This window comes from Pygocentrus nattereri, chromosome 14 (assembly GCF_015220715.1).
Source record: "Pygocentrus nattereri isolate fPygNat1 chromosome 14, fPygNat1.pri, whole genome shotgun sequence".
NCBI lineage: Eukaryota > Metazoa > Chordata > Actinopteri > Characiformes > Serrasalmidae > Pygocentrus > Pygocentrus nattereri.
In genome coordinates this window covers 8,232,979-8,351,806 of record NC_051224.1, presented here as the reverse complement: position 1 = coordinate 8,351,806, position 118,828 = coordinate 8,232,979, and the positions used below count along the sequence as shown (strand labels likewise).

At 40.1% G+C, this 118,828-nt stretch overlaps 4 protein-coding genes across 13 annotated transcripts; 3 read left to right on the top strand and 1 right to left on the bottom strand.

Annotated features, from left to right (window-relative positions):
- The first annotated feature begins 25,422 nt into the window (after window positions 1-25,422).
- Window positions 25,423-89,940, top strand: si:ch211-114m9.1 (rho GTPase-activating protein 44). 9 transcript variants are annotated; one of them, XM_017705940.2, is made up of 23 exons: window positions 25,423-25,708; window positions 56,777-56,816; window positions 57,046-57,165; window positions 57,498-57,574; window positions 58,275-58,386; window positions 58,577-58,653; window positions 58,744-58,861; window positions 59,169-59,237; window positions 59,943-60,024; window positions 60,296-60,423; window positions 61,990-62,101; window positions 62,648-62,729; window positions 65,394-65,474; window positions 67,231-67,344; window positions 67,546-67,637; window positions 67,772-67,955; window positions 71,977-71,994; window positions 73,825-74,013; window positions 75,808-76,344; window positions 79,646-79,791; window positions 82,280-82,657; window positions 83,188-83,239; window positions 85,056-85,192. In XM_017705940.2, exons 1-22 carry the CDS (start codon window positions 25,656-25,658, stop codon window positions 83,193-83,195), a joined length of 2,817 nt encoding a protein of 938 aa, XP_017561429.2. In that variant the 5' UTR covers window positions 25,423-25,655; the 3' UTR covers window positions 83,196-83,239; window positions 85,056-85,192. The 9 variants fall into 9 exon arrangements, with proteins under 9 accessions (XP_017561429.2, XP_017561428.2, XP_017561432.1 ...); XM_017705939.2 differs by having other exon boundaries at window positions 85,053-85,185; XM_017705943.2 differs by lacking the exon at window positions 83,188-83,239 and having other exon boundaries at window positions 82,280-82,354; window positions 85,056-89,940.
- A 2,505-nt stretch (window positions 89,941-92,445) lies between these two features.
- Window positions 92,446-93,267, bottom strand: LOC108432176 (RING finger protein 222). Its single transcript, XM_037544573.1, has one exon. The coding sequence runs from the start codon at window positions 93,072-93,074 to the stop codon at window positions 92,490-92,492; it is 585 nt and encodes a 194-aa protein (XP_037400470.1). The 5' UTR covers window positions 93,075-93,267; the 3' UTR covers window positions 92,446-92,489.
- A 2,745-nt stretch (window positions 93,268-96,012) lies between these two features.
- ndel1b (nudE neurodevelopment protein 1-like 1b) lies at window positions 96,013-106,702 on the top strand. 2 transcript variants are annotated; one of them, XM_017705933.2, is made up of 9 exons: window positions 96,013-96,147; window positions 99,748-99,842; window positions 102,472-102,625; window positions 103,292-103,440; window positions 103,588-103,724; window positions 103,841-104,014; window positions 104,150-104,241; window positions 104,395-104,540; window positions 105,180-106,702. In XM_017705933.2, exons 2-9 carry the CDS (start codon window positions 99,757-99,759, stop codon window positions 105,268-105,270), a joined length of 1,029 nt encoding a protein of 342 aa, XP_017561422.1. In that variant the 5' UTR covers window positions 96,013-96,147; window positions 99,748-99,756; the 3' UTR covers window positions 105,271-106,702. The 2 variants fall into 2 exon arrangements, with proteins under 2 accessions (XP_017561422.1, XP_017561423.1); XM_017705934.2 differs by having other exon boundaries at window positions 96,059-96,159.
- A 3,460-nt stretch (window positions 106,703-110,162) lies between these two features.
- LOC108432175 (signal recognition particle receptor subunit alpha-like) lies at window positions 110,163-115,466 on the top strand. The gene is made up of 7 exons (XM_017705838.2): window positions 110,163-110,344; window positions 110,753-110,904; window positions 111,132-111,203; window positions 111,298-111,511; window positions 112,610-112,773; window positions 113,264-113,352; window positions 113,476-115,466. The coding sequence occupies exons 2-6, from the start codon at window positions 110,890-110,892 to the stop codon at window positions 113,300-113,302; spliced, it is 504 nt and encodes a 167-aa protein (XP_017561327.1). The 5' UTR covers window positions 110,163-110,344; window positions 110,753-110,889; the 3' UTR covers window positions 113,303-113,352; window positions 113,476-115,466.
- The last annotated feature ends 3,362 nt before the right edge of the window (window positions 115,467-118,828 follow it).

Here is a 118,828-nt window from a genome sequence, read left to right as displayed (position 1 = left end):
TAAAATGTTTAAAAAAACAAAACAAAACTGCAAGCATGACTTTGTAGATTCATTTTAACCTATATTAATCACATTAAATTAAGAACAAAACTGAATATAAAAGATATTTGATGTTTTGCCTCATGAACTTTGTTTTTTGTTTGGATAAATATAGGCTCATTCCAAATATGATCCCTACAACACAAAATGTTGGTTGTTTACCACTGCATGTTTACCACTGAGTTACATCATCTTTTCTTTTCACAGCAGTTCATAATCGTTTGTGTACTGAAGACACCAACTGATCCAGTTTTAAAGGGGGTCAATTGCTTGAGGCTTCGGCTGCACAACCGTACAGCGTCTTTATTGTTGTATTTTTGCTTAATAGTGGGCCACATTCAGAGGTGTAAAGAGTACTGAAAACCCCTACTCAAGTACGAGTATTGTTACTGTAATGATAGTTTACTCAAGTACAAGTAGAAGTTTTCATAAATAAAATTACTCAAGTAAGAGTAAATGAGTAGTTTGTTGAAAAACTACTTAAGTGCTGAGTTACTTAGTTACTTTTCCGTATTTACGCTTTCACAACCTGAACATGTTTCTGAGCTGACTCGGCTACATTGGAAATAATCTGTACAGAAAAACGCTAAAGCTAAAGTTCTGAGAGCTGAGACTGATCACAGTTCGCTCCGTTGTGCACATTTACACACCCTTCTGTGAGCTGTTTAAGGAACAAGGTTTCCATTAAACTGCATGTGTTCCATGGTTAGATGATTACAAAAGACGTCCTAGTTTATCTGTTTTCAATAAACTATTCTGGAATCCCTGAAAGACGGCGCCAAGGATGTTACTGTTTAATTAAGTTTTAAAAAGCCTGAGTCAAAATTATGAGTAAATTGCTTAATTAATAATGTAATTTTAGTGAGAGTCCTGCAGCCCATCAGCTCCCTGGACTTTAGCTTACGTTAATACGTGTGAACCTCTCACTCTCTCTCAAGAGTGAGAGAGCAGATAGGTGGGGAGGGTATCAGATCAGGCCAGTCATCAACAGCGCATCAGAATAACTGTCCAGAGTTTATGCATTAGACTAGATTTCTTGTCTCACAGCCGTTCATGACCATTTATCTCTAAAACAGCAGCTAAACTAGGCTGTATCTTAAACAGTAAATTGAATGCTATGGGCGACACCTGTTAACTAAAGCAGCTGACAGGCAAATATATGCAACAGATTTCCAGTGTAATAAACAGAATCATTTTAGCTTGGCTAATGCTGTCTCAGGATGGAGTCCAATATTATTATTAGTCACTTCATTATTATTGGTTTCTGAGCTGATACAGTTATGTTAATTTTACTCTATAAAGCTATGAAAATTAAAGTAGCGAAGTAAAAGTATTTCATTAAAAATGACCTCAAGTAAGAGTAAAAGTATTAATTCTAGTCCAAAAATTACAGTTATAGGGAAAACTAGAGTAAATGTAATTTGTTATTTACACCTCTGGCCACATTGGAGTGACAGGCAAACGTAGCATCCACAATCTCTGATGAATGTGTCAAAGAGAAACAGAAACCAGAACCAAGTGTTCTCACATGATTGACTACAACATGAGCAAGAGTGGTGAGTATGAAGAACAGAAAATTCAGGCTAAAGTGTATGAAAACTGTAAAGTTGTGGGACTAGTTCCTATCCACAATACTTCACCTTGCAAAACTTTCTTATTCTTGATCATCCATCCATGTTGCATGTTCCATGTTGAACTTGGTATGAGTGTGTATGCATAAAAAGGGCTGTATCTACAGTGATCAATTTGGAGGACGCTTCTATCATCCATCCATCCATTTTCTAAGCCGTTTCTCCCTCAGGGTCGCGGGGGGGTGTGAGGGGGGGCGGATGCTGGAGCCTATCCCAGCGGTCATCAGGAGGAAGGCAAGATACACCCTGGACAGGTCGCCAGTCCATCACAGGGCAGACAGACATACACAATCACTCACACCCAGGGGCAATGTAGCATGTCCAGTTGGCCTGACTGCATGTCTTTGGACCGTGGGAGGAAACCGGGGAGAACATGCAACCTCCACACAGAGAGGACCCCGGTCACCCGGCTGGGGAATCGAACCCAGGCCCTCCTCACTGTGAGGCGACAGCGCCGCCCACTTCTATCATCATCATTTTTTAAAATGAATTATTACTTTTGTTAATGTATTGTGGAATCTGTGCTTATATATAAGAGGACCTGATGATTGACTTGACAGTCGCACTCTCATTTGAACTTGGTTATTTGAACTCATTAGACTTGGCCTCGGTCCCGTTCAGGTTCGGCCTTAACACGATTTCGACTAATCGAAGCCAAGTACTTGTCTACGGCATGGTCTTGGCTACATCTCTGGTAAAAAAAGCAGATATTTTGTACTTTAAACATACAGAATATCAGCTTTAACATAATAGCTACTATTTCTTTAGTTCTCTAATACACTGGGACAACCATGTGCCACCATGTAACTACTTAAGGACTGCACTGTATGTTTGGACTTGAACATGGTATGTTTGCGTGTGTGCGTGTTCTCAGGTCAGGGGGCTTCAGACCTCTGGCACCTATAAGGTTCAGGGGGATTACCAGGATTACTCCAGAGCTGCCACGTCAGTTAGAGTTTCAGTGGAACTGCCTCAACACAGTTTGCTAAGCCCTTTATCTCATCTCCCACATGGTTTGTGTATCTGTGTGAGTGTCTGTATATGTGTGTATATGTGTGAGTGGAGGGTCTCCAGTTTCCCCCTGCTTATGTATAGGTGAGACATTCTTTGTTTATCCCTTAGAGGTCCACTATCAGTGGCTGCAATGAAAGAATGATGTCAATTTAGGGTCATTTTTTCCTCACTTGTGTCATTTCTGTTGGACATTCAAATTCTAAACTTTCAGTCAATACAACATCTCAGTTTATATGTAGAAGAACATATTTTTTTCTGTATTTTTTGTTGTTTTTGTTGTCATTGTCGTCATAAGTGGTGGTGGTGGTGGTTGTGGTTTTCTTATTTCTTGAATCAAACTGTGGAAAAAAGAAGACAAAGAAGGAAGATGTACAGATTTGAACCTGTCACTATGGAATCTAGATTGAATATAAACTCATCCCGTAATGATGTAATTGTGTATAACTATGTCAGTATGTAATTACATTACAATAAACCATCTTAGCAATTAGCAAAATTGCCAAAATTGCAAAAATCTCCAGACTTCTAAGGTTTACAATTTCAATACTTTGCTTCATCCTTAACCAGGATGAAGATTAGCATGGATTACAATAATTAGAACCGAGGGTTTAGCTCTACTGACAAGAAGAAAAAATGTCTCTTCTGTAACATTTCATTGAGTTTTCTCCTTGTCAGGCATGACATTTACAAAAAACAGCAGTATGCAGTCAAGCGGGCCGTTCCAAGTGGGGCAGCAGCATACCATGCGAAAAGAGATACATTATCTATGTACCAAAGTTGCTCAATGTCCTCATGAAGTCTATTTGCCTGTAAATCAGCCTGGCACTGGGCACTGGCTGTCCTTATGAAATATTATTTTGCAATTGCAGTTCATAGCCCAAATATCACACATATTGTTCATAGCTCTTAGCTGATCTATCCAAGCTTCGCAACTCTCTGGACACTCATGAGTTCATCATCCTGTGTGCTGATTATGAGGCTTGAGTTCACAACTTACAACTGTGACCATGTAAAACATACCCCACAGAGTGATAAAATGGGTGAAAGACAGAGAGATAACATGGTGATGGTATGTTTATTATTACAGTAACACTTTGGGTCAGTGCCTTTCGCCCGAAGACTGCTGGGATAGGCTCCAGCTCCCCCCACAACCCTGACGGAGAAGCGGCTTAGAAAATGGATGGATGGATGGATGGACTTTGGGTCAGTTTCCCAGACAGGGATTGAACTATGCCTTTCAATGGAGAATCTCCATTCAGTATGCTGGAAAATTGTATGAAAAAGACATTTAATACAAAGTGTTTGGTGTGCAAGAGGTTGTGTAGATAGTACATATCACTATGTCTGAGGCTATTGTTAGTTAAAGTTACTTAACATTTTCTGTGGTTGTGGTAGCTAGCACCAATAGGCTAGGCCACAGGAACCACAGGGGCAACGACCCACCACTTTTTGATTAAGTTCAGGATGCTTACATCGAAAAGAATGTAAACTACACAGAGTGCTGACTAGGAGACACAAACAGAGAGAGACAAGCACAATGGCAGAACCAATTAAAACCATTTCACCTGGGCGGGGGGGGGGGGGGGTGGCAGTAGCAGCTGTAGCTCAGTAATCCAGTAAAAATGTTTTTACAGTGATACACAAATGAATGCACTGGGTCACATTTTGAATTTACTAACTGCTGGTTTGAATTTTTCTTATTGCTTTTTTTGCTGTACTAAGATGACTATAATACCTATATTGTCTGGTGCAGCTCTATCAAACTTTTTCTTTAGTTTAATCCAGTGTTCAGCTTTGCACCAAAAAACTGAGCTGCGGTCCAATGACCCCCACTTCCAAAAAAGTTGGGACACTATGCAAAATGTAAATAAAAATAAATGCAATACTGTGCAAATCATTAAAACCCCACATTTCACTGAAAATAGTACAAATACAAAAAATCAAATGTTGAAATTGAGAAATTGATTGTTTTTTGAAAAAGTCTTTCAGAAGTAAAGATTAGGAGGGGTTCACCACACATGTCAAAGATTGCACAAGCAAATCGTGCAACATTTCAAGAATAACATTTCTCAACATAAAATAGCATGTCATCATCTACAGTACATAAGATTAAAAGGTTCAGAGAATCTGGAAAAAGGGACAAGATCAGAAACCAGTATTTGCTGGTCGTAATCTTTGGCAGCACTACATTAAAAATATACATGATTGTGTGGTGAAAATCATTGCATAGGCTCAGGAACACTTCTGAAAACCACTGTCTGTGAAAACATTTCATCACTGCGTCCACAAATGCAAGTTAAAACTTTAAAACACAAAGAAGAAACCATATATAAACCAGAAATGCTGCCACCTTCTCTGGTCCTGAGCTCATTTAAAATGGACTTAGGGGAAGTGGAAAAGTGTATTCTTTTTGGAAAACATGGACACTACGTCCTCTAGGATAAAGACCACTCAGCGTATTATCAGTGCACAGTTCAAAACCCAGTATTCTTGATGGTATAAGGCTAATGCAGTAGTGCACATGGCATGGGTGACTGGCATAGCTGTGAAGACATGATTAATGCTGCACAACAGATACATGTTTTGGCAACATATGCAGCCATTCAGACAACATCTTTTTCAGGAAAGGTCTTGTTTATTTCAGTAAGACAATGTCAAACCACATTTTGCATGTATTACAACAGCAATGCTCCGTACTCAAAGATTCTGGATTCTAAACTGGCCTGCCTCCAGTCCAGATCTGTCACCTACTAATAACATTTGGCACATTATGAAATGACAAATGACAAAGGAGACATCAAACTGTTGAGCAGCTTAAATCCTATGTTAAGCAGGAATAAGAAAACATTTCACTTTCAAAACTACAGCAGTTTCTCCTCAGTTCCCAAACACCTACACCTACAAAGACGAGGTGATGAAACACAGTGGTAAACAAGCCCCTGTCCCAACTTTTTTGAAATGTGTTGCTGGCATCAAATTCAAAATGAGTATATATATTTTCAAAAAACAATAAAATTTCAGTTTTAACATTTGATATGTTGTCTTTATAGTATTTTCCTTTAATAAATATGGTTTACATGATTTGCATATAAATGCATTCTATTTTTATTCACATTCTGCACAGCTTTTTTGGGAAAAAAGCTCCAGACTTCTAACAAGTAAATAAAGCACTGTTAGGATGTCCTGTAAGTGGAGTTGAAAAGTCTTAAAAACTATGATAGCATTTTATGTTGTTCTATGTTAAGCATTGACAAATTACAATTTTGCAAAGAGAGTCCGCAGTCCTTCATTCTTTTACACTTTTATGACCGCCCTCTAGTGTCTGGTTGACTGCGAAGAGATGAATTTCTCTTATTATCGCCAGTGATAACTGCTACTTCTAAGAGCTAATCTCAAGTGGGTTGTTCCTCGTGAGCACTTCCTTTTGATTTGATTGATGTATCAAAGTAGTGCCGAGACAGGGAGGAGCAGCAGTCAAAGCCACCTGAGGGGAGAGAGATCAGACCTCCAGACTACAGAGCGTTTCAGCGGCCGGAAGACCATATGTGCAGATCATGTCCTTCTGTTATGCTTCATGATGCATGGACACACACACACACACACACACACACACACACACACACAAAGAAACAGCCTGTGTGTTTTCAGGGGGATTTAAGAGCAGTTCGGCTGACACATCAAAGAGAGCCATGGTCCTGAACATCTTCCTCTATGGGATGTCTGTTGATGTCTGTTACTGTATCCGGTTTGCTTGTCTTCCCTTTTTATCCCTCATCAGAGAAAGCTCTCTGGTGTGCTTTCTAGATTACATATGGTGTCTTTTTGCCTTTTGCTAAAGAAGTAGAACACTGCTTAGACAATAAGAGCTGGCATTGTTCTAAAGCATGTATTATGCTGTGAAAAAGAGTCCCTGCCATTAAGTATAACATTCATTTTTCAGCATCAGAAAATATATTTAACAGAAAGGTTTCAGAGGGCGGCAAGGTGGCGTGGTGGGTAGTGCTGTCGCCTCACAGCGAGGAGGGCCTGGGTTCGATTCCAGCATCCCCCCGCGACCCTGACGGAGAAGCGGCTTAGAAAATGGATGGATGGATTTCAGAGGAGTCTCAACAACTAATTAAGATTTAAAGATTAAGTGACCCTTATTAGTCCCACAACGGGGAAAGTTCACCTACGCATTTAACATATCCATGCAGTGAAACACCACATACACACAAGAGAGCACACACACACTAGGGAGCAGTGAGCACACTTGCCCAGGATAGTGGACAACCTTATCCACCGCACCCAGGGAGCATTTTGTTGGTTGGGTGCCTTGCTCAAGGGCACTTCAGTCACTTTGGTTCTGGGGACCGAACCAGCGACCTTCCGGTTACGGGGCTGGTTTCCTAACTGCCCCCATAAATTATATAATATAATATATTTTATAATATTTTTTTTTTCAGCGTTTATTGTGTCCACCTTTTTGCTTTTATTACAATCTTCCTTCTTTTTAGGAGACATGCTTTCAGTTTTTCAAAGCCATCTACAGGGATATTTTTACACACTTTCACAGTTCAGTCTTACAAGTTGGTTGCACTTTCTGCTTCTTGTGATCCAAGTAATCCCACTTATCTCAATCATCTCAAATGCCCGGTTTCAGTGCTGTAGTGCATTTTTTTTCTCTTTTTTTGGCTAGCCCTTTCCCTTTTCTTGACAGCTACACATCCTTTCAGACTCAGTGTTGAGTTGTCTTCTCTCAGAGGAAGGATGGACAGAAACACCTGTGGATTTTCCAGATCTGAAGCAAGAGTTATCTGATGGTCGCAGTTTGGTGGTCAACCAGGTCTTGCAGCTGTTAGGTGCACTATCTTATATGTTAAACCCGTACATGACCAGAGCCAAAGTTCTTGTAGTTACTGAATAATAAGCCTTCGTAGACTGACGTTTTAGGTGGTTAATGCATATTTGAAGTTCAGAAATATCTCCTGAAAGGTGAATTGTACTTAATGGCTGTTTTGACTAGAAATTAAGTAAATATAGCGTGGTCTCTGACTTTTGCAGTGGTACTGTAATGTCAAACCACTTATGACTTAAAAGGGAGTTCAACAGATTTCTCCAAATTTCTGCATACTTAAATTATTGAGATATAAACCAAATCATTCAGAGAGGTTTGATGCAATATGATGCAAGTCAGGGAAACATACAGCCTCAGATTTCTTTACAGTGGTGGTGAAAGGAACCAGCCTATGATGTCTACAACACAGATATAGCATTTTATTTACTTTCCAAATTGACCAGTGAATCTACTTTCTATCAACCTACAAATCTATTTTCTGAATGTTTATAAGTTATTTTGATAATAGGAGTGACTCTGAAATAATGTTTCTTTGAGTGGTATTTTCCCTTACAACACCCTCCATAAAAATGATTTTCTACCAAAATATTTCGACTAAAAATATGTTTTAGGCCAAAACCTTATCTCAAAACAATGTTTCAGTCATCAGGCTGAGTGTTCGACAGTTTCATGCAATATCTTATGGGAGGGAGCTTCTGGATGCATTAAACTCTTTAGATGTCTGGTTCCTATCACCATCACCTATCACTGTGAATAATTCTGACTTGGTTAGTTACTCCAGAACAAAGCATTTCACATCAAACCACTCCGACTGTTTACATTTAATTGAAATTGCTTATAATCAGTGGAATCTGTGGACTTCCCCTTTAAAGATACTTTACAGGCCACTTTATCTATAATTGTGTGCTTTATAGGTTTACAATTACTGACTGATGCTTTGCACAATTTGCCACTCAGTCCACAATGCATTTCACCAGCAAAAGGTGATTGAATAGTTATTGTTAATATATGAAATACATCAAAAATACATCAATTACAGCTTGTTTAGTTGAGCGTGTGATAAATTCATGCGAGGCATACTCATCACCTCTCCTCAGTCTGCAATAAACTGCACACAGCCATTGGATCTACTGAGTCCAGGAGGACACCTACCTGGTAGTGTACCTGCTGAGCTTCTCCTAGGGTGGTCTTCAGTCCTCTGCTATTGTGGACTCTGCTCCCCCTCTTTAGCTTGGCTGTGACTGAGCTCAACTTGGCCTGTGTGTCACTCTCATCACGATAAAAAACAACAAACTAGCCAAATAAAATAACTTGGTAAAATAAATAAAAAACAACAAAAAATGAACTAAAACCATGATGGTGATAAATAAAGCGATCATTCTAATTTGTTGCACTCTCAGGATCTACGTGATTCGTAAAATCTTTATTTGAACTATGCGGTGTGCAAGTTATGTTTCAGCTTGGCTATTAACACATTTTTGCTGCTTAATTACGTAAAACATAAATAATGCTGTTTTTAGGGGTGATTTTGAGAATGAATATTCAAGTACTTGAAAATACCAATGAGTACTAGAAGCCTTTAAATTGCTTTTTGTGAGTTCAGACCATACCTTTAACATGTAGCGGTAGTATGAGGTAAAACTAATTTAGGGATAGGGGAGAACTCTGAGAGCTTGGGCTGGAGTTCTGGGCAGGCTCTGCCTGTAGCTAGAAGGTCAGAACCCCCTCATATCTGTAGTAGGACAGATGCAGGACTGAGGAACAGGGATGAGATGGGGTAGCGGTAGGGACTGCAAACACTTTGCCACAGGAACACAGGGTGAGTAAGTGAATTTAAAAGTCGTTGAATAGTACAACAACAACAAAAATTTAGGTAACAGTGATCTTGTGATCTGAAACTGTCCACTAATGGACCTGATTACTGACCACTGCCAAGACATGCCCACTTAAACTCAGCAGGACAGAAACTAAAATGTGTAGGACAGAGGATCCTGTACCAGGGTTTGAGCCACTAGGCTAGATGATGATTAACCCAAACTGAATGTAACAGCAAAAAGATGACCTATGTAACTGTACACCTACAAGGTTTACCAACAAGGCAAGTGTTTCTAATAAAGTGGCCAGTAGCCTCATTGAACTCTCAATTTTGTCTCTTTTATTAACTTCTTTTCTTATCTCACAAGTTCAAGAGTGTTTTGATTTAGCATTGTTTTGAGAGTGAGAAAGAGAACGAGGCCAGATTGCTAATGGAACAAAACAAAGAAGTGCATGACCTCATTAGTTGGCGTTACAGCAGTGGCAGAGCCAGAGCCACAGGAAGAGCAGATTCCAGCAAGGCCTTGACACGAACAACAGGGTCATTAGCTATGCAGAAAAGCAGATCAACATGCTGCTCTGTGCTTTAAGACAGCCTCTGAGCTCTTTAACTCAGGCTAAGAATGCTTTCAGCGTCTATAAATTCCCGCAGGCCTGCCCAAGACCTCTTTATCTCACCCTGCGTGGTCCAAACCCAGCTGGATTTCGGGGCATTATCCTTTAGAGAGAGCTTTAGACTTCCATTCTGCCCCTGTGTCGCCACTGGCACATGCTTTGAAGCCCAAAGCTACTTAGTGAGTTGAGCTTATCAGTAGAGCAGGAGGATGCTTGTGGACAACATCTCTGACCTCCTCTCTCATCCTCTGTCCTCACGGACATTCCTCAGTCACACAGATACAGAGGTAAAGCAAATGGTGATGTTCCACTAAGCAGACAACTTTAATTCAACACTGTGTTGGCGTAAGTGCTCAATTGTTTGGTGTATCTTGAAGGGTCTCCATTTATCAGTTGAATACGATGTAAAAGCAAGGTGTAATCTTTTTTGACAGTCTATTTTGGCAGTTGACATTATCTAATCAAGCTTGGCCCACATCTGTTTACATGGGATCAACGCTGAACTGCACTCTTAAAAAGGAGGGTTCTTCAGGAGTTCTTGAGGAAAAGCTGTTCTATATAGAACCATGGTACATGAAAGATTAATTGGACTGCTTCAATGGTTCTTTGCAATTCAGAAAATGGTTCTCCACAAGTCCCTCTTGGTCAGTTATTATATTATCTATTGAAGGAGTGTGCAGCAAACGGCTAGTAAGGTTTTCATTCGAATTGTTGTCGTCGTTGTCCTCCTCCTCCTCCTCCTCTTCTTGTTCTTCGTTTTCTTTATGATTCTTTTCTTTTTCTTCATCATCTTCTACACCTTTTTTATTCATTTTGTTCTTTGTCTTTATCATTGTCGTTTTTTCTTCTTCTACATCTCTTCTTAATGTTCCTCTCACTCTCTATTTCTTCTTTTTCTTTCATTGTCCTCTCCTAGTTTTCTTCTTTTTATTCTCATTTCTCATCTTCATCAAATCATTTTCTTCTTTTCGTGCTCATCATCATCATCCTCACCTTCTTCTGCATTTTTGATCTTTTCTTATCATCATCTCTCATTTTCTTCTTCTTCAATATCATCATCATCCTCACCTTCTTCTGCAGTTTTTCATGCGTTTTGGAGAAACTGCTGTGTATAAAGAACCTTTTGAAAATGGTTATTTACAGCACCAAAAAATGGTCCTGCTCCTGTTACAAATTGTTTTCATATTCATCATCCATCCATTTTCTAAGCCGCTTCTCCGTCAGGGTCGCGGGGGGGGTGCTGGAGCCTATCCCAGCAGTCTTCGGGCGGAATACACCCTGGACAGGTTGTCAGTCCATCGCAGGGCAGACAGACAGACACAGACAGGGGTAATTTAGCACGTCTAATTGGCCTGACTGCATGTCTTTGGACTGTGGGAGGAAACCGGAGAACCCGTAGGAAACCCACGCAGACACAGGGAGAACATGCAAACTCCACACAGAGGGGACCCTAGCTGCCCGGCCGGGGAATCGAACCCAGGCCCTCCTTGCTGTGAGGCGACAGCGCTACCCACTACACCACCGTGCCGCCCCATATTCATCATCATTGTTTTTTTTCATCATCATCTTTATTTCTTCAATATATTCTCCTATTCATTTTCATCATCATTTTCTTTTCACCATCATCATCATCTTCATCATTGTATTCTTCTTCTTGCCTTTCTTCTTTTTCTCTACTTTTTTTCTAGTTCTGTTATTATCACAAACTTCTATATCCAAACTGCTGCATATAATAATTTAAAGAACCTTTTGAAAATTGTTCTACTATTCTACTATTCTAAGTCACATAAACCTTTTTGGGGACTGCACAGCCCCCTTTTTCCTAAAACTGAGTGAAGATCTTATCATTCTTTTATCTGGAGTGGTGTGACAGGGATACAAAAGGAAAGTGATTCAATGAGATTGTCTTTGTACTAGTTTGCCTCAATATGTGCAGTAATTTATTGAAGGTATAGCTTATCGACATCTAAAGCCACTTGATGGAGCTCTTTTCATCAGTCATTGCTGGGTCTATTACATGTCCCCCCACCTTCACTCAAAACAACTGCAGTGAAACAATCCAGATGTGTTCCATCTACAGACTTAGACAGCTTTGATTTCACAAGAGCGGTTAAAAAACCTCTGCAGCGTCTCCAAAGCCTGTGTTTTTGTACCCTTCAGGGTTGTATGTGTAAACACATTATTTAATTCAGGCATGCACATAGAACACACATGTCTGGACAGCTTGATCCTATTTGTTTAACATCTCGTTTTACCCAATAAGGGAAAAGCCAGCAATAGCATCAGACAATGCTCTTCTGCACTAAGTATGACCTACGTCTTTTTTTTGTCAAGAGTCAAAAAAGAAAAGCATTCTGGTTATAAGAGTGTTCAAATGTAGAACAGTGATGTATGAATGAATTCATTTCAGCATTTCTTATATAAAGGTCATTATGCATTCCATATTTTTTCAGCTGAACAAGCAGTTCAAGGAGGCAGTCCTTTCTGTGCCGGTTATATATGCTCTCTGTCATGAAGCACTTTGAAATTAGCTGTAAAAGGATTCGAAATTGTCAGAGTCAGTAAGAAATGGCTTTGTGAAAAGCCCACATTCAAAGCATATGGGGAGCATAAAGAAAAGCACTTAAGATCAAGAGAGATGAAAAGGTGCTGCTGAAAAGCCTTCCCAGCAAAACATGTTAGTTAAAAGTATTATTTTGCTCTTGGCAGTTTAGAACTTTAATATCAATCACTCACGCCGTTTCTTTCTGTTGCAGAGGCCCTTTTTGACAAAGAATTCACAAAGACCATACTGAGAACCAGAACCTTCTAAGGGATCATGTTAAAAGCTACTGCTAGGCTGAAAAAGTTTGGGAAATGTATTTTTTTCTGTCATATAACTGAGATTTAGTTTTCTCATAGGACAACAAATTGCAAGCGCTTCCTGCTAGTCACTTGCAGCACACACTTTGAATGGCTAAGCTGGACAGAAGGAGAGAAGTGAACAATGAGCTTTCAGTTCAGTCTCAGCTATGACTCACTATCCACTGTCATTACACTGCAACAATATTATTTCAAAATAATCAACCTTTCAGTATAATCAAAATCTGGCATCGGATGGGAATTACAGCGAGCACTTTGCAATCACATTGCTGACTCCCACAATTATGTTTGATTGCATTAATTACCCAAATTCCTGCAAATTCCTCTGTGAAAATCAGGTGGAATTACGTTAGCCCCGGTGGATGAATTGACCTGGAATTACAAGGTTACTTTATAAATGAGTCCGGTGCTTTTTGCCCAGGAAATGTACACTCAGACAGACATGCACTCTTAAAGGGCCCATATCATGGAAAAAATATTTTTTTGGAACTAAAAGAGTTTGAAATAGTATATAAAATAACTTTCATTATGTACTATTCACTCATTACTCAGTACAGTCCATAAAGGGAAATTAAGATGCAACCCCCCCCAAAAAAAAGCCCATTTTCAATATTTCCTTCATTGTTTTCGTGATGTTAAAATGCACATTTCACATATCCACCAATTCAGCCTACAGCGGTTTAGCCCCACCCATTTACACTGAAGTTATAAACAGTGTTTCAGTCTAGAAAACTTTGTGAATGAGGCAAAATATACAGCAGCCAACCAGAATGTAATTGACATATTTTAATCCTAAAGTCAAAATAAAAGCAGCCTGAATAATTCTAAAGACAAGTTGGAAAAATGGTCATGGAAAAATGAATTATGAATAAACCACACAAATATTACAAATCGAACCACAGAGAAAATGATAAAATATTACAATAATGTTGAACATGGGCCCTTCAAAGTTTACTACTACTAGTATACTACTCACCAGCCTAAGTATGGAAAGTAAGTTGCAAACAGTCCATTTTGAATTCATTCTTTTTGTGATGTCACAAAAATCTATACATACATACATATACATACCTATTCAGCCTATAGCATATTAGCCCGGCTGTTTACCGTGAAGTGTTTTGCCCTAGAGTGCTTTTGAATGTGGCACAATACAGAACAGCCAATCAGAACAAAAACAATCTACATAGTTCAGGCTTAAACACACAGTGACAACATATCAGCCAATTCTAAGGGATGAAGAAACATTAGAAAATGGTCATTTAAAAGTTAATTAAGATTGTTTTTGGTACAATAAACCATACTATGAATAGACCTCATGGGATGAAATATAAGAAATATGCAGGACAAAGACACATTTCATACACACACACACACACACACACACACACACACACACAGACACACACACACACACACATACACACACACACATATATATATATATATATATATATATATATTATTTTTTTTTAAACTCCTAATAACCAAGACCTGATTAACGACCAAAATTGTCACCATCAGATAAACAGTACTTAAAGCTTTCATCTTTGAGAGAAAATCTCACTCTCTCACTCTCACACTCAATCTCTGATTTCTAATCGCAAGCTGTATTCAATTTCAGAAGACTTCTCTCTACCTCAGTGCTTCTTCCCAGCATGACACACCTTGACCTTGGCTAAAGGTCAGGGCTATTGTGCCTTTAATGTGGATGTGACCTTAAATACAGAACCCATGTGGTGCCAGTGCCTCTGGCCACGCCCTCTCCAGTTCAAGCATGATAAAGGAAAGAAGAGTTGAATTTGGACACATCAGACAAGCAGTCATATAAAATCATGCTAACCCTTCAGTTGATTGTTGAGATGGATTGCATCAAAGACTGCGTATAAAGTGTGTAGCAGTTGATTGAAGTTTAACATGTGCCTGAACTCCCTGCAGAAAATCCAAATCCCTCTGTTTATTGACATTCATCACTGGGAGAGCTGTCGGTCCCCTCAGGCCGGATCGAGGCACAGCGTGATAAGAGGCATCCTCAAATTACAGAGCACAGTCTAGCCTAAATGGAGTTCAACCTGAGGCCGAGGAAAATAAGGTCGTCCATTAAAACAACTTGGTTCAAACTCCAACCTGCATCCCTAACAACGAACGTCAACAGGAATAAAAACTAATTATTGCTTGCGTCCAGCACATCCGAGCAGGATAGCTTTCATCTCCTCACTTAAAAAGACACTTGTGTTTCGTTGCTTTTTTCTGTGATACCTTTGGCATACCCTATGGTTCACGACTTGCAAACATGTCCAAGACCCAACAGTGACTTCATAGTTCAAACAAAAGGGAGGGAAATCTGAAAAGAAGAGGTAGAAGAGCAAAAATAGTGGCCATATAATAGTGCTCATTTATTTCAGTTCCAGTCAGAATGGCCATTGTGGACAAATTGTTTATTTTCCAGGAGATATTTTTGACCAGACTGTACATAAAATAACTCACTTGTAAATGGAAAGGGAAAGCCAGTGGAAAATAAGTAAAGAAACAAGCAAATAACATTTTCCAAAACTAGAATTAAAACAATTATTAAAAGACATGACTAATGAGATGACTAATGACTGTGCAAGACCTAAAGAAAAGCTCAAGTAAAAGTAAAAAGTAAATGTTTTAACAAATAAATGAATTTTTATTTGTTTGGTGGTGTGTGATGTAGGGGTGTGTGGTTATGGATGGCACTGGTCTTAACACAAAAACAAATTTGTATACTTGCAGAGAGTTCAATTTTAGTGTTTTAATAATAAAAAAACAGTACATTCAAATATATGACAGCTTAACTGACTGACAATCTGATGTTTAAAAATGTTAGTAAGTATGTTAAAGGTGTAGAAGGGGTCATACTTGAAAAGCTCACTGACTTCAAATATGGTTCTGTCATAGGATGCAACCTTTGCTACAAGTCACTTTGTCAGAGTTCTGTCGTGCTAGATCAGCCTCGGACACTGTATTGTTAAATGGAAGCACCTAGGAGCAACCTAGGGCTGGCGAGTGCTGAAGCACACAGTGCTGTTGAATCACTCACTGAAGAGTTCCAAACAGCCTCTGGAAGCAACTTCAGCAAAGGAACTGCATTAGACATGTCACAAAATGGGTCTCCATCACCAAGCAGCCTAAGATCAAAATACACAATGCTGAGCATCAGATGGAGTGGTGTAAAGCACACCATCACTGGACTCTGGAATAGTGGAAACACATTCTGTGTAGTGACGAATCACACTTCTCTATCTGGCAGTCTGATGGACATGTCTTGGTTTGGTGAATACAAGGAGAACATTACATGCCTGACTGCATTGTGGTAACTGTAAAGTTTGGTGGAGGAGGGATAATGCTGTGGGGTTCTTTCAGGGGTTGAACTAGACCTCTTAGTTCCAGTAAAGGGAAATTGTAAAGCTTCAGCAGACCAAGACATTTTGGACAATTGTATGTTTCAAACCTTGTGGGAACAGTTTGGGGAAGAGCCTTTTCTGTTCCAGCAGAACTGAGCCCCAGTGCACGAAGCAAGGTCCAGAAAGGCACGATTGGGCGAGTTTGGTGTGAAAGAACTTGACTGGTCTGACCTCAACCCCATTAAACACTGTTGGTATTAATCAGAATGGCAATTGCGAGCCAGGCCCTCTTGTCCAAAATCAGTGTCTAGCCTCACAAATGCTCTTCTGGATGAATGGGCAGAAATTACCGTAGATAAATCTTGTAGAAAGCTTCTTAGAAGAGTGGAAGCTGTTATAGCTGCAAAGGGGGACCAACTCCATACTAATGCCTATGGATTTAGGTGTCCCCATACTTTATATATATAGTGTACTCCAACAATACTCAATAATGTATCTTCCAAAATAATGTAGAAATAAAGTACAATTGTTTAAGCATTTACCACCTCTGGAACTTTTTAAGACTGCAACCAAATACAAGCACAGAAAGCCTTATAAGTCAGTTAAACTGCAATGCTGTATCTTAGTATGTGCATTGCATTAACCATTTCGAAGTAGCAGTTCATTTGAACAAGATCTTTGAGAGGAAAACATACTTGTTACATTTGTCAAGCACCATTAAACCACCAATATTTATCATGAGGAGATTCATAGTTCCAAGTCAGTGGTCCTTCTATACACTTAATCCCATAATATCTCATGTGGTTTAGCGAACAGTTTCAGTCTAATGCAACTATACAAAAACCCAACAAAGCACGTCTCTTTCAAGTCTTTATTTGCCCTCCTGTCTGTCAACACAACATTATCACGTATGACAGATGCTCCCTTCCCCAAAACAGCTGCCTTATGTCACTGTTTTACTCACACATCCACACGTAAGTCTTCGACCCTAAAATACACGAAAACATACACGTGTGAGGCACCAGCAGCCACACCCTGACAGCACATAATTCCCTGGGTGTGTATGGTAGTAGAGCTGCTGTTCTACAGCAGTGCTCAGCAGTGTGGGCGGGCTTTTGCCTCAGGACAGCAGCTGTGTCCCCCCTGCGCCACCACTGATGCTTCTAGGCTCCTTATGAAATCTTTAAAGTGGCTTTGGATGACACAGGTGTCAGAACTAATCTCTGTAACACTTAAATACGTGCGCACTAATGTCTTCGTTTGTGAGGCTGTTCTGGGTCTAGTCATAGTCTTGTAAAGTAGTTTCTCAAATCATAGAAAGGAAGTATTTTGTTATTAAATGCTCATATTCACCACATTTTCTTTTACTTTTTCCCTATGAGGTACACCAGCAACTTATAGTACTGTTCAATAGGCAGAGATCACTCTTCATTCGCTTCATTTTCTTTAGACTAAAACAAACTGTGACCAGTTCAGATAAACAGTAGTTTTCATCTTTGAGTGAGAGGAGAAAGTCAAGCTCCTCTCTTGCTTCAGATCCGACTAAATCCACAGGTGTTTCTGCCCATCCTTGGGATTACTTGGATTTTGAGAAGCAGAAAATGTAACCAACTTTTAAGACTGAACTTTGGAGGTGTGGAAAAATATCCCTGCAGATATTTTGGAATGCAAGTCTCCTGAAAAGAAGCTATAATGAAGGCATATGATGGGCACACTAAATACTGAAAAATATGTTATATTTAGTTGTTGAGGATTCTTTGTACTTTGTTGTTAAATATATATTTTCTGCTTTTTTAATGATGTTTAAAAATGGAAAAAGTCTACTCAATGACAGATTTGAGTGGAAATTAAATAAATGAAGGGTGGTGCTTGACATCTGTGCAGTACTAAGGTGTGGTTTTATTTACCAAAACATTTTAGTGATGTTTTCAAAAATATCTCTGAGAATTAAACGGAATGTTTTTGGTACCGTTCCTTTCAGACTGATACATGTTAAAGATTCACAGATTTACGGATTCCCTCACCAGGAAAAATGAGGCACACTTTCATTTCAAAAAAGTTCAAAAAGCAATCCAAGCTGAAATGTAACTTGCAATTTCTTCCCAGCTGCCACACTGTTACCTCACACTGTTCTGTCCAAAAACTCTGTTTCAGACTGCCTGCAGTAATAACACTCCTTATCACTTTCCTATAAGTGAGAGGGCTAAATCAAGCTGTGTGCTAAATGAGGAATCATGGTTGTGACATCATAGACCTGACCATTTCAAAATTAGTCAGTTCGTTTTTTGTTAAGGACTTTATGGGCCTGGGAGTGAATTGTACATTTAGAAACCATAACAGCTATTTAAAATAAATTAGGAACATTTTTCATGATATGGGCAGTATTATTCTCAGAAAATGTGTTTGTGCCTATTGCACAGCACTGACTTAACAACTGTCTGGAAATGCAAATCAAGTCATGCCTTCTCTTACAGACATGTCGTACCAATGGAAGTGATTTATTGATTCAGTTCAGCAAGTCTCACAGCTTACTTATGATGAAATATAAGACAATTTCAAAAGCAATATGATAATACAGTGAATGCAGTTCCAAACAGGTTCAGGCTTTCTTTTGTCTACCTCCTGTTTACCCTTTTGTGTTTCCTATGAAAGCAGAAAAGTGGAGATGAATGTGTGTCTGGGGTCATGCGCAGGGTTATAATGAGGCTGGTGCCGGCCCTCGCAGGATGACTATCAGGTCTATCTCCCAAACCTGCGTTTAGTGTCTCAGAGGTGTTGAGATAGCCATCATTTTCTGCCATCGGATCCTGCAGAAACAACCCTTCCAGTTTAGGCTTGTAATATGTCCCTCCCACACACGGCCCAACATTTTCATTTAGGCCTGGTGTGAAGTATCATTATGGCTCCAGCACTGCTTTAAAAGATGCATCAAGCTGTCTGACCTTGCTTCTCAGCTGCAGGCCCTGAAAGCCTTTTAATCCCTGCAGGCAATTGTGCTGGCAAACCATGGCTGTGTAAGGACAATTTAGATGGCCTTTCATATTTAGGCCTATAGAACTGAGTCTGTAAACTAACTATTAATGCCATATTTATAATAGCATTGAATCTAGGATGAAAGTTTGAACCTTGATGCTTTGTTAAAGTTTACTAAAATTACGTAGCGAGCTCTGTCATTTCTCCCATTAGTTTATAAAGTTTAGATGCAATGGTCTCTGAGGGTCACAGCTCAGCATTCTCCAACAAACAGCAGTGGATTGGTGTGCTTCTGTGTGAGGTTCTAGAACAGGGTTCTTAAACACAAATTACCTGGGGGCCAAGCAATGTTCTCCATCCAAGGAGGGCCAGTTGAAGAAACCCAGGGGAAAGAACGTGTTCCCATGCTTTTTTTGTAAGGATTTTCACTGCACAAAGTAACACGGTAAACAAAAGAATATTTGCATGAATTATGCAATTTTGAATTTGAATAATAATAATAATAATAATAGCGGTATGATTACACGGTGGCATAACATGCAACATAGTTACATGAAACAGTTTAATAGCAATCAAAGTTGCATGCAACCTTTTGAGATTACTCCATTATTTGGGCAAGATAATGGCTCATATTATTGATACAGTGTATCGTTTTTGCCATATAAAGTTATCTCTGAAGTGTTACTGACGTACAATATACTTCCAAAAGTATTCGCTTATCTGCCTTCACACACATATGAACTTGAGTGACATCCTATTCTTAATCCATAGAGGTTTAATGTGATATCGGCCCACCCTTTGCAGCTTTATCAGCTTCAACTCTTCTCGGAAGGCTTTCCACAAGGTTTATGAGTGTTTATGGGAATTTTTGATCATTCTTCCAGAAGCACATTTGTGAGGTCAGACATTGGCTCGCAGTCTCTGCTCTAAGCCATCCCAAAGGTGTTCTATCGGGTTGAGGTCAGGACTCAAGACCTGCAGGCCAGTCAAGTTCTTCCAATGGTGTCATGTTGGAACAGGAAGGAGTCATCCCCAAACTGTTCCCACAAAGTTAGGAGCATGAAATTGTAAAAACCTCTTGGTCTGCTGAAGCATTAAGAGGTCCTTTCACTGGAACTAAGGGGCCGAGCCCAACTCCTGAAAAATAACCCTACACCATAACCCCCCCTCCACCAAACTTTACACTTGGCACAATGCAGTCAGAAAAGTACCGTTCTCCTGGCAACTGCCAAACCTAGACCCATCCATTGGATTGCCAGACTGAGAAGTGTGATTTATCGCTCCAGAGAACACGTCTCCACTGCTCTAGAGTCCAGTGACAGCGCTTTACACCACTGCATTCGACACTCTGCATTGCACTTGGTGATGTAAGGCTTAGACGCAGCTGCTCAGCCATGGAAACCCATTCCATGAAGCTCTCTACGCTGTTCTTGAGATAATCTGAAGGCCACATGAAGTTTGGAGGTCTGAAGTGATTGATTCTGCAGAAAGTTGGCGACCTCTGCTCACTATGTGCCTCAGCATTCGCTGACCCCGCTCTGTCATTTTACGTGGCCGACCACTTCGTGGCTGAGTTGCTGTCATTCCCAATCACTTCCACTTTGTTATAATACCACTGAGAGTTGACTGTGGAATGTTTAGTAGCGAGGAAATTTCACAACTGGACTTGTTTGACAGGCAGCATCTTATCACAGTACCATGCTGGAATTCACTGAACTCCGGAGAGTGACCCATTCTTTCACAAATATTTGTAGAAGCAGGCTGCATGCCTAGGTGCTTGACTTTATACACCTGTGGCCATTGAAGTGATTGAAACACCTGAATTCAATGATTTGGATGGTGAATACTTTTGGTAATATGGTGTATTTGCAGCTGTCATTGCTGCATTTATCTATCTATGGTTCTTTACTATATATTTGACCTTTTAACCTATTCTACGTATGTTAAGCCATTACAGTTGTACTTGATGTCTCTTTTGCACAAACAGCATTGACTAGAGGGTATAAAGCCCACCAGGTGTGGAGCAGTGAAACTGTGTCCTCTGAAGTGATGGAGCTGAGATGAGTTGAAGTGGCATTTGTGATCCAGAACTAAACATCCAACATCAGTACTTGACCTCACTAACATTCTTGTGGCTGAATGCAATCAAAAGCAGTGTTATAGCAACTAATGTAAAGCCTTCGCAGAAGATTAGAATCTGCTACTGCAGCAAATGGGAAAAACTCTCGATTAATACTCTTGATTTTGGAAGAAATGCTACAGGGGCAGCTGTCTACAAACCATTGGACATATAATGTGTAATCAACTAGTTAGTGAACATTAATATGTTTTATAATATCAAGTCACATAAAGTCACTGTAATGAATAATGTAATGTAATGAATAATAATGTTATGTTTTATGATGAAATAGCTACATCATACAAATGGTCATAAGCAGAGTGACCAGATGAAGGAGGCTATGGAACATAGAGACAAGAAAGTATCTGTCACAGGCATGTCAAGGCAGGCCAATGCCAATTTCCAGCTCAGGTATCAATGACACAGAGGTCATGACCTTTAGAAAAACAGCTTCATTAGTACTACTGAAGAGCAGCTAGACCCCAGCTGGACAAGGCCAAGGACAATGAAGCCCTAACATAATATAAGCATAAGCATGGACACATATGGGCATAATAGTCCAAGTCCATTTACTCCTGTTAGTAACCTGCATCACAGGGCTAAATGAACAATAATGCATTGCTTGCACTGCTCATTAGTCAGGCTTAGCATTCACATTTGTAGCAAACGGAGATACAGTATGCTCTATGGCCTTTGACCTCTTTGCCCTTTGCATTCTTTCCTCCACGCGCAACCAAGAAAGGATGATGGAGAGGCTTTCTCCAGGAAACCAGCAGCAGGGGTCTTCTGCAAGAGTGCAGATGTCGAGGCTTCCTTCCATATTGATTTAGAGGAGCCTGGAGAGGCTCAGAAGCTGCAGGTTAGAGGGTTAGAGGTCCGCACATGGAGCTTTAAAGCACACGGACACTAAAAACCATGCTACTGCTGTGCCGGGCTTAGCATCTGAGTCCGAACTAATGAAAACTAATGATGGAGGCGGGTCAGAGGGCCGAGATCAAGGCTCGGAGGATCTCCTCTCCATTTCCAGCAGGCCAGATTGATGAGGCCTCCATGATAGGAGCAGAGAGGTACCATTTTTCAGTATCACTTACTCAAGAGGGCCACTGAAGCCTGAGGCCACGGTGTGCTGCCCACCTGTTGCCTCATTACACCCTAACAGTCTGCACAACAGCCAGTCGGGGGGCACGCTGCTTTGTTTGGAGGGTTATCTTACAAAGGTCCAGTCCTTTGTTAAGTGGTTCTGTTTTTGTAACTGTACCTCATTAACTGGTTGTTGACACTGTGGACACTGTGGCATAGCGTAGTGTAGGAATCAATGGTAAACTATCAGAGCAAAGTAAAGTTGATGAATGTCATGGAACTGGCGAATTTAGAAAAAAGGCTTATGGAAAAAAGATTTAAATCAGGGCTGCCAGAAAGACGATGATTTGGCCCACCAGACGGTTCCCCTGACTCACCCACCGCCTCATGCACCACAAACACTTTTATTTCACTTTTGTTGTTTTCTTTAGAAAAGATTAGATTTTTTTTTCAATTGCTTTTCACCATGAAACTCAAATTTTATAAAATAAAAAGTTTTAAATATCTATGACCCTTACTATCACAGTCACCACTAACTGCAACAGAAGTAAACTCACATATATTTGTGTTGCAGTGAAGCTCGAATCAAGACAGAGACCTGGACCAAAAATCCAAGACCAAAAGTTTGTAGAAGTTGAGTGCAAGTCAAGACTGAGATTACAACTTTTTCAGAACATAAAAAATACAAAGTAGAAAAGGTCAATTTATTTGTAGTTCATTGTACATTGTACAAATGTTTAAAGCCAAACTGCCTGCATCATAGCATGCAGAGAAAGTTCCACCTGTTGCTGTTGAAATATGCATAAATTTTCCTTTAATAATGTTGTTGGAATATATTTCAATGGAAATGTGTATGATTTACAAAACCAAAAGCGAACTGGATTTTTGTCTTTGTAGTTGAAGCAAGCAAGTAAACATTTATAATGCTTTATGCTATTTTTATTGCGAGTTGCACATGATTATTTTGATATGAAAAAAGCAGCAGGTTGTCGGCTGTGTTGTCTGTTTTATCCCAGCATCTTTGTGAAGAGGTTGCTCGTTAGCAGCTCACAGAGTCACTACATTTCACATACAGAGAGCCGACAGGGTCCAGGGTAATCTGAAATATATCTGAATTGACTGTGTTCATTAAGTATTCAGAATCAATTTCCATTGCTCCAACAGAATGGCCACAGGTGGACCGGCAGAAAGAGGCTACAAAATTCTGAACAATAACAAACTTTCCCCCACACACTGACTATGTGAAAAAAAGAGTAACAAGCTAGCTGAATGATTTGTCTTTTTGGCCTTCGTCCCACCTCAAACCTTACACTTATGACTCCCAATTCAGAAAATGTAGGCACCCAAAGTTTAGATAAAAGATTATTAAAAAGCAATAAGATGAAAGGCTGTTTGGAGAGTAGTGGAAGCCAAAGACAGGCACTCACTGAAACAGAAACTGAACCCCCTTCTTCTTATTTTCTACTTCTTTGATTTTGATAGGAATCTGGATGTTTTTTATACATTAATACCTTTGTTGTCTCCTTGTATTAAACAAAATATATTATTATTATTATCATTATTTGATGGTTTGTGCATTGGTCTGTGTGAGTGAGTGCATGTGTGTGTGCAGGTTTGTATGTTTGCATCATTGAATGAGAGCAGATTGTGCATTCAGCAGTCTGCTCAGATGTGTGATATTACAACACTGTTCGCTCTTGTAAATGAATCAGAATCACCCCATATGGCTCTGTCCTCAAGTTTTCACACTGGAGCCTGTCAGCACTTTGCTTCATCACCTCCACTCGACTGTCCACACCTTAAGTATTTTTAGGAAATTCACCAAAAATAAACCCCTGATAGCATTCGATGCATTTTATATGCATTTATGTATTTATAATGGTCAGTTTCAGGACTGTTTTCAACATTAACCACATTTCAAGGTAACGCTATGAAAGACTCATTACTATACATGGTTTGAAGGGAAAGCCACACCTGCCAGTAACAACCACGATACAATAGGGTATCTGTTGAAAATACTCTGAGTCATTTCTTCTTAAATATGTCTTTTCTTGTTTTTAGAGGTATTTACATCATATAATAATTGTTTTTATGTTGTTTAATGTCCCTCACCTGTGCTATTCCTCACCATCTTTGGGAGATTCTAGAGATCTTTATTAAATTTAACATCCCACAGCATCCTCATATACACAGTAAACACGTAAGACTTTCTCAGTGACACAGCGCCATCTAACGGCGACCTGCGTTCAATACAGCAAACAAGCAGGGGCGTTCCGGCCTAGCATCCGTTTTTTGTCATGTTATGTATATTCTGTAGCGCAGCTTTACATCCCTCAGACTCGTTTCACACAATTCACGATTTTACAGTGAAGGCAATGGTTATGTTTAGAATTATAAATTCTATTTAGACATCTATATAGACATATGAATTCTTTCTAAACATTTCATGGTTAAATTGTTCTTTGCTTCTTAGAAATTGTTCAATTTCTAAAAAGTTTCTTCAGATTGATGGAGAATATGTTGCATACGGTTCTATATAGAATCTTTTTGAAAAGGATTCTATATAACATATATAGGTGCCATATAGAGCCAGTTTCCAAACGGTTCTAAACAGAGCTATAACACGTTCTCCATTAATCTGAAGAACCATTTCACCATGCAGAGAACCATTATAGCATGGAATGTTTCTATATCCAAAATCTTCAATATATATATATAAATAAAATATATAAATAAAAATTACAGCGCCATGGAGTCTCACAAGAGTCCCTGCCAAATTAGTCCTAAAACTGACCACTAGATGGTGCTGTTAGATTTGTGACGGCTTTACCTTGTAAAAATTTGAAACGTTAACACTTCGTCTCCGGTTCTTTTAACGCCGGTTAGTCATGTTTAAAGTCTAAACTGGTCATTCAAACAGTAAACTGACCTACCTTCCATCATATACATGACACTGTCAAAGATAAACTGATTCGCTGGAGCTCGCAGCGTCTTTCAGGACGTGTCAGGCAAAAACTACATTTCCCATAGTACACCTGGCGCGCGGCAGCTCCTCGGCGCTGCGCTGTCACTTCGCCCAGCATCTCCTCCCGAGGAGCAGTCCAGAGAGGAGGAGAGGAAAGGAAACGCGCTGAAAATGTCTTTGGGGTCCTCCGCGTTTTCTCTCCTGCGATGAAGCAGAGGCTGTGGGACTGGGCGGACGCCGTCATATGGGCCTTCATTCTCACAGACATGCGGGGTCTTTTTCGCCGGTGCTGTTAACGCAGGAAAAAAGCTAAAAAAATAACTGTTAGAAAACACAGAAGATGAAGAAGCAATTCAATCGAATGCGACAGCTCGCCAACCAGACCGTTGGCAGGTAAGAACCCGGCTGAGCCATTTTCTTTTTCTAGATACGAATCGCCGTAAGTTTGAATGAGAAAGCGGCGGTGTCGGTGAGAACTGGTGTGGTTCCAGAAGGGCTGAGGGGAAAAACAGCGCTGTTAGTAATGGCGCAATGCATCCAGGAGTAGAATAGCAAATCATGAATATGCGTGAAAACAAACGCGTGCACTTTATAAAATCCTTGGCTACATCCCTGTTAGCTTAGCCGTTTCAGTTTCGGGATACTGCAGAGGCGCAGCGCCCTCAGAGCTTCAACCCCTTCAGAGCTCAGAGCGCCCCCCCCCTACCTCTCCGGCCCCCACTACCTTAGCAGCTTTAGTACGTTACACGGTCATACAACACCCCGCCGACTGCTTCTCCATGCCGGAGACCGCACGGAATAAAACCGCAGCGTCGCATGTGCGCGGGTGTCATTATCCTCCATCTGATGCAGACGGATGCAGTGGATGCGACGTGAGGGGAAAAATGGAACAGGCGCAATGTTTTCATCACGTAGTCATCCTGGGAGGGGGAAGGAGGAGCTGGGTGCAGTAGGTTCAGCAGCAGTATCTGTAGGCCATCAGTGTGTCAGGCATTGCAATGTGACGTTTAACTGAAGGTGAAAGGATGGCTCCCATTAAGAGGACAGTTGCAGTTGCCTCCATGGTTTAATGTCGATATGGGTGCTTACACTGCTGCATATTACGTTGGACATGTTTGCAATATATTAAAGGGCCCGTGTCCTGCTTTTTTTGTCCCTGAGGTACACTTAGGTGTGGGGTTGTGAACCCAGAAGAGTTATAAAGCATTTTTTACATAACCATGTTTCAACTTCTATTTATCATTTCAAATTAAACAAGCTGCGTTTAGCACAAACACTCCTTTTTAAATGTAAATGTACACACACACACACATACACACATACACACACATTTCTTAAGCCGCTTCTCCCTCAGGGTCGCGGGTGTGCTTGTAACTGACCACGTCATTCAAAAAAAGTAAATGAAATGTGAATGGGCGGGGTTAAAATGCTGTAGAAAAGGCATGTATATGTGAATAGATTTGTGACATCACAAAAGCAATGAATAGAAAAATAGCTGTTTAGAAGCATAGTTTGTGTATGAGCTGGATGGACTGGAGTGTTCAAATAATGAGGCATTTAAAAGACACACTGGTAACCCGTTTTGATTTGGTATAAAATAGATTGACCTGCATTATTTTGATTTAAATGAGTGCATTTGTTGGGTTCATAAAATGGCACAATTACATATTATCGCCTTCTGTGATATCAGTATAGCAAAGGCCAATGTTGGGATAATGACACATGAACAATATGTATTGTGCAATCGTGGTATAGTTCTTTTAGTAAAGCTGTAAAATGATGTTTTGAGGTGTATTGTGTATTGAACTGTGGTAGAGCTACTAATGTAGTGCTCCTCTCCCCAGTGAGTGCAGTGTGTGACCTTTAACATGCTTGGTTAGTAGGTGCCTCTCCCTGGCCCTTGTGGAAGGGAAACAGCTTGTTATGCAGGAGGGGGTGCATTGGGCCAGGTGTGTTTTGCCCTAGCTGCTGGCATGCTGGGAGATGATGGCATGCAGCACTGTGGGTCATCGTTTCAAGCACCCTGTGCTTGTGTAGCTTGTGGTCAAATAGCAGAGCTTTTTTTTTTTTCCTGTCTGCCTTTGGCTGGCATCAGTGAATTTGCAGAAGCATGGCAACCCTGGTTCCTCTGACCCAGCTCCAGCTTTCTTCCAGGCATTAGTCTGTATGTGTGTGTTCGTCTCTTGAGTTTGTATACCCACATTAGTATTCTCCTCCTTTCTCGGCTGTGTCCAGGGAGCAGTAGCAGTGGCCCGCTGAGGCATTCTGTCCACAGCACCACAATAATGAGCAACAACATGTTCCCTAAACAGCGCACTGGCCATACTCATTAATAAAAAGGCCAAGGCCATGGAGGCTACACCAGTCTGTGATTAGTTTGGGAATAAGGGGCAGTGCCATAATTTTGCTGCATGCCACCAATACTTACAAGTCTTTTAATAACTACGGGTGTAGCAAAACAGTCAGTTATCGAAAAAGGTAAGATGAGAAGTTTTCATCGAAATCACAAATTAAAAGAGTGCAATTCTCAAATTGTAGGAGTTGCAATTTTTATCATAGCTTATGTTATCAACAGTGTTGTCTTAGTAAGTTTTATGTAGGGGAAATTCAACCTAACATCATAGAACCGTCTGTGCATGAGTAAAACCAATCAGAAGAAAACTGACACATGTGCTGTGTTCTGCATTCAAGCCTCAGGCCAGAATAAATGGATACATGGGTCTGCTTGGCCAGAAAGGTTGGGATGTTAATATATAGAAAATCGGAAATGTAATGAGACATTGATGTAGCATGGTGTGGTGAGACCTGTGATGGACTGGCGACCTGTCCAGGGTGTTTCCTGCCTTACGCCCAATGAGCTGAGGTGACCCAGGAGGACAAGCGGTTTAGAAAAATGTTTGTCTGTGTGTATGTGTTTGTGTGTGTGTGGTGAGGTGTGGCTACTGAGGTAGGGAATCAAACCCCCATCTGCTGCATGGAGAGCAGCGGAGTTACTTACTAAGCTACAAACCAAACAGGTAGGAAAACCAAAGCATGTTCTTGGAAAAAAAATGCAGTTTTGAGAATAAGTTATTTAGTCAAGGTCATATAGCTTCATTATGACTATGCATTGTGTGATAATTACTAACATGATTTTCTCTGTGGCACACTTGCAGCTTATTTGTTGCCTGCACGTCCGCTTCAACAAGTAGCCAAAAATTGTCCAAGCCTGCTCCACCCAGCAAGCTGTAATACACCCACGGGGTGCCTCAAAATTAATCCTGCCCACAAATTATTTCATGGATCATGTGGCACCTGCAGCTGAAGCCACTGCCTGCTGACCTCTAGCTCAGGGTTAGTTTTGATTCACAATGCTGACTTCATGTCATTGCACAATATGCACACATGGGTCTAGAATTAGGAGTTGGGATGAATACAGTTAGAAGTTATTCACCCTTAACAGGTATCAGTCAGCTAAAACAACCCCTGGTGCAAGTACTCTGCTAGTTCGGTTTGTTAGAACAAGTGAGAATGCTGTCATACCATCGCTGATACACCAGATAAACAGTCTGAGACACCCTGAGGAGGTCACTCTCAGTCTGCTCTTCCAAACGATCTTTGGTTTGGACCACAGTGGATCCACAGACCTCTATATCGACCAGACATCTTTGCTGTATATCGTCTTTGGTGTCTGCAGCACACATTTCTGAAGCAATTATGGCACGTGAATGTTGTAGAATCTTTTTATGAGCTCTGAAATATAAGATAGATAGTTTGCTTTTTTAAAACACATATAAAAAGACATACATAAAGCCTACACGCTCAGTTAAGTCAGAGAACAATGTGGTTTAGAGAGTTTGGTGGATATTTTGACAGTTATTGTCTCCATGTCTATGTCATTTGTGTGCAGAGTGAAAGTCTTTTTTAAACGCTTCAAAGTTTATCTTCTCCAGTAAAGTATTTTAGGGTTAGGGTGAAGAAAGACTATGCATGTTTTTTCCCTGTTCATTTAAATAATTTTGATTTATTTTGAAACTGCTTACAATTATGTTATTATATAACTACTAAAAGCTTTAACAGAACCGCTTCAATGACATTTTTTTGTCACATTTTTGCACTCTGATGTATCATCGCCTGATATATTGTTCCACCCCTAAGAATAAGATATTGGCTCTTCTCTTGCCTTGAGAGATTCTTCTTGAACTGCTGTAATGTGATCGATGAGACATGATTCTTGTGTTACCGCTGGCATCTGTTATCAGTTAGCATCTCCATCTTGTTTTGGTTCATTTAGTCCCATTCAGACATTCAGCATCCTAGCTGATGAAATGCTAGATGACACATTTGTGCATAATGAACGACATTTTAATTGTATTCTGGTCATTAGCCCCATGCAGATTCGTGGGCATGCAGCTCAGTTGAATTAAGCAACAGTCCAGCTGCCGCTTTAAGAAACAGTTCAGTCAAAAAAGGTTACATCGTTATTAGTAAATGAAAATGAATAGCCACCGCTTAGCATTTTGCATATGACTTCATGTAAGTGGTAATTACTGGCTTACTGCTAGGCACTGGTTCACTGTTAGCTATGCTTACTGTAAGCCATATTACCATATGTGCAAAAGGCTTACAATTGCACAATGAAATTACAATTTAAAAAGCTAATATTGCTAATAATGCATGAAAATCAATAGCCATAATGTAGCATTTTGCAGCAGACATCATGCTAAGTGGTGGCTGGTTTTCATTAACAGGCCCACTGCAAAAGGAGTTGTGCAATCTAAAAATACAATGTGTCTGATAATAACCGAAAATCACTTGTAGCCTAGCACTGTTGTAGGCCACAATCAGAGCTACAGAAGCAAATGTTCAGTCAAAAGAGCTAATGTTACTAATAATAACTAAAAAACAGATGATGAAAACAGAAAATGACTTTGTGCTAATTGGCAGCTATTTTGCTTCTACTTGTAGCCACATTTGTTTGTTTCTAACAGGCCTGCAACTGCAAAAGTATTATACTCTGAGCACATTCAGCTGCCCAATGACGTAGCGTGAGCGGCAGTTCGAAAAGAAGCGGTGGCTGGTTTCACAGGTCTCGGAGGAAGCCTGTGCTAGCCTTCACTCGCCTAGCATTGGTAGTATTGTGTGATTGGGGGAGTCCTAAGTAGCGGGTGGAATTGGAGACGACAATTGAGGAGAAAATTGGGCAAAAATCAATTTAAAAAAAAGTTTCTTTACTCAAACGTACCCATTAAACCTGGAAATGAACAGCTTGAATCCGATGTGTTTGAGCAGGGAAGATAGCAAACTGTGCTGGACACTGTCCCTCCAGCACAGGAGCACATACTTACAAGAGACCCCAAGCTGTTAAACTGTTGGGGTAATTGATATTATTAATGCGATTTTAACAGATAAGCTAAATATTGAAGTGGGGGAGCTGTTTGTAAATATTTGATTAATTATGCTTTGAATGGCTCCAGACACATGCCCATGCACTCACACACCATCTTTGATTCCTCATCATCTGTAACGTACTGAACGTCACCTCCCACTGTGAAGAAAATTACCATCTCCTGCAGAGTGTGTGTGTGTATGAGAGAGAAAGTGTGTGTCTTTTGCAAGAGCTTGCTGTGACCTCATTGGATCTGTATTTGGAGGCCTCTCTCCCATTCATGTGGAACTGTGCTGAACTCATTCCCTCAGGAAAGGGTGGCAGCCTGCCCCTCGGATGGAGCAGAAAGCAGCAAAATCACTTTTAGAGGGTGCTGTGCGTTTTTCGCAGCCCGATGACGTCGTCAGCAGTGGAACCTGGAAAATGTGTGTATGTTGATTAATGAGCCCACTTAGCAAACATGCTCACCCATCAGGACCTCCCCACACACTACAAGGGAATTCTTTCTTATTCTGCCCACGATACGCTTTAGTCACTGGACGCTGCAGCCAGGAGGACATGGAATGAGTGATTAATGCTAAAGGTGGAATTCCTGTTTGTAATAAACAATAGCGGTCTCGAAGACCTATTAGCAGTTTTACAGTAGGATTTGCTCAGTGATTTGCCTCTGGCTTTGCTTCGATGTATTATTAATGACGAGTAGGCTCAGACAAAAGAACAGCTTAGGTTGGGCTATTGGCTATTGAAGTTTTTTGAAACAATATAGGTAAGAAAGAATGATTGTTTATTAACAACAATTCCATCTTTCCCTCTTCTTGCCCCTTCAGATAAATCACTTCTCCTGGACACTGTTAAGACAGTAATGTAGTGTCCTTGTGGACTACCACATTAGACTGAAGAACTAACCCAAGCGTGGACAAAGCTCTGACCTACAACATGAAGAATGGAATAGGGCTCATTTTTGAAACCCTCTGAGAAAGATTTAGATTTGTGCATAGTTCAGTTATAATATAAGAGCCAGCCGAGTCTAAACATGTACGACATGTTGACAAATGTCACAGTAGTTAATTTTCTCCTGCGAAAGTCACAAAGCTGCCTGGTAAACTGTTGTCTTACCTGCTGATTTGTCCTCATTATGTCCTACCACTTGTCGGTACTCAGCCCTAGTTGTGCCAAACCTGTGCCCAGTTACAATGTCAGGAGTTCCCAGTGAAGGTACAAACTCATTAACCATATGTTTAAAAACTTCATTTATTCATTTATTTAATTATTTTGGGCAAACTAGCAAGATTATGAATGCATGTTGACATCAGAAACAGATTTTTGCTTAAAAAAATATTCAGCAGCATAAGACAGCTGATACAGTGCCAAAACGTCTGCGCTTTATTATTTTTACTATAAATATATTGTTGCTGTCCGAAGGAAAACACGTTTCTCCAAAATGGTAACACTCTTTACTTTTACTGTAAACTAATGTAAAGTTATTTTAAGAAGATGATATTCATTTCTATCGTTCCATTCATCACCAAATTTTCACAGAATGTAAAAGGCAGCTGCTGTGGTCAGCTGGTGTACAAAAATAAACATTGCAAAAAATTAAGATAATACTTGTTATAGTTTGGACTGCGACAGTATGTCATATTTTTCTGTAATGCTAATCCAGGTAGGTGAAGTCTTATGTTTTAGCATGGACAGATATGCCCATGAATAATATGGGTGGTCTGAAGAAGTGTCGCTTTTGAGCTGCGCTGGTTGAACATGCTATTATATCATAGATACCATAGCTGGAAAAAAGCCATCTATGGTAGAGTGTACTTTTAGGACTTCACACCACAGGTTTATGACACCCGACAAAACAGCTTTAGGTCTGAGAAAAATCATGAATTATGTCTCAACTTGGTAAACAGTTAAGTTTGTATGACATTCACAATTCTGCTCTTTATTACTAGAGTAATTACAGTTTCACGGTTCAGTTAAATATGAAAGTCCAACAAGCTCAGCAGCACCGCTTTAGTTTTTACACATCAATATGTCTCTTCCAGAAGGAGAGTGGTCCACCGTCCAAAAATATCCAGCCAAGGGCAGCTCTGTGGGTGGAAACTGACCGATAAAGGGCCAGTGAATGACTAAAACAAATTGTGCATATTGTCCGTGCTCCGGCAAGGTGGACCTACAAAGTAGGTGCTTCTAATAAAGTGTTTAGAATTGTTGATTAGAGTTGTCCTTCAGTTTGTGTTTCAGAGATGGGATTATTCACTATGTTTTATTAAGGCTACTTTATGTATGAATATTAAAGAAAATCATAATAAACTGTTATTTCTGCTCTGCAGATCGTGTAACATTCTTCTGTAAGTAAAGCACAGAACATTACGAATGATGTGCCTCAATAGACCAGGCTTTTCCACTTAATTGCCAAAATAGGCAGTGTGTACTGCATTTCTGCCCCACCTTGGAAGCAAAAACAGGCAGATCGAGACTCAGTAACAGTATCGGTCAGCTATATTTGATGTAAGTCACGGGGACAGTATCTTTTTTCAGCCATTACACCATCTCTCTCGCTCTGCAGTGGCCCAGTTTTTGATTATCTGGGAAGCGCTTCTGTGCATCTCCTAATCTCTCCTTTCTCTTCCTATCTTTAATTTTTCTTTTTCTTCTCTCCATTCTCCTGTTCTCTCTTCTTCTCTCTTCTCTCCTCTTCTCCTCCATTCTGTTCTCCTCCATTCTCTTCTCCTCTCTTCTGTTTTCTTCCCACACTGCAGACTCTCAGGTGTGCTGTGTCAGCAGCCTACAGTTTTTTATACACACTGGTGGGCTGCTCTGTATGTCATTAGTGGTAAGATGCAATCAGTTTCTACTGTGGGTCGACCCAAAGAGCACACACAGCCCAGCTGAGCTCAGTAAAGGACACAAATGACCTTCTTAAACACCACCAGCTCATGACTTGCTTGCACAGCTTGTGTCAGTGTTGATGAGATTGATAAGTATATTAGAGCATTTGCTTATACTGAAACACCGTGTGTGTGTGTGTATGTGTGTAAAAGTCTGTTTGAGCTGATCATAGTTCTTCACTGTTGGGATTCTTCAAGCCTTGAAAATAAAGTGAATTAGGATTTTTGATATGGATATTAGCCTTTCTCTGATGTTATCCATTCTTATATTGAAGAAATGAGATGTCTGACGATTTAGAACCTGTTTTTTACATTATCGTGAGAATTTTTTATCCGTTTAGAAGGAGAAAGCCCAGAAAGAATAATAGGTCCACTATCATTTAGTGAATTTGTTATGTTTGATGTCTTTTAACTAACTCAATTTATTATTTTTTTTAAAAAGATACCTTACAAATTTGGATATGAAATTTGACTGTATTGTCAATCACCACTTAAACCTGGTAGAAGGAAGGACAGAGATGTACCAGCTTTCTAGCATGTTTTGGTCAAAATCTCTTGGTTGACTCTGTTGGTGGATGAAAAGGCTTGAACAGACTAATAAAGAAGTGACATAGTCAGAACTTAAAACTCATTTGAACAGCGTTCCTTTTGCCTGTTATGAGAATGGATTCATTTTCTTTCTGTGTAGGCTGTTGTCAGAGTGTACAATCCACCATTTTGTAATATTTTTTTATTCTGATGTACATGAGCAAGACGAAGATGGAAAGAAATGATAGAAACTAGACAGTTAAACATAGATAGAGGCTACTTGTCCAAATTTGACTTTGCACAGATATATAGAGTTTTAACTCTAATTCATTTGACGAGAAATTAAATAATCTTAGGTAAACAAGAACACTACAGCTTATTATTTGACTTAATGGACACCTTCCTAAAGAACTGTAGACTTTTGTGCATTCCACACAAACCAGTACATCACTATTTCCTCCTGTATACATGAATTCATTACAGATCAAGTGCTGTCAGTACTATAATGTACTTGTACATCATTCCACATGTGCTGGTGTGTGTTTGCCATTACACCCCAGCATTTTTAATGACACATAGGTCATTGATATTCCCGCAAGCTTTGTTTTGTCTCCGACTCTTGGCTTGGACAGTTTGAACACCATTGGAAAAGAAAACCGTAATCACATAAATGAGTAATCCAGTAATGTCATCAGATTAGAGTGTCATAGCAGTGTTTTTCAGCTTCTATTAAATCAAGCACTGTGGCATGTTTGTATAGCCCAGATCCAGCATTCGAGAGAGAGAGAGGTGAAGAACATGCACTACTTAGCCGCAGAACCTTCTAGTGTATCTGCCAGGAATACCTCCTACTTCCATCCGCTGCCATCCGTGGTGATGCAACGATGTGAAGTTGGCAGTTCAGCTGTATTTATTTTAGAATGTGAGAATTGATTAGAATTGATTATAGGAAAGTCATTTTATATGCACATATTTATTTATTTATTCATTCTGTGGTCATTATATGCCGTCACCTGTAAATTTTTGTACAGTCATTATTGCACTGCGTTTCTCATCTCAGGTTATAGATATCACAGACTGTTTTTTTTTCTATTTGTATATATGCCTGTAGATAGGATCTGGTTTATTTATTCTTGTTATATGTCAACACCCATTTACGGTTACTGTATAGTGTTGTGTGTCTGCTACTGGCTGCTAAATTTCCTTTGGGATCAATAAAGTATCTATCTATCTATCTATCTATCTATCTATCTATCTATCTATCTATCTATCTATCTATCTATCTATCTATCTATCTATCCATCCATCCATCCATCCATCCATCCATTATCACAGCATTGTGTTCACAATTCAATATTCTCACAACATTTTAAACAAAAATTGAATGAAGAACAGTGATGGCTGTTTCCATGCCTTGGCATAGTCTGCTATTGAGACTGGAGCTGAGATTGTCACGCGTGACACTGACCATGGCTGATGTTTTTAGCGAAGGATAACCCGATTACAACCTTTAGTATTTGATCAAGCAACTGCATTAGATAGCATAATTAACAGAATGCAGCTTATATCACCAATTTGAATGATTCTTTTTGTCACTTTTTGCACCATGATGTGCTGTGGAGAGTCCAAACCTGTCATAAGCCAGGGAGCAGCCGTATGTCTGGAGAACGTTTTTTTCTTGAGGCATCTAGCCAGCTCCACAATGTCACAACGCACTGTTACATAATCCATGATAATAATGTTTTGTAAGGTATAGGCCTGTCACAATCATGAAATTTGTGCTAATGATTACTTGTCTTATAAAAAATTGTGATGAATTATTTGAAGGTCTTTTTTTTTTACTTTTAGTGGAACTTTTAAAGTCCAAGCCAAGCTATCTCTAATTCCTTTATTTGCTTTGTAGCTAATACTGATCTGAAGTGTATATTGCACTGTGCACTACTGTTAACCCAGAATCATGTTTGCAGTAATGATGCACCAAAAGGAAAATTCTTGGTCAGAGTTGGAATTCATGATACACTGGAATGAAAAAATGAAAAAAGCTGACAAAATTAAAAGTTTACATTAAATGAACTTACTAAAATTGTCATAGTCTGTAGGCTACAGTATGTGCCAGAAAATCCAGTCTCCTCAACAACAAAGTATTGTTGCTCATACAAGGTTATGATTTCCTATTTTTTTATTATACTTTGCACTTTGGCTGTTGTTTGTGATCTTTGTTTGCCATTGAAAACCGTGCTTGCGCAGACATTGTTTACATGTTGATTATGAATTGTCCTATGTACAAACTGTGAAATAGTTCTGCCAATTTTACTCTTGATCTGCTTCTGCTCAAACTGTCTGAACGTGTCTGTGTAGACTGGTGCTGGAGAGTGAACAAGGTTGAAGTTAGCTTTTTATTCGCCTGCTTCTTCAAATTGAAATGAAAATGTTCCATTCAAATTTTCCAATTGATCATCAGTTGAATGTAAAATTTGATAAAGAAGCTTTGTGGTGTGTGTAGGGATAAAGCAGGGTTTTAATTTCTCATTTCCATTTCTATTAAAATTATTTATAAAGTCTTAGAAACTGCAGAAACTTGAAAAGATGCAATTATTGGATTTGCATTTCTCTGAGAACCTGCATCATTTGGAAACACACCAAAATAATAAGTGAATCATATAAAAACGTGGTAATATTTGAAGTTTCATAATGTATTTAATTGTTGCACAATGATGTTGGAATTAGTAGTGCATGGTTTATTGGTTCAGTGGGTATAGTAGTCTTTCTCCAGGTATGACTTGTGTCATAAATGCTATTCCCGTATGCCACGAATAAGCGCAGATAATGTGATGTATGAACTGTGCAAACTACAGTGATGCTAGATTGATTGGCTTGTTTCGTTTGGTCAGCTGCATCAGACAAGGACACAGTCAAGGCCTCGTGCGTGAAACAAGCCGTGGACCAGCTTGTACACAAGAGTTAATGACTGTAAAAATTTTCCACAAGTATATGGGATGCAGATCGGAGACATATGAGAAATTCACCAAAGCTTCCATTTTTGCATACAAGTTTAAATAGTGCAACAGTTACATTAAAACAACCTAGCAAAAATAGTGAATAAGAAGCCACCTTGAAGAAATTAAGAAATAACATTTAGCATCTGTTTTGCTTGGCCTTCTGAGCTAATCTTAGAAAGCAGTATTTTAGATTTACTTACTTGGTTATCAAAAAAGTTTCTTATTAAAAAGTGAAAGCACATCCCAGAATGATAAGCAAGTGTTAACCTACAAAAATAGTTTTACTTAAGCATCTAAAATAGTTTTATTTTAAAATATATACTGTGAAATAGATGTAGATTTGTTTTTGGCATCAGTAAATACACACATGAACATCAGACATTGGCATTGGGCCACAATTACCATATCAATGCATGCCTAATCATCTACTAAAGAACCATATTTAAATGAAGACATTGCACAAGTACGATTTACACCAGTATTTGGAGGAGGTTACAGCAGTTAGCGTGCTGTTTCCTCCCAACGTCTCGCCAAGCAAGCAGTGGTCTACAGGGATGGTTAAACTCATCCCCTGGGAGTGTTAGTATGGGAGGAGGAGAGGAGGAGCAGCGGGAGGTGGGGTGGAGCTGTGTGGGAGGCTGCTGAGTACACAGAGATGTGGTGAGCAGTGTCCCTTGGTGCTAATAACTGGCTGCGCAACATTACACTGATAGATGCTTAGCTGATTGGTGCTTTCCAGGTTTTTCAGCCATGTCACTGACCGCTAACCATATTATAAAGAATTCAAGCACTCTAGTTATTGTGGTGTCTATAAATAGAAAAACATTGTGCTGTAAAACCACCACATTTAAAACATTTACTGTGGACTAGTTTATGAAAACGTCCTCTGATTAGATGCGATTGCAGTCACTTTAGAACTGATTCAGTTGGAGATCTCTTGATCTTAATATTTCTTTTCTGATACTGATGCCAATGCTGAAACCTTGAGTATCAGCCAATACTGATTTCTTTAAAATATTTTGTATAATAGATATATATCATGCTTAAACTATTCAAACACTTAACTACCCCACAATTTCTGTTGTCATGAAGCTGATACATGGTTAGTAATGTTATAATGTGACTTACGTGACTTGGTTTTACGTTTTGCACCACTACAAGCAACTCTGTGCTGTTTAATAGGTTCGACTTGTGGCATATAATTGAATCATATTCATTCTTTTTCCCACCAGTTCTTTACATTAAGGGTTAAGATCAGGGTCAAGGTTAAGCTCATTATTACTTTCTTTTGTACGGTTAATGTTTTGGAGGTATATGTCTTTTTTACGACAGCCACACTATGGAAATTGAACAATTTCATATTTAATTAAAATCTAATTTGAAATATTATTAATAGTTTAAATATAGTTTTAATTAATCACTACCACTTTTAAAGGGCCCAAATCATACCTTTTTTGCTAATTAGATTTTCACCTCATATCATTTATTTGGTTTTATGAACCAAATACACTCATAAATTCATTTTTACATTACCAGTTTCCTCTCTTAGGGGGCAGTCGCGGGCTGGAGGTTAGGGCACCAGCCCTGTGACCGGAAGGTTGCTGGTTTGATCCCCTTGGCTGACAGTCCATGACTGAAGTCCCCTTAAGCAAGGCACCTAACCCCCGATTGCTCCCCAGGCACCGTGGATAGGGCTGCCCACTGCTGTGGTCACTGGCCCCTAGTGTGTGTGTTTGCTAGTGTGCATGTGGGTGTTTCACTGCATGGATGGGTTGATTGCAGAGGTCTAATTTCACAGTGTGCAAACACAGAGACAAATGGTTGTAAATTCTGAATTCTTTCAGATGTCTGATTGGCTGCCCTATATTGTGCTTCGTTTTAAAAAGCAATTTGGGCTGAAATGCTCCTTTTATCATCCATTTCAATAGGTGGGGCTAATCTGTTGTAGGATGAGTGGGTGTAGATTTTCACGGTATCACAAAAACAATGACTTCAAAACAAGCTGTTTTTGTGGCTTCGTTTTCATATAAGGACTGTCTGTGAGTGGCATGTTTTGAAGCAATGTTTACATGAAATCAAGTTCTCATTTGTGAAAAAAAGCAAAAAGTGAGGTTTTTATGACAGGGCTCCTCTGATGTTCTAAAATCGATGCAGTTGAAGAACTACCTTCAGATCAATGTGTCACGATGCATCAGTGCATTTTTAGACCCTTTGTTTTCTCTTATACAGCAGACAGGTCATTTAACAGTAGGGAATCCTGAGCTGTTTTTATGCTGCTGTTCACACCAGAGTGTTCAGCCTCAGTCACACATGCTCTCTTCCAAGGACAACCGTGCAGAGATCTGAATCAGGATGTCCTTGAGATCAAGTTAAGCTGCTTCAATCAGCAGGCCTGCACCATGCACGCCAGTGGAGACACCTACTGCTGTATGGAGGAGTTGGGCTGACTCATCCCTTTCACACTGCACGTCTGGAACTCTGAATGGACAACTGCTTCACGTTGCGCTCAGCATAGTTAACTGCTGCACTTGATGACCTCAGCATCACAAAGGGCACTCAGTAACCACAAGATGATATAATGGTTGACAAGGCTCCAATCCAGACTCTGGCTGTTTGTCCCTTTAGGTTTCCTAATCTGTGAGACCACCTTACAAAGGACCTGCCTCAGGTGTGTTTTAAAGAAAAAGCAGGTGGTAAAAATATTCAAGAGAATGAGGTTAGGTTTGGGAATGATATACAGTGACTAATGGAATAGAGAGAGGAATGCATGAGTCATTTTCTCTTGAACCCCATATCATGTCTAACTAAATCAGCTTTCTCTCACTTCCGCGATATTGCCCCTCTTCACCCTTTCCTGAATGTTAATGATGGTAAAACACTATTTCAAGCCTTCGTGAGCTCTCATATTGATTATTGAAATTCCTTCTTTATTGTTCTTCTTGTTAAAACTCTGAACAAACTTCAGGACATTCAAAACTTTCAACAATACTAACATATGCCGAGTGCTCTGGGGATATTGCTCTACTAGTTCACCAGTTCTCCTGGCACACTTCAGTCCTCTTGCTGCAAACTTCTTGTACCACATGCTAGGTATCCAGTCAGCTACTTGATGGTTTATGAAGTTAGTATACGCTGGTTTTTGTTATTGTTGTCCCTGTTAAAAGCCTCTTTTTAGACCAAATATAAAGTTTCTAAATGTAATAGTTTGCTGTATTTCCAGGTGGATAATGCTTGTTCGGTCAGCATTGAAGCAGCTCAACTTAAGGAACCATTTAAAGTAAATTCAATATATAATTCAACATAACAGACAAAACATTGGCAGTAATGTTAAAATCATGCGTTTGAAGCTGTAATGTTAAATGTACAAGCATGTAATTGATTTTACTTGTTATTCGCATTTTTTAGCTTTCTGAAGGAGATAAAGCTGCTTTAAGTAGGATTAATCCCTGTCAGGGATCCTCTGTCTAAAATTTGTAGCTGAAAATAAATATATTAGATAACTATAAGATACCACTTGACCTGCTGCCTGTTTCATCAGGTTCTGAGGAGAGTGACAGATGGTCTACATCACATTTCAAACCTGTTGTTGCCAGGTCCCCAAACTTTAGTATGCATTCCTTCATTAACTCTGTGCCTGCTCTTTCACTGCATCTTTCAAATCTCATTTAAAGACATTTCTCTTAACACGTTGCGTTGCTGTTGTTCTTTTTAGGGCTGCAGCAATATAGGAATTCTGGGCCAATGTCAGCATCTGATATTTTAAATTAAATTATAGCTAGACCCATCTGGATTAGCATTACAGAGAAGTGACACATTTATTAGTAGAGAGTTATAAATGTAGTGAAAAAGGTAAGATCCAGATATTTTAGTGTAGTAGTCCTGCAACATATGAACATTTTTCTGTTCCAATAAATACATCATCACATATCAAATATTGAAATCTAATCTGATGCCTGTAATTTTTTAAGCAGTCATCTACCAATACTGATATTATTCCTTGTCATCATACATTGCTCTTGCTTTTTGTACTCGGTCTACTTGATTGGTTTACTCTTCTTGCACATACAAACATACTTCTTTGTTATGTAATTCTGGGTATGAGAAAGAGGCTATATTTAAATGAATGAAAGTGTCCTTTGTTCATTCCTTACTTTCAGTAAACCCTGTTTTGATGAATTACGGTCATTAATATATATAGTCATTAATATATGCATGAATCCAGGGACATAATGTCAATATGAATTTTGATCAAGATCAGTGCTACATAATAAGGGCTAAAAAAGTATCTAATGATGTATTAACATCATATACCTAATAAGAAGTAGAACCACTGCCTTTAGAGCAGCTTCGGTCCTCTAAACGTTGTCATACAAGTCCTGGACTGTGTGTAGTGAGATATTGAACCATCTTTCTGCAAGAAAACAAGCCTCTATTGTTTGATGAAGGAGGTGGAAATCTACTTCACACTGCATTCCGGAGCTTCCAGTGAAAGTGTGATGTTTAGATCCGGAGATGCCATGGAAAGGATTTTAACTTCAGCTTGGTGTAGAATCTGTTGATTTTTTTTAGCAATATGCATAGAGCATTGTTGTCTTGGAATGTGGTAACATCATGAGGGAACGTGGTACACCTGGTCCTCGCTAAATGGCCTCCCAGAGAAATCTTTGGATTTAATGGCTCCCATGGCTGCCCATTGTATTATGAGTCCACCCCCACTGAGTTTAACAGTTGGCACCAGACATTGATTGATGTACTTTGAAGGAGTTTGATTTTATCCAGATGTATCCAGATGTAGGGATGCATAATTGGGATTGGTGAAGATCAGAATAGTGTCAAGTAACAGCATTTGTTCTATATATGAATGCTGCTGCTACACCTGTATAGATATGTCGTAGTGTAACAACACATGACTAATTGCATTAAATAGCCAGTTTCCTCTTACCTGTAACTTTTTCATTTGCATGATGCAATTAGCATAGATGATTTTTTGTTTAAGAATTTAAAATGGCAGTTTGGCCCATAAAGGAGCAAATAATGTGCGTCATGTGTTCATTTAGCCCACACAGTGTGAGCCTCAGGCGAAAAAATAGGCTAATAGAAACCAGCCAAAAACCAGCCATCAGCCAACTTGGCTAAAAAGAAACGGAATTGAAACCAACCATAAAAATAGATGATTCGTGTATCCCTAGACATAACCATATAGTAGGCCTTAGAGTGAAAGCTGACACTAAAAAATAGGGGTTTGCTCAGGTTTGTTGCTTTGTATATCAACTTAAGTGTCTTTCTGTATTAGTCAGCGATACAAATGGTTTCCAGACTTTGCTATAAATTCCATTGTTGTACATATGTCGTAGCGACTGGATCGCAATTGTGTTGTAAAGCTTGTTGCATTGTGGTATTTCGCTGCTGTCCTGCTCAGTGGTTCTCTATTCCTGTCCGTTTGTTTGTGTTAGGTATAATTTGCTGTGGTTTTCTTTGACACATTAATTCTTTTTTGTGTGTTTGGAAACTCACTTATCAAAGTGATTCTTAGACCACTTTCATAGCTGACACGCATGCTAATTGGAATTCAAACTTGTATGACTCACCTGCTGAGCAGCCTTCATAATTGTGATTTATTGACTTCAAAGTTTTTTATTGTAGGGTTTTTCTGTTACTTTGCTCACTCCTGTACACTGCATTGGCTATACACTAGTCAAATGAAGAGCATAGCAAATGCTAATTTGTCACATCTTCCTGGCATGTAAATGAGTAGGAGTATTTGCAGCATTGTGATTTGCTATACGCAAACATGAGTACACCCTTCGTCTGAGTACTGCTTAGTTTCTGAGGATAGGAGGGGAAGAAAAATGCCCCCACTTATTTTTTAGGTGGTGGTTGTTTTCACATTCTTTCCTCCACAACACCGAATTCAGAAAGTCTCGCTGGGTAGGATTGCGTCACCATTAGGTAGAATCTGATCCTGAACCCTCAGCCCTAACAACGATCCTTTGTGAATGCCACCTGTAGTCTATTTCTACAGTTTAATTATTTTCACATCACTGTCTTGACTCACATTGTCTAAACCTTTATCTCAGGCTGTTATGGACATAGGAATGTCTGATTCAGTTGCCTAGTAACCATGCTCCCCGTTTTTTAAAAGTAATATTCTGCTCTTCTGCCGCCTGCCGCCTACATTTATTGATAATTACAGCCTATTTTTCTGAAGAGGTGAAAAGAGAAGTTATGAAATACAGGCTTTTCATCTAAACTACAGTTCCTAATGTGTAACACACACACAAAAGGATTCTTAATTGGTTATAGTTGCACATGAGAGACCTGGCCATGTTTCACATGCAGGTCTTGCCTGTCATTCAAATGAGTTAGTATTTCCAAGATGCCGTCGAGGAATTGACTTGTAAATGATGGTTTGAACTGTTGCTGTGGTGTTTATGGAGGGCTTTAATGTCAGGTACAGCTATGTTTGGATGGTTGCTTCTGGAATGCATTTAGTCTTGCAGAATGAAGAGTATACCAAAAACAAAGTCACGTCAATAGGCATGCAACAGGACTCTCATCCCATGATTCGATCTCCTGATATTTTGAACAAAATTGAACTTAACTGTATGTATGTTGTTATGTTACCTACTAATAAGACTAGAACTGAGAAGTGGGAAGCTGGAGCGATATCGAGACGTATAATATGGAATGTGCCGGTATGGCTTAGTTTGGTGCATGATATTAAATGTACTTCTATGCTAAGTTAGGAGTATGTTGTATGGTGCTGAAAATGGCCACTGTCCAAAAGTAAAATCTTTTTATTTTTTACATTATCTGAACACTACAGCTGTCCTTTATTTAGTGTGGAAAATTGCAATGATGATTGTACCAATAGGAATGCTCCAAAAGTGGTTGGAATAATAATATCTTTACATTAACATACATTACAGGAGATGGTTCTGTTCTTTTAAAGTTACATTTTGGAGATACTTTGAGATACAGTGAGATATGCAGGTAAATTTGTGGGTGTGTAGTTTGAAATAAACATGATGGTGTGGGTTAAGTTAGAAGTATGTTGCATGAAATTAAACATGAGGGTGTGGGTTAAGTTATGTGAAGTTAGATAAGTTGGTATTCAAATAAAATATTAGTATTTGATGGCATAATTCATAGGATGCAGCTGATATTACATCATACTTTCATTTTTTTGCATCGTGATGTATCAGTTGTATGTACTGCGTTACGATATATTGTTAGACTTTCAGTCTCCTCTCACAGGACTAAGGAAAATAACGGTCATTAATGTTGGTCTGTGCTGATAGTCCTCAGGTTAACCACTGTGAACAGTTAAATAAAAGTGCCGTAAGCTGTTCAGGCATGTGATCGGTTCATGTGCACATAATAGGTGAGATAATCTGCCTCATAAACAAAAAGCTCATTATTCAGTTATTATTCTTAAGACTATTCAGTAACTGCTAGGGATGTGCATTCCAGCTACTTTTGACATTTGAGTATCCACAGTGTCATTGAACAGATACCCCCGTACGAGTCCTTGCAGTTTAAGAAGTTTAGAAATGCAAGGAGGCAACAGTACATCAGTATAAGGTTTTTTTGGTGCTCTTGAAATGCTTGGCATCTAATTCCACAGTTTGGCAGCCTGAAAAAAGAGGACTTGCCAGCTTTGTTAGGGACAGTGCAAATTAGACTTGGCTGAGTTTGTGCCTGACACAGACAGCTGATACAAGGACAGCATGTCTTTAATGTACTCAGAAGGTAAGACTGCCGTACGTTTCAGGAAAAATAAAGAGTAGAATTTGCAAAAATGTAGTTTTCTAGCACAGGCAACCAATGTGGAGAGTAAAAGACTGAGGATAGATACTCTTTTACTGTGTTTGTGCCCCTTGCAGTTATTCTTGCATACTTAACAGAGTGGTGACCTAGTTTACTGGACAACTAAGTGGGTTTTACTGTTTTAGTGGCCTTGTATCATTCCCTCCCATCCTTACTTCAGCCCGATTATGATAAAGGACAGTTCTGAGTTCTTCAATCGGCTTCATTGCAGACTGTTTGAAAAATGTAGTCTGTAGAGAAATATTTTAAAAGCAGGTCTTGCATGAAAATGCCTCCCAGTTCCACGCCAACGCTTCAGGCCTGCGTCTTTCTCTCTCTCTCTCTCTCTCTCTCTCTCTCTCTCTCTCTCTCTCTCTCTCTCGCGCTCTCTCAGTGTGATCAGGATGTAGCAGCTCTGTCTGTCTATGTGTGTTTGAGCGGCACTGTGAGTGTGTGTGTGGGTGTATTGGCTCAGTGGGATGGGGCTGCGTGAGCACAGTCTCTTCGGGTCAGATCAGCTCTGCTGGGGTCTGCTGTGTGGAGGAGGAGGAGCAGTTTGACCAGCCTGTTTGCTCTGCACCACTCTCCACTCAAGCTTCTGTTTTATTCACATTTCAGTATGTGCATGGCCATTATGTATGCATTCATAACTGCACTTTGTGCAGAGGTCAGACGACAGGCTCAACATACCTGATATTAAAGTGAGAAGTATAGGTCAAAAGTAGAGACGGCAAAATGCTGGACTGGATATTGGAGGAAAAAAATAGCACATCCAGAAACGTTCTGAAACAGAGCATTGGTATGTGTAAGCACTGTTTTGGGCAGTCATGGGCTAAAGGTTAGGGAACTGGCCCTGTGACCGGAAGGTTGCTGGTTCGATCCCCAGTGCCGACAGTCCATGACTGAGGTGTCCTTGAGTGAGACATCTAACCCCCAATTGCTCCCTGGGCGCTGTGGATAGGACTGCCCCCTAGTGTGTGTATTCACTAGTGTGTATGTGATGTTTCACTTCATGGATGGGTTAAATGTGAAGGTGGAATTTTCCTGTTTGTGGGATTATAAAAAGTATCACTTATTTGTAATAGTCTACCTTTGCACAAATTTGCACTAGAAATGCACTGATTTTGGGAATTGTGGACTGATGCAGTTATCCAATACTTATAATACACATATCTGCCTATGTAGACTATTAAACATTTGTAACATGTATAAATTGAGAGTTTGTCTGTACAGGAATGCTAAAATAGGCAGTGATTTTGCTGAAGTCACGTTGTTGGCAGCGTAGGGAAGGAGTGTGATTGCTAACTTTTAAGGAAGTTCTTCAATTAAAAATAGCCCATTTTAAAGCTTAACCAATTGAAAGAAAAAAATATTGGATTTTTAGCGGTATCGGCCAATATTCAAGGTTTCAGTATCGTCTGGAACATTCCACTACCATAATCTCATTTGCTCAATGCTAAGTGGCTTCCTTTAGTACGTGCTTATCATATCCTAATGAGCCAGAATTCTTCTTTCAGCATAACCACCTTAATGCCCCAAAATATGCCCACAGCACATGTGAGGATAAAAGACCTAATGAGTATGTAGATACAGCTAATACTGACTGCTAAACTGTTTTGTGTTTTTTTTTTTTTTTTTAAAAACTCGGTCCAGCGACAGACAGACAGGTAGGTAGGCAGGTCATTGCTCCCGAAGCAAAGTTAGCAATTGGACCTGATCACAGTGTCAGTGGTGCCGGGTCCAGGAATGCTCTTTGTCCTCCTAGAGGCTGCAACAGCCAAGTAGGCTACCTGCTGAGCTACTTTCAGGATGGTCCTCATTGCATTCGTCATAGCTACAAATGCTCTTCAGCCTTCCACAGTGCAGTTTGTAAAATTTAGTGGCATCTAGTGGTGAGGTTGCAGATTGCAACCAACTGAAAACCCCTCCCTCACCCCTCCTTTTCCAAGCATAAAGTAGATCCCACAGTGACCATCATGTTTTCGCTTGCTTTTTTTTTTTTGAGGTAAATAATAAGTATGATCTTCCATTTGTCAAACTTTGGATTCTCAAACTCCTCACAACACAGAATGGTTAGCTAGCACCAGTTACAACCACTGATTATTCTTCTTTCTTCGTCTTTCAGCCAATGCAGTAGTGCCACCAAATTAAAGCTGCCGCTTTAACGTAAAAACATGAAAGGCACTCTCTAGAGCTAGTGTATGGCTTGTTTATTCTAGGCTGCTGAGGAAACATTGCACATGGCAGCTGCTGTTGGAAGAAGATCCGCCTCCTATGTAGACACGAAGGGCTCATTCTAAAGTAACAAAAACACAATAATTTGTAGTCACAGGTCATTATACACTAAGGAAAACATGGTTTTGAATGCTATATTTCATTTCCATGAATAGAGCCCCCTAAATCTTACACAGCACCTTTAACTACGCCGATGCGTTGACTTCACTACTGCTTTTTTTATACTTAAAAACAAAAAAGCAAACTACAACTATGATGGTGACATACAAAATGGAGATGCTGGATCTCTATATGACTCCAAAAAGCTGTATTTAAATGAGAGGCCTACAATACCGAATTCTGCAGAAACAACGTACGGCAGCTGCACTGTTAAGACATTGTTTCTGGCTCCTGGATATATTTTGCACTGCGCTAATGAACATACTCAAACTTATGGTTAATGTATATAATGAAAATGTAAATATTCTTGTTTTTAGGGGTGTTTTTGAGAAATATCATTCCATTTAAGGGTGTTTTTGAGAAATGTCATTCCATTTAAAGGTGTTTTTGAGAAATACCATTGAGTATTTGAAGCATGTAAAAAGCAGTTCAGGCCAGCTCTGGTATAATGTTAACAACTTCAGCTCAGGCTCACCAGGTAGTGTGTGTGCATGAGAGAAGGAGAGAGAGGCGGAAAGAAACATGACAGATGGTTTTCTCAGACCGGTTGATTTTTCATGGCTTCTCCGAATTCCACCCCCCAGGCCTGCTAACACAGCTCTCTTTATGAGGAAGTTCATAATCGGCACTCGCATTAAAGTTTGCATTTGTATATCCTCCACTCCTCACTTCTCCATCCTCTCCCCTGTTTACCCTCCACTATTATTTCCTGTCTGCCAGCCATTTCGCAGTCTGTGCTTTGCTCTTCTAGCTCTTGACTTGATAGGCAGATTAGAAGCAGTGCTGCAACCCTGAGAGGAAATTCCTCCCTTCAGAAACAAATAACCCTGAGGAAGCGGACCCCCGGTGGGTCTCGTTAAAGATCCACGCCGATAGCGCCCCCCACCGCTTTGATCCCTGTCCTGGGAAACTACCCTTGCTCGGCCCTGCCCCTGTGTGTGTCCACTGCTTTCAGCAAGCAAGCTCACCCTCCGTGGTTAAATCTGCTCCTGTCATCTTGTGCACATCCTTTGGGCCTTATCACACCACAGCCACGGGGTGACTCTACCTCTCTGTCTCTGATGGCCTTTTGCAGCGAGGGCTTGCGGCACAGGCAGTGTGTGCACATCGTCAGCCTGACCGCTGGCTGCTCACTGAACTGCGCCAGCTGCCTCTAGGTGCCGGCGGCTGTTTGTGCACATGTGGAGCAGCATGCTGCCAGCTGCCCAGTATACCAAGCTTCATGTTGTATTTGGGCCTGCTGAGACCGTGACATGCAAAATAATGCATCCAGAATGTGAATAGTCCTGGAACTGCACTGTTTGCACGATGCTGTAGCTTATCTTAAAGGAATACAAATAAGCTACCATGACAGAAACTGAGCCAGTGATCAAGCCAGCAATTAGCAAGACTTAACTAACTTGATACAAGTTGCCGTTTATTATTGTTGTTCTTCGCATCAATGTGCAAAGCAAGTAGCAGCCATTTGCAGTTCAGTAGTCAGAATCTGTCCTTAATCCACAGCATTAAAAAAAGAAAGTGTCAGCCACTACCTCATTTTCTTGAAGCCGGTCTCTTGTCTCTTTAATGGCTGCATGTGGAGCAGCTCTCCAAAAGGCTGGCTTTATTAGGTCACTTCTACATGAAATGCCCCAGTTCCCATGGCTATATCCTCACGTCTTAGCCCACTATCTGGGACACTAATCACCAACATCATTAAGGCTCATTTCCTTCCTCCCAGAGAGTGTATAGGCATACATGAGAGTATGGTCAACTGTTATTCTTATTGTTAGACTATAATACTTCAGGAACATGTAATCAGTAATAAAAAGTATCAACCCCTACTGGTTCCTGGGAATGAGATGGTAGGATCCAAAGACTAGATGCAGATTTATGCCACCTGATGTTATTTGTGTTCATGAGTTTTATCTGCATGAACCCATCAAGTCTGGTACCGTCCGTAGGAAAGAAAAAATCTGTGATATTGTTCTAGCTTGTCCTACACAACAACAAGATCATATGGAAAGACAAAAGAGGCTTTTGCTTCAGTCTCCTTCTTCTCAGGTGTTTCTCCTGAGAAAAAGACTGCAGTAATTTCTTGTGGCTCCTCTTGAGTTTTAGTAGAGATCTCAGTAAAATCGTGCTGAGATTTGCCAAAATACTCTCAAGTTTATCTACAGCTAAACTCTCATATTTTTCCTTTTTGCCAAATACTTTTTCTCCAAGGAATTTTAGGAAAGTCTCCATTAGGGCTCCTTAGCCATAAAAGAGGAACATTGAAGCAACAGATTTTTCCTCTGGGCAGACCTAAGACAAAGAAGGACACTCATTTAAATCTCCAGCTGGAGGACTAATGCTGTGAGAATATCCCTGTTGGCAGCATTTATGAATGGAAAAGAGTAGATAAAATGGCCGAAATGGCCACATAAAATGATTCAGATATCTTTAAAATCTTTGTGCTAACCAAATAGGGCTTAAAATGTTATCTCTTTCTCAGCTCCTTGCGGGGCTTAGCGCGACTCATGGGTTCTGATAAGCATCCCTAGGCCTGAAGAGTGACTCAAACAAGGCAGAAGAAATAGGGCAAAGGAACAGATGGCAAAAATATTCCTGACACTACAGGCTTATTGGCATCAGATAGGAGTCCTGATGCCAGCCCTGTTATAAGGATGCTAAAAGTGAACCTATTCTTCTCCCCAGTGACAAAAGTCTTATTCTGTCTTTAAATAAACGCTGTAGAATTGCTATTATGTGGATTGGCTGGGCACTGGCGTGGCCTTACTTGGGTCACAATACCTGGAAGGGGCTGTCGGGACAGAGAGGAAGTGGGGAGGAGAGTAAGAGTCTCACTGGCTGGATGGTGCGGACCGTCCACTCCCACACACTGTTGTAATGCTCCACTCAGCATCAGGCAAAAAGCCCCTCTTGCACAGGAAGTGGCCTGACAACCTGTGCTGTGATTGGCTCCAGCCTTGGAATTCTTTGGCTGCTAGTGGAGTGTGCTCGTAATAGAACTGAATGGCACAGTTTTTTTCAATCAGTCATTGCATGGTACCATATAATTAGAAGACAGCCTTCACATAATAATGCAGCCCCATAGAAGCAAAGACAATGAACGTGTGCAGCGCTCTCTCTCTGCCCCATAAGTCTATCCTGAGTTGCACGGTGGCCTCTGGCCTGATGCTGGCCAGAAATTGGCCCAGCCCCAGTAGGCAGCACTGCCAGCAGGAGCACTAGGTCAGTCATATGCATCATCTGTTCTCTGCTGCCAGCTTGTTTGTTTGTTTATCCATGCCATGGGATTTCCCCGCATTCTGACTTTCAGCATCTGTTGTAGGGAGCTTGCGTTCTTTTTTCTTCTTGAATCATGAGGCAGATAAAGGCCAAAGGCCAGATGGGGAATTTTCAGTCACGAAAGTCACAGTGTTAATCTTGTTGAAGATGCTTTAAAAAGAAGTCTGTAGAACATCCACAAGCATTTTTAAATATTTGTATTCCTAGATAGATAAATAGATAGACAGAATGTAGACACATATTAGTACATACAGATGTGCAGTGCTTTGCGGTGCGAAAAAGTGTAAAGCATTACTTACAGTCCATCCCAGATGGAACAATAAACAGGACAAGACATAATATAATAACATAGGATACAGTGTATATTAAGTTGTATGTGAAACAAATTAATAAATGTATGAAATGATTGGCCACTCCCAGAAAAGGCGACAAGTAGCATCTCTTAGCTTACCACAGTGGAGTGAGGTGGTCAGTACAATTACTCTGCAAGGATTGGAGATGCTAGCCAAAATTGTTCAGGGTCTTCTCCTGTTCTACTGTCACTGTCTTCTTTGCCATTTTCTTCCAGTGAAGCCCTGATCTCATGACAGAACAGGTCTTGCTGATCAACTTGCTTGCTTGTTTTGCATCTTTTATATTTGCTCCACTGACAGCACACATATATGTTTCTAGATAGCGACTAATGACACATACAATTCTAAAATCTTGGATGGTACACATCAGAAGCTGCCTGGCTTGAAATCCACCTCCAATACCTTTGCTTCCCTTTGGATTTACTTGCATCTCAGAAAGTCTGCTACCAGCTACTTATACTCTGACTTTGTCCCACTGTGAATGCATCACATAACAAAGGGATCATGCAGGTGGCATGGGCTGGTGTTGTACTGAAACTTGTCTGTGTAGTGGAGGACTGCCTTGGAGCTGCAGAAACTGTTGTAAGTCAGTGATCCAAGAAACCATGGGGCATGAACCTACATCACCCTTAGTTTGTTCCCCTTACGGAGATGCAAGATGCTGTTAATAGGCTCTGGACATATTCAAGACTGTGATCTTGACTGTGGTGCTAACATTTGGAAGTAGGCTCTGTGGAGCATGTATGTCAGAGCATCATCCACACATGCCTGATAGTAAAGTGCAAGGGATCCAGATGGTCTGTAAGTGACCGTTGGAGCTGTTTCAGGACCAGCTTCTAAGGACTTCATGAAGTGTTAAGTGGGATCAACTGGCCTCTGGTACTCCACAGAATTAGCTGGTGCAGGACTGATATTCAACAGTCAGTAAGACTGGGAAGTCAAGTAGGGATGGAGACCAAAGGATCGGTGTCCTCAGTAGGGTGAGGGATTGTAAGGAGGTGAAGAAGAGGCAAAGACGAGGACTGAACCCTCACATAAGGCAAAGTGGAGTCGGATGTATCAGGGGAAGGATAGAGTTCTTGTTTTAAAAAATAAAACAGATCAGATTCAGATCGTCTGGTGAAGTTCCCTCTACCTTCAGACTTCCTTTCTGTTTATGGCTGCTGAAAGTCCTTATTCCAGTCCATACCTCCTTCACACTGGTCTTCTGTAGCGTGTACTCCAACTAGTTTCTGTACCCGTCTCTTGCTGGTACTGAGTTTCTTTTTGAGCTTCATCTGCACCTGCTTGTTCTGCGCTTTATCTCTCCATCTGAAGGCACTCTTCTTCTTATTCAATGGATTCTTGATATCCTTTGTGTGATTTTTGTCTTCGTTGTAATTGTCATAGCTGCGCATAAATTGATGTTCTGTGTTCTGTGTGCTCACTGCGTGACTAAAAGGCATGTGCCAGTTTATCTCTTCTGGGCTATCTTGCTTGGCCTTCGTCCATTTCCATGCAGCTATGGTGGTAACAGGAAGCTGTTGAACTATGTGTTTGTATGTGGAGGTAAGAACATTCAGGTTATGCTTCTCCTTTTTACTTCTGATTCTGGACTTCAGTATGCTTCAAGGGATATTTTTCTTTTCAGCTTTTATATTATACATTTAACATTTTGACATTTTTATATTTAACAAGACCTCTGTAGCTGCAGACATGAAAAACAAGAGTTTGAAATAGGCAAATGTTTCTGCTTATTAATACAATGTCATAGATCAGAAACAAGTATTTTTAAAATAATATTTTTATATTATTATATATTATATTATATATTATAAATAATAATATAAAATATTTTTTAAAATAACATGGTGCTGTTTCTATTACGTTTGCTTGTGAAAACCCGAAGTCCAGTGATCCGTATGGCGTCTTTCCCAGCAACACAGCTCAAGCACAGCAAAGTGGAAAAAAGTATGAACTAGCGCTGTACAATAAACCATATTTTTATCGTTATCTCAGTATGGATTTCACGATAAACATGTCTTAAACATATGATAAACACATCATTAGAGTGGATTCTCTGCGCTGGGGTTGAACCCTGCTGTCTCACGTGGGAGACAAATAACCATTAGGTTAAATGGCCAGTTAAAAAATGCACAGCACAGCTCAAAAGCTACTTCGTCCTGAACCACAAGCCTGTAAAACCACAATAAACAATAGGATTGTTTTCACACTCTGCATTGAGTGTTAAGAGAGTGGGGCAGTCATTTCTACTGTTATAACAGTTTTGTAGTCTTTTATATAAAAAAGCTGTTGAGGTAAATGCTGACTGTATCTCAGGCTTTCAGTACACAAAAATGTGCTCAGTGTAAACATTTGTTAGTATTTTATTTATTGATTGATTGATTTTGTACAATAGTGAATGGTGCTATATATATATATATATATATATATATATATATATATATACCTAGGACATTTCTGATATTGATTTGTTATTGCAATTATTACTTACTGACACATTTGGAATTACAAATTTTAATTTTTAAAAGTTGATTTATGAAAGTTGAAATATGCTGTTTCTTAGCGGGTTTGAATCCTTGTTACACCAAAAATTTGCAGCCCTCCTGTCTACCAACCTTCAGCTTTCCACATTCATCAATGCCATGAAGAGATCTTGCACTCTGTCAACACTTATTTCAAGTCAGTGTTCTTCTCTGCTCTGACAGCTTCTCACTAACCATAACATGTATTCGCTGTCCTAGTCCAGATGTGTTACTGTCTATTTTCATTCGTAGACATTTGCTGCCATGGCAACTTGTTCTGCTGCGTGTATGTGTGAGGCATATGGGTCATGCCGGCTGTGGAAGCAGATCTGGAGCAGAGAGAGAGCGAGAGCCTGCCACACATGTCCATTTTAACACAGCCTCAGTGTGTGTGCTTTCACACTGCTGCAGTGCAGGCTTCTGTGACTGAGAAACTGATTGGAATGTGCAGATGAATTCCCCAGTGCTTGAGCCTGCATTGGGGTCAGTCTTGTAGTGCTGTTCATGCATTCATGGGTCATCACTCAGTCCCTTCCCAGCCCTGCATGCCTGCTTGACACCCTATAAAGTTTACATGATTACGTGATTTCTCTTTAAAGAGACTACTTGTAAATTTTTTGTATTTACTTTTTTTCCCTGAAGTCCACTTATAATGTTTATTTGAATTTATTTACCAGAACCTGGATGATATCACAATCATATCAGTATCAGCAAAATATTCAAACAGTCAAACAGTTCTCATATTGATACAACCCCAATTCCATTGAAGTTGGGACGTTGTGTAAAACATAAATAAAAACATAATACAATGATTTGCAAATCATTTTCAACCTATATTCAATTGAATACACTACAAAGACGAGATATTTAATGTTCAAACGGATAAACTTTGTTGTTTTTTTGCAAATATTTACTTATTTTGAATTTGATGCCTGCAACACGTTCCAAAGAAGTTGGGAGAGGGGCATGTTTACCACTGTGTTACATCACCTTTCCTTTTTACAACACTCAGTAAGCGTTTCGGAACAGAGGACACTAATTGTTGAAGCTTTGTAGGTGGAATTCTTTCCCATTCTTGCTTGATGTACAACTTCAGGGTCTCCGTTGTCGTATATTGTGCTTCATAATGCGTCACACATTTTCAGTGGGAGACAGGCCTGGACTGCAGGCAGGCCAGTCTAGTACCCGCACTCTTTTAATATGAAGCCATGCTGTTGTAACACATGCAGAATGTGGCTTGGCATTGTCTTGCTGAAATAAGCAGGATGTCCCTGAAAAAGACGTTGCTTGGATGGCAGCATATGTTGCTCCAAAACCTGTATGTACCTTTCAGCATTAATGGTGGCTTCACAGATGTGCAAGTTACCCATGCCATGGGCACTAACACACCCCCACACCATCAGAGATGCTGGCTTTAGAACTTTGCGCTGATAACAGTCTGGACAGTCCTTTTCCTCTTTGGCCCTCTTTGACATGACGTCCATGATTTCCAAAACCAATTTGAAATGTGGACTCGTCAGACCACAGGACACTTTTCCACTTTGCGTCAGTCCATCTCAGATGAGCTCAGGCCCAGAGAAGCCGGCAGCGTTTCTGGGTGTTGTTGATATATGGCTTTCGCTTTGCATGGCAGAGTTTTAACTTGCACTTGTAGATGGAGCGACGAACTGTGTTCACTGACAGTGGTTTTCTGAAGTGTTCCTGAGCCCATGTGATAATATCCGTTACAGAATGATGTGGGTTTTTAATGCAGTGCCACCTGAGGGATCGAAGGTCACGGGCATTCATTGTTGGTTTTCTGCCTTGCCGCTTACTTGCAGAGATTTCTTCAGATTCTCTGAATCTTTTGATGATATTATGGACTGTAGATGATTAAATCCCTAAATTCCTTGCAATTGCACATTGAGAAACATTCTTAAAACTGTTGGACTGTTTGCTCACGCGGTTGTTAACGAAGTGGTGAACCTCGCACCAGCCTTGCTTGTGAACTTGAGTCTTTCAGGGGTGCTCCCTTTTCCAATTAACCTGTTCACCTGTGGAATGTTCCAAACAGGTGTTTTTTGAACATTCCTCAACTCGTCAATTGAATATAGGTTGAAAAGTATTTGCAAATCATCGTGTTCTGTTTTTATTTATATTTTACACAACGTCCAAACTTCATTGGAATTGGGGTTGTAGATATACAGTCCTATGCAAAAATTTATGTGCCCCAGATTACGTTTTACAGATTTTCTGTGTAAGTGAACACATCCTAAAAAGAGAACCTAAATATAAGATTTATTTCAGAGTCTTTATTTAGTGTCTGAAATATAAAATGTGCCCTAACTTGGCACATATTGCGTTCTGTGTTTTGTTTCCAATATGTTGAATTCAGCAATATATTATAGCAGTATACAGCAGTATATTATACACACACCCAAAGCAGTTGTGAGTCATTTTTATTTCCCAACCTCTCTTTATGTTTTAGAATTAAACAGGCGATTTTACTGTGCCTAACATGTGTAAATCACATTTGTTCTGATTGGGTGTCCTGTGTTGTGCTTCATTCAAAAAATATTCAAAACTGAAACACTCCTTATATCTTCAATGTAAGAGCTGGGCAGAGCTAAACTGCTTTAGGTTGAATGAGTAGACAAAGTAAATATGTTGTTATGACATCACAAAAACAGTGAGTTCACAATGGACTGTTTTTGTAGCTTAATTTCCATTTGTGGACTCTGTGGCCTAGGGAGTGGTACAATCTGGAACTTTAACAGTGTTTCATCAAACTCTTTTATTTAATTAGACCAAATAAATTTTGTGTTTTTTTTGTTTGTTTGTGTATTTTTGTTTTTATATGCAAACTTATAAATGCTGAAGCTATGAGAGTGTTGGTACAGGAGGCCTCATTGGGTCAGTGCCTGTATCTTTCCCTGAGGATCAGTCACAACACTGGATGAGAAATGGGGAAAGTAATCTATGCTGTTTAGCATGACGTGTGCTGTACCGAAGCACAGGAAACAGGAGGGTGGAGGCACTGTCCACTCCACTCTGAGTAAAGAACCCTGACAGAAAATATTATTGCTGAATGTCTGCCAGTGAATGACCAGTGCTGTTGGTGATTATCATCCTATCTGTGTTGAGTGCGAAATTGTATAGTTGTTTGGCCATGAAGGGAAAAAATGATTCACACGTACAGTATGTAAGTAGTCTAGCTGGCTTGTGTGTAATTAATTGCTGTAAGAACATGGCGTGATTCCCCTGGTGGCCTGTTCAGTTTATTCTGGTTAAATTATTCAGGCCCGCACTAGCCTACCACGCTAATTGCACCACTCTACATTACAGGGCAGAAAAAACAGAAGTACTAAGCGAGGACCTACTACAGGTAAGATCATCTGGAGTACTTTATTGCTTTAAAGTTGCTGCCCTGTGTTGTTTCTGTTGTCCTCCATTTGCTACATGGTATTCCTATTATGTGTTGTTTTTTAAGGTATTTATATTTGTCCTCATAAATATGTATGGTGGGTGTATTTTTGCATGTGCGTAGTTTGACTCGTTTGACAGTTTGTGTTACTGGGTGATGGACCAGTGCTTTGTGTTTATGTGCGGTTAAGGTGGAGAAGCGTCTGGACCTGGTCAAGCAGGTCTCCCATAGCACACATAAGAAACTCACCGCCTGCCTGCAGGGACAGCAAGGGGCTGACGTGGACAAGAGATCGGTCAAGTCACCTTCGGTTTGTCCTGTTTATTTGCTTGTTTATTGATTTATTTATTGAATATGTAGCACTACAGTGCAGAGTATGCTACAGACAACAGTTGAGACAAATGACATAAAACAGAGCAAAAGACATTTGTATGTAAGGGAGGAAAAAAGAAGAGATGTGCTTTGCATTCTATCTAATCAAGTATTTATCTGTAGTCACTAAACTGTTTCTGGATTTTGTAAGAAAGTTTGCTTTGTTTTGTTTTCATCTTGTTTATGCAGAGACTTTAGCAGAATATGTAGTGATCGGAGCCATTTGTATTCCTGCTTTTTTTTGTTTTTCTTCTACTGTTCCCTAAACAGAAAAAGTTGCCATTGACCACACTGGCCCAGTGTATGGTGGAAGGAGCTGCAGTACTAGGAGACGACTCTTTACTTGGGTAAGACCTTTTATAGCTGATGTAAAAATGTGGCCTTTTCTGCCTTTTAACCTGCTCCTGTCTGTTATTTACAGTGTTTCACAGTGTTGTAATTGCATTTAGTTTATATGTGAAGAATGTGATTTAATAAAGGTAAAAAATTCTAGATTTCTATTTGTATAGTAAACTGTCTTTGAAAATACATACATAGGAATGTAAGTCACACATTCACGTTTGTTACTCTGATGAGACAAAGCCATAAGAAGCGCTCACTCAGAGCTCCCACAGTCACTTGGAAAAACACCAGCAATCATCCAACAATAACTGAAGTCTTGTGCATCTTTTATGCAATGATAGGAAACGTGGCAGCAAACAGAAAGTGTTTCTTCATGCTGAGAAACTGAGAGGTGGCTGCCACCTCTATTTTCAGCTATGCACTATATTTATGCTCATTTTATGCATAACAATGTCATACAGTTACACCACATGACAAAGTCATTTTGAGATTACTTACCAACTCGACATGCTTAAACTTCCATTAGTTATTAGCCACATTAAACTCTAGCACAAAACTACAGAAGCAAACCAAACATTTCTTGGCTAATTGACAATTTAAGGGTTCAGGGAAATTAGATTTTTCACCAAATGATTCCTTTAAGCTTTAGAGCAAGCCAAAAATAGTCTTCCCTCATGCTGGCGTTTTCCTGGGCTTTCCCCACAGCAAGATGTTGAAGCTGTGTGGGGAGACGGAAGAGAAGCTGGCCCAGGAGCTGATTCTCTTTGAGTTCCAGATTGAGAGAGATGTGGTGGAGCCTCTATACGTCCTGGCTGAGGTAAGCCTCTCTCACTCTCTTAGCGCTATATAAAGCCATATTAATCCATAACTGACTCCCTGCCCAGATGTGGATTTGTTAAAACTCGTATGTGCATTTTACATATTTTTAAAAGAAATATCCCGAAACGTAATAATTTAGGCTCTTCTATGCTTTGTGAGCCAATTATTATTTCTCTGTGTCATTTTAGGTGGACATTCCCAACATACAGAAACAGAGGAAACATCTAGCAAAGCTTGTTCTGGACATGGATTCAGCACGTACAAGGTGCTACATGCCACTCTGAAGAATCAGCTGTTTTTCTTTTCACCGAATCATACTCTCCTCTTAATGTGTCCTTTCTTTCCCTGCCTGTAGGTGGCAGCAATCATCCAAGTCCTCCAGTCACCCCAGCAACCTGCAACCGAGCGGGGCCAAAGCAGATGCCCTCAGAGAGGAGATGGAAGAAACAGCCAATCGGATGGAAATCTGCAGGGTATGTCTCTCTCTCTCTCTCTCTCTCTCTCTCTCTCTCTCGCTCTTTCTTTCTCTCTCTCTCCCCCCCTTATAAATTCTCCTCTTTCTGTTATAAAGTAAATGTCAGTTACATAAGTGTAGCCATTTTCATCTTTGTATAAAACCAAACACTTTAATTTAAAAAAGGCCATTCATGCATTGAATTCTATCAGCTGACAGTGTAAGCAGCCGTGCTTAAACCTGGACCTCTTTTGTTTGCAGTTCAGTAGTATCTGATGTACCATTGTTGATTACTGTTGAACACCATGCTGTTTTTCTTCACCTAGGACCAGTTATCAGCAGACATGTATAATTTTGTGGCCAAAGAAATAGACTATGCAAATTACTTTCAGACGGTAAGTTCTAGTGGTAAAGAGTTTACCATGGTTAATTTTGATCATTATTTTTTAGGAGACAATGCTGCCTACAGGGCCTGTCAGAAATACCACATTTACATGATGAGTGTACAAGTGGGATTTTATTTATGAGCCCCAATTTTCTGAATAATGGTAGCCACTAATAGTATATTGTAAAATGAGTGTATTTAAGTTATTCACATATGAACACTGCAGGCTAATTTTTTTAATGTGTTACATGCACACTTGATAAGACAGATATGGCCATATGATAAAAAACAGTATTCAGTACTCTTTACTTTGATGCAGCAATGGAAAAGAGAAGTAAACAAAAAGCACCTAGCATATCCATCTTGTTTCAGACCAAAACCACTTGAACACATATTACGTTGTACTTATGTCCTCCGAAGTCGTAAGTAGAAACTTCTGAGGAGGATTGAAGGCTGCATTACTAGCAGGTAGAACTGTCAGTGACTATATCTGGAGCAAAAAAATGGTCACCCAATATAATAATGTTTGTATTATTAAAATGATATAGTTACAGATATTACTATACTATAGTACTGTAAATAATGCACAATTAATCCAGTTGAATCACTACTTTCAAGTTTCAACTAAATTTTCATTTTTGTACCTGCTTAGAATGCTTACTTGGAACATATGGATAAATTAGTTAAAACAGTGCTGTTTATTGTTTTCCTTTAGCTTATAGAGGTTCAGGCGGAGTATCACAGGAAATCTCTGGAGATTCTGCAGAGTGTGCTGCCTCAGATCAAAGCGCACCAGGGTGAGTCCTTCCATCTGGCTTCTAATGCCAGCTTACACAAGTTTGTTCAAGTTGTTGACTTTCATCATGCACAAGAAATGTCAGTCAGCAACTTGTGTGTCTGCTTATGTCTGTTTTTTCCGCCTTGAAGACAGGAGTATTTGAACAGATGCAGGCTACATATGGTAACTGTGTGTGTGTGTGTGTGTGTGTGTGTGTGTGTGTGTGTGTGTGTGTGTGTGTGTGTGTGTGTGTGTGTGTCTGTGTGTGTGTGTGTGTGTGTGTGTTTCAGAGGCCTGGATAGAGAAACCGTCCTATGGCAAGCCGTTAGAGGAGCACCTGACCCTCAGTGGCAGAGAGATAGCCTTCCCCATTGAGGCCTGCGTCACCATGCTGCTGGAGTGTGGCATGCAAGAGGAGGTATGGACCACATGCAGAAGACCAATGTTTAAATTTGAGAAGTTATGAGCTGATTATTTGTTGCTGCTGTATAATTTTAAAGTAATTACATGTTTAATTATATACTCAGTAATTATATTTACAATCAGTTTACATTCTATATAGATGAGTTGAGTCTGCAAACTTTTTCATGTCAAAAAATGACAAAAACATGACAAAATAAAAAAAAAAATTGGCTTTCTTTCCACAAAACAAGCCTTTATACACAGCAGTACTTTTTCCATCATATTGACTGAAAATCTACACATTTTTTTGTAGTGCTTATTTCAGTGCATTACAAATGAGAAATAATTCTTGTTGAATTTCACCATGCTTTTATTATCACTCGTGGTAATTTTGACAGTATAAACTAAGCTATACTACTAGCCGAAAGTTTAGAAACAATTGTAACTTTGTAAATATAACTATAACTTTTTTTAAGATATTAATAGGCAGTTATATGTTTACAAAAATAGCACAAAAGGCATTGACTGAATATCTTGGAAACAGTGTAACAGAATCCAAATTTATTTTAACTGAATCAAGTGTGTTAAGTTAGTGTTAATTAGTCAATTGTAAATAATAAAAAACTGTTCAATGTAAGGGACTGTAATCATGAAACAGCATGAAGTGTTCTCCCATATAATACATTAGAAAAAGCCATGTTCAGGATGGATTCATTTTACTTACGGAGCTTCTGTAGATTAACTGATTGCTGAAGAGATTGTAATCTCATAGTCTCATAGTTTTATGAGTGATAATTGAGTTGAACCTACTGAGTGAAATACTTACTGTAATTTGCTGAATATAGAGCTCTCTCAGTAATAGTAGTCCTGTCTAAATTGACCTCATCGGAGTATAATAATGTCATAAACACAGCTGTGCACTGTGTTGTGATTGTTATTGAGTGTGGTGCCTGTCACCTATGCTGACATGGAAATCAGCACTATGATGTTTCAATCTGGACTATGGGAATTTGGGGAAATTACACAAATACTTTGTCTTCTAGCAATTGATTAGTAAATAATTTTGTAGAGCCTGCTTGAATAAAACCGATCTAGCTTGAATAGTATTTAACAAAACATCAGTTTAAACTAGTCGATTCGTTTGAAAAAACGTCTTGGGTTAAACTACAACGCTGGCAACTGATTTTAGTTATTCTGCCAACAAGCATTAAAACACACATTTTTACTAGACTTTTGAACCTTACAAAAAGACTGCTTTCTCCAGTTTTTCTGGCTTGTAGTGCAGCCTATTGCCTGCTGAGGTATAGGTTCATCTTGGATCCTAGTGTGATATTGAGTCACTTTGCCCAGCATCACACCCTTTTCTTCTGAGCAATGGTTTTGAGGCAAAGAATTCACACTGGGACAAGTCCAAGGTGGAATTCACAGCGAAAACAACACCAGCTTTCACAGTACCAAATTTTATCCAACACTTCCTTTTTTGAGCACTCACTGTTTGCTGAGAGCCTTTTTGTGTGAGCCATTGTTGCTATGACAGCAGAAGACGTGAGCCTTTCTCACTTGGGGTTAACTGTGCTCCCAGGGTTTGTTCCGAGTGGCCCCCTCCGCCTCCAAACTGAAGAAGTTAAAGGCATCGCTAGACTGTGGGGTGGTGGATGTGCAAGAGTACTCTGCGGATCCTCACGCTATAGCAGGTGAGCTGGTGAGCTCCGTGAGGCCAGACTTGACCTGTGACATAATTCAGTCCTGGAGGACGGTTGGAATGTTTTTGCATTTTCTACCAGTGCTGGCATTCTAGGACAGAGTTTGACCCCAAATGCATTTCCATTTAACTCAGCCCTAGGTTCCCTTTGCTCTAATCCCATCATGCTTTGCCCTTTCTTATGAGTCATCACTGGCCAGTGAGGCAGAAGCAGGCCAGCAGCACTAGCAAATACCACTGGCATCTTGCATGGCTTGGAGGCACCCATCTCTCTCTCTCTCTCTCTCTCTCTCTCTCTCTGTTTTTCTCTCTCTCTCTCTGTCTCTCACTCATTCTTTCTCTCTTTCTCTGTTCCTCCTCTAACAGTATTCAAAGCTAAGTGAATCACATCTCCTTCAGGCCCTATCAGACATGCTCCAGCCTGATAGTATCCATCCTCTGTCCTTCCTCTTCTTTTTCTTTCTCTTTTTCTTTTTACTTCCTACTTTTTCTTATTTCCCACTCCCTTTCTCCTTCTACTGTCCTTTCGCTTTTGCAGGGGCTCTGAAGTCATATCTCCGTGAACTCCCTGAGCCTCTGATGATGTCTGAGCTCTACGAAGAGTGGATTCAGGCCTCAAAGTGAGTAGATGTAATTTACACCGAGGCAGGGGCAGGGGTCACCAGTCTTATTCACTAAGAGCCAATGTGGTGTTACCTAATTGCACTTGTTTCAGTTGCTCTCAGTCTTCAAATATCGGACTAGTTACAGTGGAGACCACACAGAAAATGTGCTTTTTTTAACTTGGGGGGAAAAACCGAAAGGAAATTTCAAAATCTTGAAAAATTATAAATAAAGAAGGATTATTGTGGATAAGATCGGTAACACCAGTGCTAGGGTATCTCAGCTACAACACTGCACATTTTCACCAGTATAATACATCTGTTCAATGCAATGACTTACTGACTTAGCAAATATAGCAGCATTTAGAAGCGGGGGTTTATATGTGATACTACAACCCCAATTCCAATGAAGTTATGTAAAACATAAATAAAAACAGAATACGATGATTTGCAAATCCTTTTCAACCTATATTCAATTGAATACACTACAAAGACAAGATATTTAATGTTCAAACGGATAAACTTTATTGTTTTTTGCAAATATTCACTCATTTTGAATTTGATGCCTGCAACACGTTCCAAAGAAGTTGGGACAGGGGCAAAAAAAGACTGGGAAAGTTGAGGAATGCTCAAAAAACACCTGTTTGGAACGTTCCACAGGTGAACAGGTCAATTGGAAACAGGTGAGTGTCATGATTGGGTATAAAGGGAGCATCCCTGAAAGGCTCAGTTGTTCACAAGCAAGGATGGAGAGAGGTTCACCACTTTGTGAACAACTGCGTGAGCAAATAGTCCAACAGTTTAAGAACAACGTTTCTCAACGTGCAATTGCAAGGAATTTAGGGATTTTATCATCCACAGTCCATAATATCATCAAAAGGTTCAGAGAATCTGGAGAAATCTCTGCAAGTAAGCGGCAAGGCAGAAAACCAACATTGAATGCCCGTGACCTTCGACCCCTCAGGCGGCACTGCATTAAAAACCGACATCATTCTGTAACGGATATTCCCACATGGGCTCAGGAACACTTCAGAAAACCACTGTCAGTGAACACAGTTCGAAGCTCCAACTACAAGTGCAAGTTAAAACTCTGCCATGCAAAGCGAAACCCATATATCAACACCACCCAGAAACGCTGCCGGCTTCTCTGGGCCTGAGCTCATCTGAGATGGACTGACGCAAAGTGGAAAAGTGTCCTGTGGTCTGACGAGTCCACATTTCAGATTGTTTTTGGAAATCATTGACGTCGTGTCCTCCGGGCCAAAGAGGAAAAGGACTGTCTGGATTGTTACCAGCGCAAAGTTCAAAAGCCAGCATCTCTGATGGTATGGGGGTGTGTTAGTGCTCATGGCATGGGTAACTTGCACATCTGTGAAGGCATCATTAATGCTGAAAGGTACATACAGGTTTTGGAGCAACATCTGCTGCCATCCAAGCAACGTCATTTTCAGGGATGTCCTGCTTATTTCAGCAAGACAATGCCAAGCCACATTCTGCACGTTACAACAGCGTGGCTTCATAGTAAAAGAGACTGGCCTGAGTACTAGACTGAGTACTAGTCTAGAGTACTAGACTGGCCTGCCTGCAGTCCAGACCTGTCTCCTATTGAAAATGTGCGGCGCATTATGAAGCGCAAAATATGACAACGGAGACCCCGGACTGTTGAGCAGCTGAAGTTGTACATCAAGCAGGAATGGGAAAGAATTCCACCTACAAAGCTTCAACAATTAGTGTTCTCAAACACTTATTGAGTGTTGTTAAAAGGAAAGGTGATGTAACACAGTGGTAAACATGCCCTTGTCCCAACATCTTTGGAACGTGTTGCAGGCATCAAATTCAAAATGAGTAAATATTTGCAAAAAACAACAGTTTATGTTTGAACATTAAATATCTTGTCTTTGTAGTGTATTCAATTGAATATAGGTAGAAAAGGATTTGTAAATCAGAATATTCTGTTTTTATTTATGTTTTACACAACGTCCCAACTTCATTGGAATTGGGGTTGTATGTTTTCTATCCCCATATAAAAGATGCACAAAGCTTCTGCTAGTGCACTGCAATGTTTTCTCTCTGAGCGAGTGTGGAAGTTCATTCAGATTCAGTTCAGTTAGCACTAGGGATGCACCAATACAGGAACTATGCCGAGATTTGATATTTTCTGCCGATGTTGATAGAAAAATATTAATCTAATGTAGAAAGTGAAACTGCACTCCACCTCACTTATTTTATGGTAGAGTGCAGACACTTTTGCGCAGTAGGCCTGCATCACATAAACATTCTGCTCTTCAAGAGTACAATAAATGTCATTAAATATCATTTAAAAATATTGAACAAATATAATCTGTCCAATGTTAATTTATTTTTAAGCAAATATCTATTTTTACTGATATGATCCTGTTCATTGTGCATTCCTAGTGAGAACTTGACTGATAGAACATGACTGACATTCATATGTTCAAGGTAGCTTGTTACACAAATACAATAATAATCTTTAAATTATTATTGTAAATGTAGATTAAACAGCATAAATCGCCACTTTTGAGATATCGAAGTTGCCCTTTTTATAATATTTTTAAAAGAATGTTACAGTTTACAGTTCTATCCACTGCAACTAACAGTCTGCATGTTGTGCCATATGTATCAGTTCCTAGCACACCCAAACAATTTTTTTGCTTTGTCCAGTATTCAAGATATGGACAAGAGGCTCCAAGCCCTGCTGGCTGCATGTGAGAAACTTCCACCGGACAATTTAAACAATTTCAGGTCAGTGCTGCTGCTTGTTTACCTATTGCCATCATTAGTCGTGAATTTGTGAATCAGTCAGGAGGACCATTACTGGGGAAATGTGTCAGATACCACATCTCTGATGGAATGTTGAGTATGCTTCGATCATCAGTGACAGTCATTGGGCAAATTTCATTGTATTTGGGGGGGGGGTTGTTCACTCATACTTCAGTGTATGAGTGCTCTCCTTGTTGTACTTAAGTGCTTATTCTGACTCTATTTAGGAGAAATAGACGTTTTGTTGTTTTGACTGTGTGATTTCTCACTCAAGAGAGGTTGTTCGGCGATAAACACGTATTGGATAAAAAAGAAGGACCAAAGAAAAAATTATTTTGTTTGAAAAACTTCTATGAAAGCTTGATTCAAATTTGCTCACAAAAAGAAAGTCAACAAATTGATTAGCATTTTTCTCAGCTGGCCTTTCTTTTCATTGAATCAACAGTGTTTGCTTGGCAATGTTTACTTATAATGATGCATATTTAAAATTTTTCAACTAGCATCTTGTACAATAAGGAACAGAGCCTGATGAACACACCCGATTCTAGGAAATCTTCAACAATGCTATTTTATATATTTTAAGTAATTTTTTAAATTTATTTATTTATACATACTTATGTAATTTTTTTCATTTTTGGTCCCCTATATATATATATATATATATATATATATATATATAATTTAATTAATATATTTTAACTCTCACCCAATGACAGCTGGGATAAGCTCCAGCACCCAACCCCCCCACCCCACACGACCCAAAAGGAGAAGCGGCTTAGAAGATATCACTTTTTTAATATTTAGTGTGTTTACCCTTTGCCTTCACAGCTTCCATTCTTTTTTGGAGTCTTACTTACAGTTTTGGTTGCAATTTTCTGCTTCTCAGGAACAAAGTCATCCCAAACACATACGATAATACTGAGATCTGGAATTTCTTACTCAACATCTCAGATGTCTAGCTTCAGTGTTTTAGCACGAATCTTCTTTTTTGTTTATTGCCTTTTCTCAGTAATGTTTTCTTGACACCTACACATCATTTTAGACTGATAGTGTTAAGTTGTCTTCTCACAGTGGAAGGATGGACGAAACACCTGTGGATTTTTTCAGACCAGAAATAAGTGTGGAGCTCCTCTCCTCTCTCAGAAATGAAAGTTTTAAGTACTGTTTTTTGATGGTGGCAGTTTGCAAGTGGATTATCTTATATCTAATCTCCACAGAAATATCTCCTTTAGCCATTTTATATGCGCATGATTTAGCTAAGGTGTGTTTGGGTAGTTGCTTGTGGGAATGTTAGCTTGAATGAATGATAGCTCTGAAGTTGAATTTGTTACTTGTTTTGGCTTTTGTCTAATTTTCTGTAAAAAAAATAAATAAATAAATAAATAAATGACCAAAGGAGGGTCTCTGACATTTGGACACTATCATGCATAATTATGTTTCAGCGTCCTATTCACTTTTTTTCACTAGTGGTTTTGAATATGCCTTGTCTCTATCTATTATCTGGCAAGGCCCTGATGTACAGGCTGTGTTTGGAGGTTAACTGTTGGTCTGAACAGACCGTCACTGTTCTGCTGTACCTGCTTCAGCCCAGAGAGTTGAGTCCACTGAAATATTGATATGACTCAGGAACAGAAATAGCCAATGTGAGAGGATGCTGCAGACTGGCCAGTCTGTGTAAATTCGGTGTAGATTAAAAGATTGGCTTTTTCATTTTTCTCCCTGCTTCTGTGTTCTACAGATACTTAATTAAATTCCTAGCCAAGCTGACCGAGTACCAGGACTCCAACAAAATGACTCCTGGAAACATTGCAATAGTACTGGGACCTAATCTGCTGTGGTCACATTCTGAAGCGTGAGTGTGTGCCTGTTACTTTTATACTGATTATAAATACCTGCTTTAGAGATTTTTTTGCTCTCTTTTATTGTGTTGGGGGAAAGTGACATATTAAATTTGAAGCAATAACTTTGTGTCCTTGCAGAGCCATGTATAAAAATTGCTATCTTTTTGTTAGAAATGAATTGTGTGGATTAAACGGGTCATTGCTGTGCTTAGGAACATGACAGAAATGATGACCACTGTGTCCCTACAAATCGTCGGAATCATTGAGCCTATCATACAGCACGCTGACTGGTTCTTCCCAGGAGGTGATTAAAACACACAATCTCTCGCTTGCTCGCCGTCTCTCTCTCTCTCCCCCTCACACCCACACAGCCACACGTACATACACAAGTGTACCTCCCTTGAGAGATCTGAACTGGTTTTCCTCCACTATTCTTAGATATTGAGTTCAACCTGACAGGCAGCTACGGCAGCCCCATGCACACCAACCACAACTCCAACTACAGCTCCATGCCCTCTCCAGACATGGACCAATCAGAGCGCAAGCAGCCACACGACCAGAGCCGACGCCCCCTCAGCGTTGCCACTGACAACATGATGCTGGAGTTTTACAAAAAGGATGGGTAGGGTTTTCGTTTATTTATTTATTTATTTCTCTCTCTCTCGCTTTCTCTCTCTCTCCCTGCACAAGCTGTTCCTCTCCTTCACTCCTTCTGTGTGACTCCCACACACTCACTCTTTCCTCTCCAACCTTAAAGGGCCCATATTCCGCAATTTGCTTGGATTTCTGTTTCCCTGGAGTCCACTTATAATGTATGGTTATGTGGTTTAGAGACCAAAAAGATTGGAAATCTTTTTTTTTTACAAGTCTGTTTTCCAACAATATGTTAAACATGTAGTATAATTATATCTTAATGATAAACAAGAAGTGTCAAGATAATTTGCTTTTCTGAGGTTTGATAAGTTGGAACAGACAAAACAGAACCAGATATAATTCTGCCACATTTTTAAAAAATGCTGTTAAAAACTATAAGAACCTCTGACTGGGGGCAGTCATGGGTTGGAGATTAGGGAGCCAGCCTCGTGACCAGAAGGTTGCTGGTTCGATCCCCAGAACTGACAGCACGTGACTCAGGTGTCCTTGAGCAAGACACCTAACCCCCAACTGCTCCCCGGATGCTGCGGATCGGGCAAGTGTGCTCACTGTCCCCCAGTGTGTGTGTGCTCATTAGAGTGTATGTGGTGTTTCACTTCACGGATAGGTTAAATGCAGAGGTGAAATTTCCCCACTGTGGGACTAATAAGGGTCACTTAATCTTAACCACCAATATCCTGAACATGTTAAATACTTTGCCTCCCCTCAGTCTTTTTACTTTTTTGTCATCGAAAAATATATAAAAATGTTTTTAATTTGAAAAACTATAAGAACAAGGATGTGTCTGTTTCACGTACTACTTGTACTAAATCCAGTGGAACAGGACTAATTATGCTAACTTTGTAATGACACATACCGTTGGTGAGGGTTCTATAAACAATATTCGCAATAAGCTGAGAAAAGCATATTGTGATGTCATATATCACAATGATGATGCAATATTGTTTTGGTTTCCACACCTGCTTAGAACGAAAAAGGCTTTTACTTTGTCTGTAAGACCAATATACACAGCGTTGCCAGTTTATTAGGTACATACCTGGGCTCATTCACTGGGCAGTTTTTTCCAGTTACCATACCAGTCTGCCATACATCTGCTAGTCTCCCCAAAAAGTATTTGGACATCTGTGCCACACTTAAAAATGTTTTAAGTTCATTGTGTCAAACCAAGTAGTATTTTAAACAGACTATTCCAAGATGGTAATTTTCCTTTTGATGCAGTGTTCTTTTAACAGGCAGCTGGTGTGTTTCAGATTTTTATCATTGCGCAATTTCTCTATGATTGCCTCCACAATGACATTATGCACATTTGAGTGCATAATTCCATCAGTGAACACAACCTCATTAATACCACAGCAAGAAAGACAGCCCCAGACTTTGATGGTTCCCCTCTGTTCTTTACAGCATCCTTATTGTAATCTTGAAATTTTTATTCAGGCTTTCTCTTCTTTCTTGAAGCAACATAAGGAAGGTAGTAATGAAGATTACTAATGGTAATAGTGTATAAATACTTTTCGGGGCCTCTGACAGTGCATTTGTAGGTACTAGGTTTAAAAATCCGAGTGACCCTGCTGACCCTGATATATGTGTGTCACTGCAATACAATAACATTCAGCTACCATGTTGGAGTCACTGCTACATTAAGAGTGGTCCACCAAAAAGATATCTGGAGAATAGTGGTCCTTATTCATTGACAGTGCGCAGCTGAGGAGGAACTCTTTAGTAACAGATCTTCAAACTGTACCTGATAAAATGTCCAGTGAATGTAGCTATGAGGTAGGTGTACCTGGTAAACTAGCATCTCAGTGTGTATGCTCTGATTAAATAAATTCTTTAGGAGTGAAATGAAGCACACTACATTTACAAAGCCAGGGGCAAAATGTGCAGAACAAACTGTTATATTTGGGAAAAAATGCTTGCTAATGTCAGAAAACATGAACTTATAAATAGGCCACTATGTTCAGTTGTATGCACCCTTTCATTGTGCAATGAACCGCAAAAATGTTAAAATGAAGTAGCACTTAAACGTCCCCCACCCAGAAATGACACTCCTCATCACTCCAACGTGAATGGGTGGGTCAAACTTTAATAGGCTGAATAGGTGGTCATGTAGATGTGTTTGTAACATTACATCTAAGATGAATTTAAAACGCCATGATTTTGTGGGTTTACTTTCCATTGAAACTATGCCAGTGTTTACACAGTACCTGAAGCTGTTAGTTCAATGCAGCAAGCAATTTAGTTTTTCCATGATATGGGCCCTTTACGTCTCCATGCAGCTGTCCACCTGTCGAACCCAGCAGTGTCCTCAAGTAATGTCATGCTAAATAACCTGTTACAAGGTAAACTCTGTGGCACGTCACCCAGAGATTAGAGGTGACTGAATGAGATGGAATCTAAAAGCTAATGCACGCCTTGATGATTTGCTTGAACTGGGCCGTTCTTATCGTATGGCCTTGTGGTGTTATCAGTTCTGATTTGAAGATTACATGCCAGCCAAACTCCCCCGACTTGGGCTCGTTTAAGTGGAGCTCGTCCCAGGCTGCTGGACCAGCACAGTCTCTATGGCAACCTGCTTGGTGTGTAATGGAAGGCGAGACCCGAGTTATCATTCAGTGAGGGGGCTGGAGCTATGCTGCTGAAAGCTGGGAGACGCGCAGCAGATGTGGCCAGCTCAGCCTCCTGCCACCTGCAATGCGTCGGCAGGTGGAAAACTACCACGTGTGGAGGCGGTGGCCGGAACACTCATACAGCCTCGGCCAGCATGGCAGTCAACCCTTTGCTTAGCTTTTTCATTTCAACTGTGTTCATATTACAAGTCTAAATGCTCAATGTTTTTGACAGATTTTTGCCCAGCTCTGATCACTCTGCCTTGTTTGGAAGTAGAGGTGGGTAGAATGGCAAAGGTGTAATATCATGATACTTCTAGAGGGTTTCACAATACATGTTGTGTCACGATATTTGTCCTGATGCGTTAGAACAGACAGTAGTGCCACATTTAAAAAATAATATAAATCTAGGGATTTGTATACAACAATTAGCACACTGTGCTGCACTAAATCCTATTAAACAGGACTAATTAAGCAGTTGGGAATTGTTTCCACAATATGCTCAGAAAAATGTATTGTGACTTTTTGTGATGCAGTTTATCACAATAACAGTAAATACTGTCATCTTGCTGAGCCCTATGATCACATGAAAATATTAGAGCTGTGTCACATTTGGACCAAAAATCAGAAGTGTGGCACCTACATTATGTAATATCAGCACAGTCTTTATATGTCCTGTGTTTTATGTCCACATAAATAATTTTGTGCTTTCTTCGAGAGGTTCTTGTATCATGATGTAAAAATGAAATATGAGATTTGCCAAAGTTCAGAGGAAGCTGGTTTGTTAGTTAAAGGAGAGAAGCATTGCTCTGTTTGTGTATGTCTCTGTCCACAGGACTTGGATTTGGGGGTAATTAGAGCTAATGAGGCTTAATAACTTCACAGTGGGGGTGCATGCCAGCTGCTCATTTGGTCCTACTTTCTCTCACCTCCAGATGCCTGCTTCCTACTAACTGTGTCAAAATATGTCTGTCTCTGCCATATCCCCCTGAGTTACCCACCCCACCCTTAACCCTTAGAAGTCAATTATCACCACTGATAACAAAGTGCATGTAATAAGTTTTGAAATGGACAATTGAAATGGACAATTTTGAAATGGACAATTCTGTCAAATCTTTCTCACAATTTTTTTTTTTCACATTCTAAACTGTCATTCAATTCCACATGTATGGCAAAACAACAATAATAACTCTTGACTTCTAAGAGTTAAACTAATCTGTTCCTTCCACATTCACTCTCACCTCACCATCCATTCATTCATTCTCCCCTACAGTCCTCCTCTGTGCCTGCATCGTTGCTCTCTAACCCACTCAGCCCAGTTGGACTATGAAAGCCTTTTTAAACTGACATGTAACCTTCATTCCTCTGTCCTTACCAATGCAGCATTAGGAAAATTCAAAGGTACTGTTTGCTTCTTCTCCTCAAATGACTCCTGTAATAAACACAACTTCTCTATGAATGTGTCTTAGCATAAAGCATCTTAAAGCGAGTGTCTGGCAGAAAATCAAATTTACACTTACCCTAAATGTAGTCATTAAGATGAATAAGCTGTCTACTGTTTGCCTCTTTAGTTATGCAATGGAAATTTGCTACAATGTGAAAATGTATCTTCTTTTGTACAATTTGGACAGTATTTTTGGTTTCAGTATTAATCTGTTAATTAATCCATATTTTGCAAAAAAAGTAGTATTAAGTTAGCAAGCCCCTTAGGGAAATGTTAGCTTGCATTTGACCATCGTTTCCTTTAGCTTTCAGATATATTTGATCATACTAACAATCTGTTTGAGCATGTGCTACAAATTCTCCAAAAATGTTGATCTTTTGTGCATTATGTCAGGGGTTTTGTGTCATTATGTCAGTCAGCAAGTCAGAATTTAAGGTGGAACGGGAAAATTCTAACAAGATGCTGGCGAATGAGAAGCGACTTTAGCCAAGATTAGCCTTTAAGATATTTTACTAGAAACTACTTTGAGGAAAAGTCTTCTGGCAGAGGAAAGCAGCTATAGCTAAAGTTTAAAGCAGAGCCTATGTTTTCAGTTGTATTTTTAGCCAATATTAGGACGTTATCACATACTGGACATAAATGGTTTTGGGTCCCAATGTGGTTAGATTTTTGTTGAAAGGACAAAATGGCTTTTCTTAAAACATTTGGGTTGTGATTCCTGACCTAACCTGGCATTTAATGTAGAGGGTGCTGGTCGGATTTCTCGCTCATCCAGTTATCAATTTAAATTTAGAAAATCAACTTTTGACATTTGTGAATCGATTAAGAATCGCCCACGTCTGCATCGTGATGCATCTAAGAATCACCCCCCCACACCCTCAGGAAAACCACATGTGTTTTACAGTAGGGGTGCAACAGTATTCAGAAGTCACAATTCAGTTTATGGTGCGGTTTGGACGTCAGGGTGCCCTATGAGTTCGGTACAACAGAAAAATAGCAACAAAAACCCCAAATGCATAAGGCTAAGTTTTAGTTATTTTTAACTGACAGTAGTGCAAGTTACAGTTTGTTCCACCTAGTGTCGTGAAGTCTCCCTGAGGTGGTAGACAGAGATAAGTCTTGTTAATTTCGGCTTGTGTTGTTTTTTGTTTGTTTGTTTGTTTTTTTAACGTCCTCTCTTTTTATTTATCTCAATAGCATCCTTCCTTAACCCCCACTCACTGTTCAGACACCTCAAATTCAGCCTCACAGCCAATTGGGGGTCAGGAGTTATGACACTAGCACAGTTACAAATCATTAGATAGACTCAGTTTTCGTACATGCTGCATATTTTCCGTACAACTGCATGGCCCAAATCGTAGTGTCTGTCCCATTATGGATCAAAATGAATGTGCGTACCTCTACACTCCTAATTTGCAGAGACATTTGTACATTTGTGCAATATTCTGGATAAGAAGTGAAAGAATTGTCCTACCTATACAGAGAATACATATACTTAAAGGAGTGATACAAATGTCCATTGATTTTTTGCTAGAGCAATTTCCTTTTAATACCATTTAATATTGCTAACCAACCATTTAAAGCAATGCATTCAAAATTTTGATTAGACAAGAAGATCTCGATATACATTTGAAGGCAACCTACAAAACTCACCATCTCTTGACAGCAAAAAGCATAATGAAAAAAAGAGTTACAGATAATAATGAAAATCTGTTCCTTAAATATCTATGTTCACTGGTTGGATAGTGTGGTGAATTGACTGTGCTTTGCTTTCTGTGTGGGTGTAGTATGGGGGTCAGGGTAATGGATACGTCTTGGGTGAAAGGGAAAAGTGCGTCCACTCTGGCCCGGAAAGCCTCGTCCACCCCACCCAGTGCTCAGCCACCAGGATCGCCTGCCGACACGCTCATCTGTGAGCAGACAGGGGAGCTGGCCACCTCGCCTATCCCCACCCCTCCTCCAGCAGACAGGGCCGGGTAAGCGTGTTCCTATTCATTATCTTAGGCATCCTCACTCTAATCTCCACCATCATCGTTACAACTCCTTAATTGAAGTGTGCGTACGCTGACAGGGGTGTCCAGCTCCGGTTCATCTTATTAGTTCCTTTTCTTTTTCTTGTTGACTTCCCCTCCATCCTCCTGAACGTTATATCTGCATCGTATATAATTAACACAAACATTCACTTGCTAAAGGAAATGTGGGGTGCGGTAAGTTTAAAAACAGAATGAACTTGGTGTCACGACAGATTGTTGCTGCACGTTTGCGCACTTAACTATCTATCAGATCACTCTGCTGTCCGGGTAAGCTAAGCAAACATTAGTTAAGCTAGCATTCACTTGATCTGCATAAGCAAAGATTAAATTATGGCAAGGCATCCATCACTGGTTACAAGGATTTAACTTCACCATAAGGTTGTGATAAAAAAATTAAATGTTTTGGGCAAGTGGACCTCTTGGAAGTTTACAGTCTCACAGGCCTCTTTTAAAGATGGTGGTGGGGATTCCTCTGAGACTACATGTGTTTCCTTTCCTTTCAGGAATTAGAACACTCTGCTGGAGAATCTAAGTCCTGAGGTTTGGTGATTTACCTGCTTAAATACACCTTCAGCTTGGCCCTTAGTCACCTAGTTTAGTGAGCAGTAGGGAACTCACCAAACCTAGCCAATTTTTCTAGGGCCAGAATTGGACACTCCTGCTCCAACACCTTTTTTCTTGATATACTTCTTACTCATATAAATCCAATCACTCTCAATGCTTGTATATTTAGACATTTATTGTGATTATGTGGTAAACACTTGCAGATAGGTAGGTGTGCGCTAGATGTGTCATGTCGAAATGGATGAATAGTGTCCAGATACAAAAGAATCCATGCTGTGGCTTAACGGTCATTTCATTTCATGAGCTGTGATTGGACCGATGAGTTATTAAAACACACATGCTTCTTCATCTGTGCTGTCCCATTGGTCGTCACTTGTCATCCTGTGGCTAATGCCTTGCACTCTGGGTTTTGCGATGGCTGTAGGTCTGGCTGACTTGCTCCTTCCCTCTCCGTGACTCTTTCAGGCTATGAAAGGGTTTTGTGTCTGTGTTCAACTGCTCTGGGTTTAGGAGCTGGACCAGGCCATTGTGCTAGTGCTAGCGTTTCAGTGCTAGCTCCTTGCACTAGAGAGAGAGAGAGAGAGATTATGGGGACTGATAAAGCGTTACTTTCTGAATTATTCACCGAACACAACTCCCTGTGATGTTTAAAGCCGAGCTTGCCCGTTTATATGGGAAAAACCGGTTCTGGACTTGGTGCAGTGCGCAGACACAAGGTCATTCTCAGCTCATCAGAGAGTGATTTTTTTAATGCAGTATTTTCTGTGCTGTTTTTTTTCTTTCTTAGTGGAATCTGAATGCTCATGCTGAGCCCCTCCCCTTTTTTTAATATTTTGCTTTGGCTTCTTAGCAGGCTTCCTGTGTGCTATGCTTCTTTACCATTGTACCACAACTGAACTGACTTAAATCACAAATCACATCACAGCTTGACAAACATTTTAACAAAAAACACTGCCGGTTTCTTTTTTTTTTTTTTTACCTTTTTTTTTTTTTGCAAGCTTAAAAACAATGCGAGTAGAAGTGTTCTATAAGAGTTAGAAGGCGCAGTAAACAAAGTTGGAGCTGACGAATCCACTTTTTGTCTAGTGCTGTCATCCGTGTCCGTGTGCAGTTACTAGAGCTCTCTCTCTCTCTCTCTGTGTCTGCTCTTTTATTGTTTCCCAATATCTGCAGCTCGGACGAGGTGTCGCCCCACCGGCCGGACCCCTCTCATGCCTATGCGCCCCACGGGGAGGAGCGGCCGCCCCCTCCTTACCCTTCCGCCTGTTCCACTTCATCCACCTCCCATGGCCCCCACCACTTCTACCCCAAACCCCCTCCCTGCGCACGCCCTGTGGCCCCAGGTCCCGAGTCCCAGCCCCCTGACTCCCCCCCCTTACGTTGGTCCGGCTTTGGCCCCCCTGCTCAGCCCCAGCCCCAGCCCCAGCTGCCCCCGCCCTCCTCATCTTCCTCTTCCTCCTCTTCCTCCCTCGACATCAACTCCAACCCAAAGCCCAGCTGTCTGCACTTCCCCAAACACGGCCCCGTGTGCGACCTGCCGCATGCTGCCCCGCTTGATGCGAACGCCTCCCCCCTTTATGTTAAAACGCCCCTGGTGCTGACCCGCCACGAGGTGGCACTCGGAAACCCCCCTAGCCTCCCCTCCTCTGGCCCCCCTCCGTGGGCCGCCTGCCCATGTGCCCGTGAGCGAGGACCCCCCAGGCTGACTAGGTAAATACCCACATGCCTGTTCCCGTCCAGAGCTAAGACTAAGTCCACCACTAAGACTGAGAATTACTGGGTTGGGAAAACAACAAAAAAAAACATTTTGATTTATAGTGACTGATTTTTCCTTCTACAAAAACTTAACTTTCTGTGATCTGGTACCGCTAGAGCAGTGGTCTGCAAGTTTTTGCAGGCAGACCTGTGACATATGCATGCCATACCTGCAGAATTTGGTCAAAAATTAATGAAAATGTGTGAATGTAGTGTAATTTAATAATATAATATTAAGTAAAATATATTTATTAATTCATTTCTATTGAGACAAAACATATTGTACACTTTTTATACCAGCACCTTAAAGTCAGCGTGAATCAGAACTCATAATGTATTTTGAATGGAGTCATTATATTTCGATGGAAAAATTCTCTCTTAAGTTAAATCATAAATAGTACTAAATATAGCCAGGCACATACACTTTTAGTTTATTAAAAAAGTGGTTAATTTCAGGTGGACTTCAAGAAAAATCTTGAACTTAATAAATCATGCACTCTAACTGTTGTGCTTTCTTTTAGTTAAATAACAAATGTGTCAGTTGTAATATTGCCAGAGTTGCAAATGCATGGTGCTGTCTCAGCAGTTGCTGTTGGTAGATGCAGTGCAGCAGTTTTTGAACAAGCATGAGCATACATTGAGACGGAATTCAAATCGTTAACAGCTCATTATTTTGATATATCAAAATTTTAAAAGTCTTTTCGGATGGGCTTTCACATATCTTATTCAGTGGAAACAGTCAAAACCCAGCACCCAGGCATCTGGGTGCATCCTCTCAGAATAAAGTAGGCAGGAAGAGGGAGGGCCTTATGCACGCAAGAAGGTAATGCAGCAGCCCCTGAAAAAGTTCTGTTGGACAACTTTTATTTATCTGAGTCAATACAATCTATGTAGTATATTATTACAGATCTGGAGAATAATTAACATTTTGAACACAAAACATATTTTAAAATAGATTGTTAAAGTATTGTTCGCCTCGGAATTGAAAAATGCATAAAACTTGAAAATACTGTGCATGAATGAAATTACATATTCAGGCATTACTTATTTTTGCTGTATGGAAAGGTGTATCATAAGGATGCAGCACCGTATCATATAAAAACAAATTCTCAGTCGTTGCGTCCTTATTGCATTTGTTTGCTTCATCAAAATGATCATTCACAACAAAAATCTACGAAGTGCAAAATAATTTTCTTTTAATTTATTAAATAGAATAAAATTAAATTAAATTGCCAGAATTATCAGTCATTAAGTTAGCCTAGTTAGTTGTGATACCCTTAAATAACCCTTAAGCAACACATTAGGGTAGCCAATAAAAAGCCATCTGCCAGCCAAAAGTGAGCAAGGTTGAGGGTACTCTAACTGGGACCGCTGCTCTAGAGGATTTCCATTAGTGCCTGGGGCTGTAGTAGAACTAGTACTCACTCTGGGCCCACATAGGACCAGTATGTAGCATTTGTCACTGGCTCTGGAAGAGTAGTTTTTGGATTTGGAGCACCTGTCCTGCCTCAGCTACACACTGGAATGGCCAGCAGGGCTCCCCATGCTGCTGGAGCTTCCGAGCTGGCTCTCTCCTTTAACCTTTCTTTTTCTTCACCCTCTTTTTTTCTATTATTATGCTCGTAGTACTCTTTTTCAATGCCATACCTCAGATTCTGTAACATTCTAGTTGGCCAGGGAAGCCTCTCATGAGGGTTGCCTAGCAACTGAGGATGTTACTGGCTTTTAGAGAAAGTGGATCCCGCCGTAGATTAGAAATAAATACATGGATAACGCTGCATATGGTTATATAGCGACATATGAATGTATTTATTGGCACATTGCGAGTTGCATTTGCCTGTTATGGCTGCCTTTCTGGCTGTGAATGTGCAGTTAGAAAGATATCAATGCATGATAAAAGGGTGAATTAGAAGTCTGCTGGCAAGAGCACGAGGTCAATATATTCACCCAGAATTAAGTTTGACTGGTTTGCTAATGCAATAAAGATAGCAAATATTGGAATTTTTTTTTTTCTGAAATCTGAAATAAGAAAACCTATTCATCCTCATGCACTCCCTTCCTCATTTATATAGGCCACAAATGTTATTGAGGAGGCAAAGGTATGTGCCTTCACTAGAGCTGTCACGATTAAGTAGTTAAAAAATGTGACTTCTCAGTGAATCTGCAATGATTATTGAGGAGTTTACATGTGCATATTTTAAATTATCCTACTGTTATCTCTTATAGTAGGAAACAGAGCCTGTTTAACAGTATAAATGAATTTTTATATGCAATTTTCTAAAATTAAGCATTTTTGTTTATCTTTGGCAGTGCATGGATTTTGTTGAGCTGAGTCAGTTTTTCTAGTTTGATCTTTTTAAGCAACTCTGATTATTTGAGTCATCTGCAAATTAATCATTACATTCCTCTTGTAAGTGATGGTGACAGCCCTGGATTACACTGGTTTTGAAGCAGTATCACCGCAAGTTGTATTAGAGGTTGCATTAATGTCAGAACGATGCAGTATAATACTGTCTACTAGCCTCAGGCTCCGGCACCGTAAGATCCCCTATTAGGAGTTATTAGCAGCAAGGCAGCATGAGCCATTATCCTGATTGTATTCTCTGTGTCTGAGAAAAAGCTTGCCTGATAGAGTCTCCCTCCCCCATTTCCTTCCATGAGTCTTCATTCAGATGTTCTCCATGTGGAGCTGTAGAGATTAAGTAATTTTCACAGCTGTAGATGTAGGAGACTAGGTGCTAAAGTAGGCCTGTCAGTCGGGAAGGAGAGCCTCCATATATTTAGCTGTATTATAAACGAGTTTTGTGTGTGTGTGTGTGTGTGTGTGTGTGTGTGTGTGTGTGTGTGTGTGGTGTACAGTTGTGGGTTGTGGGTGGCTGGTGTGCACAAGGACACTATTTTCCTCCTGCTGATGCACATGAGCAACGCATTCAGTGTAAATCCACTTTCATATATCCTTATCTTTGATGTCAAGGGCAAATAAAGTTACTAAAGATTATGATGTTATAATGATTATTGATAAATACATGTAATAGTCAGCATCAGTTTCACATGACAAACATTTACCAATTGCAATTGGCAGTCTGCACCAGTTCCCCCATTTTTTCAACAGCAATAAAAGCTTATATTTGGACAGTGTGAGGAGGTGGATTCAGCTTCGTGCTAACAGCGCGAGTGGTCCTTGTGCACTCTTCTTCATTAAGGGCATAGTGGGTGTGGATCGTTGGCAGGCCGTCACGTTTCTATCTCTCCTCAGCACTCTGAAGAGTAAGGAGCTCTCGCCTGTGATCGGCCATAAGGCTGTGCAGGTGACAGGACCGACAGTGCCCCCTGTTGGAGGCCAGCAGAGCAACAGCCAGTCGCCCCACTCGGCTGAGCACAGCCCCCACACATTGCGCAAAGGTCTGTCCCTTTCTTCCTTAAAGAAACAGTCTCAGCAATTTCATAGAAATTTACACTGTTTTCCACTTATCCCAAATGTAGCTAAAGAACCGAAACATACTTGGTGTCCTGAGTTACAGGGCCCATGTACTGGAAAATCTTTAAAAAGTTTTCTCACTTTTTAAAACAAAAGCATTTAGTGTTTATTGTAGCATTGTTCAAGTATTAAAATGTACCATTAAGCTGCAAATACTGTACCATCACATTTACATATATTCACCTATTCAGCCTATAGCACTTACCCCCACCCATTAATGATGAAATTAAGGAGCATTTTAGTGCTGGACTTCTTGAATACAAGGCAGCCCATCAGAACAGATGTCATTTACATATTTATCAGTCTTAAAAGCACAGTAACAAAAACAAGCTGTTTAATTAAAAGGGATAAATAGAGGTTGGAAAATTAATTGTGACTTTTTGGTACAGAAAACCACACAAATATCATTAGTGGACAAATGTAGCTAAAAAGTAATGGAATATTATACCCCACCAATTAGCATCATGCAAACTGCATGCCTGCATCATCACATGTGGCTTCAACCATTTCTTGTCTCGAAATTGACAAATACATGAGAGTAATTCAGTCTTCCTGCTACTGTTTTAGCTTTGCAACACATTGTCTGTTTGTATTAATAACAGTGTATGAGACAGTTCCAAAAACCACCCAAGCAGTTCTATGTGTGATTGTTTAACAATTTAACACATTTTGAGCCATTCAGTTTGTGTAATGCTCATTGGTGAGATATAAGCTTCTGTTGCTTGTTAGCTACATTATCCTTGTACAGTCCTTTGAAAAAGTATTTTCCCCCTCCTCAACATCTTCTATTTTTGCATATTTGTCCCACTTTGTTTTTGATGATTGATTCCACAATAAGAAAGAGACTTGGCAAGAAACATCCACCATAAGAACATTATACCAACAGTCAAACACAGTGGAGGTAGTGTGATGCTCTGGGGCTGCTTTGTATCTGGAGGACCTGGATGACTTGTCATAATTGATAGAACCATGAATTCTGCTCTCTGTCAAAAATCCTGAAGGAGAATGTCTGCCTGTCAGTTTGTGACCTAAAGCTCAACCAAACTTGGGTTATGCAAAAGCAAATCCATCTCTAAATTGCTCAAAAGAATCAAAATGAAGGTTTTGTAGGGGCTGAGTTATGGTCCTGAATTAAATCCCATTTAGATGTTGTGGCAAGACTTTAAACGGGCAGTTCATACTCAAAAACCCTTCAATGTAGCCAAACTAAAACAGTTTTGCAAAGAAGAGTGGGCTAAAATTCCTCTACAGCAACTCTTTGAAAGTTATCGATTGATATTGATTGCAGTTGTTACTGCGAAGGGTTATGAGGTTGGGGGGGCAGTTATTTATTCACATGGCCAATATAGTTTTTGAATAAATCTTTATCTTTAATATATGGAGCAGTCATTTAAAAGCTGCATTTTGTGTTTACTTGTTTTACCTTTATCTTATATTAAAATTAGGTGGATAATCTGAAACATTTAAATGTGACAGATTTGCTAAAACATAATATGAAGAATCACAGATTGACTCCATCTAATCCATGTACGATACAGCCTAAACTCTTTAAAACGTTGAAAAATACAACGTTTTATATTTATTTATATTTATATTTATATTTTTAACCATGAGAGGCCTTGCAAAATAGATAAGACCTGCTGCAGCCTTCCATAAAGAAGACGTGAAACATGAATGTAGGATTAAGTAATTTTAACATTTTAGTTACACCAGTTACAAAAATAGGCAGAGTAAGAAGTACAAGCAACAGCAGACTGCATTCTAACTTGACAGAGCTTCGCTCATGTTATTATGTTAAGAAAGAAGTGACTTACAGACTGATAAATTGTGATTAATTAAACCTATAGCAAGAAAAAAAATTGCCTAGTTTCTGGCCATGTCTTTTTAGGTTTAAGCAGGCCTCTCTGTATTACCTCATTACTTGCTGTGCTGAACTGAGAGGCTGCTTTGTAGTTTAGAGTTCTGGTTTTGGTTAAGGTTTAGGGTTAGGAACAGTTTTACCGTCGATACTTGGTGGTACCTTTACCCTGTGTCCTGAGGAGGTGCTTAGATGTTCAGGTAGCACATATACACGTATTTACTTGCAACATAGGATATCATAGGAAAGCTTTTTTGTGGGAAGAAGGCTCTTGTTTGTCTGCCAAATACTATCTAATACTAATACTAATACTCAGAATACTATCATCAACTGCCAATCAGGCAATGGTGTATTTCACTCACAAGCCTAGAAACAAAAGGTTTTGGTTGATCACATTTGGGGTAAAGGGAAAGTATGGATATAAGATTTTTCACAAAACTGTCCTTTATATATTCTCTGTAAAGTTGTCAGTGCCCATGAAATAGCAAACCAGGTAGAATCCTATAAAAACATCCTACAAATCTGATTTTTTTTTTCTTCCTCTCTCTCGGCAGCATCGAAGAAGCTGGCCCCTGTGCCACCCAAGGTTCCGTATGGCCAGTCAGGGGGGATGTCAGACCAGTCCACAGGTCAGCCGTCGCCGGTCAGCCTGTCCCCCACTCCCCCGAGTACCCCCTCCCCGTATGGCCTGGGCTGCCCCCCGGGGCATGCACCTGCCTCCTCCCCTGGGCAGGCCCCACTTGGGGCGCCCCACTCCCTGTCCTCTCCCCCGTCTCTGACCGGTACACTCACCAAGTCGCGGCCCACCCCCAAGCCCCGGCAGAGACCCAGTCTGCCTCCTCCGCAGCCGCCCACTGTCCCCCCCACCGCCCCCCAGCCCATGGAGCAGGGCCTGCTGGACGGATTGTCCCCCGGGGAGAGCATGTCCACAGGTAAACATGTCTCCGTGACAACAGCGCAAACGGGAGGACAACATCCCTCTCTCAAACTGTCTGTCTCACCGTCCTACGCAGGCGACGGACTATGAGGAGCCTCGTTCCCTGTGAAATCTGAAGCATTTTTTGTTATATATTTTCTTCATTTCTCCTGAGTATGAGGTGCCTTTAGATTCAGTTGCCTTTAAGCTCAGTGTTTAGTAAGTAATTTCTTCATCGTCAAGAGGATACAGTAACGTAAAGCACTTGAACAAAGGAACATGAAGGGAATGTACTTTAGACTATAGGGACCTACAATACACACATTACCTGTAATGTTCAGTCTGGGTAATCTCTCCAGTCTTGTCAGACTCTGTTTTCTAAGTAAGGCTTGTGGTCTGTGTTATCATTTTAGTGGGCAGCTGTGTGGGCACTGACTGTATGTTCTCTCATGTGAGCCTCTGAGGTGTGTCTGTCAGTCATTCTCCTGATCACTCTGATTGATGTATGACTTTTTTGTCCCCTGCCATCGTCGTGCACCTTTGCAGCTGTGTGAGGCCAGGCACTGAGTGTGGGCTAAGTGTGAGGGGGACGTTTAGGGTAAGCCAGAAACCTACTGCACTGCTGCGCCCCATGCCGTAGCCTCATCTCACATCGTCGGGCCTGGTGCTGTGGCTGAGTCTGGGGCCTCCTGCAGCCTGTTCCCTCCGTACATTACGCCAGTTCTCTCATACTCACTCTCTAAACCAGGGGTGTCCAGATCTACTCTTGGAGGGCCTCAGTCCAACATGGTTTGTGGATTTCATTGTTCAAAAACATCTGATTCAAGTTATTTCTTCAGTAGGGATGGAATAGTATGAAATATTCCTACCATAGTAGGACAAGATAATGTGAAAAGTACCACACATGGCCTGTTTTTTTTTTTTTTAATCATCTGAACGTCTACAAATAAAGCTACACTTAACATCTTCAGTTCTGGAGCTTAAATCCAGTTTTTGTTCCTGGATTTCATAATGTAAACTGTGGCTTTTCATTTTCATTTATCATTAGCAACATTAGTGTTTTTTGACCAGTTTGTTTAAATATGAAATTATTACCAGAACTACTACTATTTGTTGCTCAAATTGATACTATATAATTATGAAATGCATTAATACACCATGTACACAACATATATCAAGTGTGCATATATTACCATATATTAAGTGTAACACAACCAAATGTATATACACTAAAAGTACAAAACCATATGTGCTTTGCAGTGAGACTGCAACAACAAACTATTTAGTTGCACCATGACTTGTACATAATTATTAGAATTTCTCTTTAGAAACAGCGTGATTATCATTAGTTTTACTGATAATGAAACCTATGAACATTCCATCCTTAGTAACCAGGTTTTGTAGGTGTGTTAGGGCAGGAAAATCATCAGGCTATGCTAGACTCTGGTCCTCCAGGACCGGAATGTCACCCCTGCTGTTCTCTCTACCTATATCTCTCTCTGTCTCTCCGTGGAGCTGTCTGCCGCTGCCTCATTCTGTCCGTGTTCAGTCTGTGCATGGTGTTGGGATTGGCCTGTGCATGGCTTAACGGACCTCCCAGGGGGCCCCACACATTGCCAACATCTTCGCTCTCTGATGTCCATCGTAACGACTCCACTCCCACTCGCCCTCAAACTTCTCCCCTAACAGCCATGTGGCAGCTCCTCGCTGCGTGGGTGGGCCCAGGTAAACCCCACCCTTCTCTCTCCCTGAGCCGGGCCCTTCACGGGGCAATTCTGAACACCCCTCCCCCTTCCACTTGCTGTGACTCCGCTGTGCGTGTCCATCTCATTCTTACACAGGGGAGGTCATCACAATCAGAACCCAGGCCATACGGCGGCTCCTCAGAGAGCCACATTCTAATCAAGCGAAGAGATTTTGCACTGTCCCTTCTGACTCACTTTACACCCATCCCATTGTCTCTGTGTCAAAAGTATTATGGTCACTGTGCTGGATATCAATTGAACGTCAACTATGATGTCGTCATTGAATGAACACACAATGATTGATCTGTTAACCATCAACTGAAAGTTTAATCTATACCTTTGGGCAGCAGAGGATGACTCTAGAGCGAGTCCAGTGGCTCACAAAAGGGCCAATATGACAATATCCCTGTGTAGAATGTTAGGGAACCAACCCTCTTTCCAGCCTTTTCCTTCAGTGAATCGCTTTATTTAATTGTCCTGCGCTGGCTTTTCTTCCAAAGACCGGCCTCAAATTGAACTTGCTCTCCCGTCTTCTCTCCTTGTCTTTCTTCATCACCCATCGCCACCCTCATGACCATGTACTTCTCCCACCCGACCATTCGTGTCTGTCCTGCTCGTTACCGTCTCGTGCTTTCACCTTCACTGCCATTGCTGCCATTATGTTAGCAGATCTCTTCAGTTTGGAAATCCCCTCCATCAATGTCAATCTGGACAGCCTGCTGGACGAGTTCAGGGTGGGCGCGCCCTGCCGGAGCTCCATGGCCGTGGCTGACCACTCTCCAGAGAGGGAGCCCTTGACCGAGGAGGAGTCCCAGAGCACCACGCTATAACCCCTGAGCCCAGCCAGCAGCACCCCAGCCCTGCCTTGCCAAGCCCTGCCAAGCCCCGCCCACCTTCTGCTGAGGCCCTGCCCAAGCACAAGGCCTCCACCAGCCCCTCCTCCCTGCTTCCTCACCCCTCCATTGGAAATGGACCCCACCCTCTCCCCTACAAAACGCTCACACCTGCTCCAACCTTCTCACTGATAAGTAGATAGAATATGTGATACCATCTACACAACTCACAACTTGTGCCATAGCAGAAGCGGTGGATGGTGGACTTCGGGAATGTTGAGTTTATTGTGTATTGTGGACATTGTGCCACGCTTGTTTTCTCTCTGATCGATTCTGCTTTTTTCTTTCTGCCTTATAATCGGAGCCTGAAGTTAAATTGCAATACAGTGGGACACAGGAGGGGTGTTTGCTGATTCTAAAGGAACCTCATATTATTCTTTTTGCTGGAAAGCATGAGACCATAGTGCCCCCTCCTGGCGTGAGAGGGTAGTACTTGCTCATATTCTTTACAGGGTCCAAGGAGGTAGACTGGTTTCATTTCTTGTAGATGAACTGAAGACTAAAGCATGCAAACTTTGTTTAAGTCTAGTTTTACAATGCTGAGGCCTCATTTGACTCTTTTACTCGCTCTCTCTATGTCTATCTCTATCTAGCGATCTCTCTGTCTTTCTGACATGCACGCAGGCCTATACATACCACTGCTTTGGCATAGACAATACCACTCAATTTCTGATGAAATGGGCACTCATCCAGTCTAGCACATTCTGAAAATGTTTTTGAACGGTTTGTAACGCACCAGAAAAACAATGAGATAAGAGCTCATGGTAGATATTTGTCTCACTCTCCTAAAATGCACCATGAAGGTCAGTGGTACGTATTCCTTTTACCGTTCACTCCTCCAGTGGCAGCTGCAGTTCTGCTGGTAAAGAGAGGTCAGACAATTAAATACATAATTTGTGCCTCCCATTCAGACTTCATGTATCAGGATATAAAGAGTAATGACAGGTTCCGCTCCTGTGTAAATACGAAGACTGTACATAAAGATCTGTAGATATGTGTTCATGAGAGGACAAATGTAAAGGCAAATATGAATTATATATTCATATGTGTGACATTGCCATATTTATCTTGTATAGAGATAACGTTCTATGATAACTGAGTATTATTTTGTCCCTGAATACTTGTTGCCAGATTCACAGAGAGTGAGTGAGCTTTTGCACTTTTGTAAGCCATGAACACTAACTTTAATAATATGAATGCGGAATATGTCAAAAAGGCCCAGCAGAGTTTCACCCTATAGAGAAATCAGAATCTTTTGCAGGTCTCATACAGCCTTAATTGAAAACAATAAAAGTGACATTCTGCACAAGTACATTATCATTTCTCATCAGAACAATTCTGTAAATGTCTGGCAAAAGCACTGCAAATGAGCAGAGTATTACATACATCGGGAAAACTGAAGTTCAGATCGATTTTTTGTGGATAGCAAGTGTATGCGGTGAATTTTTACTGATCTATTAACAGCAGCTACTTAGCAGGTGATATACTTCATATATGGCTACAAACCACTTGACCCACTTCCAAACTCTGATCATGCTAAGGTATTTAAAGTTGGAGCAGGGAACTGTGTAAAAAATACCAGAAGGCGGAGCTTGTGCTTTGTAGCCATGTATAGTGAATATAGTAAATGTGTTGGTCACCAAAGCTGTTTTCTTGCCTTTATTCTCCTCTTTCTGTTTGGCTAATACCACCAGACTTTATTGTTTTCTTGTATTACTTCCCCATCAATTGTATATTTTATAAGTCAGCATCAGGGGTCATTTATCAATACGAGCAGGCTTTATTGTCTCACTGCCTTCTCTGTGACACTCTGGATTAGGGCTGCACAATATGGAAATTAAAGAATACTAGCATCTTGATTATATTATTACACAGTGCAATTGACCTGCCATAGTTACTGTTGCTATGCCCATCAAACTTTCAGCTCAGGCTACCTGGTAGCATCCGTATCACTTAACTTTACTTCAATAATACATTCATTTAGAAGCACACAGTGGAGCACAATGGAAACATTATTCATTCTAAAAAACAATTAAGAACATTTTACTTTACAAGATGTTCATTTCAGACATGCATGTTTGGACATGACAAAATGAATGTTGGCCTATATGAAAGGGAACAAAATTGACTGCTATCTACGTTCTCACTGCAGGTTTGTTTTAAGAAATTCTATGGAGTTTTTCTTTCTGTTGATGGAAGAAATTAGCATTTAAAGGACTTGTGATTCTGACTGAGACATCAAATCAGCTATCATGTGTAAAATATTGGTGAATCAGTCAGTTTTATACTATACTGGCAAATTTTAAAATATTTGTTGATCACTGGTGAATCAACATTATGACATGATTAAAGATTGGCCAGCATCATTCTGACCCAAATCCTTTATTTGGATTAAAGTGAATAGCTTGACTGATTCACAGAAGCACTCATCTGGAACTATTATTGGTCAATATGCTTTCAGCACACAGTAAGAAACATTTTGCTTGGACTCTTGGCTTATCTGCAAGCCGTAAGCTTCTGTGAAAATGGTATTGCAAAGACCGTTTCGCACTGTATTGTGCAGCCATACTCTGGTTTATTGTGTTGAAGCTATGACCAGTAGATGTTTGGGTGATCAGGGTAGATATGGAATCTGTTTGGTCAGTAAGACTCTGCTGTGTCAGAATGGAAACAGGCATGTCGAAAATAGTGTCGGTGAAAGTGCAATTACACTTTATTCTGTTGTTAACCTCACTGGGAAGTGGCCCTAAGTGCACGCTACTTCTTTCCCATCATTAAGAGCCTAACTCTGAGAGGTTCCCAAACGTCATGGCTTCTATTATTATTCTCTCTTCTCCTTTATTTGACTGAGCGTTAGTGTACTTCAGGGACAAGAGGACTTCTTTGCTGAAATGTATGGTATGCCTCAGTGTGCATTCTCAATCTGTTCTATTATGATGATTATTGGTGACTGAGTACTCTTTTTAATAGTTGTAGTGATTATACAATGATAATTGCAAGTGCCCTCACAATAGATATTTATGTCCTGAAGCTAATGACGAGTTTTGTGTGTGTACTTGAGTTTTTTTTTGTTTGTTTTTTTTTTAGTTTTTTGTTTTTTTGGTCTGTGTTGGTTTCTTCAGTGTTCTATGAAGAGGCACGTGTGCATCTGAAATAAAGAGTGGTGATTGAATGTGATTGAACCTTTACTCTCACTCTGCACTGAGGTAAAGGCTTTGTCAATACCTTATAGGAGCTGCAATAGACGCATGATTCATTTACTTTATTTAGGTGACACTTCTGTGGTTCATTTGTTCCTGTTGCCAGTCACTTTGAATGCTTGTGTAAATGTTGATTTAGGGAAGGGATTTACATGCGATTGCATAAGTCTGTCAGTCACTTCTGGGATTATTATCATACAGTCAGCGGCACGCCATTCCGAGGCCAGAAATTGCCCTGTGTACAGCTGCTGGAACTGCTACGGCTGCTGTGCCAGGCTAAATCAATCAAGGGCCATGTTGAAGTGTAGTTAACAGTTAGCAGTAGTGTACAGTGACCATTGCTACTTAGCAACCAGTGGTTGGTCAAAACAATATGCTGATGACAACATAAGTTTAACTCTTTTTAATCAGATTGTGTAGTAAAACATCAGCAAGGGTTTTTTTTTTGTTTTTTTTGATCAGCCATTGGTTGCTAAGTAACATTTGTTTTACCTTAAACTGCTGTTGACTACACTTAGAAGGATTTGACAAGAAAATGCCTAAAATGTTTGCAATCTGTCAAATTCCAAATAGGTTATATTCTGAATCTGCTTTTTCCCCCCTAAGCTACACAAAGTAAGTTTAAGCAACACATCACTTGGTGGTGGTACCTTGCTGGCTGAAGAAATTGCCAGTATTAAAACATTTAATGTTGGGGGGCTTCTTGCTTGACTTTGTTTACTTTGCAAAACTTTTAAGCAATAGAGGATTCAAGGTTGAGCAATATGTCTGTCACAAAATCATATTCTATTGCCTAGTTTTACCAGAGTGAATCACACAGTCTGATCTCAGCTAGTATATTGTTTTCTTTGTGAAGGAAGACAGATCACTAGTGTGCACATTTAACACAGATACCTGTGGACATTGTGGCCGTTGCTGGGTGCCATTACTCTAGGACTTCCAGCAGTGCATCCAAAGCATCAGTTGCAGATATGCTACTGGGACAAGTGATTTCCTTTGCTTGTTTAATGATTTCTCATTTACAGCACTCACATTTCACAAGTCCTTAGAGAGATGTTCAAAGTGCAGCTCAATTCAGTAACATTGAGTTCTACTAAATGAAAACAAAACTGACACAAGACAAATGAACAAGACAGGCGTTGCATATGTAATCAAACATCACTTGTTTGGAGATCAGAAAGCTGTCTGTTGACGTTGCCATTTTTCTTTTGTTGTTGTCTTAAGATCAGAGAGTGGATGTGACAATGCAATGCATGCACTTAGTCTCTTCTGATAATTCATGATTCTTGTCACTTTCTTTTAAGACTGCTATATGTTATGAGTAAACTGGGGAGAGGGCCAAAAATATTAGGTATGTGTGAAGAACTGGTCAAAAAAAAAAGTAATGGGTTTACGTACAAGTGGCTCCATTAAGTCCTTTTATGTACAGCCTCTCCCCTGCATTCATAACTTATGTACAAACTTGCCTGTAAGTCACTTCCCTCCCTTCCCCACCCCTCCCCTCAGCTTAGCATATCAGTGGAACAACACAGTCTGTGCTGTGAAGCCTACCGCAATCCTGATCAGAATGTCAGAAATAGATATATATATATATATATATATATAAATATATATATTAAACTCTACATTTTTAATACTTCTGGTATGAGTGGTTTGTTCTGCTTGGTTGAATATTGAAAAATTGTTTCATATTGGTTGCCTATAAAGGCTATGGGTACTATATTGGATGTACCAGTTTACCACAGTAGGAGCCAACAACAGGCAAGAGGGAACGGCTCACCAATTTGTGCTGAGATTAATCAGAAAGTGAACTTGAAAATGTTGCGTTGTTATATCCAAGTTGCTTGCCCTTGTTTTCAAATGATTCATGAAGATTATAGAATAGTGAGATACTATTATTTTACTGTGGTGCACTAATATACTACTATGTAAATACTGCACCAAAGTCAGAGACCATCCTTCATTTATTTAATTAATGGGCAAAACGACCACTAAGTAAGATAGTTTTCAAATCTAGTGTTCAAAAAATGATAAAAAGATATAGAGAAAATGGGGCTTCCAACAAACAAGAACTATTTTGTTGTTGCCTTCAGATAAAGAGTACAGTGAGGAGAAAATTGAGCTAAACTCTTGCTTCAGATCCGAAAATCAGATCCGTCCTTCCACTGTGAGAAGACAACTCAGCACTATGAGTCTGAAAGGATGTTTAGCAGCCAAGAAACTTACTAAGAAAAGAAAATAGACTACAAAACAGATCAAACAAGCTGCTGGTATTCTCAGAACAATGGACCATTCAGACTTAAACATCACTGAATGTGTTTGGATTACTTGGATTGGGAAAAGCAGAAAATGTAACCAACATCTAAGACTGAACTTTGGGGATGTGGAAAAATATTCTTACAGTTTTGTTTGAAAAGCTGAAAGTAAGTCTCCTGAAACGAATGGAAACCTATAATAAAGGCAGAGTGAACACACAAAAAAATCGAAAGTTTGGAAACTATACTTGTGTTTTGAAGCTTCTGTGTCATTTTCTTTTATTGCTGTTTTTTGACTGAAAGTTAAATATATGAAGTATGGTCTCTGTGCTTTGCCCAGTACTGCATATAGTGTGATATTAGTACAGTATACAAATATACTATTACATACATTGCATAGGAAGCCAAACTAAACTCTTAAAAATAAAGGTGCTAGAAACTGTTCTTTGAAGCAATGAGGCAGTTCTTGAAGCAAGCAAGAACTTGGTTCCCTACAGATGTTCCATGCAATGTAAAATTCCAAACCAATTAAAGGTTTCTCCTAGAACTATATGTCCAAGAACCATTTAGGAACCTTTATTTTTAAGTATCCCTGGCCTAAGTCTTGTCACTTCCTTTATAAGACAAATAAAGCAAATTGAAATACTGAAAATTAAAAAAAAAAAAATTGAACACTGTAAATATACACTACTAGTGAGATTTGTTAGCTTTTTAACCAAGCTGAAAAAGGTTGTGAAATGAACTCTGTGGTCAGTAGGCAAGGTGGGAGGAGAGGGAAGTGCAGTTTTCCAACCTGTGAGACAAGAAGTGCTTGAAGAGCAAGGGTGTGCCCAAAAAAAAGGGATCTCAAAGCAAGTATTCAAGCAGCGTAAAGAAACGCTAACGGCTCTTCTCCTGATCTACTCACACAGAAACCAAGTGACTTTCTCAGAATTTCCATGTCTGAAGTGCTGTAACTCCATCCCACAAACATCTCTCCTTTCAAAGCATCAAGCCACCTGCCAAGCTCATCTTCTCTTGTGGCCCTCCTCGTTCAAATGATCCTTCTTTCACATTAATAATTTGGTGAGAGAAATGCTGCCAAGCAGAGCTCAGCTTGTGTTGTTTGATCAGCTTCAAATCCACCGTTCTTTGCTTTGAGAAGATCCCATGTAGTAAGAGAAGGAAGGACCAAGCTATGGTGAAATGTAGAAAGTGGCAGTGTGTGAACTACAAAGTCTGTCCAAGCCCTGATACACTGGGGAAAATGACATCTTTGCCAGTTTAAGCATCTTGACTGTAGGTACTAGATCTAGTATTTCTCATTGGGAGACTGGCAAGAATACTGGGTTTATTCTACCTATTTCTGGACATGTTTACTGTATGAGGGGGTCTTTTCTATTGAAATATTACTTTTACTGCTTTCAAGCATCATTTCATGAAAGAAGCAAGATTGTCTGTGAGATCATTTTACTTGACAATCCTCACTTAAAATGATATCTAGAACTGTTCACTATCCATAGAACAATCTCATGATATAGCAGATGTACTGCTTGCCCTTCAGTACCACTTGATACCTTTTTTTTCCAGAAGAAGCGTGCTTCTTAATCGAATTCCCCGTTCCACCTTAAGTGCTGCGGAGGTTAATGCAACTGCTGCAGCATTTAAGGTGGAACGGAATATTCGAATAGGACGCCTATTCCAGCTTCGTAGTATTTTTTTTTGAAAATGGTCATTTCACACGTCATAAAAACAGGTTGAGGTCCATGGAATGCTCTACACCAACAGAACCCAAGGCAGCGTTGCCGCTACCAGTGCGAGTAAGGTGAAGATTATCAACAGCACGAGCAGGCAGTAGGAGGTCGTGCACATAGTCCAGCTGCGGCCAGTGGTGTTCTCGTGGATCACTGCGTTGGTCCCAACATCAATAACATCCTCATCGGCCATTGGGCGCCCCATGTCGCTGATGATGAACACCTGCAAGGAGTCTTTAGGACAGACCAGCCTCTGACGGCTCAGTCTGGACGAAAACCATCTCCCGCACGCGCTTATCCAGTGACAACGACCGCTGTGAACGCTCGCCGGACGCGCGACGGACGTCGACGGCACTTCCAAAATCTTCTGCTCCTTCTCGCCGGCTCGCCCGAGGAGTCCCTGGAGTTTGGTGACGAACGTAACGTGTCTGCAGACGGGGCAGATGATGCTGTCTCTTGTGACGGTTCCTTCCCGGTTCACACTGACCAGCGTCCTGACCAGACAGTCGTGGCAGAACGCGTGTCCGCAGCTCAGTGTCCTCGCGCTGTCCTGCAGACTGTCGTAGCAGACTGGACACTCGCTGCCCTGCTCTTCTTCCTCATCCATCACTGGTCAGACAGGTCAGAGCGAACTCCAGCTCCGCTCTATGTCCACATGGGGAGCAGCAGGAGAACGGAGGCGCTGAGTTGTTGTCGTACAGCAGGTTTATCTTAAAATGACGGAGTGCAGTTCGGGCTGTGGCTGTCAGGCGGAAAGAATGCAGTCTGACTGGACGGACTGCGGACTGAAGAGCTGAGCGCACAGCCTGACCCGCCGGTATCGATGACTGCGCCTTTAAAAAGTGTATGAGGAGACCACATGGCCAGGTGAGACAGGGGGGTTTTGTGGAGATATTTGCCTGTGACAGCTCTTTCTCATATTCTGGCAGCAGTATGTCGACATTTGGAATCAGTATCTTGTAATACTGACTTATGTCTCATAAATTTGACTTAATATGTTGTAATAATGCACATTTTTCTCGATATAATTAGTATCTTGAAATAATTAGGTACTGTGTCTGAACCTCAATATATTGACTTAATTTGTCAACTACTGACTCGTAGCAATGACTTATTTCGTCATAAATTTGACATGTTACTCATTTTCAGCCCTGCGATGGACTGGCGACCTGTCCAGGGTGTATCCTGCCTTCCATAGGCTCCAGTGCCCCCACCCCGCGACCCTGAGGGAGAAGCTGTGTGTGTGTGTGTGTGTGTGTACTTATTTTCATGAAACAGTTGTTTTTGTGTGTTTGTTCTTTTATAGATATAGTAGCCTAGTCTACTGTAGGAGCCCTTTCTCTCTTTCTGGCAGCAGTATTTCAACATTTTGAATTAGTATCTCGAAATAATGACTTCTCATAACTTTGACTTATTATGCTATAACAATGCCTGTTTACTCGAAATCACTTGAAATACCTACTATGATGAACCATCTCAAAATAATGACTTCCCAAATATTGATTTACTCGTAATAATTCCTTATTTTCTCAGAAATCTGAAATGTGTTGTAAGATATGCTTTACTGTTGGTTCCTGATGGTATCCACAAGCTACTGCTGTTTTGTTTTTCTGATGGGTTGATATTGTAGAGGATCCTAATGGTTTAACAGGTGTTTGTTCTGTGACCGACTGCAGATTGATTTGGTGTTCTAATTGGATCTAAAGGTGTCTTACAGGAACCTAGTGGTCTCTAATGGCGACCATTAAGCCAAATCCTATTAGAAAGCAAAACCTTCAGGTATTAATCCTTATGGTTCTAATGGTCTTTTTTCAGCAGGGTTAGTAGCAAGTGCATCCTGAAGCGCCATCTTGTGTCAGAGTTAGCAGTTGCTGAGATGCTGAGTCTTCGGGCAGAAGGCAGGATACACCCTGGACAGGTCGCCAGTCCATCGCAGATAAATAAACCCTTACCCACCTGTGGTGTCAGGTGGAACGTGGCACCAAACTGTAGAACCTAAATACATTTTGAATCCAAAACTGGATGCTGTTCCATGCCCCATGGAGGCATATGGGACTGATCCTTTTGAATTCATGCTATGAAGACCACTTTGATTAATGGAGCTGAACAGCAAGTTGCACATGCATCAGTAAAGTAAGGTTTTAGAGTCTAATGCAAATGTTATAACACCCCCATCAAATTATGTTTTATTTATTGTGAAAAGTGAATGTGAAAACATGTAATTTCCAGGGAACAGCATAGCAATTTCCTGCAAATCTTAGTGCACAATTTCTATGTATCTTATGGTACAGCGCTGATATTCTCAGTAATGTCTTTCAGCACAGCAATAACTCCATCCACTGGACCCAAGAGGTTACTGAATGATTTGTTGAGCACGAAGCTGAGCCCTACCTCCAAACCTCATTTCAGCTAAAGACATTTTTTATATGAACCAAGTTTCATGAGTGCAATGTTTTCCTCCCAATCCCAGTAATGGGGTGTCTTGTAGATGGTTTGGAGTCCAGTACAGTGATGTGATGATATAAATTTGATGTATTTTGAGAATATTCTATGTAACTTCACCCATGTGATTCTGTGGTAGCATCCAAAAAATTGTATCAGTGTATGTTTATATCTGAATCCATCCAGAATAAAATAAATAGATCAAGTGAAAAAAGTATGACAAATGTGTGTATATCATTGCTATCACTCCTTCTACTACTACTACTACTACTACTAATAATAATAATAATATAAATGAAAAATGCATGTATGTATGTATGTGTGTGTGTGTGTGTGAGAGAGAGAGAGAGAGAAAATATGTCAAAACAGTACAGTATAGTATATACTGTATACTGTAACAGTATATATATATATATATATATATATATATAATACACATAGGCATGTATTTCTAGAGTCTGTTCTAGAGATACTCTGTTTCATTGTTGTGTGTCTTTTCGACAATAAAAAAAGGAGAACTGTGTTTTGTATGAGACGTCACTGACGTCTTCTCGTCAGCAATGATGTAATTGCGTAGTTTCGTCATCTTACCGGAAGTCGTGCCTGCTCCTCTGAAAAAAAGCTCGCGAGCCGCGTTGGCGTTTCAACTGTAGTCATGGGAAGTTTGATTCAGTGTAGCGAACCGATTCTTCTGAACTGTCCACATCAATGAACCGAAAGCCCCGTTCAACAGTGGACACCGTGATTAGTTATGTCAATTTTATTGTCCCTCCGTATCGAACAGTGACTTTCGATTCAGTGAGTGAGTCTGATGTCCACTGCTCACTAATTGTACTCAGTAATGGCGTCGGATTACTCAAGAGAAGCAGTGCTGGCAGGGCAGGCCTGGCAAGAACACATGCACAAACACATAACAGAAAGAGGAAATCAGCTTCAGTGTGTACAGAGTTGATGTAAGCCTATTAAAAACGGTTGTTCTTAACGTGTTAAATTCAGACGTTACATGCCAGTTTTATTAGAAGTGTTAAGCCAATAATGTGCTCAAACATTGCATGAACGATACAGAAAAGTTCGGTTGGATCGTGCGAATCGGTTCAACTTATCTTATAGATCCGGTTCAAAAGAACGATTCGTTCGCGAGTCAGACGGCGCTGTTCGTCAGAAGCGGGCGAGTTGGCCGGGCGGAGATCACGGGTTTCAGAGCTGGTGAGCTGACTTCGCGGACTGGGCATGTTCAGGTAAATTATAAGGTACATTATTGATATATATACGGTCAGATGTGATGTAACGCTTATTTCCTCAGGTTTGGTTCTGAAAATAAAATAGGTTTGGCTCGTACGCTAACTGCGCGAGCTGCTCAACGGATCAGTCGCTGGCGAAACCGGTAGACTCGGCCTGAGGTGAACATTTGCCTCGCGAGTCGCTTGTTTGACCTGTCAACCGGTGCAAATACAATATAATTCTGGTAATTAAATCTGTATTTTAACACGACTGTTGTATTGATAATGCTGAATGTTTATTTGGAATTAACAAGGCCAGCTCTTGGCTGACTGTCGCGTAACGTAGCTTAACCTACTAACGTTAGGCGTTGACTGTTAAGTTAACGTCCGTCCGTTGAGACCGCTAACGCTAGCCAGCCTTAGCTAAACAAGGACCATCTCCAGGTCGTCAGGTTGGAAATGGGCGCTTTGTAACTCTTGGTTTAGGATGGCAGCAAAGACACAACGTTAAGTACCTAGGCTTCTGTTTAGGTAGGCACATACGGGGATTTCAAATTCAGTATAACTGTATATGACCGTTATAAAAATACGCAATCTCAATCGAGCACGCCCCCCACCCTCCGAATTCCCCCCCTTCCTTTAGGGTGGTATCTTATTAGCTACGTCTTAGAGCTGTTTAAGTTCTTAGCTACCGTAAACTGCCCCGACCCATGTTAAATCAGTTTTTAGATTTAAACCCTGGCTTAGGTCAGTGTTGATGGGTAGTGTTTATTTTAAAGCTATTTTTAAAAAGCTATTTATGAGCACCGGCAGAGCCTCCTCTTCACAGATCGCTCACCCAGCAGGATGTAGCCAGTGTCTGCTGTGTTGTGCTGGAGTGAGGTGTTCCAGGAAATAATGTAATAGCCAAGGAATCTGGCCTTTCCTCAGAAAGCCCCCTTCAGTACAGTCACTGACTGAGAAGCGAATGAGCGGAGCTAGAAGAAAGTGACAAACAACATCTCGCTTTCTTTTCCTGTATTTGAACAGTGTAGGGTTTTACCTCTCAGGAGACCAAAAACATCTTTGGAGCCTGAAGTCATGAATGTTGTTTGACATTGTTACAATCCTGACGGAACTAAAAGGAAACCAGCACTTACTGAACCATGCTGCTCCTTAGTATTGTGTTGTCTGTCTTGTTTTCTTAAAATGAAAATCATGCTGTGTGGTGGTGTCCGTGTCTGGGATTTAGATAAAATTGCACAGTGCACAAAAGCCAGTAGGGTACACAGAAATTTATCTCTGACTAGAGTAAAGGTAGGTAACTGATGTTTAATCGTGTCTTATTCTTGTATACTTGTCGTGTAGCAGGGAAGAAATCATAAAATCATTTAAATGTGAAGTGGTGAGTAGTTCCATGTTGGATCACCTGAAGAAAGCAGGCTTCATTATCATCCTTTGCATGTTGTAACCACTCTTTAATATACATACTGGTCTCTCCAAGGCAGCAGTGCATAAAAATGTCAAAGACCATTGTGAACAAAAAGGTCTGGAACTGGCCTCAGATGCTGCAAACATATCTTTTGCATCATTTTATATTTTCACAAAATGTGCAAACAGTGACATTGTGGTGTGTCTTGTAATGCAGTGGCTCCCATATTTGTGAAAGCCAGTGATTTCACTTGAAAGACATGCAAATTAAAACATGCTAGAATAACACTATTTTTAAAAAGTGCACATCAGTTTTGGGATATACTAATATACAGAATATCCAGTATACTGCCAATACCTAACACTAAATGTACTTTATAGGGATCACATATCAATATCAGTAGTATATATACCTTAAAAATATTGGCATCAGGCAAATGCTATATGCAAATGACATATGCATTGTACACTGGAAGCACAGAACATTTAGGTGACTCTGGGCTACTGTGCTGAAATGTTTTGTTTTATTAATTTTACGGCATTTGTAACTCTATTAAAACTTTTGTAAGGGGGTCTAGTCCCCGTTTCTACATTATATAAATGGTTTATAGACTGGCATTGGAATCAACATTGTAAGATATGTACATGAAAAATATCTTATATCGATGCTTGAGTTTTGTATGATATAGTGCTCAATGTTTGACATAGTATTTTACATGTTGCTGTTTTTAAAGCAATAAGATTCATTGACCATGTTCATGGATTTTGCACAGGTTTAGAAAGAATTCCAAAGCGCTCGCATCCAGACTTTGGAAAGTACGGCAAACTCGCAAAGTTGTCCACATTCCTTGTCAAAGTTTTGTAGACTCAAGAAACCAAGATCTTTATTCAGACAGAACTAAACAGACAAACTTCAGAGCTTGTTAAGATTCTTTGGTCTGATACAGTCTCCAAAATGTTTATTCCAGTTCATGGTTTGGAAAGTTAATAAAAAAAAAAAAAAAGCAACCTTGACACAAGAATAAGACCACCATGTTTCTTTTATTCATTCAGTGGTTTCTGTTTCTGGATTTCTGGTTCTCTTGACCAGCTAAAGCAAAAATTCAAAATATGGTAGCAAATTGTTTTCATGTACTGATGTATCTGTCACGCCTGTCGTCTTTGTGATGCTACTTTTCTGTTATATTTTTGAAAGTGTGCCTCGAAAAAAATGGTTTGAATCTTGTTGCTTAAGGAAGCAGTCTACCGCAACACTCAACCTACTTGTAAAGCGGAACACATATGTGTGAAATATTTCTTCTTAGACTGCTAAGCCTTTATAAGCCCATATGCCAGCCAGAGCTGTAATCAGACACCAAGACCCAGACTTACCACCAGTTATTTAATGGTTCTGAGGCAGCAAGGCCCACTGATGCTAATGCATGTTATAAAAACAGCAGCTCCTTCACACCAAAGGTCAGTTTAGACAGTTTCACAGTACAGCTGTGCTGCAAGTGCTGGATATTGTAGTGTAATGTTCTGTCAATGCCAGAGGTTTTGTATCTTTTAATTGTTTTAAATGATAGACTTAAATGATTCTGAATGGTTTTTGATTTTTCTTATTGTCAAATGCTTGTGGTATCTGATGGTTAAATCTAGAGACTTTTTCTCTTCTTCTGTACAATCCCAGGCGAGTTCTAACATTACCTGTTGGTTCACAGAAAAAGTTCTTGTAATTCATGGTAGGGCTGAGCGTCTCCTGTGATTACTCTGCTGTTTTTCAGCATGCATAGGTTAAAGCACAAAGTGATCATTACTTTGAATTTGGCTAATTGTGAGAAAGCAGAGGCCCCAGCTCAGAGGCCTTTGTGCTTGTTTCAAAACACATCAAAACATGATGAAGAATGTTAATGGGGAGCCCGTGCAACATTTTATCATCCCAGAACCAAAGCAAAGCACTGTGAGAAATCCATTACCATTGCTTTGCTCTGCTTTACTCTACAGTTATTGATAAAATAGTCCCAACTTTAATTTCACTTGTACTTGGAGAAAAAAAGGTTATGATGCTGCACATGATTTTTTTCCCCCCTATTTTGTTCTATAGCTGCCTCACAGACCACTGAGAAAGTATGGATTTATGTATATACACAGAGTAGGGGTGAACATCTTCATTTCTTCTGACACTAGGCCACAAACAACCTTTAACTGTGTGTTTCCCCCGCCCCACAGATTTCTACCATGGACACGGAGATGATGCCAAAATTCACCTCAAAAGACGAGGAAATTGAATACTGGAAAAATCTGTCCCTCAAGTACAAGAAAAAGTAGGCTTTTAATGATTGTATGAATTATTAATCTCCTTGATTGAGTCAATAGTGTCTTAAACCTGCTTTCTTTTTTCATTTTGGTTAACTGAACTTTTGGGGAGGTTAGCAGAATTCATACCATTTTGTATGGTATGCTGTCAGCAAAGCTGTTGACAATGTCTGGCAGTTTCTGGCTTTATGAAAGTTACTTTCTAGTTAAAGTCTATCAGTTCTTAATTGTCATTCTCCAACTAAAAGCTGTCTAAGCTTCTTACTGAAGATAACTTAAAGAAGACTGTATAGAACATGGAGGATTAAAAGAACACATAATTTGTAGACTGTGCAGTTATTGTCAACTTTAATATTTATGCTGTGTAATGTGCTTCTTAAAGTAGACTAATAAATGTTGGTTTTTAACAGTTGTAGCATGAGGATGTTCTATACAATGTTTTTTAGTGTCTCCCAGTAAATGTAGTCACATTTGCATAGTGCGACATGCATGAAAAGTCTCATTCAGCATGCAGTCACATAAAAGGGAGCATGTATGACTGTTCTCAGTACTTTGTTAACACAAATGGAGTTATGTTGTGTGTAGAAGTGTCATATGACCTCCCATTGTGTTTGTGTCCTGTCCTCTATTCTCTTGCTCTGTTGAGAACTTTCTAAGTCCCCAGTGGGTGCTTATGAATGGCTTGTGACTCAATTTAAAGGATCTAAAGCTTGGTCATGCTTTTGGTAATTTTTGCCATTCTGAGAGCAGAGCAAGGTTTTATTTGTGATGTTGCCTGTTCAAAATCTCTTTGTCTTTCTCACACACAAACGGTGGCTTCATGATTAAGGAGTTGTCTAGTGCTTAATCTATTGTTTACCATAAATGGCTTATTCTCTAGCACACTGCAGGAGTCTGACATAACAAGGCTTAGACCTATGTTGTTGCATAATTGCCAGGCATGATGATCTGCTTTGACTTATCTCCTGCTTTGTGGACTTTATAGTAGAAGTGCACAGGTTTTGAGTTCTCAAGTTTGAACGAAGGTCCGCATTTAAAAAAAATCTTAATAAAATGTTTTTTATTCAGCATTTCCTGTATTGCACTGCACTAAATCCCATTAGGCAGGACTAATTATGCTGTTTGTACTGAAATGTTCAGTTGGTCAGTGTACTGACAATATTCAGTGTACTCAGAAAAAGGATATTGCAAGCATAACAATTTAATTGATCATAATAATGCTATATATTTTTCCATTTTCAGTCAATTTCATGATGCTCATGTATATTTTTTCCATCTGTCTTTGGATTGTTATAAACATCATTTAGGTCTTGCATTTTGATAGCTGAACCATGTGTTGATTATAAAAGGAACTCTTTCACCCTTTGCTTTAGCCATAAGACTGTTAAACAAAAAAAAAAACGCTGACCTAGAAGAGAGCGCCTGGTGTGCTGCTACTGTTGGCTCTAGTATTAGGTCAGACAGGCTGTCTGTTAGATCACCTGCTGCTGGCCTCTGTTCAGTTTGGAAATAACTTTAAACACACTTCTGATCATGTGCTAAAACCCCACTGGTCTATCGCATCTGAGCTTTGGTGGAGCACAGGAAGTGTTAAAACCCCAGGAATGTCCTGCAGAGGATGGTGTAAAACATCAACCAGTGGGAAAAATAACACCACGATCACAGGCGTGGCAAACATATGGGGTGCACACAGATTTCCTGCAATGACAATGTTACAAGAAGCAGAACTTATTGCAATTGAATTTTGTTTTAAATGTAAAATGTTCTTCCTGCACTGTCCCCAGTATGAGAACCTTGTGCATAGACTAGAGACAACACTTACATTTGTGTATGTCACTTTAAGCTTATATTACACTGTACATTGCTGTGCTTGAGACTGATGAGGAACCAAACTTATAACAGGAAAGTGACGTGAGGTTTTGGTTTTGTGTCATTTCCTGTTGTTGTAAGCATTGCTTTAGTTTGTGCTGAGGAGGTTTATAACATGGAGCTCCTGCAATAGGAATGTGTAAAAGGAAAAGGCCTTTCCGGAAAGATTTGGCAGCTTGGCACTAAAAACAACTTATTGAGTAGAGCTAAATCAGTCATCCATACAGTCAGCTTGCTTAGGTCATTTCCTGACACCCACTAGGTTTCCCCTCAGTTTTCTGCATTCTGTGACCCCCTCATCTGACCTCTTCAGGGGTCACTGAGAACAGCAGGCCTGTTAAGCAACTGGACACAGTGTCAGCAAATTTGGCTAGCCCAGTCAATTTATGTAACTGCACTTCTTTTGACCCAACATGTTAACCTGACATGAGGGCCTATGTACCTTTTCGGAGCAAGTAGTAGCGATTACTACATGCAGTGTTGCCTTGTTTAGGTTACTGTGGGACTTATTAGCCATGACAAATCTGCACTCCCTCCTTCTTCTAAAATGGGCCAGACTCTTACTGAGAGTTATTTGTAATTCATTATTCACAGTAGGAACAGCTGTCAGGCCCTAAATTACCACGTGCCCCTCCTTTGTGTCAGTCCTGACTGAAGCTTGTGTGCAGTAGTCAAAGTACTGAATACATGAAGTCCCAGATGGCCTGGGCCGCAGCGGTGCCTCCTGAGTATTGAGCTTGTGTGCTTTGGGTGTGTTTGTCTCTATAGTTACCACGACGCTCAGGAGGAGCTGCAGGAGTTCCAAGAGGGCAGCCGTGAGCTGGAGGCTGAGCTGGAGGCCCAGTTGGGACAGGCAGAACACCGCATCAGAGACCTGCAAGCTGAGAATCAGCGGCTGAAGAGCGAGGTTGACAGCCTGAAGGTGTGTACTTGCTTGTTCTGTCGCCTTTGTGTCTGTGTGTGTTTATTGTAGGATTTGTGCTTTTTCTGGATCCTTTGTCTTACATTTCACCTGAGAAGGAAATGGGTGAAATAGGCCCTGAGCTCAGCTTGGCAGAAAGAATCAGCAGACAGTATATTCTGGCTTTAAGCCCAGTACAGGCTGTAAAAAGGCCCAGAGGTAATCCTTTAGAGCACTGTAATTGGATGTTAGGATCAAGTTGGAGAAAATAGAAAACTTACAACTTGGCAAAAAACAACTTTCACACGAAGGAGCCTGATTATTGCCAACGGTAAAATACTTTTTTGTATCTTTGAAATGGGGTTCTTCTGATCTGAACCTTAAGTGATATGTTAGAGGGTTATGTTTAGAGGGTTAGGTTCACAGAACTAATAACTTTTCTGCCCTGCTACTGATTATCCATTGTCATCAGAAATATGGAACACTACTTTCCCAACAAAAGAATAAGGTGATGTAGAAGTTAAAAATAAAACAAATGGGGGGGGGAAGCAGGTGAACTAGCTGGGAGAAAGTGACTGGATTCCAGATACTCATTAATTAACCTTTCCCTACTCTACAAACTTGAGCACCTGTGGATTGCTGCCAGCACTCTGAATCTTGCCCTGTCTACTTGGCTGTGTCATGCAGGAGAAACTAGAGCAGCAGTATGCACAGAGCTATAAACAAATCTCCATGCTGGAGGATGACCTGAGCCAAACACGGTGCATCAAAGAACAGCTGCACAAATACGTCAGGGAGCTGGAGCAGGCCAACGATGACCTGGAGAGAGCCAAGAGGTACACATAGCCTTCTGTCTACTTTTATGAGTTTCTGCATAAGCAAATCGGACCATGGCCCCATCTCAGACGATAACACCTCACTTCCACTAATGCTTTCATTTTTTGTACTAAATGTACATGTTGTGTACCTGGCTGTACTTTCAGAGCCACCATTACATCACTGGAGGACTTTGAGCAGCGATTGAACCAGGCCATAGAGAGGAATGCTTTTCTAGAGAGCGAACTAGATGAGAAGGAGTCTCTGCTGGTGTCTGTGCAGAGACTGAAGGATGAGGCCAGAGGTACTGTACTCTACTGAGTATTCACTTTTGCTTTTATTTTTTTTTTGTGCTGTTAAATATTGCTAATTGTTGTTGGGTCTGTATGAGGGTTTCTTATGGTCATCTCTGTTGTGCAGATCTGAGACAGGAGTTGGCTGTGCGAGAAAGGACCACAGATGTTACTAGAATGTCAGCCCCTAGTTCTCCAACGCTGGACACAGAAAAAATGGACACTGCAGTTCAGGCCTCCCTGTCTCTTCCAGCTACACCAGTGGGAAAAACCATTGACCATCCTTTCATGAATCAGAAAGGTGTACTAGCCTGCTGAATTATACTGATTTTTCTGTATTTAACCACCCTTTTATATAATTGTATTGCACTTATTATTTAAGTTATTATTTATGTAATTATTTCAGAATTATTAAATTTGTTTCTTTGTGTCTTAGTGTTGACCAACGGTTGTGGAAACTCTCCGCTCACTCCATCCGCCAGAATCTCTGCTCTCAACATTGTTGGAGACCTGTTACGGAAAGTTGGGGTAATTCTTGCAATTATGTTCTTTCATGCTATAGCATGCACATTGTTCATATTCCACCTTGTGCCTCTTGCTTATAAAGAGCAGCATGAGGGAGCCAGGTGTCTTCACAGCGGGCAGGAGTAATCGCTTGTGTGCATTTCTGCACTTTCACAGGCTCTGGAGTCCAAGCTGGCTGCCTGTAGGAATTTTGCCAAGGATCAAGCAGCGAGGAAAAACTACAGCACAGGAAATGGCAACCTGATTAACAGCAACGCCACCAAGTTCTCTCATTCACTCCACACAACATACTTTGACAAAGCGTGAGTAGTCCATTCTGGCATACTTTCAACAAGGTGTTAGAGACATTCCTCAGAGATTTTGTTTATTTGAGTTACTGTTGCCTTTCTATCATCTCAAACCAGTCTGCCCATTCTCCTTTGACCTCTCACATCAACAAGGAATTTTTGTCCACACAACTACCGCTCACTGGATATTCTCTTTTTCGCACCGTTCTCTGTAAACCCTAGAGATGGTTGTGCGTGAAAATCCCAGTAGATCAGCAGTTTCTGAAATACTCAGACCAGCCCGTCTGGCACCAACAACCACGCCACGTTCAAAGTCACTTAAATCACCTTTTTTCCCCATTCTGATGCTCGGTCTGCACTTCAGCAAGTTGTCTTGACCACCTCTACATGCCTAAATGCATTGAGTTGCAGCCATGTGATTGGCTGATTAGCTATTTATGTTAACAAGCAACTGAACACCTGTACCTAATAAAGTGGTGGGTGAGTGTATGTAAAGTAAGAATATCCTGTTTCTCTTAGCATATTGCAATAAAGTTCTGAATCTGAACTTGCCCTACAATTAGGGCTGAACTCTCCTCCAATAATTCTCTGAGCTTTCTGTCTTCCCATGACAACCAGTGGCATTATATATTGATTGTGCTTTGTTCTGTGCAGGACTGTGAATGGACTGGACCCTGGTGCCCTAACTGCCATGGCGTCCCCACGAGCTGTGTCTCCTCCTGGCATGCTGCCCCTCAGCGTGTGAGAGATCCATCTGCTGCCTCCACACAAGCCGCCAGACACCATGGAAACAAACGGAAAGGACATTTGAAAACCCTGCCGCTCTGTATGCATGACTGTGCGTGTGAGAGAGAGTGAGAGAGAGCGCGAGGCCAAGAGACTGGACAGCAGTAACGTTGTGCCTCATGTGTCCATGTCTGACGGGTGTATGTCAGACAGGGTAGCACATATGACTGTATTAGTTGAGCTCAGTTCTGAAGAGGACTCAGCATTTCTCACGTTTTGCCCTTTTTTGGTTATTTTAAAGCCAGCTAAATGACAAAGGGCCCAAATGGGCCACTGCTTCCTTTTTGTTCAGTGTTGCACAAGAAAAATACTGGTTTAGAAAATATTTGAAAAAAGGGATTTTCTTATAGAGCATCATTATACTTGATGTGTGTACACACATGAAAAGTAGGCATGAAGAGGATCAGAGGTACATACAGTATGCAGGTTCTTTCCATAGCCTGGACTGACTGAATTATATGTGGTTTGGATCCTGGCTTCAGGGCACCGTTGTCAGAGTATTTTAAGCAGAGAGCAGTGAGAGGTTGACCAAGAATGTCATAGTAGGGTCTTCCAAAATGGCATGGAAATATCACCCACTCTCAATAGTGACCCTGTAAATTATTAACAGGCTTCTCTCTGGCCTGGATGCTGCTTCACCTTTGTGTTTGGATGGTTACTGGCATGGACAATACCTAGTTCAGCATATTAGCTTTGGACATTTACTGTCACGAAAGGGATAAGATTACAGCACTCTACAAACACCACCATTTACAGTAATACCCGCTGAGGATTTGTCCAGCCAGCATTCTCACAATGGTTAACGTGTGGGGAGGAAAAAAAGATACTGTTTTATTTATATGCTATGTTTATGTACAATTTTTTTTTGGTGCAATGTGTGAGCATTGTCACTTGAAGTATATTGGTTAAAGAATTGTTAGTGGCTGTGTGAACCTCATCTCTGTCCCCATGTGCTTTGTTCTTTTGCTGGTGGGTTTGGCATTCACCAGTTGTAGGTTTCACTCCAGAAAAAATGTCTGCCTATAGTTCTCACAGTGCTCCATCTCCCAGTTCAGACTAATCTATACCAGCACTTTGAAAACAATACACTTTTGGAGCACTTGTTAGCTTTATCTTCTTGCCCCCTTAGTGTTTGATTTCGCACAGTATATTAAGTTATTGAGCACTCTATTCATTGTTTGCTTTGTCACATGTATATAGGTTTTTAAGCATTCTAGTTTTTTGCCCAGGAAATTTGTACATACCAACATCGGGCCTTCCAGCTCATTTAATTTATTTCAGATTCTTTATGCTGTGTTTTGAGGAGCAAGTTTTACAAATTGTACATCATTTAAGAATCATATGATATAGAATGGTTGTCCAGTATGTGCAAATAAAGTAAACAAAGTCAAGTGCTTGTCGCCCTTTTTGAGTGTAGCAACAGTATGATATCTATCTTCATGTTTTGGCCTGAAATTTTTTTGAAAGACATTTATGCCAAAGACTTACATGCAGGGCCTTTGTAAATATATTATATATATATATATATATATATATATAATTTTCAAGTGTTAAATATTTTGCCATTATCAGCTTTACATATAAAACATTCAGTATATTTCTGTAAGTTCAATGATCATTCTGGAAAGTAAATCAAATGATGATGATGATGATGATGATGAAAACCCTTTGGCTGTGTTTGCGTTACAGACATCATGACCCCTGGTTCCTATTACCGCTAATATAAAATCTGTCGGTACGTTTCTCTACAATGCACCATTTTACATGTACTCTAAATTACTTTGCTTACATCTTGATGGAAAGAAATTTGAAAAATGGAAGAAATTCCCTTTAAATCGAAGGACTAATGAAATAATGATCACCAGTTCATGTAGTACATACTGACAGTCTTTTTCCCATTTAAACACCTAAAGTTCTGAAGTGCTGTTTGAGTGCTGAAGACTGCTGACATCATAAGAAGGGGGTCAATTTATTTCCTTAAAAATGTAATATATGAAATTATTCAAAAATTACAAATAAAATGTGGATTTATTAAAAATATTTTGAAAAGCTAACCGTTTGATATGCATTGCTTGTAGCTAATACACCGATTAGCCATAACATTGAAATCCTTGTTTCTAGAGTCCAATTGATCAGCTCCACTTGCCATATGCATTGTGCATTTCTACAGTTACAGACTTAGTCTATCTGTTTCTCTGATACTTCGTTAGCCCCCTTTTATCCTGTTCTTCAAGGGGCAGCACCCCCACAGAGCAGGTACTATTTGGGTGGTGGATCATTCTCAGCACTGCAGTAACACTGACGGGGTGGTGGTGTGTTAGTGTGTGTTGCACTGGTCTGAGTGCTTCCGATGCAGCAGTGCCGCTGGAGTTTTTAAGTCAGCATCACTGCTGGACTGAGAATAGTCCACCAACCAAATGTATCCAGCCAACAGCGTCCTGTGATCACTAATGAAGGACTAGAGGATGACCATAGACTGTGCAGCAGCAGACGAGCTACTGTCTCTGACTTTATATCTACAAGTTGGATCATCAAGGTAAGAGCGTCTAACAGAGTGGACAGTGAATGGACAGTGTTTCATTTTTTTTCCCCATTAAATGGTGTCAGTGTTACCTGGCCTTTGCAGAACTCTCTAATCTCCTCCTCAATGCAGTGTTCTCCCTCTGCTAGCTTAATGCAGGCACAAACCTGCTCTCCCAACCGCTCATCTTTCACCCCAGTAACCTACAGGGTTAGCACAGACAGAAAGCAGCACACAAACTTTGTAGTGCTTTCCAGTATACACGAATACCAAATCCCTTCTTGACCTCCACACTGCTGCTCTCTTGTGGTGTAATGGAGCAACGACCAGACTCACCTGTGCTTCCTTCACTTTCAGATGTGTGTAGAGGAACTGCTCTATTTCAGCAGGGTAGATGTTCTCCCTCCCCACAGATGATCATGTCCTTTTATGCGACCCTCGATGCGTCAGTACCCGAATCCATCCAGATTGAGAATATCACCGGACAAGGTAAACCACACACACAGAAATGCAATTATGAAAAAAATGTTTTTTTGATATTGCTGATGAATGTTTCAGGAGTTTTCAATAAAATGATTATGGGGTTCTGTTCACAGGCACAATGTCCATAATATGTCTGCCAATCAATTTGTTTGTAGCCAGTCTTGCAAATATGGTTGCTAAGAAAAAACTCATTTATTGGTGGAGCATGGATATGTCAACTAGCAGAAGGTGTACAGTTGTTACTTCAGTGCACTAGTCGCCTTTATCAATTACAGAAATTAGCCACACGAGGACAACTTGAAATCTTGAGAGGAACCAAGACTCAGAAGGGGTACCCATTCTCCTCTGGACAACACCGGATAGCAAACATTGTTAATATAAAGTATTATACTAACAGTATTATACAGCACCTGACGTGAGGATTGCACAGCGTTGTACAGCAAGAAGCTCAACGGTGGTCAAGCCGGTCCAGAAGGCTGGCAAGCAGTGGCACCTGATCAAGGCAGAAGAGGGAGCAGCATCAGACGCACAGGATGGGCAGCTGTTCAAAGAAAGGGAAGAAAAACACAGAGAGTCAGTTCTGTAATGAGTGACTGATCACAGATTACAGTATTATTAACAGAGCAGCAGAGACACCGACAGGTCTAGATCTGACAGGGAAGATTAATTACCATGTAAGTTTTTTGCCTAGACTTAAAGACGGAGACTAAACATCAACAGGAAGATTATTCCAAAGCTGGGGGGCTTTGTATGAGAAGGCTCTCCCCCCCTGATGTAACTTTATTAATTCTAGGTACCAGTAGTAAGCCAGCGCCTTGTGATCTAAGTAGGCGTGATGGTTCATAGTGGGAGAGAAGCTCACTCAGGTACTGAGGGGCGTGTCCGTTAGAGCTTTATAGGTCAGTAATAGAATTTTATAATCAATGTGAAATTTAACTGGTAACCAGTGTAGGGTTGATAGGTGTGGATGCTGGCTGCAGCGTTCTGGACTGAAGCTTGTTGAGGCTTGTGCTGGGACTTCCAGACAGCAGGGCATTACAGTAATCAACCCTTGAAGTAACAAATGCATGAACTAACTTTTCTGCATCCTGTAGAGTTAATGCATTTCTTAATTTGGCAATATTAGCTCTTATTCACTTGGCCCCACCTTCGGGTGAAGCCATGACGAGTGTGTTATCGTGTGATTTGGTCTCATGTGATATTGCTTTTATGCAGTTAAATAAATACAGTAAGAAAGAAATAAACTGGGCCTTGAACGTGGCGTTTAATACGTCTTAATGTTAGCGATTCCCAATTATAGCTCCTTAACAAGCAGCTTGTTGCTACGTCAGAGCCACGAGCTTCACTCACTCGTCGCACTGTGTGCTGTAAGCCTCGCCTTTTGAAGTCCAGAGTCATAAAACTGCCGCTATATCACGTTTTGCTGAGTGTTGTCATTTTTTTTGCTAGATCAGTATTGATTGAGTTGTTTTGTTGCTGCCAGTCTGTAAAGCATCTTACATCCCATTCAGTTCGAATGGTATTGGGTTCATTTCCGGCTGATTCCAGGTTGTTTATGTTTTCTTCTGTCACAGCTGCCGACTGGAAAACCTGCTCAGTGGTGATGACTGTAGTATGTAGTATGGCTGAATGCTTAAGTGTTTAAGATTAATTTTAATATCAATATGAACACTTGCGTTTGAAGATCAGCTCATTGATGATGAAAGACCCCATTAACAGGGGACACACCCACTGTCGGGTGAGTGGAATGCAGGTAGGCAGCGTACTGATTTCCAGGGAAAGATAAAAGGGGAGCACACCCAGGTGAGTCGACTTCCACTTTGGTTAAACAAAGGAACGGCAGGAATTGTTCGGTGTGTTGCTGTCGCTGTTGGAAGAACTCTGTCTGTGCATCGGCGGGAGTAGCTAACCAGGCGAGAACCAGAGTTAGTTAGAGAACCGGACTTAACGGCTGGCGTGCATTAGTGTCAAGCATGGCCTAACTGGTGATGGTTCAACGCCGCCTACATGTTTATTACCTACCGAGCAAGTATGCGGAACAAGCTATTGTACTGATGTCAGCAGTGGCTGTTACCTGGAATGGGATTGCAGCCGGTGACCGGGGCCACTGTCTTTAATTGTATTGTGTGCCATTGTAAATGGTATAGGAGTCACCTGTAGCTATTTTTATGAGTTAAAGTTTTTTTTAAGGATGCAGTGTTGGGATTTAGATTTGTTATCTATGAAACATTAATAGCATAGTCAAATAGTCTTATTTCTGGTTGTGTAATTATATGAAAAATATATAAGGTGATATGACTCTGGACCAGTCCTGAACATAATATTACCAACCTGGCTCATCTTTGTGCCCTTTGGCATGGCTGAAGCCTGGTGTAATGAAAATCTCACCCTGTCTTGTACCAGCCGTCATCTGAGATGCTCTTGCATGTTTTGTCAGCTCGTTCCAGTAGCCATGCGTGACACAGCAGCCTCTAATGAGCAGTCTCTCCAGTTTGGCCCCAAGGGTGCAGCTTCCCAGATGATGGCTCAAACCTTAGCCTGCCAAATAAGGTTTCAGTGTCCACCTGACTGTTCATGTTCAGTAATAAGGTAACACAGAGCAGTAGAAGTATTTACAGGCTAGGATTGGGGCTGATCTCACAGATTCTTACACAGTTGTTACATGATGAGAGCAGACTGACACAGTCTTGAAGTATCTTAACTGATATAAGTGAACAACTTGGTTTTAATCATGAGCTATTTGTGTTTTTCATAGATTTTTATTTAAGAAAATATGTGCTAAAATAGTAGCTTAAACTTTGTTTTGCTGCTTTTAGTGTAGTGGCCTCAAGATGGTGTGGTGGGTTGTCAAACTAGTGGTTTGGGCAGATGTTCTTAATTTAGTGAAGGTAAATGATTATTAATAAACTGAACAATTTGAATAGAAATAAAACTCATTTTCTGTGAGCACAGAAATTGTGATTCTATGTGGCATCTGTACAGATTTCCTTCTGGCTGATTGAGAATGGCTTCACTGTGCTGATTGCTGCATGTGATACTTTTCGGGCGGGTGCAGTGGAGCAGCTGTGGAAACACCAACAACGGCTCAACTCCCTGCACCCACCAGAACAGCATGGAGGTCGCACTGCCATCCAACTGTTTGAGAAGGGTTATGGCAAGGATGCTGCTTGTCTTGCAAGGGAAGCTATTGCATATGGTAAAACTTCACTACACGCTTTGGGTGCATTGAGTGCCACAGTTGTTTGCAGTAGACAGTAGATACACACTGATAATGCTGATCACTTTTAGCAATATGTTTAATACATAATGAGTACCATGGTAATGGCCTTTAAATATTGATGTCCCTGATGCTGAGATGTTTGTTTTTTAGTGTCAGGTTCTATTTTGTGCTCTTTACTCATGGTATCCAGGACCTAACAGTTAAGTACAGTACTGTGTAAATGTCAAAAAAAAGACTTTTGGGGAATGTCAGTTGGATAAAAAAGTGAAAAAAAACAGTAGTTTCCAGAACTAGAGTTCAACAAACTAGATGTAGAGAAACCAGGACTTCTAACAACCATGCAAATCTGGTAGACCACCAAAACTGTCCTAATCAGAAACTGTTATTAAAGCTTTCAGTTTTGAGATACAGGTGGAAATCAATTTCAACTCTTGCTTCAGGTCTGAAAAAATCCACACATGCTACTGTCTGTTTTTGCATTTGCTTTCAGGCTTGAAATTCTGCTCAGAAACATATAAGCTTTGTTCTTGCTGTGACTTGGTAGTTATTCATATGTTTAGATCTAGGTAATGAAAAGGGCATGTGCAGCCTATAAAATGCTTCTTCTTAAAATAATAACACAGCTAAAGCTTACAGAGAAGTCAGCCTTTAGGCTACTGCTTTTAAAGCATTCATTTACTGTTACTGTAGCCTGGATTACTTGGATATTATTATATTAACAATAATGGGCTTAATTTTTTATTACCTTTCATGTACCACAGTAGCAAAATATTTTATGCTTTATACTGTGATACATTTTGTGATACATCCTCCAGTCACATTTATGTATTCAGGGTATTTTTAAAAATAATTTGTGAAGTTTGAAGTTTCATGATGCACTTAATATTTTCCATATAATCACAGTTTGATCATTCTCAGGTTGGACATTTACATTTTTAATATTTAGTTTCAGACATATTGTCACAGATCAGACAAAACCGCTAGGAGCCACTTACCAATTTAACTCAGTTTGTAACTGTGGTAAAATGTACCTTTTCACTTTTATATTTATATAATGCTCTCTGTCTCTCTCAGCTCGTAAACACAGTTTTGATGTTGTTCTGGTTGACACGGCTGGGCGTATGCAGGATAACGCCCCACTGATGACTGCTCTGGCTAAGCTTATAGCTGTCAATACCCCAGACCTGGTGCTGTTTGTAGGAGAGGCCCTGGTGGGCAATGTGGCTGTGGATCAGCTGGTAAGCTCTGCAGTCCTTCCATGATGAATTTGTAGGTTTTCTGTTTTTCAGAACAATACTGTAGGCTTTGTTAGTAGAAAGTACTGTCTTTTAGGACTGTGGGTTCTCTGGGAACTCATTGCCCTTTACAGTTTCATATATTCTGAGTTTGCTCTATTGTCAGGTAACTGAGTCTGAATCGTTATGATGCTAAGAGTCCCTGCTTAAAGGGTCCCTATTATACATTTTTCTTTGTATTATATTTTTTACGTGATGTCTGCTTAAAATATGTCTGGGTCTGTACTAAAACCAGTAGAAATTCATTTTTACATGACAATTTTCCAACCTCTCTTTACTTATTAAGATCAAATAGGCTGTTTGTTACTATGCTTTTAATACTGACAAGTCATCATTATTAATAAAAAATAAAAAAATAGAAAATGACAATTCAGAAATTCACATTTGTTAATAATAAATGTTCATAGTGAGTAATATCTGTGCTTCTCTGCAGGTTAAATTTAAACAGGCACTGGCAGATTGCTCTGTCTGATCACCCAAAACTGCATTGTTCTCACCAAGTTTGACACTATTGATGACAAAGTAGGAGCTTTCTTTACATACTCCAAGACTATTTGTCTGTACATGTATTTGCTCAGTCTATAATTTGAATAGGTTTACAATGAAGGAACAGACTGAAGCCTTTTATTTGTACGTTCTTTGTAGGTTGGTGCTGCAATTTCCATGACCTACACCACAGGTCAGCCCATTGTTTTTGTGGGTACTGGACAAACATACAGTGACCTGCGCAGCCTCAACGCCCAAGCTGCAGTGAATGCGCTTATGACGGCCTGATAGCCTACTGATTTATGCCACAGCACTGGTTCTGAATAGCTGGTATAACACTCCTAGTTGTCCTTCCAACCAAGGAACAATTTTTTTCAGATGATTGATCCCTGAAGTTTCAGCCTTTGTTGCTGAATTGTCTTACAAAATGCTCTTTAACATAGATTGGCTTATAGTTCTGTTGAATTTATTGATGGAGTTCTGACTGAAAAGCCTCAACTCTTATCTAGACTCTCTTAACAGGCCTCTCTGTTCCCCAAGAACATGAATATAATGAAAGATATAACCTTCAGATCAGGTAAATTCAGCACTTACATTTGAGGTTTTTATATCCACTAGAGGGAAATAATGAAATGTTTTCAGAGGTTTAAATGTGACTAAGGTGTTACAAGGTCATTTGACATGGAGTAGCTCCAGGACCAAACCCACTGTAGTGGGGTGACTGCCTTGCTTTCATAGCCAGCTGACACCAGTGCTTATGAAAATCCCACCACTGCTAATGCCAGCCTTCATTCCAGTCTGTTTATTACAGCATTCAAATCTTCACTCTTTCACACATAGATGAGCTTTATTCAGTCTGGGAAATGGAACATGTCTTTATTTTTGGCAAATTGAAAAAACATCATTATTTCTGTACTTTGTCCTTTTTTTTCTTGCTCTGTATAGCAGGGCAGCCCAAGTATTCCTCTGTCTTGCTATCTGTCTCAAATTCAGTTCCATGATGCATTTCAATGCATTGTGTCTACATTTCTTTTTGGTACATTGCAGCTGGGTTTTTAAATATACAGGTTGAGTCAAAAGTCACAGGACCTTTTATTTTTTTATGCTGTCACAAGCCTCCACGATGTGGTGTTGATGATGGTGTTTGTTGCGGATTTTCTCAGCATACACAATTTGTTTGTGATGACCCCAGAGAAGTCGATGATAAAATAAAAAATAATAAAATGTGTGCTGTGACTTTTGACTTGCCCTATAGACAAACCAGCCATACATCTTAGCCTTTTTGCTCCAAATGCCATCTTTCCCAACTTCCAGTAATGCACAAATGATCCATTTGAATGTTTAGCCTCATTAGGCCTTCACGTGTAATTTGAAAGGCATTTCTATCTAAATAGATATGAATTGCAGGATTTTTCGAAGGCCAGCACTGCTACTACAACCCTTAGTCCCAAAATTGGGACACTGTGCTAAATGTAAATAAAAATGGAATGCAATGATGTGTAAATGTTTTAAACCCTATATTTGATTTAAAATATATGTTGAAACTGAGAAATTAAAACATATATGCCTATTTTGATACCAGCAATAAGTTTCAAATAAGTCAGGATGGGGGGCTTTTTTTACCATTGTGCTGTTTCACCTCTTCTTTTAACAACCCTTTGTAAGCATTTGGGAACTGAGGAGACCAATTGATGTTTAGGGGTCTCCTTTGTTCTATTTTTCATTTCATAATGCGCAAATGTTTTCAGTGGGTGACAAGTCTGGACTGCAGCCGTTAAGCACCAAGACTCTTGTACTACAGAGTCATGCTGTTGTAATATGTGCAAAATGTGGTTTGTCTTGCTGAAATAAGCAAGGCCTTCCTTGAAAAAAACATCTAGATGGCAGCATGTTACTCCTGTATATGTCATTTAATATTAATGGTGCTTTCACAGATGTGCAAGTCAACCATGCCATGTTCACTAAGGCCCCGCAAACCATCATGGATGCTGGCTTTTGGACTGTACACTGATAAGATGAATAGTCCCTCTTGTCTTTAGCCCGGAGGACACAGTGTCCATAATTTCCAAAAAGAATTTCAAATTTTGATTTGTTGGAACACAGGATACACTTTGACTCAGACCATCTTAAATGAGCTTGAGCCAGAACAGGTTTCTGGATCCTGTTTGTATATGGTTTCTTTTTTGCATGATAGAATTTTATCTTGCATTTGTGGATGCAGCCACGAACTGTTTTCACAGACAGTAAGTCCATGCAGTGATTTCCACTACAGAATCATGTCTGTTTTTAATGCAGTGCTGTCAGAGGGGCCTGTGTCCCATTTTTTTTAAACTTGCTGCTGGTATCACATTTAAAATGGACATATATTTTTCAAAAAAACAGATTTCTCAGTTTCAAGATTTGATATGTCATCTTTGTACTATTTTCAATTAAATAGGGGTTGTAAATGATTTGCACACTGTTTCATTCTGTTTATTTACATTTTACACAGCTTTCTTTGGAAATTGGGTTGTGTATGGTTTTATGTACATATTTATATATAATGTTAAATTCAGCAGTAATTGTGCAATAAAATGCACAGAAGTGTTTTCTCTGTAGAGAATATATACTTAATTTCACTTAGAAAAACAAACAAAACATGTAATATGGCCACTTGTGCTCAAACCTATGAATTCATATATGCATGAGTGAATAAAAAAAACATTGTTACATTTTAATATATTTATGTTTATTTGAATGCTACATAACGTTTTTGCTGAAAAAAAAAATACTTTAAACAATTTTCTTGGCTGGTTTTTTATGCGACATCACAAAAACAATGAATTCCAAGAAGGCTGTTGGTGCAGCTTACGTTTTCATACATGGACTCTATGAGTTAAGAGTGAATGCTGTTTTGAACCAAAAGCAATGATTCCAAAAGTGAGCAAAGGAGCTTTCTGGGGTAGTAGTGCACCTGTACAGCCTCCAGATCGTACAAGTGCTCTTGCCCTGTTCATTAACATAACTCTATAACAGTTATACTAATGAAAATAGTCAACAGAAATCCACAACAGAATGAGGATCCATTTATTTGAATACAAAGTTAAATTTGTAAAAATATGTATAAATTATTAATTGATTTTTAAAAGCAGTATCTCCAAAATCCTTAAAGGCATTAAGTGTTTTTAAATCAAAATAACTAAATAAAATCTACATGTATCACATCTTAAGTTCTCAGTTTATTGTGTAAGGCTATCTAATGGTTTCACCATTAGATTCTATAAGAACTGTGCCCAGAACTGACCAGAGTAAACACCTCAGTCATTGGGCATGACTACACTAATATCATGCCTGGTTTCGGATGCTCACCTAATATCTAAATGAATAAATAAATATCTAAAGAACTAAATCTAAGCAAATTAATTATGTAAAGCATGGGAAACACAAAGCCATCCATAACAAATGAACAATATACATTTCTGCCTCTGTGTTGTTTGGTAAAACTTTACAAATCTATTACCTGATCTATTACATTTCAGGGCTGAGTCAGTCATCTCTCTCCATGTGCAAATTAAACACAAGCATCTTTGCGCAAATGTGACAGTGGCATCAGTGTGAACATTCTCTCTATATCCCTCTAACACTAAGAAGCTTTTGGGAATCTGGGCCTTGAGTGGAAGACCCTTACCTGACCACAGGAGGGTACTAGAGGGCTACAAAAGGAGAAAAATGAAAAGGTGTGCAGAAGTACACTCTAAACTAGGAAAGTCCTCGACAACCTTAGTGTAACACAGTTTAATGATTTCCCCATTCAAATACACCTAATTCAGCCATGGAGAGAGTCATTATCATTTGTGCCAATTCATTTAAAAACTAAGTACAAGGACCACAAGGCTGTAAGATGTTTCTCATTTCACTTTTCAAAAAGATGCTCATGAGTGGCCTTTGGTAATGACTGCGTCAATGCAGACTTTAGATATTGCCTAGGACTAAACAGAGTGGATGTTTACAGGTGCCTGGCCTACGTGACGGAGAAGAATATATTTAGCTACAGTTACCACCTGTCTTAGGGATACCTCTGTTTTTGTACTATGTATTTTTAATCTTCATTTGCACTTTTAAATATTATGGGGTCAGTGAAAAAAGGAAACTTTGTGCCTGGAAGGAATGGGTCTTTTGTTAAACAGACAGCAAGCAAGAGCCACTGCTCAGCACTGTTCAACCAAACGGGATAACAGACAGGTCACGTCTAGCTATACAACTTTCCTCTACAGTAGAGACTACGCCCACACATCTACCCCACAGCCCAGCAAAAAAAAACACATGCAACACATTTACACGTCTACTAACAACACCGCTTACACTACGATAACTGAAGTCTCCCCTACTGCAAGTGCAGCGCTTCTCGAGAGCCTCGTTGTATGGCCACTTTACATGGCCACACCTCCCGTGCTTGTTTAAATGCTATTTTTTATTGTTACAGTTCTGTGGTACCATATCAAGAAAGCTGCAGTGGTGCTGTCTGTTTTATCTAGGCTGTCTCTGTGGGTAGAAGCTGTTTTATAGCAGGGTGTTCACACCTTCCCAACTTTCACCTCTCATTGCTTCCTAGCACCTCATCACAGAGACCCAACCGTTTCCTAGTTAATCTGATAACAAAACTAAAAGGATTAACAAGAGTTTAGTCAGGACCACAATGTCAAAGAGAATATTTGTTTGTTTACAGTAGGTTATATTTGGCAGTACGGATCTTTTCTGGGAAACCCCTGCCCTTCCATGTGCATAATTACAAAGCCTAAGGCAGAGATAGCAGCAGAGGAAACCCTATGGGACACAGAGAAAAGCAGGCACCAATGACATGACATTGATCAAGTCAGACACAGCATGAAGGAAGAGGGTTGCAAAGTGGCTTGTGGAGAAAGCAGCATGAGTGTGCAAGCTAAAGTAGCTTAAATAAGTGCTCTGACGAATTTAGCCAACCATATGCATGTAAGTGACTGTGACAGCTCAGCTGGGGACCTGTCATCGTGGCCTGCCTGAACAATGCTCAATTTATTTGATTATATTAATTATATATATATATATATATATATATATATATATATATATAAATATAATCAAATAAATTGAGCATATATAATCCTGGGTTCATGGGTACAATCCTGGGTTCATGACTATATCATGACTTATGGGGTTCAGGCCTGTGTCATATGGAGGCCTCAGCTTATGCTTGTGCATTCATATGGTTAGTTGTGCTTCATAGTGACAATGATATCCGATCAGCAACGTTCTAACTTATCTGTTGCTTAGACTCCATGTACCCGGACGTCAAACGTTCTTGGGGCCCTTGTCTAACTATAACCCCAATCCTCTCTATTGTCTTGTCGCATGATCACGCCATTTATGCATGTATGCCTCCATTTTCTCTCAATGCATATAAACTGCTATTCTGATCAATAAACGGGAAAAGCCTTCTGAGAACAGACCTAGTCTCTGTCATTTGAGTTTTCCCCAGCCGGCTGGACTCTCAGGA

Bases quoted from the DNA above. Each gene is read 5' to 3' on its own strand.
- si:ch211-114m9.1 (XM_017705935.2), top strand. From the start codon at position 25,656: ATGAAGAAGCAATTCAATCGAATGCGACAGCTCGCCAACCAGACCGTT. The intron at 60,025-60,295 runs GTGAGTCCTTCC...TGTGTGTTTCAG, and splicing joins TCAGATCAAAGCGCACCAGG to AGGCCTGGATAGAGAAACCG. The intron at 60,424-61,989 runs GTATGGACCACA...CTGTGCTCCCAG, and splicing joins AGTGTGGCATGCAAGAGGAG to GGTTTGTTCCGAGTGGCCCC.
- LOC108432176 (XM_037544573.1), bottom strand. From the start codon at position 93,074: ATGGATGAGGAAGAAGAGCAGGGCAGCGAGTGTCCAGTCTGCTACGAC.
- ndel1b (XM_017705933.2), top strand. From the start codon at position 99,757: ATGGACACGGAGATGATGCCAAAATTCACCTCAAAAGACGAGGAAATT. The intron at 99,843-102,471 runs GTAGGCTTTTAA...TTGTCTCTATAG, and splicing joins TCCCTCAAGTACAAGAAAAA to TTACCACGACGCTCAGGAGG. The intron at 103,441-103,587 runs GTACACATAGCC...CTGTACTTTCAG, and splicing joins GACCTGGAGAGAGCCAAGAG to AGCCACCATTACATCACTGG.
- LOC108432175 (XM_017705838.2), top strand. The intron at 111,512-112,609 runs GTAAAACTTCAC...TGTCTCTCTCAG, and splicing joins AAGGGAAGCTATTGCATATG to CTCGTAAACACAGTTTTGAT. The intron at 112,774-113,263 runs GTAAGCTCTGCA...GCTTCTCTGCAG, and splicing joins ATGTGGCTGTGGATCAGCTG to GTTAAATTTAAACAGGCACT.